Source organism: Coregonus clupeaformis, chromosome 11, assembly GCF_020615455.1.
Source record: "Coregonus clupeaformis isolate EN_2021a chromosome 11, ASM2061545v1, whole genome shotgun sequence".
Classification (NCBI taxonomy): Eukaryota; Metazoa; Chordata; class Actinopteri; order Salmoniformes; family Salmonidae; genus Coregonus; species Coregonus clupeaformis.
Window position 1 is genome coordinate 9,818,096 of NC_059202.1, and position 144,179 is coordinate 9,962,274.

Here is a 144,179-nt window from a genome sequence, read left to right on the forward strand (position 1 = left end):
GATTGCGTCCTACCTGACAGGTCGCTCCTACCAGGTGGCGTGGCGAGAATCTGTCTCCGCACCACGTGCTCTCACCACTGGTGTCCCCCAGGGCTCAGTTCTAGGCCCTCTCCTATTCTCTCTATACACCAAGTCACTTGGCTCTGTCATATCCTCACATGGTCTCTCCTATCATTGCTACGCAGACGACACACAATTCATTTTCTCCTTTCCCCCTTCTGATAACCAGGTGGCAAATCGCATCTCTGCATGTCTGGCAGACATATCAGTGTGGATGTCGGATCACCACCTCAAGCTGAACCTCGGCAAGACGGAGCTGCTCTTCCTCCCGGGGAAGGACTGCCTGCTCCATGATCTCGCCATCACTGTTGACAACTCCATTGTGTCCTCCTCCCAGAGTGCAAAGAACCTTGGCGTGACCCTGGACAACACCCTGTCGTTCTCCGCTAACATCAAAGCGGTGACCCGATCCTGCGGGTTCATGCTCTACAACATTCGCAGAGTACGACCCTACCTTACACAGAAGACGGCACAGGTCCTAATCCAGGCACTTGTCATCTCCCGTCTGGATTACTGCAACTCGCTGTTAGCTGGGCTTCCTGCCTGTACCATTAAACCCCTAACACTTATCTAGAACGCTGCAGCCAGTCTGGTGTTCAACCTTCCCAAGTTCTCTCATGTCACTCCGCTCCTCCACAAAATCCACTGGCTTCCAGTTGAAGCTCGCATCTACTACAAAACCATGGTGCTTGCCTACAGAGCTGTGAGGGGAACGGCACCTCCTTACCTTCAGGCTCTGATCAGACCCTACACCAAAACGAGGGCACTACGTTCATCCACCTCTGGCCTGCTAGCCCCACTACCTCTATGGAAGCACAGTTCCCGCTCAGCCCAGTCAAAGCTATTCGCTGCTCTGGAACCCCAATGGTGGAACAAGCTCCCCCACGACGCCAGGACAGCGGAGTCACTGACCACCTTCCGGAGACACTTGAAACCCCACCTCTTTAAGGAATACCTGGAATAGTATAACAGTAATCCCCCCCCCCGCGCCCACCCTCCCCCACCCCCCCATAAAAAATAAATAAATAAAAAAGTGGTTGTCCCACTGGCTATCCTAAGTTGAATGCACCAATTTGTAAGTCGCTCTGGATAAGAGCTTCTGCTAAATGACTTAAATGTAAATGTAAGTAAGTGAAACTGAAAGTGAAAATAAATGACGAAATCTCTCTCTCTCTTGCTTCTCCTTCATTTTTGAAGAAATTAATTTCATTGCAAAACAGTGTGTTTTAATCAATTATTTGGTGACGTGAATATATTTAGTGTAGTTCTATCTAAAATTGATAACTTTTTCTATGTTTTACCATTTTAAAAAAATGAAATTCATTTACATTTTTTACATTTTTGTCATTTAGCAGACGTTCTTATCCAGAGCGACTTACAGGAGCAATTAGGGTTAAGTGCCTTGCTCAAGGGCACATCGACAGATTTTTCACCTAGTCGGCTCGGGGATTAGAACCAGCGACCTTTCGGTTACTGGCACAATGCTCTTAACCACTAAGCTACCTGCCGCCCATATGTGGTCAATGCAGGTAGTCCGGGTACCCATTTGATTAGCTACAGTATTTAGCAGTCTTGTTTAGAAGTCTTATGGCTTGGGGGTAGAAGCTGTTCAGGGTCCTCTTGGTTCCAAACATGGTGCCCTGGTACCGCTTGCCATGCGGTAGCAGAGAGAAAAGTCTATGGCTTGGGTGGCTGGAGTCTTTGCCATTTTTTGGGGCCTTCCCCTGCCACCACCTGATATAGAGGTCCTTGATGCAGGGAGCTTGGCCCCAGTGATGTACTAAGTCATACTCAACACCCTCTGTAGCGCCTTGCGGTCGGGTGCCTTGTAGTTGCTGTACCAAACGATGATGCAGCCAGTCAAGATGCTTATCTTCCGAGAAGTGTGTGTGTCTGCTCGAGGGTGATGAGGAAGATGAATCGGAAAGTGCATTTTCCCTGAGACTGGCAATACATTTTCTTTACCTCTGAGGCAACATGCAATCTAGGCAGGGGTATGGCTGTGGTGGTCATGAAATTTTGTCAGCCGGTGATTGTCAAGCAAATAATTGCCGTCTCACGGTAATTGACCGTTAATTAACATAAACACATTTAGCATCTCCTGGCATGAAAAATTACTTTAAGCAATGAAACTGACACAACAGATCAGAACGTTTAGCTTTAAATGTTGATAAACTATTAGGCAATTTCTTCACATCATAAGCGCATTAATGTGCACATGGCAGTAGACGATAAGAGCGAATGTTCCAAAATGCAATCAATTATCGGGAAAACACCATTCTCAAAAGTGCCCGCAAATGCGATTATGCATGTAATGCTTTTATTATCAAGGTGCATTTTTATGGTGACAAATATCTTCCCCAAACTTGAAACTCATACGCTGCATATACTGTAAACAGTGCATTCGGAAAGAATTAAGACCCCTTGACTTTTTCCACATTTTGTTACATTACAGCCTTATTCTAAAATTGATTAAAACGTTTTTTTCCCCTCATAAATCTACACACAATACCCCATAATGACAAGCCAAAAACAGGTTTAAATGTATAAAAAATAAACAAATTGAAATATCATGTTTACATACAGTGCATTCAGAAAGTATTCAGACCCCTTGACTTTTTCCACATTTTGATACGTTACACCCTTATTCTAAAATAGATTCAATAAAATGTTTCTCATCAATCTACACACAATACCCCATAATGACAAAGCGAAAACAGGTTTTTTGAAATTTTAGCAAATGTATAAAAATAAATACCTTATTTACAGAAGTATTCAGAACCTTTGCCATGAGACTCGAAATTAAGCTCAGGTGCATCCTGTTTCCATTGATCAGCCTTGAGATGCTTCTACGACTTGATTGGAGTCCACCTGTCGTAAATTCAGTTGATTGGACATGATTTGGAAAGGCACACACCTGTCTATATTATGGTCCCACAGTTGACAGTGCATGTCAGAGCAAAAATCAAGACAGGATATACAGGTGTGCCAAGCATGTAGCGTCATACCCAAGAAGACTCGAGGCTGTAATCACTGCCAAAGGTGCTTCAACAGAGTACTGAGTAAAGGGTCTTAATACATGTAAATGTGATATTTCAATATTTATTATGTTTTTGCAAAATATCTAAAAACCTGTTTTTTGCTTTGTAATTATGTGGTATTGTGTGTAGATTGATTATGGGAAAATTTTAGAATAAGGCTGTAACGTAACACAATGTGGAAAAGGTTGAGGGGTCTGAATACTTTCCGAATTCACTGTAAGTTTTCAGACCATTTGCTCAGTAATTTCTTGAAGCACCTTTGGCAGCAATCACAGCCTCCAGTCTTCTTGGGTTTGAAGCTACAAACTTGGCACACCTGTATTTGGGGAGTTTCTCCCATCCTTCTCTGTAGATCCTCTCAAGCTCTGTCAGGTTGGATGGGGAGCATTGCTGCCCAGCTATTTTCAGGTCTCTCCAGAGATGTTTGATTGGGTTCAAGTCCGGGCTCTGGCTGGGCCATTCAAGGACATTCAGAGACTTGTCCCGAAGCAACTCCTGCGTTGTCTTGGCTGTGTGCTTAGGGTCATTGTCCTGTTGGAAGGTAAACCTTCGCCCCAGTCTGAGGTCCTGAGCAGGTTTTCATCAAGGATCTCTCTGTATTTTGCTCCGTTCATCTTTCCCTCTATCCTGACTAGTCTCCCAGTCCCTGCCGCTGAAAAACATCCCCACAACATGATGCTGCCACCACCATGCTTCATCGTAGGGATGGTGCCAGGTTTCCTCCAGACATGACGCTTTGAATTAAGGCCAGGGAGTTCATTCTTGGTTTCATCAGACCAGAGAATTTTGTTTCTCATGGTCTGAGAGTCCTTTAGGTGCTTTTTTGCAAACTCCAAGCGGGCTATCATGTGCCTTTTACTGAGGAGTGGCTTCCATCTGGCCACTCTACCATAAAGGCCTGATTGGTGGAGTGTTGCAGAGATGGTTGTCCTTCTGGAAGGTTCTCCCATCTCCACAGAAGAACTCTGGAACTCTGTCAGAGTGACCACCGCGTTCTTGGTCACCTCCCTGACCAAGGCCCTTCTCCCCCGATTGCTCAGTTTGGCCGGGCGGCCAGCTCTAGGAAGAGTCTTGTTGGTTCCAAACTTCTTCCATTGAAGAATGATAGAGGCCACTGTGTTCTTGGGGACCTTCAATGCTGCAGACATGTTTTAGTACCCTTCCCCAGATATGTGCCTCGACACAATCCTGTCTCATAGCTCTAAAGACAATTCCTTTGACCTCATGGCTTGGTTTTTGCTCTGACATGCACTATCAACTGTGGGACCTTATATAGACAGGTGTGTGCCTTTCCAAATCATGTCCAATCAACTTCATTTACCACAGGTGGACTCCAATCAAGTTGTAGAAACATCTCAAGGATGATCAATGGAAACAGGATGCACCTGAGCTCAATTTCGAGTCTCATAGCATTGGGTCTGAATACTTAAGGTATTTCAGTTTTTTATTTTTAATACATTTGCAAAAATGTCTAAAAACCTGTTTTCGCTTTGTCATTATGAGGTATTGTGTTTGTATTGATGAGGAATGTTTTTTATTTAATCAATTTTAGAATAAGGCTGTAACGTAACAAAATGTGGAAAAGGGGAAGGGGTCTAAATACTTTCCAAATGCACTGTATGTGTGAAATTTGTTTTGATTAAGAATCGACAATTATCATGCACCTGTCTCGAAAGAGGGGCAGGGGAACCAAATACATGTCATCTATGCACTTAAATAACGAATGGAGGAAGTTTTTTCCGTGGTTAATTTTCATGCCAGCCAGGTAGGCTATAATTCTGTTGTAAAGAGAAGTAATGTGCTTAATATTAGGAAAGTTGAGAAATAAAAAAAGCTGATGGGATCCTCCTCTTTTTAATAGAGGCCATCACTCTGTTTTCTCATGCAATTGCATAGCCTATAGAAATGTTGCGCAACATGAGCTCATTGGCTCTCACAAAGTGTTTGATTAGATTTTCGATTAGATTTTCATTGATGTCAGAGTGATTAGTGGGAGAATAGAGTGCTGAGTACCAGGCAGTTAGCAAGTTTGGTAGGCTACTAATGACCATCAGCAGAATTAGAGCTTGGAGAAGCCCTTGGAATTTGACTGCTGTCATGACTCATGACAGCCGGTGTGACGGTGATACGGTCACCCTAACAGCCCTAGGGAGGGGTGGGTCTCTTCAAATAATTGGATGCCATCTTAGAAAGGCTATCATGCACGCACACACCGACTCACGTACACACCAACACGCACCTATACACAGTCTTGTACAGCTAACGTTTTGGGGACACACAATTTTCCCTAACCCTAAACCTAACCCTAACCCGTACTCTTACCCTAACCCTAACCTTAACCTTAACCCTAACCCAAAAACCTAACCTTAACCCTAAACCTAACCTAACCCTAACCCTAAAACTAACCCTAGCTCCTAACTCTAACCTTAACCCCCTAGAAATAGCATTTGACCTTGTGAGGACCAACAAAATGTCCCCAGTTGGTCAAATCTTTGTTTGTTTACTATTCTTGTTGTCCCCACAAGAATAATTAAACACGTCCACGCACACACACAAGAAAGTATAGCCACATATTGAAAAGGGCAGCCGTACAACCAGGTTTGAGCCCCTTGCAGTGTGTGGTACAATTTCTCCCTGCTACTCCAGACTTGCATGCCAATAAGCAGAATAATTAAAGCATGTCATAGTGGGAAGGTGGGCGTCTGAGCTGCTCTGCTACTCTGAAACCACAGCCTACAGACGTGTTTTAAATGACGGAGGGAGAAAAATTATTAAAACACACTAATCAAAGCCACCGCCACTAGCATCCCTATCACGTAACTAATTTCATCTCACAACCCACAAAGCAATTAATTCCTGTCAATACAAACAAACATATTGTCTCTTTTGCCCATCGGGAAGATGGAGGTCTAACAGATGTGTGTGTGTGCAGGCGTGCATGCTCAGCGAGGTGAACCAAGCCTCGGAGAACAGGTGTAATTGGATGTGGAAAAAAGGGAACCTTGTGGTCTCTCTCGCTCAATTAGATCAAACAATCTTCTCCTCTCCATTTCCTCCGCAGACAACGGGGTGCATTGTTCCCCCTCAAGTCTGTTATTATTGCTTTGATGACGTTGGAATCAACGATCGAGGTGACATAGATGACAGGCTAATGATAACACGTTGAAACCAGCCCTCCTTTGATAGCATAAAAGCCCCTCTCCCTCTATACGTCTTCTCTGGACAAAATACATTTAGCCGCACAAAGAGGAAAACAATGCCCCACTAAAAGGGTTTGAGTGCTTTAGTCCGCTGACACTAAGCAGTGGCTTAGCCAGGCCTGCATGGGGATCAATGCCTCCTATAGTAAGTCATTAAGACCCATGTCTATAAAGGGAAAATGAAGAACTGCATACTAGGCTTCAGCTGACCATGGCCAGTCGTTTATAGCCGTTGAGATCTCAATGCAAAGACATTGGCAGGTCTGCTGAGACTGCAGCTCCACACTTGACGGAGCGTTCCATATACATTTGAAAGCAGGTGTGAAGCCACAGTGTGCGCTGCGTCAGGATTCTATTAAATACGTAAAAAGGGAAGTGGGGGAGTGGAAGATGAGACAAAGAGTTTTCGACTGCGGCTGAGAGAGAGAGAGAAAGTTGTTCTAGCTTGGCGGGGTGTACGGGGAATCTCTCGCTGGCTGTTGACTGCAATTAAATGGTGCTAGCTGTTAGAATATATCATTTAAGAGCAGCTCTCCTTCTCCCCTTTCCCTCCATTCCTCTACTTCCCCAACCCCCAGTCCTGTCTGAATGAAAGGGTGCCATGAATCTTGATAAAGGAAAGACAGAAAAATACTCCCTTCCTCCCTCCCTTACCCACAGTGGTGAAAAAAGTACCCAATTGTCATACTTGAGTAAAAGTAAAGATACCTTAATAGAAAATGACTCAATAAAAGTGAAAGTCACCCAGTAAAATGCTACTTCAGTAAAAGTGTAAAAGTATTTGGCTTTAAATATCAAAATATCAAAAGTGAAAGTACGAATAACAAAAAATTCCTTATATTAAGAAAACCAGAGAGCACAATTTTCTGTTTTTTTTAATTTACGGATAGCCAGGGGCACACTCCAATACTCAGACATAATTTACAAACAAAGTATTTGTGTTTAGTGAGTCCGCCAGATCAGAGGCAGTAGGGATGACCAGGGATGTTCTCTTGATACAGTTGAAGTCGGAAGTTTACATACACCTTAGCCAAATACATTTAAACTCAGTTTTTCACAATTCCTGACATTTAATCCTAGTAAAAACTACCTGTCTTAGGTCAGTTAGGATCACCACTTTATTTTAAGAATGTGAAATGTCAGAATAATAGTAGAGAGAATGGTTTATTTCAGCTTTTATTTCTTTCATCATATTCCCAGTGGGTCAGACGTTTACATACACTCAATTAGAATTTGGTAGCATTGCCTTTAAATTGTTTAACTTGGGTCAAACGTTTTGGGTAGCCTTCCACACGTTTGCCACAATAAGTTGGGTGTATTTTGGCCCATTCCTCCTGACAAAGCTGGTGTAACTGAGTCAGGTTTGTAGGCCTCCTTGCTCACACACGCTTTTTTAGTTCTGCCCACCCATTTTCTATAGGATTGAGGTCAGGGCTTTGTGATGGCCACTCCAATACCTTGACTTTGTTGTCCTTAAGCCATTTTGCCACAACTTTGAAAGTATGCTTGGAGTCATTGTCCATTTGGAAGACCCAATTTTGACCAAGCTTTGACATCCTGACTGATGATGCCATCAGTTTTGTGAAGTGCACCAGTACCTCCTGCAGCAAAGCACCCCCACAGCATGATGCTGCCACCCCCGTGCTTCACGGTTGGGATGGTGTTCTTCGGCTTGCAAGCACCCCCTTCTTCCTCCAAACATAACGATGGTCATTATGGCCAAATAGTTATTTTTTTGTTTCATCAGACCAGAGGACATTTCTCCAAAAAGTACGATCTTTGTCCCCATGTGCAATTGCTAACCGTAGTCTGGCTTTTTTATGGCGGTTTTGGAGCTGTGGCTTCTTCCTTGCTGAGCGGCCTTTCAGGTTATGTCGATAAAGGACTCGTTTTACTGTGGATATAGATACTTTTGTACCTGTTTCCTCCAGCATCTTCACAAGGTCCTTTGCTGTTGTTCTGGGATTGATTTGCACTTTTCGCACCAAGGTACATTCATCTCTAGGAGACAGAACGTGTCTCCTTCCTGAGCGGTATGACAGCTGCGTGGTCCCATGGTGTTTATACTTGCGTACTATTGTTTGTACAGATGAACGTGGTACCTTCAGGCATTTGGAAATTGCTCCCAAGGATGAACCAGACTTGTGGAGGTCTACAATTTTTTTTCCTGAGGTCTTGGCTGATTTCTTTTGATTTTCCCAAGATGTCAAGCAAAGAGGCACTGAGTTTGAAGATAGGCCTTGAAATACATCCACAGGTACACCTCCAATTGACTCAAATGATGTCAATTAGCCTATCAGAAGCTTCTAAAGCCATGACATTATTTTCTGGAATTTTCCAAGCTGTTTAAAGGCACAGTCAACTTAGTGTGTGTAAACTTCTGACCCACTGGAATTGTGATACAGTGAATTATATGTGAAATAATCTGTCTGTAAACAATTGTTGGAAAAACTTCTTGTGTCATGCACAAAGTAGATGTCCTAACGAACTTGCCAAAACTATAGTTTGTTAACAAGAAATGTGTGGAGTGCTTGAAAAACAAGTTTTAATGACTCCAAACTAAGTGTATGTAAACTTCCGACTTCAACTGTAAGTGTGTGAATTGAACCATTTTATGTCCTGCTGAGCATTCAAAATGTAACGGACTGTAAAGATGGCGCCGGTAGGGATGGCTGCCGTTTTATGGACTCTTAACCAACCGTGCTATTTTGTGTGTTTTTTTGCATTGTTTGTAACTTATTTTGTACATAATGTTGCTGCTACCATCTCTAATGACCTAAAATAGCTTCTGGACATCAGAAGAGTGATTACTCACCTTGAACTGGACGAATAATTTTTCTTTAATGAGTCGGACGAGAGTGATTTGCTCCAGACACCTGACAGGGCCATCCATCCCCGTCATTCGCAGTAGAAAGAAAAGGAGATATTGCGGTTGGAGATAGGGGTGCTTGGTAAGGAGCCGGTGACAAGTGGCTAATCTGCCTTCACCATCGATACTATTGGCCCATTTACAATCGCTTGATAATAAAGTGGACAAACTACAGGCACGAATATCCTACCAACGGGACATTAAAAACTGTAATATCTTATGTTTCACCGAGTCGTGGCTGAATGAAGACATGAATAACATACAGCTGGCGGGTTATACACTGTATCGGCAGGATAGAACGACAGCCTCTGGTAAGATAAGGGGTGGCAGTCTATGTATATTTGTAAACAACAGCTGGTGCACGATATCTAAGGAAGTCTCAAGGTTTTGCTCGCCTGAGGTAGAGTATCTCATGATAAGCTGTAGACCACACTATCTACCAAGAGAGTTTTCATCTATATTCTTCGTAGCTGTCTATTTACCACCACAAACCAATGCTGGCACTAAGACCGCACAATGAACTGTATATGGCCATAAGCAAACAGGAAAACGCTCATCCAGAGGCGGCGCTCCTAGTGGCCGGGGACTTTAATGCAGGGAAACTTAAATCTGTTTTACCTCATGTCTACCAGCATTTTAAATGTGCATCTCCCTTGCCCTCCATTTGGCAAATCTGACCATAATTACATCGTCCTGATTCCTGCTTACAAGCAAAAACTAAACCAGGAAGCACCAGTGACTCGGTCAATAAATAAGTGGTCAGATGAAGCAGATGCTAAGCTACAGGACTGTTTTGCTAGCACAGACTGGAATATGTTCCGGGATTCTTCCGATGGCATTGAGGAGTACACCACATCAGTCACTGGCTTCATCAATAAGTGCATTGATGACGTCTTCCCCACAGTGACTGTACGTACATACACCAACCAGAAGCCATGGATTACAGGAAACATCTGCACTGAGCTAAAGGGTAGAGCTGCCGCTTTCAAGGAGCGGGACTCTAACCCGGAAGCCTATAAGAAATCTCGCTATGCCCTCCAACAAACCATCAAACAGGCAAAACGTCAATACAGAACTAAGATCAAATCGTACTACACCGGCTCCGACGCTCGTCGGATGTGGCAGGGCTTACAAACTATTGCAGACTATAAAGGGAAGCACAACCGCAAGCTGCCCAGTGACACGAGCCTACCAGACGAGGAAAATTACTTCTATGCTCGCTTCGAGGCAAGTAACACTGAAACATGCATGAGAGCATCAGCTGTTCCGGACGACTGTGTGATCATGCTCTTCGTAGCCGATGTGAGTAAGACCTTTATAACAGGTCAACATTCACAAGGCCGGATTACCACGACGTGTACTCCGAGCATGCGCTGTCCAACTGGCAAGTGTCTTCACTGACATTTTCAACCTCTCCCTGTCTGAGTCTGTAATACCAACATGTTTCAAGCAGACCACCATAGTCCCTGTGCCCAAGAACATTAAGGTAACCTGCCTAAATGACTACCAACCCGTAGCACTCACATCTGTAGCCACGAAGTGCTTTGAAAGGCTGGTCATGGCTCACATCAACACCATTATCCCAGAAACCCTTGACACACTCCAATTTGCATTCCGCCCCAACAGATCCACAGATGATGCAATCTCTATTGCGCTCCACACTGCCCTTTCACACCTGGAGAAAAGGAACACCTATGTGAGAATACTATTCATTGACTACAGCTCTGCGCTCAACACCATAGTGCCCTCAAAGCTCATCACTAACCTACGGACCCTAGGACTAAACAACTCCCTCTGCAACTGGATCCTGGACTTCCTGACAGGCCGCCCCCAGGTGGTAAGGGTAGGTAACAACACATCCGCCACGCTGATCCTCAACACGGGGGCCCCTCAGGGGTGCGTGCTCAGTCCCCTCCTGTACTCCCTGTTCACTCATGACTGCATGGCCAGTTACGACTCCAACACCATCATTAAGTTTGCCGATGACACAACAGTGGTAGGCCTGATCACCGACAACGACGAGACAGCCTATAGGGAGGAGGTCAGAGACCTGGCCGTGTGGTGCCAGGACAACAACCTCTCCCTCAATGTGATCAAGACAAAGGAGATAATTGTGGACTACAGGAAAAAGAAGAGGACCGAGCACACCCCCATTCTCATCGATGGGGCTGTAGTGGAGCAGGTTGAGAGCTTCAAGTTCCTTGGTGTCCACATCACCAACAAACTAACATGGTCCAAGCACACCAAGACAGTCGTGAAGAGGGCACGATAAAACCTATTCCCCCTAAGGAGACTGAAAAGATTTGGCATGGGTCCTCAGATCCTCAAAAGGTTCTACAGCTGCACCATCGAGAGCATCCTGACTGGTTGCATCACTGCCTGGTATATCAACTGCTCGGCCTCCGACCACAAGGCACTACAGAGGGTAGTGCGTACGGCCCAGTACATCACTGGGTCCAAGCTTCCTGCCATCCAGGACCTCTATACCAGGCGGTGTCAGAGCAAGGCCCTAAGACTGTTCTCTCTGCCACCGCACGGCAAGCGGTACTGGAGAGCCAAGTCTAGGTCCAAGAGGCTTCTAAACAGCTTCTACCCCCAAGCCATAAGACTCCTGAACATCTAATCAAATGGCTACCCAGACTATTTGCATTGCCCAACCCCCCCTATCTATGCATAGTCACTTTAATAACTCTACCTACATGTACATATTACCTCAATTACCTTGACTAACCGGTGCCCCCGCACATTGACTCGGTACCGGTACCCCCTGTATATAGCCTCGCTTTTTACTGCTGCTCTTTAATTATTTGTTACTTTTATTTCGTATTATTTTATGTTGTATTTTTTGTGTGATTGTTTTTGGTATTCTTTCTTAAAACTGCATTGTTGGTTAAGGGCTTGTAAGTAAGCATTTCACTGTAAGGTCTACACCTGTTGTATTCGGCGCATGTGACAAATAAAATTTGATTTGAGTACTTTTGGGTGTCAGGGAAACTGTATGGAGTAAAAAGTCCATTATTTTCTTTAGGAATGTAGTGAAGTTAAAGTAAAAGTTGTCAAAAATATAAATAGTAAAGTAAAGTACAGAAAAAACTACTTAAGTTTTACTTTAAAGTATTTTTACTTAAAGTACTTTACACCACTGCTTACCCAGCTCATCTACCCCTCCCTGCCTCCCCTACAAAGAAGTGCTGTTGAGGTGCCGAGAAGGACGGGTGATGGCAGATGGTTTGAGAAATGGCCCTCACAGATGGAGGTGGAAAACACCACAGAACTCAGCTTGTCTAATAAATTATTACTGACGGAGACAATATGCTTGTGAAACCATTATCTGCCATTTCATTTATTAATTTATTATAGGCAACAGCAAAAATAAACAACATCATGTCCTGACTATTTACCTTTTACCCTCTTTACTCTTACCATGATTGCTGAATCAAAACAAATCAATATATATACACTATATATACAAAAGTATGTGGACACCGCTTCAAATTAGTGGATTCGGCTCATGCAGCGACACCCATTGCTGACAGGTGTATAAAATCAAGGACACAGCCATGCAATCTCCATAGACAAACATTGGCAGTAGAATGGCCTTACTGAAGAGCTCAGTGACTTTCAACGTGGCACTGTCATAGGATGCAACCTTTCCAACAAGTCAGTTGGTCAAATTACTGCCCTCATAGAGCTGCCCCGGTCAACTGTAAGTGCTGTTATTGTGAATTGGAAACGTCTAGGAGCAACAACGGCTCAACCGCGAAGTGATAGGCCACACAAGCTTATAGAACGGGACAGCCGAGTGCTGAAGCGCGTAGCGTATAAAAAAGTGTCTGTCCTCGGTTGCAACAGTCACTACTGAGTACCAAACTGCCCCTGGAAGCAATGTCAGCACAATAACTGTTTGTCGGGAGCTTCATGAAATGGGTTTCCATTGCCAAGCAGCCGCACATAAGCCTAAGATCACCATGCACAATGCCAAGCGTCGGCTGGAGTGGTGTAAAGGTCGCCGCCATTGGACTCTGGAGCAGTGGAAACGCGTTCTCTGGAGTGATGAATCACTCTTCACCATCTGGCGGTCCGACGGATGAATCTGCGTTTGGCGGATGCCAGGAGAACACTACCTGCCCCATTGCATAGTGCCAACTGTAAAGTTTGGTGGAGGAGGAATCATGGTCTGGGGCTGTTTTTCCATGGTTCGGGCTAGGCCCCTTAGTTCCAGGGAAGGGAAATCTTAACGCTACAGCATACAATGACATTCTAGACGATTCTGTGCTTCCAACTTTGTGGCAACAGTTTGGGGAAGGCCCTTTCCTGTTTCAGCATGACAATGCCCCCATGCACAAAGCGAGGTCCATACAGAAATGGTTTGACGAGATTGGTGTGGAAGAACTTGACTGGCCTGCACAGAGCCCTGACCTCAACCCCATCGAACACCTTTGGGATGAATTGGAACGCCGACTGCGAGCCTGGTCTAATCACCCTACATCAGCACCGAACCTCACTAATGCTCTTGTGGCTGAATGGAAGCAAGTCCCCGCATCAATGCTCCAACATCTAGTGGAAAGCCTTCCCAGAAGAGTGGAGGCTGTTATAGCAGCAAAGGGGGGACCAACTCCATTTTGATACCCATGATTTTGGAATGAGATGTTTGACGAGCAGTTGTCCACATACTTTTGGTCATGTAGTGTATATATCTTTCTATTAATCATTTCATGACTGCTACAAAATAACATGATCCATTGGGTAGGGCTTGGTCCTGGTCACAACTCAAATCATATTGATTAGGTTAAAGGTCACGTTCTCCTTTTTACTTTAAGACAATAAAATAGATCACATCAAAAACAAAAACATACCTTCTGTATGTGATAATTAAAAGACATGATGCATAAGACAAAGTACTGTGTGCAGTCAGTCGTTAGGAGTGAGGACTGTACTGTCTGTTGTACACTGCAGATTGCCTCTGGTAATTAGGCGTAGTATTACAGAGAACGCTGACACTGCACAGAGAGCTATTACATACAGACAAAATACACTTCAATTTCCCGTAACATGTACTCTGCAGCTCTCACAAATCAATATGTGTCAACGCATCATCTGATGATGGATCTGACAAACACACACACAAGAGGAAGGAGGGGGGAGAATTTGAAGGTGAGGAAAAATAAGAAGAGAAGAGGGGAGGAGAGCAGTTGTAAGTGCTAGGTTGTGTTTATACGTCAAGGCAGATTTTCAAGACACATACATTTCCCCTTAGAGTATAAAACAGGAACACCCACCTTGTCCTGTGCATTCTATATTCCTCCTCTGATCTAAGGTGTTCTGTCACCTGTCAACTTATCTTGCTTTTCTTTTTTTTGGTCAAGGCTGCTTGTCAAAACCAAATATACAGAAGAAATTAATGTAAAGCACAGCGTGTCACATTCAGGATTTCATGTTCCATTCCTGACATCTGCTGGGTTTTAGCAGGCTCTCAGCTTTTCTACCCACACACCTAACTGAGCCCAGCTCACCAGACAAGGATATGATTGGGTGTGAAAATTTAACCTGACGGTAATAGATTGCACTCATGAACCTCAATTAAAAAAGAGACTTAGTAGAGTTTTAAAAGTTCTGAAAGTAGAAAGACAGAGGCATCCATTTTGTTACACCACCAGCAGTCTTCTTCAAGCTCACTCCATTGTCGTCAGACATGGAGAGGAGAGGAGAATCTCTCTGGTGTTGTTGGTCTCCTGGACAGAGGTAGGAGGAGAGGGAAGTGATCTGTGATTGGGCAGCTGGTGTCAGGGGGTGTGTCCCATTGAGGATCTGGACCCACCCTCTCCATAGTCCCTGGGGTCCTGAGGGTCTTGTCTCGGCTCTGGGAGTCTGAAGGAACGAGAAACACAAGAAGATCTGGTGAGAGGAACATCTCTTTCTTTCTTTCTTTCTTTCTTTCTTTCTTTCTTTCTTTCTTTCTTTCTTTCTTTCTTTCTTTCTTTCTTTCTTTCTTTCTTTCTTTCTTTCTTTCTTTCTTTCTTTCTTTCTTTCTTTCTTTCTTTCTTTCTTTCTTTCTTTCTGTCTTTCTTTCTTTCTGTCTTTCTTTCTTTCTCTCACTCTCTCTGCCACACACACACACACACACACACACACACATACACACACACACACACACAAACGACACGTACACTAGACACGCACACTAGACACGTACACACACGTTTGTTTTACTATCCTTGTGGGGACCAAACAACTGACTCCCATTCAAAATCCTATTTTCCCTAACCCCTAACCCTTAACCTCTAACCCTAACCTTAAGTATAATTGTAACCCTAACCATTAAGCCTAAAATAGCCTTTTTCCTTGTGGGGACCAGCAAAATGTCCCCACTTGTCTGAATTTGTCTTGTTTTACTATCCTTGTGAGGAATTCTGGTCCCCACAAGGATAGTGAAACCGAAAATACACACATGTGCAGGCGCACGCAGAAAGACTACAGTACATGTCACCAATCAAAAGTCTTAGCTTGTATCATTTTGAGATTATAAGTAGAAATGCTTTATTGTACTTAGTGGCTGTCGAGTGACGCAGATAAAGTGATTGCCAAATTGGTGGAGCCTGTAGCAATCATAGGCAGTATGATAGATTCCATTCCACTGGGGACAGGCTGCACTAATCATATCCCCTAATTGGACAACCTTCTGAGGGTGACAGAATGACAGACCAGCCCTCCTCCCAGAGAGAGAAAGGAAGGCAGAGGAAAAAGACAGACTTCTCCTCCCTCCTCCTCTCATCCTCCTCCTCTCATTCCTCCTCTTTCCTCTCCTTGTCTTCACAGAGAGAGCGAAGCCAAGAAACAGACTGTCTCCTCATTTCTTCCTCCTCATGTCTGCACACTCATCCTCCTCTTTTTCCCTCTACATCGTTCCCTCTCATCCTTCTCCCCACTTCCTACTCTCACTCCTCAAACTCCCCACTCTGCAAACTGAACTTTCTCTGTACTTCTAACCATTCTTCCCTCTCCCCTCTCTCTCTACTCACCCCCTGATCCCCTCCCAAAGACCACATCTCTGCTGGATCTCACTCTGTCTGAATCCCAACATCCCTCTCCTGCCTCTAGGACCTCCTCAGAGGCTATTACTCTGTTCTCTCCTCCTTTAACAACCCCAACAACCCATATCTTTGGCCTTTCTCCCTCTCCTCCTCCCTCTCCTGCTCCCCCCCAGCCTCAGACTGTGGTGCGGTCTCAGGCAGCAGAGCAGCACATCCATTAATCGGAAGCAGGCAGGCAGCTATCAGGGCACCTCAAAGGTCAGACACACCTGCAAGCACCCAATACACTCACCCACCAAAGTATACAGCTCTTCAACCAAATTTTTGGATGTCCATCACTCATTTCGTATGATATGTTACGAATTGCAATTCATACAATATGTTACAAATTTGCAATTTGTTGTGGCTAACGTTAGCTAAATAGCTAACATTAGCTAGGCTAGGGGTTAGGTGTTAAGGTTAGGGTTAAGTTAAAGGTTAGGAGTAAGTGTTAGGCGTTAAGGTTAGGGTTAGCTAACATGCTAAATAATTGCAAAGTAGCTAATTAGCCAGAATGCTAATGTTGTCGTTAATGTGATTCGAACATTCAACCTTTGGGTTGCTAGACGTTCGTGTTATACGTCCACCCATCCTCCCCAACCAGCCTCCTTCCTTTCGTTTTTGCTTGAGTAACCTTCTGTCTAATGTAACCGTTTACTATGTTACGTCTTTGAGGCCAGGCTGTTCTCTTTTTCTTTTTCTTCAACAAAGTCAGTGAGAAAGTACACACCTCTGATGGCTGTTATACCGTAAACGCCCTGTCTCAGAGAGAGAGTGAGAGAGAGAGAGTGAGAGAGAGAGAGAGGAGAGAGAGGTTTGCGAATGCACACACTGATACTGTTCCCCCATGCCTGACATGAGGGGGAGAAGCCGTGTTTTGGGAGTAACTCAGAAAGTCTTATTTGTGTAAGGCAATTTCATCTTTAATCTCCAGTCAACCAAAAAGTCTCCCTGCTATTTGATATGAAAATGTAATTATACATATATTCACATGGCTCCCCTACGATGGGAAATTAACTATTTCTATTGCAATAGTCCTGGCTCAGCCCTTGGACGTAATAACCTATTTATTTCACCCACAGGAGACAGGCCAGTACGTCTAGAGAGAGAGCAGGGATAACGTTAACACGGAACAAATGTCAGGATGAGGGGAGAAATATTCCCTACAAGGTTAGAATCCCTCTCTCTGCTTTAACCTCTCTCTCTTTCTGTAAACGCGCACGCGCACAAGCTTGTACATACCTCTCCTCCAACACCTCTTCCCCGTCACCTCTCTTTATCTCTCTCTTTCTATCTTTCCTTTCACCACCACCTCCCTCTCCCTACGCTCTGCCCTGGTTAGACCAGTGGGGTTGTGGAGAAGTGCTGTCTTACTGAGGACTAATGTAGTCCATGCATTATTGATTAGCACCAATACGTTTCTCCTCCCTTTGCCTGTGATCGTGGCCCATGGATAGGGGGCACGCTGAGCTGAAAAGCCCACTGCGGGGCTCACTGTCTGGGGTTGGGAGAGTTCTGAGACCCCTGGGTGATGGATGGATAGGTGGGGTCTCAGTGGATGGGATCGGATGTGTATGTGTGCGAGAGAAAAGTGTGTGTGTGAGAAAAAGAGCATGCTCTGGGGGAAAAAGGTGCTGAAAGTTTTGAAAAAGTCTCAGAATCTTACTAATGTCCGCTGACTGGGTAAACTGGAAATGTCTCACCAGTCCCCCTTAAAATTAACCTATCGCTCATTTTGGAAAACGTTGGTCTTCCCGCGAAGAACACAGAGTAGGATCAAGCACGGTGTTGCTGACTTTGTTCTTTCTTTTTTTGGGGGCCTCGTTGCTGAGGCCTATCGAGACAGACAGAGAGGGAAGGAGATATGGAGAGAGGGAGGAGGGGAGCGAGCTGTGGCCTGATTGAGTTTAATTCCCTGCTATTGGCAGAGAAATCACAGGGCTTCTAAGTCATCATCTATAAAATTTGGTCATCACGCTCCTGCCTCGCCCGTCAATCTAGCCTTACTGCTCCGTGCATAATCAGACTGCGGTACTCTGGATGGGCTCAATGTGAGGGGGGGAAACAGGGGTGGCAGGGGGAGGGGGGGGTGGGGGGTGAGGTCCCTACTGATTTAGCAGTACTTTAGTGCTGAAGGCGACTGGGGAAAAGCGGGAGGAATGGAGAGATGAAGAGGAGAGGCAGACGAGGAGGGGCCAGGGAAGTAACTAAGGTCTTTCCTGGTTAAGCATAGAGGTTGTCGGAGGGAACACTTCACCAGAGCACCAGAGTAGAGACACTCATGTCAGTGGTAAATAAATATCCCCCATTTGCATTTCCAAACAGCGGTAACGCCGCCTGGACCTACTACTCAATCACATTAGCTAGGGAGAGAGAGGCCCATTTCTCATGACCCCCAGGGGCCTGCGAGGGAAGGGGGCTGTAATGAGAGAGGATCCTTAATGGTTATCGATAGGGCCTCCAGGACAGCCTCTTACCCTGGCTCTCCAGTAAGCACTGCACTCTGCCGCTACTTAATGAAGTAAAACTTGAATCTTCTCCGGGATGATTTAACATCGCACACAGCTCTGAGACATGGGCCGATCGAGAAGTAGACAGGGAGTGATAGAGGGAAGGAGGGAGAAAGAGAGGATGAGAGGGAGTATGAGTGATGAAGATTGAGTTGAGGGTTATTAGCAAGAGAACGAGAGAAAAAATAGAGAGAAAGTTAGTGAGCGAGAGAACAAAAGAGAAAGTGATAGAGAGATAGTCCAGATGGTGGTCCGTTGTGGAAAACGGAACCAGGGGTATGATGGTAATTTGACATAGCAGAGCGAACACTCCACTGGGCCTAATTGGCCATTGTCCTGCGAGGCACTGCACCCCTTTCCTACTCTCTCTTCCTCTCTCTTCCTCATCCTCTTTCTTTAGCTCTCTTCCTCTCTCAATCTTTCCCTCTCTCCCTTAACCTCTCTCCATCCTCTCTCCGTCTCTCTGTCTGCCTCGCTCGCTCTCTCTCTCCCCAGCCCCCTCTCTCTATCCCCATCTCTCCATCCCACTCTCTCTGTCTCATGGTTAACCTCTTAAGGATCGGACCCTTTTTTTCAATTTTCGCCTAAAATGACATACCCAAATCTAACTGCCTGTAGCTCAGGACCTGAAGCAAGGATATGCATATATTATTGATACCATTTGAAAGGAAACACTTTGAAGTTTGTGGAAATGTGAAATTAATGTAGGAGAATATAACACATTAGATCTGGTAAAAGATAATACAAACATCATCTTTGAAATACAAGAGAAAGACCACAATATAATATTGTAGTTTAGGGGAAATTTAGCAGTGTGTGTTCAAAGTTTCAGATTGATCCAGTGAAGCATTGCAATACTGGACTATTTTGTATCATGTCTGCCCAAATGTGCCGAATTGGTCAATTGATACATTTTCAAGTACATAACTATAGAGAACATATAAAAAAGTATATGGTAATACAAAATGTAAGTTTACACACTCCCAGGAATGTCATACATGATGGATCATTAGCTTATACACTAAGTTTCACCTAAATGGCCTAGATGGCCGGGCGGGGTGGGTGTGGAGCCAGAGACAGCAGCGGTTCAAACTGTAGAACCCAGTTCCTACATTTGAATATAAAAATTGATTTTATCAAATAAAATGATGCTACATTTTATCTCTGGGACCCTTAGGATGTCAAATTAGGGTAAGATTACTAAATGTAAGTACATTATTTACCTTCAGAGTTGAATGTATCAAACCAGTTGCCGTGATAAGTTATTTGTTGATGTGCACTCTCCTCAAACAATAGCATGGTATTTTTTCACTGTAATAGCTACTGTAAATTGGACAGTGCAGTTAGATTAACAAGAATGTAAGCTTTCTGGCCATATAAGACATGTCTACATCCTGGAAAGTTTGCTGTTACTTACAACAGTCATGCTAATCACATTAGTTCAACCGTCCCGTATACGGGACACTGATCCCGTAGAGGTTAATTTTCCATTTTAGTAATTTAGCAGACGCTCTTATCCAGAGCGACTTACAGTTAGTGAGTGCATACATTTTTCATACTGGCCCTCCGTGGGAATCGAACTCACAAGCCTGGCATTGCAAGCGCCATGCTTTACCAATTGAGCTACAGGAGGCCTAATGTCAGTAGATCTGTCCTCCTCTCTTTTATCTGACATCTGCTCTGTGTGAAATGTGTAATTTAGAAATGGCCCCTGCTCATCCACCTGTCCCTGGGAGACCCTGTGCCATCCCCCAGCACTTTGTACTGCAATCATCCTGCCACAGAGAACCTGAGCTGGGGATGGAGTGTGATGAGGGGAAATACAGAGTGGAAGGAGGGGTTGGAGGGAGGGTAGGGAATGAGGGAAAGAGAGAGATGGAAAGGCAAGGAGGAAGAGAAAGACATACTGTATCAGTGCTTCACATGAAGCCAGAGGAGGAAATTGATTCTCTGTCAGAGTGATTCAGAGGAAGCAGGAGGAACTGCTATTATGTAAATTGGAGATTGTGTGTGTGTGTCAGCGCATAGTGTTTCATAGGTTGAAATGGAAGAGAGGATTTTGTAAATGTATGCTTTCACCACAGCGTCTCTAGATAAGAGCTGTCAATAGCTGTTCAGTACGCTGGATGAGAGTAGATATTCTTTCTATAAACAGCTGTTATTGATTTTGGAGTGTCTATTATAAACTGTTGCGGCTTGGTGATGCAACCTACCCCGGCCTGAGAGGGAGTGAACGCCTTCACGCCCATCCAACCACTCATCATCTCACTCCTCTTCACTTCACACCAGACCACACACAAGCACGCACGCACGCACACAAGCACGCAAGAGACAAAGAGAGAACAGACGGGCTAATAAAGCTGTGAAACAAAGCCGCCGGGAGAAAAATGACAAGAGTTGAGGGACTACTTTTCCATGAGAAAAGAGATAGCATCGCAAACTATTCAGAGCGTTGCATGACAGAATTCCTAGAACATTCTTGAAAACAATTCCTTTGATAGAGCTACCTCAAACCTAAGTTGCAGTAGAAAGAAAGAGAAAACACAAAAGCTGTCTAGCCACCAATCATGTCCTGAGTCTACAGGGAAGCCTGTCATGTGATGCACACATATACCATTCTATTTACTAGCCATTCTGTAATCTCAGCCCACAGCCAGATAGGAACTGCATTCCCTCTCATCCGTATCCATACATATATTTATACAGTACTGTACTGTCAAGGGTACAGCGATAGTGTACACCAATGGGAGATGTGTGATGCTACCGGCAGAGGAGCATATGATATGACCTTTAGTTTACATTGTATGTGATTGATGTGAGCAAAATGCTGCTCAGTACAGTAGGAGATGAATCCATCTCATTTGCTTACTGATCCATAGCTTCCAGCCACTCTGATTCCAGCTCATCTTCATATACAGTGGGGGAAAAAAGTATTTAGTCAGCCACCAATTGTGCAAGTTCTCCCACTTAAAAAGATGAGAGAGGCCTGTAATATTCATCATAGGTACACGTCAACTATGACAGACAAAATGAGAAGAAAAAAATCCAGGAAATCACATTGTAGAATTTTTAATGAATTTATTTACAAATTATGGTGGAAAATAAGTATTTGGTCAATAACAAAAGTTTCTCAATACTTTGTTATATACCCTTTGTTGGCAATGATACAGTTCAAACGTTTTCTGTAAGTCTTCACAATGTTCTCACACACTGTTGCTGGTATTTTGGCCCATTCCTCCATTCAGATCTCCTCTAGAGCAGTGATGTTTTGGGGCTGTCGCTGGGCAACACGGACTTTCAACTCCCTCCAAAGATTTTCTATGGGGTTGAGATCTGGAGACTGGCTAGGCCACTCCAGGACCTTGAAATGCTTCTTACGAAGCCACTCCTTCGTTGCCTGGGCGGTGTGTTTGGGATCATTGTCATGCTGAAAGACCCAGCCACGTTTCATCTTCAATGCCCTTGCTGATGGAAGGAGGTTTTCACTCAAAATCTCACGATACATGGCCCCATTCATTCTTTCCTTTACACGGATCAGTCGTCCTGGTCCCTTGCAGAAAAACAGCCCCAAAGCATGATGTTTCCACCCCCATGCTTCACAGTAGGTATGGTGTTCTTTGGATGCAACTCAGCATTCTTTGTCCTCCAAACACGACGAGTTGAGTTTTTACCAAAAAGTTATATTTTGGTTTCATCTGACCATATGACATTCTCCCAATCCTCTTCTGGATCATCCAAATGCACTCTAGCAAACTTCAGACGGGCCTGGACATGTACTGGCTTAAGCAGGGGGACACGTCTGGCACTGCAGGATTTGAGTCCCTGGCAGTGTAGTGTGTTACTGATGGTAGGCTTTGTTACTTTGGTCCCAGCTCTCTGCAGGTCATTCACTAGGTCCCCCCGTGTGGTTCTGGGATATTTGCTCACCGTTCTTGTGATCATTTTGACCCCACGTGTGAGATCTTGCGAGGAGCCCCAGATCGAGGGAGATTATCAGTGGTCTTGTATGTCTTCCATTTCCTAATAATTGCTCCCACATTTGATTTCTTCAAACCAAGCTGCTTACCTATTGCAGATTCAGTATTCCCAGCCTGGTGCAGGTCTACAATTTTGTTTCTGGTGTCCTTTGACAGCTCTTTGGTCTTGGCCATAGTGGAGTTTGGAGTGTGACTGTTTGAGGTTGTGGACAGGTGTCTTTTATACTGATAACACGTTCAAACAGGTGCCATTAATACAGGTAACGAGTGGAGGACAGAGGAGCCTCTTAAAGAAGAAGTTACAGGTCTGTGAGAGCCAGAAATCTTGCTTGTTTGTAGGTGACCAAATACTTATTTTCCACCATAATTTGCAAATAAATTCATTACAAATCCTACAATGTGATTTTCTGGATTTTTTTTCCTCAATTTGTCTGTCATAGTTGACGTGTACCTATGATGAAAATTACAGGCCTCTCTCATCTTTTTAAGTGGGAGAACTTGCACAATTGGTGGCTGACTAAATACTTTTTTTCCCCACTGTATATGCCATTACGTAAAAATGTACATTATGAAATTCACTGAATACTACCAATCACTCGCCAGAAGAAATCCATGCAATCCACCCACCATGTGAAGTGTAGCCTGCAAATGCCTCTGTGTCTTACCGGCTCTGAACCACAACTCTGGAACACACAAGGTCAGTGATGTGGAATTAAAACAAGCGTTGGTGATGTTCATCCAATCTGAATAATCATTGAGGAGATAAGTTATGTTTGTTAGTAGCAGTGTTGCAGCCGGTATGAACACTGTTATCCACCCAGAGCCAATTTCCTGTGCGTGTCCGACAACGTACGGACCTGCCTTAATCGTTTACAGGAATTAACAAAGAGCCATTCTGATAAGAGCATTAACTATTGTAAAGAGTCAATCTGACACAGGCTCATTTAGTGCTTTTACAATCGCTGTTGCCACAGGGAAAATTGAGGAATTAGCCTAATTGAGGGGAGTTGCATTGAGTAACGCCGTCTCCGCCGCCTGTGTAGGCCGCAGAAATAAAATCTCTCATTAATTACTAGTGTGAAATTAAATTTGGCGGCTCTGTGCTCCGGGGAGTGCTGTTTGTGTAGCACGGCGTCACGTGGCTGATAATTCCCCCATAAAGCCAATTTTCACAGAGATGTAAATAGATTGATAAACAATTAGAGTGCATTCAGCACATCCTGGATCAGCCTGCTCCTGCCTCCTATACCTCCTTCAGAGTCGTTAAAGTCCTATTAGTCAGCCTTATTAATTTCTTAAAGAGCATCCTATAGAAGAGAGGAGGAGAGAAAATAACTAATTTAAAAGTGGAGGGCAGGTATAGAAAGAGGAGGAGGAGGAAGAGAGAGAGGGAGAGAGAGAGAGAGAGAGAGCGAGAGAGAGAGAGAGTTTTAGTTTAGTTTAGTTTATTAATTCGACCATTAAAAAAAAAACAAGCACACAGAAAACTTGATAAGCCATACATGCACATGAGTAAAATCATCGAGGATAACACACAATGAAGTCTGGGACTTATTTCCATTGTGGTCCTCTTGAGACAAGATGGCTAGGCAAGATCCAACACAGTTGCGCACAGTATGACAGCGAGATAATAAAACATAAAAACAAAGTAGAAGAACATCTATCTCATCATTGCAGTTGCATCGTAAGTTTTGCCCAGAGAGGACGTCATTTTTATGGGCAGAAGCAACACATTCCACTCTGAGGCTCCGGTATACAAGAAAGTACCTTTCCCAGCATTACTCCTGAACCTGTATAAGCACACATTTGCAACATCTGATCTGGTGCTGTGTGCATCCCTAACATGGGGAAAATAATCAGTTACATATCTGGGCGCAGAACCATAAATAAACCAAACACAATCTGGGACACCCTAGCCTCAAAAGACAGCTAGTTGAGTTCCTGAAAACAGCTCCTGCCTACAGTGGGGAAAAAAAGTATTTGGTCAGCCACCAATTGTGCAAGTTCTCCCATTTAAAAAGATGAGAGAGGCCTGTAATTTTCATCATAGGTACACGTCAACTATGACAGACAAATTGAGGAAAAAAAATCCAGAAAATCACATTGTAGGATTTTTTATGAATTTATTTGCAAATTATGGTGGAAAATAAGTATTTGGTCACCTACAAACAAGCAAGATTTCTGGCTCTCACAGACCTGTAACTTCTTCTTTAAGAGGCTCCTCTGTCCTCCACTCGTTACCTGTATTAATGGCACCTGTTTGAACGTGTTATCAGTATAAAAGACACCTGTCCACAACCTCAAACAGTCACACTCCAAACTCCACTATGGCCAAGACCAAAGAGCTGTCAAAGGACACCAGAAACAAAATTGTAGACCTGCACCAGGCTAGGAAGACTGAATCTGCAATAGGTAAGCAGCTTGTTTGAAGAAATCAACTGTGGGAGCAATTATTAGGAAATGGAAGACATACAAGACCACTGATAATCTCCCTCGATCTGGGGCTACACGCAAGATCTCACCCCGTGGGGTCAAAATGATCACAAGAACGGTGAGCAAAAATCCCAGAACCACACGGGGGGACCTAGTGAATGACCTGCAGAGAGCTGGGACCAAAGTAACAAAGCCTACCATCAGTAACACACTACGCCGCCAGGGACTCAAATCCTGCAGTGCCAGACGTGTCCCCCTGCTTAAGCCAGTACATGTCCAGGCCCATCTGAAGTTTGCTAGAGTGCATTTGGATGATCCAGAAGAGGATTGGGAGAATGTCATATGGTCAGATGAAACCAAGATATAACTTTTTGGTAAAAACTCAACTCATCGTGTTTGGAGGACAAAGAATGCTGAGTTGCATCCAAAGAACACCATACCTACTGTGAAGCATGGGGGTGGAAACATCATGCTTTGGGGCTGTTTTTCTGCAAAGGGACCAGGACGACTGATCCGTGTAAAGGAAAGAATGAATGGGGCCATGTATCGTGAGATTTTGAGTGAAAACCTCCTTCCATCAGCAAGGGCATTGAAGATGAAACGTGGCTGGGTCTTTCAGCATGACAATGATCCCAAACACACCGCCCGGGCAACGAAGGAGTGGCTTCGTAAGAAGCATTTCAAGGTCCTGGAGTGGCCTAGCCAGTCTCCAGATCTCAACCCCATAGAAACTCTTTGGACGGAGTTGAAAGTCCGTGTTGCCCAGTGACAGCCCCAAAACATCACTGCTCTAGAGGAGATCTGCATGGAGGAATGGGCCAAAATACCAGCAACAGTGTGTGAAAACCTTGTGAAGACTTACAGAAAATGTTTGACCTGTGTCATTGCCAACAAAGGGTATATAACAAAGTATTGAGAAACTTTTGTTATTGACCAGATACTTATTTTCCACCATAATTTGCAGATAAATTCATTAAAAATCCTACAATGTGATTTTCTGGAGAAAAAATTTCTCATTTTGTCTGTCATAGTTGACGTGTACCTATGATGAAAATTACAGGCCTCTCTCATCTTTTTAAGTGGGAGAACTTGCACAATTGGTGGCTGACTAAATACTTTTTTCCCCCACTGTATGTGAGTATGTAGACTCAACTTGAATACTACCATGATCAGCTTATTCTGGGCAATCTGGAGCTTCCCCTTCAGAAGCTTAGATAAGCCCCCAAACCATGAAGTACTAGCGTAGTCAACATGGCATTGAATGAGGGCAGTGGATAGCACTCTCATGGAGTCCTTATCAAGCAGCTTGGACTTTCTAGCCACAAACTTAGTCCAGGCATTAACATTCCCTACCAATTTAGTGGCAATGCTTTCACCTCCCAAGTTTCCATCAAGGATGCATCCCAGGTAGCTAACATAGGTTTTAGTAGTCAGCACCTCACCCCCTATCTCCACTCTGATTTCAGAGGGCCTGCACAATTTAGGTCTGGACCCAAAAAGAATTGGGTCTCAGTTTTACCTAAGTGCAGACATAGCTTATTATCTCCAAGCCATTTGCTAATGTTAGTAAGCTATGTGCTTAGTATGCTCTCCAACAAAGTTTTACTTTTATGAGACACCAGAAGTGTGGAGTCATCCACATAAAGGAAAAGACGGCAAGAACAATCATCTTTCAAATCGTTTATATACAGTAAAAACAGCAGAGGCCCAAGCACACTCCCCTGCGGAACGCCACAACTAATTGGTTTTGCCTGAGACAGTGAACCATTAACCTCTACCACTTGCTCCCTACCTGACAACTAGGACTTTACCCAGCCTAGAGGGATACTGCTTAACCCCAGTGCCTCCAGTTTGGAAATTAGTAGACAGTGGTTAACTACATCAAAGGCCTTCTGTAGGTCAAGCAGTACCATTCCACAGAGTTTTCCCTCATCAGTCTCTTTGCTGATGAAGTCAGTCAAGTAAAGTAGACATGAATAAGGTCCCTTGTAGCTCAGTTGTTAGAGCATGGCACTTGCAACTCCAGGGTTGTGGGTTCGTTTCCCACGGGGGGCCAGTATGAAAAATGTATGCACTCACTAACTGTAAGTCGCTCTGAATAAGAGCGTCTGCTAAATGACTAAAATGTTTTGTTTTTTTTATGAATCAGTGGAGTAGGTTTTTATAAACCCAGACTGAAAATCATACATTAGACTTTGTTTGTTGACATATTCATACATTTGCTCATGTACAACTCTCTCCAGGATCTTTGATGTTACACTGAGAATAGATACAGGCCTATAATTCCCAGGGTCAGATTTGATCCCCTTCTTATACAGAGGTATAACTTTAGCTTGTTTCATGTCCCTGGGAAAGATGCCTTGTTCAAGAGAGAGGTTAACGATATGCGTAATACAAGGGGCAATTTGCTCAGCAGAATCTCTAAGAATCCTTGCAGGAATATTATCCAGGCCTGTGGCTTTGGTGTATTTTAGCTCTGCTAGCATACTGGCTACTTTGGCTGTTCCTACCTTTGCAAAAGAAAAATAGTTTAGCTGAACCCCTAACTCGGCAGAATACTTCTTGACTTGGTTGTTTCCATAGAAACCAGAATTGGTGGGCAGCTTGCTAACCAACTTGCTGGCAACAGCAGTAAATAAAGAGTTGAATTCATTGGCAACTGCTTTTTCATATACCATCTCCCTCCTGATGTCCAGTCCAATACTGTTTAGCTTGTTTTTGGTAGTACTACTACAGCCTAGTTCTTTAAATGATTTCCAAAGCTTTTTAGGGTAATTTTTGTTCTCAATTATTTTATCAGCAAAGTAACCCCTCTTAGCTTCATCCATCCTGATCTGTGCTTAATTTCTCTTACGTTTATATACGAGAAAATCAGGATGCTCTTGAGAGTTCTAAAATGTCTTAAAGGCCTTATTCCTTGCTTTAATATATTCTAGAATCTCATGATTAAACCAAGAGCTAGATCTCTGCATTACTCTGACCCGTCTAATGGGAGCCATCACATTCACCACCTCAAGGAATCTACATTTAAAGGCTTCCCAGGCACTGTCTACCCCTACACTATCCAGCACAGATGACCAGTCAATTTTACCCACTTGCGCCCTAAACATTTCAATACAGTACTTTTTGAGTCCTCTGATTCAAACAGTTTTGTGACACTTAAATATAACTTTTAAAACCCTCCTTGTGCAAAATGTAATTAAATGATCACTGATTCCATAGACTATTACTCCACTCTGTGATATTTTGGATTTATCAAACACCAATATTAAGTAAATTGTACTTTGCACTGTTTCACATACCCTGGTGGGTACAGCACACTGACAGCAAAGGTAAGTTTAATTAACCCCAAAGCTAGGATCACTGCATTTTAGATGAATCCACTGTGCGCATTCCAAACATACCAGAGCTATATAACATTCCTTCCAAATACGAAGTGCTGGATGTCATCAGAAGTGTTGGCATGACTGAGAAGTTGCTAAGAATTTACTGTTCTTTCATATAGAGTAAAGTAAAAGTGCTGCCACCATGCCGAACTTGCCGATTGCCTTTCCTTGTCGCGAGAGAGAGAGAGAGAGAGAGAACAGTCATCTCTATTGGAAGTGATGGATCAGGCCTGAAAGGCAGATGAGATTCGTTTCATTCTCCACCATCATTCTATTTAGGGCCAGATGGAGAAATGGAGCATATCACTGCCTCCAGTAATGCTGTAGTATAATGTAGGACAATGTGCAGGGATCCCCCCAGCAAGCAACCTGCAGAACAAACCAGACAGGCCGGAAATGGGGAAGTGAAGGAAGGATCCATAACAACCAAGGTCTTGGTGCTGAAGCCCTCTCTGTTTACGATGCACTATAAAGACTGTTCTTAGAGTACTGCAATGCCATTTGGTCCTGGGTTTCATTGGGACTGCATATAAGAACAAGGCCTGGAGCGGTATGGTACTGTACCACTAACTAGATCCCAGATGATGACGGTATAGGCTGTGTCCCAAATGGCAGCCTATTCCCTATATAGTGCACTACTTTTGAAAGGGCTCTGGTCAAAAGTGGTGCACTATGTAGGGAATAGGGTGACATTTGGGGCGCAGTTGGTGACTGTAGATTGTGGAGTCCCACCATGTGTCAGAGGGTAACAGAGCAGAGGCTCTAATCATCTTGGACAAGCCACTCATATGGAACTGCTGAGAGGTCACACTGCGGTCACACTGCGTTCCGGAACATTGGTAAAATGATAAGCTCTAGCATGTGGTTGAATGGAGAAAAAGTCATTTGGAGTGACGAGGGGGTGGTAGAGTGTAACCATATAATTTGATCACAACATTAACCATTGAATTAGAGCAGGGATGGACCTTGATCCTTCGTACCCAGTAGTGCTCCAGGAGGAGGGTTGGCCACCCCTGAATTTGAGTTTTTGTGGGCCGCACTCCTGAAATGGGTGGCAAAAAGTGTTATCCCAATCGGGAAGTAAAATAAGGTATTTTGATCTTTCTGCGGTATACTCTGACATTTCTACAGAGGAGAGCAGAGCTTGGAGGAACCTTTGTCATTTCTCTCCAGCTTTTTGACAAGGAACTTTAAACACAGTTTATTTTCCTCCTCTCAGTTTACAAAGCCTCTTTCTTCACCACTGCTCTAAATATATCTTAAACTTCCCTCCGAAAAGTTGGAGAGTCAAGGCCAGCAGAGAGAAAAACAATTTAGAGGGAGATAAACTTTGATCTATCCCTCTATTGAACAACACCTCCATTGTGCTGAGAAGCCATATCAATAGCTAACAGGGGATAAATAACAGTGAAACCCTCCCCTATCCCCACACTCTTCCCCCACCCCTCCCTCCCTCCCTCTCCCCTCTCTCCCTCCCTCCCCTCCTCCCGGAGCCATCAATCCTGCTCTACTAGAAGAGGGCTCTGCTAGATGTGTACTCCCCCTGGTCTCATTTGCATATCTGTCCCATGTGATACATGTGATGTGATGTATGGGCGTCGTTCCAGGCCATTATGAATAGTGACTGGTCATGGCGCCCACGCTCTCACGCGCACACACTTGGCAGACTGGCACAGCTGCTTCCCTCCCTCATTTCCCTTCCATTATGGTGGACTACTGTCGCCGCCACCATGGGAAAATCGCCCAGATACTGAGGCAAGCTGTCCGGGAATGCTTCAGAATGCTGTGTCTGTGTGTGCTGTTTCTCGGAGCGACTTTATGGAAATCACTTTCTCCCCTTCTCTCCCTTCATCAGAGATGGGAGCAGAGGAGGAGGAGAGGGAGAGATTAAAAGAGAGAGAAAAAGAGAATGTGGCGGAGAAGAGACAGCCTGGCTATTAGGCTAAGCCTTCTGTCATGTGAACGCTCCCCCATCCAAGTCCTGTCATCCACACGTACATAGCCCAAGTCTGAAGGACACACAGGAATCCTATAGCATCCTCTCTGCCTGCTGCCTGCCTGCGTGCTGCTGTCACAACTATTTTCTCCTGATAAAAGTTCCCTGTTCCACATGTCCTCTCATAAATACAAACACAGAATTAGAACATTTGCCCAGAATACTTACCACTGGGGATATCATTCATAACAAAACGTTTAATGTTTGAGCATACAATCCTGCCCTCATTATGAACAAGATAGAAAGAAGAGAATAGAAGTAAATACAATAGAATAGAGCTGTGTTGACAGGGCCCTGTGGCTGTCTGTTCCTGTAGTAGCAGCAGTAGACTAGACACTGAGCTGGGACAGGAACAGAAAGAGAAACAGGCAGAGAGAATTTCACTGGGCCCTGACAGCTCCACAGTGCTAGGTGGATGACTAATACACTTTTATGGGTGCTAATGCATCTTGTAAAACATCTGTCATAAAAGCCTGACAGCTCCTGGAGCTAATATTCCCCCCATGATATTTTATCATAGCACAAGACAGAAGGCAATTTCAGTGTTTTGGGAAATCCAGTGGCCTGTCCATCCATGCCTGTTAGTTAAAATACAACCCTCCTCCCCAGACACACCCACATAAACAACTTCAGTGAAGGCTAGGAGGGAAACAACACTATACACTGTCATTTAAATCAGGACCAAGCCCGCAGCAACCACCAAACCTTCACATATATATATATATATATATATATATATATATATATATATATATATATATTTTTTTTTTAAGATAACCTCTTTCTCACCTACTACCACCAGAAAAATGAAGAAAAAACTCTAAAATGTCATTCAAACAAAGAAAATCCGATCAGCAATCTCCCTCAACACCCCCCGCACCATCCAAAGCAAAAGAGAAAAAAACGAAGTGCAAATAGTAAAAGAGAAAAAAAAAGCTGTCTTGACATGTGACTAGTGAGAAGAGGTGTGCTATGTGGTGTGCATACTAACACTCCTCTATAGCAGGGTAATTAAGAACTGGCTCCCTCCACACTCCTCCACTCCTCCCTTCCTCTACATTCCACTCAAGGTTGCCTTCTCCTGCCGCCGCCGAATACTGATACTGATGTGGGAGGCAACCTAACACCACGGCAACACATAAATCGCCACAGTGACAGCGCCTGTCGAGAGGCTGCTGAATTAAACATGGCCATGACAACCTTCATGCTCTCCCGCTCTCTCTTTGCTCTCTCTCCGGCAGAGGGATGGAGGCAGGAAAGGAGTAGAGAAGGAGAGAAGGGACAGACATCTTCGGCCTTTCCACCCTGCTGAGCCTGGGGGCCGTGAACCGTGTGTTGTGATGTCACACGATTCGGCGGGCCCCTGCCTGCATGTAACAGTGTTAACATTATATTGGTGGTGTAGTGGGCCGGGAGCGGGGCTGGGAGAAGAGGCGGTGTGATGTGGCTCTGCTGCTGCCGTGTTGACAGGTCATGGCGAGGGGCAGGATTCATCAGCCTTTGTTCAGCTCACCACTATCACCCCGCCAACATCTCCACTGAGCTGACACCAGACCTCGGGGTGTCGGGCTGTGTGTGTGTTTGTATGTGTGAGAGAGAGAGGGGCACAGTGAGTATAGTCTTCATGTGGCTGAAGGAAGGAATATTTTACAACAGGCTCAAGAAGTATGTGTGCGTGTTGTATTTAGTACTTGGGATTTTTTTGCATGAATAATGTTTGTGTGTTCTGTAACTTCTAGCATGGTGCGTGTGGGATTACCCTTAACAGAGATACAGGGTGACGGTCTGCTTTGGGGAAGCCAAAGACTGACAGGCATCTGCTAGTTGGAGTGGTTGCCATATGTGGCCAGTGTTAGCCATCATAGCCCATTACGAACCATTAAATGTTCTCCATTGCTCCTGCATCAGCTCCTTACCGATGGCGACGCTGCCTGGTCTCGTCACGCTGTATCAGAATGCTTCCCTACAGATGATGACTAGTGTTTGATGGAGTCACACTATAGACACAGAAACACAACACATCTGTGTTCTACTATACACTGCTCCCACCTTCTCCTGCTGTCTACATCTCTCATATAGTCTCTCTCTCTGACACGCACTCTCCTTCTTCAGTCTGTCTTAAGCTCACTCTTTATTTCTCTCCCTCCCTCCCTCCCTCCCTCTTCAATAGCCCAGTCTTTCAAGCTAGTGCTGACAACGAGCGGCGTGATTACTTCCCAGGAAAGGAGAGCTGAGTAAAAGAGGAGAGCAGACTCTTTTAATGAGCAGGTGCAGAGAGAAAGAGACAAAGAACAAACAAATGAGAAAGGATGAAGAGAGGAGGAGTGTTTCACAAAAACAAACCATCAACATTGTGATTAACAAGCAACCAAACAAATAAATATTCAGATATACTGTATTGAAGCCACAATCTGGAGTCTGTGTTTCAGGCCAAAAGCAGCCCGGCACTTGGTTCGGAACAGAACAAGCTAAACATACAACCACTCAATTTAATTGATAGAGCTACGAATGCAAGGACTAACGGTCCATGAAATCAAAATGATTGGTTTAAACATATTGGATATTTGATATAAATCTATACATGCAAATGACAAAACACATAAACAATCCGGTAATACATTTTGAGTTTGATAGGGTCAAACAGTGGTACTTAGCTCATGTGGTATTCATAAACAGTACATGGACTTGGTAGGAAGTGTAATACTTGGAAAACATATTGGATACCACAAGCTTATCAGCAAGGGTATCACTGGAGGCAGATATAACTCAATGTGCAACACAGGAGAAGATAGCAAACTGTTTATACCACCGCACATGGCGAAGTTGGCTGTCAGACTAACTTATTGTTGTTGTCTTGTGCACTGGAGCCCTATGAGATACGATTCACCAGGCTTGCTCCCATTTTTCATGCCCTGTCCATTTATATTACCCCGTGCCCAGAAATCTTACTTCCCCCCATTTTACCATCTCCCCTCTTTCCCTTCTCTATTCTGAGTTAAACATGATCTCTCCTTTCTTGAATACTTAAAGTAAGTGGTAACTGGGGGGTATATATTCATATTTTAAGTTACCCTCTTGATTCCCTTGTTAAATAGTGCCTCCTCTTCTGGCTCCTTTTGTCAGCAGAAAACTCTGAGGATAACTGCTTCAAATGAATTAGTATGCAAACACACTGTTTAGATATACTTAACTGACGAACCGACAAACACGCACTAACACACACAGAAATACTGTAGACAATCCATTATTTATAAGCACTATAGGCTTGAAACATTAAAGGGATACTTCAGGATTTTGGCAATGAAGCCTTTTAGCCCCGAGACAGATGAACTCGTGAATACCATTTTTATGTCTCTGTGTGCAGTTTTAAAGGAAGTTGCTAACTAGCTTTAGCACAATTGCTAACTAGTGTTAGCGCAATGACTGGAAGTCTACAGGAACAGCTAGAATGCTAGCTGTTCCCATAGACTTCCAGTCATTGCGCTAATGCTAGTTAGCATTGGCTTGTAAACCTACCTCTAACTTCCTTCATACTCGACGCAGAGACATAGAAATGGTATCCACGAGTTCATCTGACTCTGGGGAAGTAGATAAAGGCCTTCATTGCCAACATTTCGAAGTATCCCTTTAACGTTTCAAGCCTATAGTGCCTGTAAAGAATGGATTGTCTACAGTATTTCTGTGTGTGTTAGTGCGTGTGTGTCGGTTTGTCAGTTAAGTATATCTAAACAGCGTGTTTGCCTACTCATTCATTTCAAAGCAGTTATGCTCAGAGTTTTCTGCTGACATTTAAAAGGAGCCAGAAGAGAATGCACTTTAACTATTTAATTGCCAAAATCCCAAGGTATCCCTTAATACTAACATTATTTCATGTAATTTTATTGAGCCAGGATAGTCCACTCAGTAACACTTGCCACTGTTTTCTTAGGAGTTCTGGGATCAAAGTCCAGGCACTATACTAGTCTGAGATTGGTATTTTACACCTTCCTTCTTCTTACTGGGGATGATGGTAAACACAGAACACAGGACAACACACATGACCAGTGTCCAGTATTTACTCCAGGATTCAAAACTTAACTCCACGGGTTACGTCTAGCTAAGGTTGTTTAAAGTCTACCTCTCTACAACTCAACAAAATATGTGTTATCAGGCTGCTCCTCCACAGCCACATCCATTATAAAACCAGACACTTTCAGTCACATCCTTTATGAAAATACATTATTGTCGACTGCACCATTTTCTTGATGTGCGAGAACACAATCTTATGATTCAGATTCTGCCATTTCAGAAACTCTATTAATCTAAAAAGCTATTTTCCAATCCACTTTAAGCAGCACTAGCCTTTCCATTTAGGTCCACATCTCTTCAGAATGGCTGAAGAGGGGAACGAAATACAAAACCATAATGTACGAGTTGCTATGGCAACTCCCAACGTTAAATTGTGATGGTTATCAGAAGCTTTGTTATGGTAAAATTACCTTTTTTGTATTCCAGTTAACCCTGAGATAAATAAAAAAAAGACCATAAGTCATGTAGAGGAGCACATGAAAGATCACACACACACACACACACACACACACACACACACACACACACACACACACACACACGGGTATAAGATTAGTGCTGCTGTGGTTGTCGATGTCATTCGATGGTGGACCTCAAAGTGAGTACCATTGACATGAACCTAAAGAAGTCTGTGACTCTTTCAATTAATAATGCATATTTATTTGTGGTGTGACATTCAGTGAGTGGTGTGTATATTGGTGCTTGCACAGAGAACAATGCCAGTGTGTGTGTTAGTGCACACATGCCAGTGCGTGTGTAGCAAGATAGTGCAGAGGGTGAAGTATGGGATGAAATGAAATGTGAGATCCACAGTCCCATTGGAGTGTGAATGTGAGAGGAGAAGAGTGGGATCCTCCATCATCATCCACAGCAGCCAGCTGGGCCTTGTTACTCATCCAGGCAGCAGGCATGCGCACACACACACACACACACACACACACCAGCAGCAGCAGTCACTTGAACCCTGCTGGCTGAAGTTTCCAACTATAGCCACTTAAATTATTAAGTGAGGGCATGTTGATTAAACCGTGGCATACAGTTACACACAGTAAGACACACACGCATGCGTGCAAGTGCCTGCCTGCGCGCGCTCGCACACACACACGCACGCACGCACACAGACACACACACAGACACGACGAGATGGGGGAATGGAGGGATAATGTGGGGGAGGGGGGGGGGGGCTGCAGTGCCTTTGTTCTCTCTGGGGATTGTAAATATTTCATTAGCGGAAACCCAGCTCTGTGTTTCCATCTCAGGGGTCTTTCCCCTGACCTCTACCACTTAACTCCTCTCTTTCCTCCTTTCCTCCGCCCATCTGTTGACCCTCTGAAGGGCAAAGGGCTCAACATAGTGGCTAAAGCTGAGCCAAATCATCTCAACACCACGCCCTTCCCTCTCCTAATCCTGGACATGTTGACTGAACTGAACATCAGGAGGGCAACGCCAGAGAGCTCCCACTTCCTCTTCCTGTACAGCCTTAACAGCACAACCAGAACACTACTAACTAGCCATCCATTCAAGGAGAGAAAGATCACAACAACAACAAAATAGGCAACTGATTTTAGACTGTGTGTGAGCTCAGACTGTGTTTTTACATACATCTCTTGGTGTTAGTGTGTGTGTGAGAGCGAGTGAAAACAAGAGAGCGAGTAAGAACAAGAGAGAGAAAAAGAAAGAGAGAGCGGGTGGGGGGCGAGGGAGATAGCCGGGGGGAGAGAGAGCAAGAGATGGAGAAAAGGAGTGAGAGAGAGAAGAGTGTGTGTGTTTACATAAAGGCTCTGGTGAGAGCACTAGCCTTAAGCCCTGCATTCGCTTGTCTCTGAGGTAACGTTACTTCTGCTCAGGTCCTATTCATGATAAAACAGAGGAAGTGTGTGTGTGTGTGCGCGCACAGGTCCCATGCATGATAAAGCAGGACTGGAAGTCAGGGTGCGTTGCATGGCTCAAGAGACAGAGCAGAGCGATGTGACAGAGTGGAGGAATAAGTGGAGGGACCTCCTATCATCCTTATAAGTGCCAGACTCCCCAGAGTGTCTTATCATATTAGTGTGATTACACTGCATGATTTATATGCTTGCCAAGCCTCCCTTGCTAAGCAGACTTTCTGCACATCACAGTCCCGTAACTCTTTCTGACACACATATTTTAGTCTCAACTGGGGTTGTAAAGTGATGGTATATTACAGGAAGCTTTTGAAGTTTACCAGTAAACTACCAGAATTTTGGTATCTTTCAAGGATTTTATGTAATTTATCACAAGACATCTAGTGGCCCCTTTGGGTACTTCAGATTATCACAGGTGTCTGTAATTATCCCTGGCCCTCTGTGTGACCTTATCAAAAAAACATATGAAATTATTAAATAAGATGATTTTAAAATACAAACTAGAATAACAAAGATGTAAAACATTATTCTAAATATAAACCATCAACTTAGTAAATACCATTGGTGTTTAATATGAGGGTTTCCGTATGAAATTTACACACATTTATTTGACTATGTCAATATCTATTTGTTGCCAATGTTTTGGCGTCAAACGGGTGGCAGTTGTGAAAAAAAATCAATACTTGGACGAGTTGCAGAGGCAATTGAAAATAATGCCATTGTTGATTAGATGCTTTTTTAATTAATTAGGCTATTTTCTCTTAAACCATATGGTCTATCTCCTGGAAACTAATGGACCATTTGTACACAGATATAAAAAATGAATATTATATATGAATGCATTTTTTAAAAGTTATTCAAGTATAAAATTACCAAAGTTATGATAGACTGCCATAGATTTTCTGTTAATTACCAAAATTACTGAAGATTCCGGTAACTTTGGTAAGTTACCGGTAGCTTTACAACCCTAGTCTCAACTTCTCGATAGAGTCATCCAAAGAAAACAGAGAGTTCCAAGTGGCATAGGCCTCAGTGAATGTCCCGCCTCTCTCTTTATCAGAAAACTAACAGAAACCCTCCTAATCTTCATCCCTTAAAGACCACCTGTCTAGCATCACTAGCAACTCACACAGGGTGAAAAATAATCTAAGAATGCAAGCAATGATCAACTTTTAGAGACATAGAAAGACTCCATCGATTGGGATGTTTCATTTGCTTTCTTTAGTAAAACTCACCCTTCTCTCTTGCAAAGTTGCACAATATATCTCTCTCTCGCTCTCTCTGACTTCTGTATAGCTCTCCCTCTCATGCACTCCCCCTCCATCTCCCTCTCTTGCTGTCCCTCTCCCCTGACCCCCTCTACTCTTTCTCTCAAATCCTCCTCCATCAATCAGAACAAACTAACACACACCCATGCACACACACACAAACTATTGATCAGTGGCCCTACCATCTCCCAAACCAACACCGCTCTCTGATCAGGGAAGAGTCATTTCAAGGGGGCTCAGGGAGGTTGATGAGAAACAATTAACCAAATCAATGTTTGTGTGTGTGTGTATTATGTGAGAGATGTGCAAGGGGGGCAAGGGGACCTCTGGGTAGGATATAATTTGATGCAATAAAAGACTGAATCTCATATTACATCATTAACACACACACACAGAGAGGCTGAAATTGTGTGATTAGATCCAGATGATAAGTATGGTCATGAGCTGTGTTTATGTAGAGCTCCTCACTAACACTTGGGAAAGGGGGCTAGATAGAGAGGCTACTCACTAACACTGGGGAGAGGGGACTAGGGAGAGAGGTTCCTCACTAACACTGGGGAGAGGGGACTAGGGAGAGAGGCTCCTCACTAACACTGGGGAGAGGGGGAAAGGGAGAGAGGCTCCTCACTAACACTGGGGAGAGGTGACTAGGGAGAGAGGCTCCTCACTAACACTGGGGAGAGGGGACTAGGGAGAGAGGCTCCTCACTAACACTGGGGAGAGGTGGCTAGGGAGAGAGGCTCCTCACTAACACTGGGGAGAGGGGGCTAGGGAGAGAAGCTCCTCACTAACACTTGGTAGAGGGGTCTAGGGATAGAGGCTCCTCACTAACATTGGGGAGAGGGGGCTAGGGCGAGAGGCTCCTCACTAACACTGGGGAGAGGGGGCTAGGGCGAGAGGCTCCTCACTAACACTGGGGAGAGGAGGTTAGGGAGAGAAGCTCCTCACTAACACTGGGGAGAGGGGGCTAGGGAGAGTCTCCTCACTAACACTGGGGAGAAGGGGCTAGCGAGAGAGGCTCCTCACTAACACAGGGGAGAGGAAGCTAGGGAGAGAAGAGTACATGCTGAGAGATGTTGAGGGGGAAAGGAGGATTTTGGTGATTTGGGGAGAGGGGGAGAGGGGGGACCATATCAGGAAAACAGGGTGGGGATAGGCATTACTATAATTGTACTATAATCATTCTCTCTCTCTCCCTATTTGTCTTTCCCTCTTTGTCTCGCTCTCCTTCACCCCATTCATCACCCACACTTTTCTAAATCATGCCTCTCCTTCTCTCTCTTTCCCTCGTCCATTCCTTCAATTCATTTTTTTCCTCTCCCCCGCCTCTCTTTCCCCATCTCCCCGAGCTTGTAAGCTATAACCCTACAGAAAATAAAAATACATGTATTCCCTCCTCTTTCCCAGTCACATTCCTCCCTCTCTCCCTCTCTTGTCCCTTTAGTCCCAGTCCTTCTTGCATTATGACTTCATTATGTTTTATACGTGTTGGTATCTGATGCCTTTATCCAGGCAGGGAGCTGGGCTAAATTCTGCACCCACAGCATTTTATGAAGATGGAAAAGAGTAGTGTGTTCATGTGTGCATACTTATATGTGTATGTATGTGTGTGTGTATATATGTGTGTTAACCTTGTCCAAGGGCATTGCAGAAGCGTTATCTCACCCTGGGGTCCCAACTCGCAGCCATCTGGTCTGGATAGAGAGTAGTGGATTGTGCTTGGGTCTGAGCATTGCCATTGGCAGGCCCATCAGTTACAGCCCCTGAGCTGGCAGTTATACTGGGCCTCTCCATGGCTGGGTCAGGGCCATTAAAAACAAAACACTACAATATGAAAATATCTACAAATACTGTACATTTCGCCAAAACAAATACTCAAACTCCTCTGTGTACTTGCTCCATATTCTGCAGGTGTGTGACAAAACAAGGCAATGCTGATTGATGTGTTTATTCAGTTTCCCTGCTATTTGGTTATTTGTGTTATCACTTATCTGTTCTGAAAATCCAACAACATTCCAAAGATAAAACACAGAGCTGTCTGTCTTTCTCCAAAGCTTTTAGTTCAAAGCTTGTTGGTGTCAGTCTTAGAAGACACTGTCGTCTTTAACCTTTATTCAACCACATAGTCCCTTTCAGATAAAGCATTTATTTCCCACCGGATATACTGAGGCTGACATTTGCACATTTCAGACAGGCAGACATGGAGGCACTGTCTGTGTCTCAGACCTTTACTGAGTGAGCGTGAGTGTGTGTATGTGTGTGTGTGTGTGTGTATGTGTGTGTGTGTGTGTGTGTGTGTGTGTGTGTGTGTGTGTGTGTATGTGTGAGAGAGAGAGGTGGGGAGGCAGTCTGACATCAAGGCCTGGAGAGACACACACCAAAGGGACAGGACACAGCAGGGGGTGATGGGAAGGCAGCTGCTCCGAGCGAGCAGCTCCTCTCTGAGAGCCATGTCAGTGTCAGGGAATCAATACGTGTGTGACTGGGTAAAGGCTATCTGTTACACCTACTGTCTCACACACTAACCTACACACACTGTCTCATACACTAACCTACACACACTGTCTCACACACTAACCTACAAACACTGTCTCCCACACTAACCTACACACCTTTACAAGTCAGACAGACAGAGAGAGACAGGTGGACAGATGGACGAGAGGATGAACAGACAGACTTACAGATAGACAGAGATACAGACAAATAGGCAGGCAGGTAGGCAGGCAGACAAACAAGACACACATACACTCCCTACACAACTACCTACCAGACAAGCTTACTACAACACAGACCATGCTGCCTAAGCAGGGTTGATCCACCTGAAGGCTTGAGTTGACCCCAATAATCAGACTACAGCTTGACCACACACTAGTGGACAGTGTGTCTCTCCAGCACCCAGCCCGGCCCGGTTCGGCCCAGTGTCCAATGAAGCGAACAGGGGCAGGTCACTCTGTGTGGCCATGTGATTAGAGAGGGCAAGTCGTCACCTTTCCGAGCGTTTAATTCCAGCGGGCACAGAGATTAGAGCAGCTAATTGCCTGGCTGGGCCACGGACGTGACACACATACAGTACTACAGGGAAGGAGGAGAGGAGAGGAGTGGGGACACACTGTGCAAGGGCTGGAGAGAGAAGTGTGTGTGTGTTTTTGGTTTCACTATACTTTTGGGGACCAGAAGTCCTAACAACGACTGTAAAACAAGGAAAGTGGGGATATTTCGGCTATTGCCATTTTCCTTGTGGGGACCAGCGAAATATCCCCACTTTCTTTGTTTTACTATCCTTGTGAGGACTTCTGGTCCTCACAAGGATAGTAAAAGAAACGTCCATTAGGTTTAGGGTTACAATTTGGGTTAGTATTAAGGTTAGGAATTAAGGTTAGGGAAAATAGGATTTTGAATAGGAATCAATTGTTTGATCCCCACAAGGATAGTAAAACAAACGTGTGTGTGTGTGAGAGAGAGTGTGTGAGTGTGTGAGTGTGAGAGAGGGAGAGAGTGTGTGCATGTGTGAGTTTACTGTATGTGTGCGTGTGAGCATGGAGGTGTGTGTCGCATACTGATCCCCTCTCCCTGTTAGCCCACTGTAAAACCGCCTGAGTGTGGGGATTTAAAAGGGTATTTTTTCTCCCAATTCTGCCAGATGCTATAAAAGAGGTTGTTATGATCAGTCTTACCTTGGGCTGGCCTCAATGTCACGCTGCTGAAAAAGACAAGAGAAACAGCAGTTTTAATACAGGAGACCATAACACAGTGCTGTGGTTGACACTGACACAATGACACATCAACACACATCTATACAGATGGCAAGACTTCACAAAGCTAACAACATCACATTTCACATATCAAAAGCTATTCTCAAAAGACATCAGTGTGTCACATGAGAGGAGAGTAAATGAGCCCAGTGGTGGATCTGTATACACTGTTCACACTTTAATTAGCAGCCACACGCCACCACCTCAGTCACAATGCAGCCACCAGCTATAGAGGAGAACCACAGAGACTAACAATACAGTACTATACTGTAGCTTCCCCTGGAGGGCCCTGCTAACTCCATCTCTCTGCTCCTTTTCATTAAAACAAGACACATTGAAGAGAGAACTACCCTCTTTCTTCCCACTTAGTTAAAAGTAGACGATTGGATATTAAAATCTAATTTGAATAGGTGTAGAATTAAAATGAATTGAAAAGGTGAAGGTAAAAATAGGAACATATTGTGAGGCAGGGTGGGCCAGATGGGTGGGGTCTAGTTTACTATAGTAACCCAGGTCTGATTGAGTGGTGAAATGTCGAATGAGTTATGTCTACAGTGATGGCAGTAATTATTCTGTCTCTATGGCTGCGTTTAGACAGGCAGCCCAATTCCCGTGCTTCTACATCTGCATTGCTTTGGGGTTTTAGGCTGCGTTTCTGTATAAGCACTTTGTGACATCTGCTGATGTAAAAAAGGCTTTATAAATACATTTGATTCAATTCTGATCTTTTTTTACTTTTGACCAATCACATCAACTCTGAAAAAGATCTGATGTGAAAAGATCTGATGTGATTGTTCTGGTTCAGGAGCAGGTCAGGTTGAGGCCTGGGTCAACTCGGTCAGCACACTGGGCATCTAATGACTAGCTAAAGGCTGATTGGACCCTGTCTGAGGCCATTCTGAGGCCAGGAGGCCTTACACATGATTGAACCCAGTGCCTCTACTCTCCACTGTCAAACACACACTTGCTCACACACAGGCATGCATGTACAAATGAGGAAACTACTGTAACTTGCTCGCACAAACAGCCACACTCATTCTAGTATGCACACTAACACAGACGCATACGGTTGCAAACACACCTCACATAATTCATTGGAACATGTGACTCTGTGTATTGGTGCACTGCGGCATGTGAGAGGGTCAGTGTGCATGATTGCCTATCTGTATGGGTATCAATCCGGTCTGTGTCACTGTTCATGTGCACTCTGCTGTGTGTGTGTGTGTTTATGCTCTGCAGTGTGTATTTGTCTGTATGCTTAGTTGTGTGTGTGTGTGTTCTGTAGTGTGTGTGTGTGTGCGTTCTCTGACTATGTGTGTGTGTGTGGTTGTGTGTGTATGCTATGTGAGACGTTGTGTGTGTGTTCTGTGAGACAGGTTGAGGGATGATTTCCTCCGGGGTGACAGATCAGTGCTCAGCAATCATGGTGGGTGGTGATTGGAGGGTAAACACAGCAGGCATATGTCTGCAGAGCTGCTTACCTACCTACCTACCGCCCGCTCCGCTCTCTATTGATTTAATGACAGATCTGTAGATTACACTGCAAAACAGGAGCCCATTAATTCTGTAATAAATGGACACAGCAACTGCCATAACAGCTGGCCCATTCTTTATCAGCTTTGCCTCCATTTAGACTAACTGCTTAGCGAGCATGAACACATGCACACACAAACACACACAGGCACAAGCACACACGCATCATTCTCCATTTAAGCACTGGACTTCTCAAACTAGTATGTGTCTTATAGGAGTATTTGCCTAAGGTTGCAAAACTACAGGTAATTTAGGTAATTAACAAGTAATGTATGGCAATCTATGGTAACTTTGGTAATTTATACATGAATAACTTTTCGAAAATTAATTTGTGTATAGTATTCATTTTTGTATACAGCTGAAGTCGGAAGTTTACATACACCTTAGCCAAATACATTTAAACTCAGTTTTTCACAATTCCTGACATTTAATCCTAGTAAAACTTCCCTGTCTTAGGTCAGTTAGGATCACCACTTTATTTTAAGAATGTGAAATCTCAGAATAATAGTAGAGAGAATTTTTTATTTCAGCTTTTATTTCATTCATCACATTCCCAGTTTGTCAGAAGTTTACATACACTCAATTAGTATTTGGTAGCATTGCCTTTAAATTCTTTAACTTGGGTCAAATGTTTTGGGTAGCCTTCCACAAGCTTCCCACAATAAGTTGGGTGAATTTTGGCCCATTCCTCCTGACAGAGCTGGTGTAACTGAGTCAAGTGTCTAGGCCTCCTTGCTCGCACACGCTTTTTCAGTTCTGCCCACACATTTTCTATAGGATTGAGGTCAGGGCTTTGTGATGGCAACTCCAATACCTTGACTTTGTTGTCCTTAAGCCATTTTGCCACAACTTTGGAAGTATGCTTGGGGTCATTGTCCATTTGGAAGACCCATTTGAGACCAAGCTTTAACTTCCTGACTGATGTCTTGAGATGTTGCTTCAATATATCCACATCATTTTCCTTCCTCATGATGCCATCTATTTTGTGAAGTGCACCAGTCCCTCCTGCAGCAAAGCACCCCCACAGCATGATGCTGCCACCCCCGTGCTTCACGGTTGGGATGGTGTTCTTTGGCTTGCAAGCCTTCCCCTTTTTCCTCCAAACATAACGATGGTCATTATGGTCAAAGAGTTCTATTTTTGTTTCATCAGACCAGAGGACATTTCTCCAAAAAGTACGATCTTTGTCCCCATGTGCAGTTGCAAACCGTAGTCTGGCTTTTTTATGGCAGTTTTGGAGCAGTGGCTTCTTCCTTGCTGAGTGGCCTTTCAGGTAATGTCGATATAGGGCTCATTTTACTGTAGATACTTTTGTCCCTGTTTCCTCCACCATCTTCACAAGGTCCTTTGCTGTTGTTCTGGGATTGATTTGCACTTTTTGCACCAAAGTACGTTAGTCTCTAGGAGACAGAACGTGTCTCCTTCCTGAGCGGTATGACGGCTGCGTGGTCCCATGGTGTTTATACTTGTGTACTATTGTTTGTACAGATGAACGTGGTACCTTCAGGCGTTTGGAAATTGTTCCCAAGGATGAACCAGACTTGTGGAGGTCTACAAATTTTTTTCTGAGGTCTTGGCTGATTTCTTTTGATTTTCCCATGATGTCAAGCAAAGAGGCACTGAGTTTGAAGGTAGGCCTTGAAATACACTGCTCAAAAAAATAAAGGGAACACTTAAACAACACAATGTAACTCCAAGTCAATCACACTTCTGTGAAATCAAACTGTCCACTTAGGAAGCAACACTGATTGACAATAAATGTCACATGCTGTTGTGCAAATGGTATAGACAACAGGTGGAAATTATAGGCAATTAGCAAGACACCCCCAATAAAGAAGTGGTTCTGCAGGTGGTGACCACAGACCACTTCTCAGTTCCTATGCTTCCTGACTGATGTTTTGGTCACTTTTGAATGCTGGCGGTGCTTTCACTCTAGTGGTAGCATGAGACGGAGTCTACAACCCACACAAGTGGCTCAGGTAGTGCAGCTCATCTAGGATGGCACATCAATGCGAGCTGTGGCAAGAAGGTTTGCTGTGTCTGTCAGCGTAGTGTCCAGAGCATGGAGGCGCTACCAGGATACAGGCCAGTACATCAGGAGACGTGGAGGAGGCCGTAGGAGGGCAACAACCCAGCAGCAGGACCGCTACCTCCGCCTTTGTGCAAGGAGGAGCAGGAGGAGCACTGCCAGAGCCCTGCAAAATGACCTCCAGCAGGCCACAAATGTGCATGTGTCTGCTCAAACGGTCAGAAACAGACTCCATGAGGGTGGTGTGAGGGCCTGACGTCCACAGGTGGGGGTTGTGCTTACAGCCCAACACCGTGCAGGACGTTTGGCATTTGCCAGAGAACACCAAGATTGGCAAATTGGCCACTGGCGCCCTGTGCTCTTCACAGATGAAAGCAGGTTCACACTGAGCACGTGACAGACGTGACAGAGTCTGGAGACGCCGTGGAGAACGTTCTGCTGTATGGTTCAAGAGAAAATAGCCTAACTAATGAAAAAAGCATCTAATAAACAATGGCATTATTTTTTATTAACTCTGCAACTTTTCCAACTATTAACTTTTTTCACAACTGCCACCAGTTTGGCGACAAAACATTAACAACAAAGTCACATTGACATAGTACAATTCATGCTGAAACCCTCATATTAAACACCAATGGCAGTCACTAAATTGATGGTATATATTTAGGATAATGTTTTACAGCTTTGTCATTCTATTTTTTATTTTAAAATCATCTTATTTTATATATTTTACATGTGATAAGGCCAAACAGAGGGCCACAGATAATTACAGACACCTGTGATAATCTGAATGACCCAAAAGGGCCAGTAGATGTCTGATAGATTACATAAAATACTTTGAATGTTTCCAGTAATATAACCTACCTTTGCAACCCTATGTTTGCCTGACCTAAAGCAAGCGGACTCACCTCAATTATGAGATGTATGCTTTAGAGAGGGGTTTGAGGAAGGCTAATGATAGGGATGAGATTATTCCATCCTAAATTATTTCCATCTTTCAGATGTGGTTTGTGGTTGCTGGACTGTTGGTATTCATACTGTGTGTTTCTGTTGCTTTCCTCTCTCAGATCTGCAGTTTGCATCTTTTCCATCTTGTAAGTAGATAGTGGGGCCACTACATCAGAGAGTACAAATGGCTAGAACTGAAACGCGCTCGGGAATGTGATTAGATTGTGTGTATCAATTGGTATTAGGGGCTTCTCTCTAACTCGTTCGCTATCTTGTATCTCTTGCACACACACACAGACACAAATGCACGCACACACGCAAATGTTTCTATTTGTACCTCATCATACACACAGACATCCCTAGGGCACCTCAGACACTGTACCTCTCTCTCTCTCTCTCTCTCTCTCTCTCTCTCTCTCTCTCTCTCTCTCTCTCTCTCTCTCTCTCTCTCTCTCTCTCTCTCTCTCTCTCTCTCTCTCTCTCTCTCTCTCTCTCTCTCTCTCTCTCTCTCTCTCTCTCTCTCTCTCTCTCTCTCTCTCTCTCTCTCTCTCTCTCTCTCTCTCTCTCTCTCTCTCTCTCTCTCTCTCTCTCTCTCTCTCTCTCTCTCTCTCTCTCTCTCTCTCTCTCTCTCTCATAGACGTCTCTAAGTCACAGCAGGCATTACTCAATGCCAGCAATGACTTACAGGAGAGAACAAACAGGGCAACCATCACCATTCAATTAGGCCCTTAATGAACTCGGCCCACCATAAGCTGATTTTTCACCCAGGCAAGCAATCTGCAGGCTGGCCACAGCCATTACTACAGCCCTCCGTCTCTCCCTGACTGCCAGCCCCCCTGCCTGGCTCCTGCCTGGGAGGCTCCACCAGGGGAGAGAACAGTCCAGTCTGCAGCAGTTAAACTATAGCAGTTGAGTAATGGGCCAGGAGGATCTTCTAATTTACAGTGCCTTGCAAAAGTATTTCATCCCCCTTGGTGTTTTTCCTATTTTGTTGCATTACAACCTGTAATTTAAATAGATTTTTATTTGGATTTCATGTAATGGAAAAAAAGAACTTCTAAAAAATAAAAATAAATAACGGAAAACTGGTGCGTGCATATGTATTCACCCCCTTTGCTATGAAGCCCCTAAATAAGATCTGGTGCAACCAATTATCTTCAGAAGTCACATAATTAGTTAAATAAAGTCCACCTGTGTGCAATCTAAGTGTCACATGATTTGTCACATGATCTCAGTATATATACACCTGTTCTGAAAGGCCCCAGAGTCTGCAACACCACTAAGCAAGGGGCACCACCAAGCAAGCGGCACCATGAAGACCAAGGAGCTCTCCAAATAGGTCAGGGACAAAGTTGTTGAGAAGTACAGATCAAGGTTGGGTTATAAAAATGTTTTATCAGAAACTTTGAACATCCCACGGAGCACCATTAAATCCATTATTTAAAAAATGGAAAGAAATTGGCAACACAACAAACCTGCCAAGAGAGGGCCGCCCACCAAAACTCATGGACCAGGCAAGGAGGGCATTAATCAGATAGAGACAACAAAGATACCAAAGATAACCCTGAAGAAACTGCAAAGCTCCACAGCGGAGATTGGAGTATCTGTCCATAGGGCCACTTTGAGCCATACACTCCACAGAGCTGGGCTTTACGGAAGAGTGGGCAGAAAAAAGCCATTACTTAAAGAAAAAAATAAGCAAACATGTTTGGTGTTTGCCAAAAGGCATGTGGGAGACTCCCCAAACATATGGAAGAAGGTACTCTGGTCATCTTTTTGGCCATCAAGGAAAACGCTATGTCTGGTGCAAACCCAACACCTCTCATCACCCCGAGAACACCATCCCCACAGTGAAGCATGGTGGTGGCAGCATCATGCTGTGGGGATGTTTCTCATCAGCAGGGACTGGGAAACTGGTCAGAAAGGGGAGGGTGTGTGTACATGTGAGTGAGTTAGTGAGTGAGAATACATATCTGTGTATATGTGTGTAAATGTTTATGTAAATGTCAATGTGTCATTGTATGAGTGAGCGAATAATGGTGTGGGTGTATGAGAAAGTAACCTTGGCAGGGATTGGTATGTAGAAGAGGAGGTGCAGTATATTCAGCTGGCGTCTCTGTGTGTGTGTGTGTCTCTCTGTGTGTGTGTGTACCTTACATGCAGCCAGAGGACATATATAGTTACACTTAAGCCCCCAGCTATGCAGTGCTAAACATGTTTACATCTAAGAACCCACCATAGTATTACACAAGCAGCTTCCTAATAAAACAACCTGGTCTCAGAGCATTTCATATTATTCTGTACGTAAATCCGGGAACTCCATTTAGTATGATATGTTACTTTTCGTGTAGTTTGTTTTAATTTGTGGATAACCATCACCCATTTCATATGATATGTTATGAATTACAATTCGTATTATATGTTACGTATTTCCAAAACATAGAATATTATACACATTTGATATGTTACGAATTGGAAAAACGTATGATATGTTGCAAAATCTAGCTAGGTGGCTAACTTTAGCTAGCTGGCTAACGTTAACTAGGATTAGGCTAAAGGGTTAAGGTTAGGGTCAGGAGAAGGGTTAAGGTTAGGATTAGGGGAAGGGTTTGCTAAAATGGTTAAGGTTAGGGATAGGGGAAGGGTTAGCTAACATGCTAAGTAGTTGCTAATTAGCTAAAATGCTAAAGTTGTCCATGATGAGATCCGAAATTGAAACCTTTGGGTTGCTAGACATTCGCGTTATAAGCCTACCCATCCACCAAGAGCAACCACCCTACTTACGTTTTTTGCCGTAAGTAACCATCTGTCTTATGTAACCATACCAAACGTAACATATCATACTAATTTGAGTGACCCGGATTTACATTTACTATGGTATGTCTAGTCTCTGAGACCAGGCTGAATAAAAAAGGTTGTATAAACTGATTTTATCCCTTTACACTTCATACCAATCAACATGCAGATGCCTGCTATGCCTTTTCAGATATCCTAGTGTGATGGTGAGTTAGGATGAAATTACCCCTAGACATTTATATAGGGTCATTGCTGCGTTACCCACCCAATGATGCACTGATCCAAGATCAGTGCCTACAGTGGTAACATCTACCCTGACAATGGTGGTGTATAAGGGAGAGGTGCCTCACCGCTGGTCTGGGGCTGGGGCTGGGTCCTCCCTGGGCTAGGGCAGCTACTCCGGTCCCAGGCTGTGCCTCGGCCTGGTCTAGCTGGCCCAGCTGCTGCGTGATGCAGGCCATCTCCTCCTGGAGCCGCTCGGTGTGGACGGTGATCTCAGCGATCTTCTCGGCGGCGGCGGCGGCGGTCAGGAAGGCTTCCTTCAGGTCCACCAGGTGGAGGGTCCTCTTCTCCTCCAGACGAACCAGCCGGTGGAGCTCATCAAACTGACTGTTGACATACGCCTCCAACTGCTCTGTAGACATCTAGAGAGGATAGAGAGAGAGAAAGAGAGAGAGAGAGAGAGAGAGAGAGAGAGAGAGAGAGAGAGAGAGAGAGAGAGAGAGAGAGAGAGAGAGAGATGGAACGAAGGAAGGATTTGAGAGAAGTTGAAGAGATGTGAGGAAGAGGATTAGTATGAAAAAGTGTGACAGTCGCATTGACGACCTACAGACAGTCGGCCTGAGTCAGTGTTTCCGCTATTTTAATTTTGCAGCAGTGGGCCAATGTTTTTTTTAATATAAAAAAAATCTGTAAAAAATTGATGTTTAAAAAAAATCTGTGTAAACTTAAACAACCAGAACTGTCTCTTGCGATGTGGTTCACAGCAGCACTAACGGGTGTGTTGACATGACAACTGTGTCAGTGTTTTGAACGACCCTTCCCCCCCTTTTGTTCCATGCTGGCTGAAGACCTAGCTAGCCAGTAACTAGCTAACACCAGACACAGATGAAAGGGGAAACATGAGTATCTTTGCCATAGATGAATATGGTAAACTTGTATTTATATTTACTGACACCCTACAGTCAAATGTTGGCACCAGAAGAGTAGCTATCTAGCTATTTAAACCACGTCCCTCTGCAAACACTCCTCTGATGTTGGTTACAAGGCGGTACTTATTTAAATGAGGTAAAATAATATCATATTACCATTGGTGTATTAAAATGAGAGAGTTAGTGTGATGTCACCCTATCCCTTTAATAATCCTGCCTCCTGAATCCAAGTGTTTGACACGGGGGAGGGGACAAGTAACTTTATGATCAAACTTTATCAATGTAGAAGCAACCGTCATTTTTCATACTTTGGTCATCATACTTTGATCTGGTTTCATCCAAATATAATCAAATTTCATGAAAAACATGACTTTTCTCAATTTCAGTGTTATTTTGACCTCAGAGTGGAAATATTGTTTTAAAAAAACAGGTAAATCAGGTTTTGACTGCACTGCCCCTTTAAATAAGATCACGTTTGAGAACTAATGATCACCAAAATAAAAACTAGACAGTCAGGCAGAATAATAAACAAAAAAATGTCATGGCAATCCCCATTGATTTTGTTATAATGTTTAATTTATTCAGATAGCTTAAGAACACGGCACAAGCCATGGCAAAATGTGTAGAATTGCAGGAAATTAGCTTTAAAAGTAAAAAATAATTATCTCAGTCCCATGACAAAATGTATAAAATTGCAGGAAATGAGCTTTAAATCTGTAAAATGTTATTTCCGCCCCATGGCAAACGTGTAGAATAGCAGGAAAGGATCTTTAAAAGAGTAAAATGTTGTCTCTGCGGCCAAGAGGAGGGCCTCCACAATTTTAGGTCGGAGACTGCATCATTGACCACGCCCACTACCACGCCCACCACCTAAGCCCCATTTTGATCCAGAAAAACCCCTGAAGTGGCAAGTATAAAAGTATATTTGTAACATCTGATGCATTCAGTGTCTTTTGGGGGGTTTCAATTAGGTGAATGCATATGGGCAGCCTATTTATTTAAAGCCGCAATGCTGCATTAGTTGGGCTACAGGTTCTAAGGCTTTTAAAGGGAAAATTATACTTTGGATGGTGTCAACATAGTTGAATTTTCATAGATTTTGGAGTAGAATGTCCACCAGAAGTGACCTCACAATAGTTCTACAACTTGATTGGAGTTCACTTGTTGTAAATTCAATTGATTGGACACAGTCCACAGATAAAGTCCCACAGTTGACAGTGCATGTCAGATCAAAAACCAAGCCATGAGATCGAAGGAATTGTCCGTAGAGCTCAGAGACAATATTGTGTGGGCACAGATCTGGGGAAGGGTACCAAAACATGTCTGCAGCATTGAAGGTCCCCAAGAACACAGTGGCCTCCATCATTCTTAAATGGAAGAAGTTTGGAACCACCAAGAATCTTCCTAGAGCTGGCCGCCGGCCAAACTGATCATTCGGGGGAGAAGGGCCTTCGTCAGGGAGGGGACGAAGAACCCGATGGTAACTCTGACAGAGCTCCAGAGTTCCTCTGTGGAGATGGGAGAACCTTCCAGAAGGCCATCTCTGCAGCACTCCACCAATCTGGCCTTTATGGTAGAGTGGCCAGACGAAAGCCACTCCTCAGTAGAAGGCACATGACAGCCCGCTTGGAGTTTGCCAAAAGACACCCAAAGGACTCTCAGACCATGAGAAACAAGGTTCTCTGGTCTGATGAAACCAAGATTGAACTATTTGGCCTGAATGCCAAGCGTCACGTCTGGGGAAAACCTGGTGCCATCCCTACAGAGAAGCATGGTGGTGGCAGCATAATGCTGTGGGGATGTTTTTCAGTGGCAGGGACTGGGAGACAAGTCAGGATCGAGGGAAAGATAAACGGAGCTAAGTACACAGAGATCCTTGATGAAAACCTGCTCCAGAGCACTCAGGACCTCAGACTGGGGTGAAGGTTCACCTTCCAACAGGACAACGACCCTAAGCACAGAGCCAAGACAACGCAGGAGTGGCTTCGGGACAAGTCTATGAATGTCCTTGAGTGGCCCAGCCAGACCCAGACTTGAACCCGATCGAACATCTCTGGAGAGACCTGAAAATTGCTGTGCGGACATGCTCCCCATCCAACCTGACAGCGCTTCAGAGTATCTGCAGAGAAGAATGGGAGAAACTCCCAAAATACAGGTGTGCCAAGCTTGGAGCTTCATACCCAAGAAGAATCGAGGCTGTAATCGCTGCCAAAGGTGCTTCAACAAAGTAAAGGGTCTGATTATTTTTTCAATACACAGTTGACACACTTAGGTCGTTTTTCAACCACTCATTTAGCAGACGCTCTTATCCAGAGCGACTTACAGGAGCAATTAAGGTTAAGTGCCTTGCTCAAGGGCACATCGACAGATTTTTCACCTAGTTGTCTCAGGGATTAGAACCAGCGACCTTTCGGTTACTGGCACAACGCTCTTAACCACTAAGCTACCTGCCGCCCCACTCCACAAATGTATTGTTAACAAACTAATGTTTCCAACAATTGTTTACAGACAGATTATTTCACTTATAATTCACTGTATCACAATTCCAGTGGGTCAGAAGTTTACATACACTAAGTTGACGGTGCCTTTAAACAGCTTGGAAAATTCCAGAAAATGATGTCATGGCTTTAGAAGCTTCTGATAGGCTAATTGACATAATTTGAGTCAATTGGAGGTGTACCTGTGGATGTATTTCAAGGCCTACCTTCAAACTCAGTGCATATCATCGGAAAATCTAAAGAAATCAGCCAAGATCTCAGATTTTTTTTTGTACACCTCCACAAGCCTGGTTCACCCTTGGGAACAATTTCCAAATGCCTAAAGGTACCACGTTCATCTGTACAAACAGTAGTACACAAGTATAAACACCATGGGACCACGCAGCTGTCATACCGCTCAGGAAGGAGACGCGTTCTGTCTCCTAGAGATGAACGTACTTTGGTGCGAAAAGTGCAAATCAATTCCAGAACAACAGCAAAGGACCTTGTGAAGATGCTGGAGGAAACAGGTACAAAAGTATCTATATCCACAGTAAAACGAGTCCTATATCGACATAACCTGAAAGGCCGCTCAGCAAGGAAGAAGCCACTGCTCCAAAACCGCCATAAAAAAGCTAGACTACGGTTTGCAACTGCACATGGGGACAAAGATCGTACTTTTGGAGAAATGTCCTCTAGTCTGATGAAACAAAAATAGAACTGTTTTGCCATAATGACCATCGTTATGTTTGGAGGAAAAAGGGGAAGGCTTGCAAGCCGAAGAACACCATCCCAACTGTGAAGCGCGAGGGTGGCAGCATCATGCTGTGGGGGTGCTTTGCTACAGGAGGGACTGGTGCACTTCACAAAATAGATGGCATCACGAGGAAGGAAAATGATGTGGATATATTGAATCTCAAGACATCAGTCAGGAAGTTAAAGCTTGGTCATAAATGTCCTTGTTTTTGAAAGAAAAGCAATTTTTCGGGCCATTAAAATAACATAAACTTGATCAGAAATACAGTGTAGACATTGTTAATGTTTTAAATGGCTATTGTAGCTGGAAATGGCTGATTTTTAATGGAATATCTACATAGGCGTACAGAGGCCCATTATCAGCAACCATCAGTCCTGTGTTCCAATGGCACGTTGTGTTTGCTAATCCAAGTTTGTCATTTTAAAAGGCTAATTGATCATTAGAAAACCCTTTTGCCATTAGATTAGCACAGCTGAAAACTCTTGTGCTGATTAAAGAAGCAATAAAACTGGCCTTCTTGAGACTAGTTGAGTATCTGTCACGGTTTCAGCTGAGACTGCTCCTCCTCATTGCTCGGGCAGGCTTCGGCGATCGTCGTCCCCGGAGTACTAGCTGCCACCGTTGTATGTTATCGATGTTTGTTTGGTTTTGTCTTCCTTGTACACCTGTTTCCTTTTAGTGTTCATTATGTCCCCTATAAGTTTCTCGTTTTGTTTGTCGTGTGTTGTGTGTAATTGTTCCGCCTGTCTGTAGGTGCTGGTATTTTGCTCTATTGTGTTTAGAGTCCAGACGCACTTTTGCGTATTCTTGTGCATTGGAGTATTTTTGCGCACTGTTGCGTAATCGCTTGCCTCCTTGTTTTGTTGAGGCCCTTTTCTTTGTATTGTCGTGTCCTCTAGTAAAGTCTGTTGGAAGTAGCTTCTGTGTCCTGCGCCTGACTCCTACACCACATCCACATCAGCCACTGACAGAATTACACACCCTCATGGAGTCAGCAGGAGCAGCAGCAGCACCCGAGTCGCTGGAGGAGCGCGTCAGCGGGCAAGACGACCGGATCCTTCAACTCGGGTCCGCCCTGCAGGACGTGATCAACACTCTACACCGATGGGAGACCAGAGGAGTGCCCACACCTCCTCCGACCTTACCACCACCATCGGTCAGTCCTCCCATCCAAGCTCCAGAATCCATTGGGATTCGGCTCTCGCTCCCGAGGGCGTATGATGGCGCCACAGCCGGGTGTCAGGGGTTCCTCCTGCAGGTGGAACTCTACCTGGCCACCATACACCCGGCGCCCTCGGGATACGAGAGCGTTTCCGCCCTCATCTCCTGTCTCTCCGGCAAGGCGTTGGAGTGGGCCAACGCTGAATGGTGGGGAATAGACGCCGCCACCATCACCTACGCGGAGTTCTCCCGCCGCTTATCGGCAGTGTTCGACCATCCACCTGAGGGGAAAGCGGCGGGGGAGCGTCTATTCCACCTCCGACAGGGTAAGAGGAGCGCACAGGAGTTCGCCCTGGAATTTCGGACTCTAGCGGCGGATGCGGGGTGGAATGAGCGGGCCCTCATCGACCACTATCGATGCAGTCTACGGGAGGACGTTCGGAGAGAGCTGGCCTGCAGGGACACCAACCTATCGTTCGACCAGTTGGTGGACATGTCCATCCGTCTCGACACCCTGCTGGCCACCCGCGGACGTCCCGAGTGGGGGCCGTCCATTCCATCCTCCAGCACCTCCGAGCCGAGCCCTATGGAGCTCGGGGGTGCTGGCGCTAGAGAGAGGAGGAGAAGGAGCCCGAGGGGGGCCGTGGAGGACACATTGCGGCTAGGTGCTGGGGAGGGTCTCCAGGGGGACGGGACAACAGGCCACGCACTGGGGAGTCCTTCCAGGTGAGTAGGCGCCCCACTTACCCAGAGCTCTCTGTTGTTCACTTATGTATACCTGTAAGATTTCCACAGGTTGCACCTCATTCCCAGCATAAGGCGCTAGTAGATTCAGGCGCAGCTGGGAATTTTGTTGATCGGAATTTTTGTGTAAAGTTAGGGATTCCCCTCCTTCCTGTTGATGCTCCCTTCCCTGTCCATGCACTAGATAGCCGCCCGTTGGGATCGGGGTTGATTAGAGAGGTCACAGCACCACTTAGGATGAGTACGCAGGGGGGTCATGAGGAAACTATTCAGTTATATCTGATCGACTCTCCTGCGTATCCAGTGGTGCTGGGGCTTCCCTGGTTGATTACCCATAATCCCTCCATTTCGTGGCAACAGAGGGCCCTCAAGGAGTGGTCTGCCCAGTGTGTAGGGCGATGTCTAGGTGTTTCCGTGGGGGCGACCTCGGTGGAGAGTCCGAACCAAGTGCCCGCAATGCACATTCCCCCTGAGTATGAGGATGTAGCACTCGTGTTTAGCAAGACGAGGGCGACGCGGTTGCCTCCTCATAGACAGGGGGATTGTGCGATAGACCTCCAGGCAGGAGCAGCGCTTCCGCGGAGCCATGTGTATCCTCTGTCTCAAGAGGAGAAGGGGGCTATGGAGACTTACATAGCCGAGTCTCTGAGACAGGGATACATACGGCCCTCCACCTCCCCTGCGTCCTCAAGCTTCTTTTTTGTGAAGAAGAAGGATGGAGGGTTGCGCCCGTGTATTGATTACCGTAGTCTCAATCAGATCACTGTGAAATACAGTTATCCACTCCCTCTGATTGCGACTATGACGGAATCATTACACGGAGCGCGTTTCTTCACAAAACTAGATCTCAGGAGCGCCTACAACTTGGTGCGCATTAGGGAGGGCGATGAATGGAAGACAGCATTTAGTACCACCTCGGGTCATTACGAGTATCTCGTCATGCCATACGGGTTGATGAATGCTCCTTCAGTCTTCCAATCCTTTGTGGACGAGATCTTCCGGGACATGCAGGGGCAAGGTGTGGTCGTGTACATTGACGACATTCTAGTGTACTCTTCTACCCGAGCCGAGCATGTAGCCCTGGTGCGCCGAGTGTTGGGGAGGCTGTTGGAGCACAACTTGTATGTCAAGGCAGAGAAATGTCTGTTTTTCCAGGAGTCGGTCTCCTTTTTGGGTTATCGGTTGTCCGCGTCAGGGGTGAGGATGGAGGTTGACCGTGTGTCAGCCGTGCGTAATTGGCAAACCCCAACCACGGTTAAAGAGGTGCAGCAGTTCTTGGGTTTTGCAAATTACTACCAGAGGTTTATCTGGGGTTTTGGACAGGTGGCAGCTCCCATAACGTCCCTGCTGAAGGGGGGCCCGGTCCGTTTGCAGTGGTCAGCTGAGGCGGACAGGGCATTTGGGAGACTGAAGGACCTGTTCACTTCGGCTCCGGTGCTGGCGCATCCGGACCCCGCTTTACCATTCCAGGTAGAGGTGGACGCGTCAGAGGCCGGTATTGGGGCCGTACTATCGCAACGGTCCGGCACGCCACCTAAACTCCGCCCCTGTGCTTTTTATTCCAAGAAGCTCAGCCCAGCGGAGCGAAATTATGACGTAGGGGACAGGGAGCTGTTAGCCGTTGTACAGGCCCTAAAGGTGTGGAGGCATTGGCTTGAGGGGGCTCAACACCCTTTTCTCATTTTGACTGACCACCGTAACCTGGAGTACATCCGGGCAGCTAGGAGATTGAACCCTCGTCAGGCTCGGTGGAACATGTTTCTAACCCGGTTTGTGTTTAAAATAACGTACATCCCTGGGTCCCAGAACGGTAAGGCAGACGCCCTGTCCCGGCGGTATCACATAGAGGAGAGGTCCATTGAGCCCACTCCCATCCTGCCGCAGTCTTGTCTGGTGGCACCGGTAGTGTGGGAGGTCGATGCGGAAATCGAGCGGGCGTTGCGTACCGACCCTAGTCCCCCAAAGTGTCCTGTGGGTCGGACGTACGTTCCGCTCGAGGTTCGGGATCGTCTGATTTATTGGGCTCATACGTCCCCCTCCTCTGGACATCCAGGTATTGGCCGGACAGTGCACTGCCTTAGCGCTAAGTACTGGTGGCCAACGTTAGCCAGGGATGTGAGGGTTTATGTCTCCTCCTGCTCGGTGTGCGCCCAGTGTAAGGCGCCTAGACACCTGCCCAGGGGAAAGTTACAACCCCTGCCCGTTCCACAACGACCCTGGTCTCACCTCTCGGTGGATTTCGTTACAGACCTTCCCCCCTCTCACTGGAATACCATTATACTGATCGTTGTGGATCGGTTCTCGAAGGCCTGTCGTCTCCTCCCAATGCCGGGTCTCCCTACTGCCCTACAGACCGCTGAGGCACTGTTCACCCACGTCTTTCGGCACTACGGGGTGCCCGAGGATATAGTGTCTGATCGAGGTCCCCAGTTCACCTCCAGAGTCTGGAGGGCGTTCATGGAGCGCTTGGGGGTCTCGGTGAGCCTTACCTCGGGGTACCACCCAGAGAGCAATGGGCAGGTAGAGAGAGTGAACCAGGATGTGGGTAGGTTTCTGAGATCGTATTGCCAGGGCCGGCCGGAGGAGTGGGCGAGGTATATCCCCTGGGCAGAGATGGCACAGAACTCTCTCCGCCACTCCTCCACCAACCTAACCCCTTTCCAATGTGTGTTAGGGTATCAGCCGGTTCTGGCACCATGGCATCAGAGCCAGATCGAGGCTCCTGCGGTGGATGAGTGGGTGCGGCGCTCGGAGGAGACGTGGAATGCTGCACACGTCCATCTGCAGCGGGCCATCCGTCGACAAAAGGCGAGCGCCGATCTCCACCGCAGTGAGGGTCCGGTGTACGCACCTGGAGATCGAGTCTGGCTCTCGACTCGAAACCTGCCCCTCCGCCTGCCCTGCCGGAAGCTGGGTCGGTGGTTTGTGGGGTCATTTAAAGTCCTGAGGAGATTGAACGAGGTGTGTTACAGGTTACAACTGCCTATTGATTATCACATTAACCCCTCGTTCCATGTGTCTCTTTCAGGCCGGTGGTAGCTGGTCCACTCCAGGACTGTGAGATAAGTGAGACTCCTCCGCCCCCATTGGACATCGAGGGGGCTCCGGCGTACACAGTTCGGTCCATCTTGGATTCGAGACGTCGGATGGGGGGTCTCCAGTATCTCGTGGAGTGGGAGGGGTACGGCCCGGAGGAACGGTGCTGGGTGCCGAGGAGGGACATCTTAGACCCATCTCTCCTGACTGAGTTCCACCGTGGTCATCCCACGCGCCCTGCTCCGCGTCCTCCTGGTCGTCCCCGAGGCCGGTCAAGGGGGGGGGTACTGTCTTGGTTTCAGCCGAGGCTGCTCCTCCTCCTTGCTCGGGCAGGCTTCGGCGGTCGTCGTCCCCGGAGTACTAGCTGCCACCATTGTATGTTATCGATGTTTGTTTGGTTTTGTCTTCCTTGTACACCTGTTTCCCTTTAGTGTTCATTATGTCCCCTATAAGTTTCTCGTTTTGTTTGTCGTGTGTTGTGTGTAATTGTTCCGCATGTCCGTAGGTGCTGGTATTTTGCTCTATTGTGTTTAGAGTCCAGACGCACTTTTGCGTATTCTTGTGCATTGGAGTATTTTTGCGCACTGTTGCGTAATCGCTCGCCTCCTTGTTTTGTTGAGGCCCTTTTCTTTGTATTGTCGTGTCCTCTAGTAAAGTCTGTTGGAAGTAGCTTCTGTGTCCTGCGCCTGACTCCTACACCACATCCACATCAGCCACTGACAGTATCTGGAGCATCAGCAATTGTGGGTTGGATTACAGGCTCAAAATGGCCAGAAACAAATAACTTTCTTTTGAAACTCATCAGTCTATTCTTATTCTGAGAAATTAAGGCTATTCCATGCGAGAAATTGCCAAGAAACTGAAAATCTCGCGCAACGCTGTGTACTACTCCCTTCACAGAACAGCGCAAACTGACTCTAACCAGAATAGAAAGAGGAGTGTGTGGCCCCGGTGCACAACTGAGCAAGAGGACAAATACATTAGAGTGTCTAGTTTGAGAAACAGGCGCCTCACAGGTCCTCAACTGGCAGCTTCATTAAATAGTACCCGCAAAACACCAGTCTCAATGTCAACAGTGAATAGGCGACTCCGGGATGCTGACCTTCTAGGCAGAGTTGCAAAGAAAAAGCCATATCTCAGGCTGCCCATCTTAATCTTTTATTTTTATTGGCCAGTCTGAGATATGGCTTTTTCTTTGCAACTCTGGATTAGCAAACACAACGTGCCATTGGAACACAGGACTGATGGTTGCTGATAATGGGCCTCTGTACATCTATGTTGATATTCCATTAAAGATCAGTCGTTTCCAGCTACAATAGCCATTGACAGCATTAACAATGTCTACACTGTATTTCTGATAAATTTGATGTTATTTTAATGGACAAAAAAATTGCTTTTCTTTCGAAAACAAGGACATTTCTAAGTGACACCAAACTTTTGAACAGTAGTGTATATATATAGAGCGAGAGAGAGAGAGCGAGATCGACACACAAATAGCAAAATAAATCAAGACCATGAAAGAGAGAGAGCGAAATAAAGAAAAGGAATGAAAGAGGGATGGGGTGAGTAACAGTCTCTCTCTATTTCTTTCTTTCTTTCTCTCTGTCTCTCTCTGAGTGGTGCATCTCCTCCCCAGGCCCTCCTCCACGGCTCCAGTCTGCAGATAGAGACCTCAGAGCCCCTCTGTACCGCCGCCATGCCATCTGTTTGGCTTTCAGCGCAATTTAACTCCTAACTGAGATTGCATTTTAATCAATTTCCCAGCTCCCCAGGCTGCCGGGCTCTCTTTAGCTACGACTCATTAGAATACAACACCTTCACTAGCAGGCATCTCGCTGGGACGCCTCCACCTCCAACGCAACACGCCAACATAGACGGTGATGCATCGAGGAGCGCCACCCAGCCCCCTGTCAAGGTCTCATGGCACCCCCTCTGCCCCTGAATGGCCTCATGTCAAGTTACCTGCCCTCAACGTCCCTCACCTCACATTGCCTCCTATCTTTACCTCCGTTCCTTCATCCCTCCCCCTAACTGCTCCAGTGGAGCAGTGGAGCAGAAGTTGGCATAGCTGAGGCCATTGGAGACCAAAGTCTTGTCAGTAACTGGCAGTTCTGCACTAGAAATCAGATTCTCCAAATTACCCCCTAACTCAACAGAGAGATTTAAAACATTTAATTTACTTTTTTTTTTATGGGAGGATAGAAACATGCCCACAACTCATTCAGATTCCAGGCAAATCGAATCACAGCAAATTAGTAGGCATGAGGTCAGTGTACCGAATTTAAAAGTTGGTTTTTCAGTCCCAGCTATCCCATTAGCTTTAACACAGATCAATCTGAGATATGAAATCATCCATAGAAGAATTTCAAAGGGAAGGGCATTTCAGTCAGCATAGCAAGCAGCAAGGTTCTTAGGTCATGTCCCTAATGCAAAAACATGTCATTAATCTGGCACAGTGACACATTCTCTCACCACCTCTCCCATCCTCCAGGCCCTCGATTGAGCCCCCTACCCTCTCCTGCTGGGTCCCCACGACCCCTGCACTGCCCCTCTGTTTGTGGAGCATGGCCCTCTGCCCTTGGACCTCTCTCCCTGGGATGGAGCTGAGCGTCTGTCCTGATAGTGAGAGGGGAGGCAGCCATCCGTGCTAATCTTCATTTACACTGGAGTAGACCGAGGCCTCCAACTGGAGCCACCAGAGAGAGCGGGTACAGGACTTAATGAAGAGAGAGAGGGAAAGGGGGGAGAGAGAGAGAGAGAGAGAGAGAGAGAGAGAGAGAGAGAGAGAGAGAGAGAGAGAGAGAGAGAGAGAGAGAGAGAGAGAGAGAGAGAGAGAGAGAGAGAGAGAGAGAAACACTGGCAAGGGAGTGGGCATTGGGCCACTGTGCATTCGAGGCTACACAAAGACAGAGAACGACTGTTAGGTATCAAAATGTTACAGAGAAGAGTTCAGTGCTGTGCACATGACTTCAGAAGTCTAGACACTCCAATGAAATGAAATGACAATCAGACAGTGTCTCCTTTGGGATGAAAGATTCAGAAGGTGTTACCAAATAGTACTGATAGAGAATGCTAACATTGAGCCAACACTCTTGGGACCAGCAAAACATCACATACTCATCTCTGACAGCTAAACCCTTTATGTGTTTATAATTGTATTTAACGATCACTTGAACTCAGTCTTGACGACTTTAGAAATATTTAGCATCAGTGTTTCCTCTATATTCCTTCCTGCCCCTGCTGCAACAAATGTGTGACTCGTTTCAGGAAACTAGGCGTATGTCGCACGTCACTACTTCACAGGAGTGGCATTTGAACGTTAACATTTATTTTTATCAAAATGCATTTTTTGGCAGAAATGCCTTCTGGAACATGTGAACTTTCATGTGCCTTTATAACAAACTTGTATTCCATTCATAAATACAAATAAAATGGTTAAATTACGAGCCTAGTTGGTTTAGCCACGGACAAAGACAGGAACCTTCCCACTAGCCATGATTGCCTGAGATAATGGATGGGCTGGACATGCCGGGAGATGAGTTTGGATTAGTCTGCCATGTAGCATGCTTCTGTCTGTAACGTCAGCTGTTCAGAATGTGCTAATTTTGAAAGATATGACGTCAGCCATCGAGAACTACAAAAGTTTTGCTACTTTTCTCAACAACATTGATGCCCTGAATTTAGGAGGCGCTATCGACAGATCATTTGGAAAAAGTTATGGCCTACTTTCTGAACACGTCACAGTCAGTGTGAACTGGAGTGACTTGACACAACGCTGGCCAAACAAGATCTAGCTACAAACAAAACAGAGTTGAATGATTCCACTCTGCCGTGAAGCATTCATCCATGTATATGGGTCAAAGTCTAGATACATTTTCAGATATAAGTTTCAAAATTTGTCAGAAAGTCGTTTCCATTGCAAATTAAAGCGTGCTGTTAGTTAGCTAGCGAACGTTAGCTTGCTGGCTCACTGGCTAATGTTACGTGTATGATCTGTGTAGTAATATTATTTGAATCAGAAACTATTTGCATTGCTAGTTCTAGCCTAATATTAGCTAGCTAACATTGAACCTAGATGGTTAGCTTTAGCTTACTGCAGATTCATACTACAGCTATGACATTGTTTGTATTGGTAGTAGTATGAGTTGGGATTATGCCGGTTCATTGTTTAGCTAGCTAGCTAGCTACCTACCTAGCTAGCTACATATCTAAACAAAAGACTCCCTTTGGCCGGATTATTACATGACCCATCAAATTAGCCAGGTGTGTCTGGGGGTGATTACGGCCATCTATTGTACTTCATGAACATGTGCACATGTCTAGACAATAGTGACCCATCCACTTAGCTAAACATGGTGGGGGGGGCAGGGGGTTATAGCATTTCCTTCACATGACCCATCAATTTAGACAAGTGTGTTGGGTGTCATCTAATAATTATGAAATATTTCTAAAATATTTTTATCTGGACACTTTCTGTTTTTGATATGCAAGTCACCATTTCAGTGTACCGTTTCCACCTTCTGTATCCTGTGCATGTGACAATAAACGTAATAAAGATTTTATTTGATATATAGTGTCTTGTAAAAGTATTCACCCCGCTTGGCATTTTTCTGATTTTGTTGCCTTACAACCTGGAATTAAAATGGATTTTTTGGGGTTTGTATCATTTCATTTACACAACATGCCTACCACTTTGAAGATGCTAAATATTTTTATTTGTGAAACAAACAAGAAATAAGCAAAATAACAGAAAACTTGAGCGTGCATTACTATTCACCCCCCCCCCCCAAAGTCAATACTTTGTACAGCCACCTTTTGAAGCAATTACAGCTGCAAGTCTCTTAGGGTATGTCTCTATAAACTTGGCACTGGGATTTTTGCCCATTCTTCAAGGCAAAACTGCTCCAGCTCCTTCAGGTTGGATGGGTTCCGCTGGTGTACAGTAATCTTTAAGTCATACCACAGATTCTACATGTTTACATTTTAGTCATTTAGCAGAAGCTCTTATCCAGAGCGACTTACAGGAGCAATTAGGGTTAAGTGCCTTGCTCAAGGGCACATCGACAGATTTTTCACCTAGTCGGCTCAGGAATTAGAACCAGCAACCTTTCAGTTACTGGCACAACGCTCTTAACCACTAAGCTACCTGCCACCAATTCTCAATAGGATAGAGGTCTGGGCTTTGACTAGGCCATTCCAAGACATTTAAATGTTTCCCCTTAAACCACTTGAGTGTTGCTTTAGCAGTATGCTTAGGGTCATTGTCCTGCTGGAAGGTGAACCTCCGTCCCAGTCTCAAATCTCTGGAAGACAGGATTCCCTCAAGAATTTCCCTGTATTTAATGCCAATTCATCATTCCTTCAATTCTGACCAGTTTCCCAGTCCCTGCCGATGAAAAACATCCCCACCGCATGATGGCCTCCTGTAGCTCAGTTGGTAGAGCATGGCGCTTGCAACGCCAGGGTTGTGGGTTCGATTCCCACGGTGGGCCAGTATGAAAAATGTTTGCACTCATTAACTTTAAGTCGCTCTGGATAAGAGCGTTTGCTAAAATGTAATAATGCTGCCACCACCATGCTTCACTGTGGGGATGGTGTTCTCGGGGTGATGTGGTGTTGGGTTTGCGACAGACATAGCGTTTTCCTTGATGGCCAAAAAGGTCCATTTTAGTCTCATCTGACCAGAGTACCTTCTTCCATATTTTTGGGGAGTCTCCCACATGCCTTTTGGTGAACACCAAACATGTTTGCCTATTTTTTTCTTCAAGCAATGGCTTTTTTCTGGCCACTCTTGCATAAAGCCCGGCTCTGTGGAGTGTACGGCTTAAAGTGATCCTATGGACAGATACTCCAATCTCCGCTGTGGAGCTTTGCAGCTCCTTCAGGGTTATCGTTGGTATTTTTGTTGCCTCTCTGATTAATGCCCTCCTTGCCTGATCCGTGAGTTTTGGTGGGCGGCCCTCTCTTGGCAGGTTTGTTGTGGTGCCATATTCTTTCAATTTTTTAATAATGGATTTAATGGTACTCCGTGGGATGTTCAAAGTTTTGGATATTTTTTTATAACCCAACCCTGATCTGTACTTCTCCACACCTTTGTCCCTGACCTGTTTGGAGAGCTCCTTGGTCTTCATGGTGCCGCTTGCTTGGTGGTGCCCCTTGCTTAGTGGTTTTGCAGACTCTGGGGCCTTTCAGAACAGGTGTATATATACTGAGATCATGTAACACTTAGATTGCACACAGGTGGACTTTATTTAACTAATTATGTGACTTCTGAAGGTAATTGGTTGCACCAGATCTTATACATATGCACGCACCACTTTTCCGTTATTTATTATTTCGAATTTTTTGAAACAAGTAATTTTTTTCATTTCACTTCACCAATTTGGACTATTTTGTGTATGTCCATGACATGAAATCCAAATAAAAATCAATTTAAATGACAGGTAATAATGCAATAAAATATGAAAAACGCCAAGGGGGATGAATACTTTTGCAAGGCACTGTAGTGTGTGTTTACCACATGGCTACACATGTGAATCCTTAAATAGATGGGTGGGGCTAAGGCTTAAGAGGGTGTGAACGATGCTGAATGGGTGTAGACAATGAAAATCTAAGGCCTGTACACTTCTTATAAAACTTTCTGTGCAGATCCTCTCTCCCTATATACTGTAGGTCCTGCTGGTGCTTATCCCCAGTCCCAGGCTCTGCATAATGTTTTTAAAAGGCCTAAAAAGCATTAATGGAACATTAGGAGTAAATGGCTTTGAACTGTCTGTCCATCCCTCTGGCAACAATGGCCCCGCTCCAAACACTTTCCAGGGAGATCCAAAGCCCCATTCTTCTCTCTCGCTCTCTGTTATCGGCGTTTCTCTGCAAGCAATCAGATTCTCCAAATGACCCACTAACTCAACAAAGGAGAAGTTAAAAAAAATATTTACTTTCTCCCTTTTTTCCCTCTAAAATAATGTAAAATGGGGAAAGCAAGAGAGGGAGAGAGGGAGGGTGAGAGAGAGAGAGAGAGAGAGAGAGAGAGAGAGAGAGAGAGAGAGAGAGAGAGAAGAGAGAGAGAGAGAGAGAGAGAGAGAGAGAGAGGTAGCGAGAGGGCCTGTGACATTTTAAATGGCAAGAGTTTCAATGCCCTGCGTCTTTCATTGGCTGTGAAGGAACGTCAGCTACAGTGAGCTACTGATTAATGATACAAACAGTAATTTAATTAAAATGCTTGAAAGGAGAGAAAGAAGGAGAAATTGAGGGAGAGGCAGATAGAGAGGGAAATAGCCTCCCTGTGACAGCTTTAATATGTCTACTGCTCTTGTAGATTTTCTGAAGCAGGGAAAAGAGATGGAGTCAGATGGTGTATGTACTGTATGTGTTACTAGGCACTCCTGAAATGGAGTGATTCCTCACAAAACCCAGATAAAAAAACAGACATGATTTGGGGGATTTTCACGAATCGTAATCCATAGAATAGTCATTTGGAGGAAGCATTGTTGACATATATTTGACATTTGTATCTAAAAGCATAATTGAGAAATAATTAATCAAAGGTGGCAAATTTATGACATTTTGGCCTTACCCAGGCCTCCTTTAAGAGTCTATAATGTTTAATCTATAGATGCTACAAAGCATAAATTGGTGTCATATGAAGCTTTAGCGCCTGCTATGCAATTAGTATTTTTATTTAAATAAAATAATTGTTACATTAAGTTATGGATATTGAAAAATATCAACATGAATATTGAAGATGTAAGATTTTTGATTAGGCACATTTTTCAATATATTGTTGAACATACTATGCTCTATGGGCAAATCAGAGTTCCAAAGTGGGATCTCTGCTAGTTTTAAAGAGTGACTGCCCCTAAAAAGCAACTAATCCCTTTGAAAATGGCCTATGTGGCATCGATATGAGTCAGAAACATTTATTCTAGTGTCAAAATGTTGGTCATGAAGTCGGTCTCATCTAAAACTGAGTTGGAACCTCAGTGCGTTACAACGAGTAAATTAAGTTTGGGTTTGGATTAACAATTATGACAATAAATCATGCCCCCTTTTGCCAAGCTCCACATGCAAATCACCCCTCCACCCACTTTGCTTCCCTTATGATTGGGGCACCATTGTTTCATCTCCCCCAACGTGTTCAAAGGATCACTGCCATTTGAGTCTGAAAACCCCTATACTGATTGATCATGCCTATATGGTGTGCATGCCCTGCCGAAGGACCCTAGTATGCGGAATAGGTGCTTGAAGTTCGCCGGCCCCCAAGTCTGCACCAGTAACACTAGCTTGGTGTGCAACGACTAGTGGTTGTGAGTATAACCAGAGATACTGGAATCTAATTTACTCTCTGGTATAGCTTAGCTTACGACGTTAGATTATGTTATTGCTTGTTATGTAGGTAGCTATCTTTTGATAAAGTGAGGCAGGCTAGCTAATGTTAGCTAGTGAGGCAGGCTAGCTAACGTTTTAGCTAACATTAGCGTAGCTAGCTAGCTACATCAACTTAGTTAGGTTGTAGCTCATACAAGTTTTATTGTGTATTGTCTAGATACTGCTGGTTATGTAACGTTATAATTTGATAATGCTAGCGAGGCAAGCTAGCTAGCTACAGGCTAGCTAACGTTAGCTAGCGTTAGCCTACAAGTCAGATTTGCAAGTTAGTTCGTAGCTCATACAAGTGTATTCTGTATTGTCTAGTGCAAAACAAAATAATGGATTCAGCTATGGTTGTAGCTAACTCATGTCTGAGTCTGACTAATACAGGGAACTAGGCGCAATAAACTGTAATGGCATCACCGGCCTGAATCTAATCCAATCTGGAGCTATAGTCAGTCTACATATGTAAAACATAGAATGAGGGTTTCCACTAGTTACCACAGCAACAAAGTCAAAATTGGCTATAGCATAAAAATTCATGGCTGTGGCTGTGGTAACTAGTGACGACCTAGAATTAGCGTGACCCGAGTTACTGCCCTGGTGACACAGATGGCTTTGTCAACCACGGTAATGTGTGTTATGTGAAAAGCTGTATTAAAAAATACCTGGTTTGATAAACGAGTAGTTTAATTATCCAGCCAAGCAAATACAAGTAGTAGAGTTATTTTGGTTGTGAAGTACATTATCAAAAAGCTTTGTCTTTTCGTTATAACAAAATGCAATTTACCACTTGGCTGTCTATTGTATCACCATGTCACAAGCCCTCCCTATCAACACCACCTCATAAGATAAGGAAGCGCATTGTTTATGAGGATTGCCTGCTGCAGTTGTTTGAGAGATTTCCAGTTTGCAGCCGAAGATGCAACATAGAGAAGACCAGCAAGTGGACCCTCAGAATCACGCAGACATGCCCTCACTGTGAGCATTCTTATAAATGGAACAGGGACGACACTTGAATCAGGTTGGTGACATTTGACCAGGTGAAAGGTCAAAACAGTTTCGAGTTTGGTCCCAATTCACCTTCATAACCTAGCCAGGTGGAACCACCCAGATTGCGGCATTTACCATTCTATTTCACTTCACATATCATAGCAAAAACCTACAGGACGGTAGCTATCCAGGAATAGGGTTGGAGAGCCCTGATGTAATCAGTGCTCTGTGTATGACCAACCTGTATCTTATTATTTTTTTACCCCTTTTTCGTGATATCCAATTGGTAGTTACAGTCTTGTCCCATCGCTGCAACTCCCGTACGGACTCGGGAGAGGCAAAGGTCAAGAGCCATGCGTCCTCTGAAACATGACCCTGCCAAGCCGCACTGCTTCTTGACACAATGCTCGCTTAACCTAGAGCCAGCCATACCTATGTGTCTGAGGAAACACCGTCCAGCTGGCGACCGAAGTCAGCATGCATGCGCCCGGCCCGCCACAAGGAGTCGCTAGAGCGCGATGAGACAAGGACATCCCGGCCGGCCAAATCCTCCCCTAACCTGGACGACGCTGGGCCAATTGTGCACCGCCTCATGGGTCTCCCGGTCGCGGCCAGCTGCGACACAGCCTGGGATCGAACTCGGGTCTGTAGTGATGCCTTTAGCACTGCGATGCACTGCCTTAGACCGCTGCACCACTCGAGAGGCCCGACTGACCTGTATCTTTGAGCTGATTTATGCTGCCATGCCCATCAATGGGGCGCTGGCAAAGACCTTACCTCCAGCCTCACCTCTTGCCTGCTCACCAACGGTCATCAATGGGGAGACCAGAATTGGGTAGGTTTAGTCTGACCTGTTCAAACTTCAACATAGTATAGGTTTGTTTGTCAGGTATCACCTATCCTATCTTCCTTTGGTAATAGAACAGTGACTGTGTATGTGTTCACAGATGCATCTATGGAGCCAGCACTTGGAGACTTGCAAGATGATGTGATGGAATCCTTACCGACAGACAGGCTTGATACTAACGTCTATGAATGGAGAGAGACCTGGCACACAACACATAAACAGTGTGGGACTGAAGGTGATTTCTAATAATACAGTACAGCAGAAATGTCCAGTATTTGCAACACCCTTTTCATTCCATATGTCACTGATGAACTCTGCCTATTTCTACAGATGGACTGTAGATGCTTTTACCAGACGCCAGCCCAGTCGTTTGATGGGGAGACCATAATTGGGTTGGTTATACAGTGTATTCGGAAAGTATTCAGACCCCTTGACTTTTTCCACTTTGTTACGTTACAGCCTTAATCTAAAATTGATTAAATAAATGTTTTTCCTCATCAATCTACACACAATACCCCATAATGACAAAGTGAAAACGTAATTGTTTTGTGTGTGCAAATTTGTAAAAAATTGAAAACAGAAATTACCCCATTACCACCAGACAAAATGTTGATAGGCACATTATCTGTATCGGCTGGGAATGACAATGAAAGGTGAAAGGTGCACATTGTTATGTCAGCAGAACACTGCTTCTGTGGTATTATGTAAAAGGTTGTTTGGCAAGGACACACCCAAGAAACATCCACATCAAACCACACCCCCAATCCAACTCACGCTTGGCTTCTGTCATGGCCACCAGCATTTCTTGAGGAGCAAGTTCCCCTTTAAAGTTATTGCCCATTTTATACAGAGAATTTGGCATAGTAGGCAATGTAACCAATCCCAGCCCTCCTTTTACTTGTATCATTAAACATCCTGCAAATCACCAGCAGAGGGCAACCATTTTTAATCCATTTTCACATTCACGCTGTTGGTAATACTTACAAATTGGGTCATAACTCTAATAGTAGCAGAGATCCCCCTTTGGAACTTTGATAGGCCCATAAAGTATATTATGTTCAACAATATCTTGAAAAATTAGCCAAATCAAGTTTTTAAAAAAGATAGTGAAATCAAAACACTGCTCATATTACAGAGCAAACATTAAAGCTTCATATGACACCAATGTACGCTTTGTAGCACCTACAGATGAAACACTATGGAGTCTTAAAGGAAGCCTGCGGAAGGCCAAATGTAATAAATATGCCAACTTTTATAAATTATTTCTCAATTATGGTTTTAGATTAAAATGTCAAATATATGTCAACAATTCTTCCTCCAAAAGACTATTCTTTTGAGTACACTTTGTGACATCCCACAAATCAATGGGCCTTGTCTGAGGCGATTGAGTAGGCAGCCAGCAGCACCACAGCAGGCAGTGCACCACTGACAGCATTATGCAGAGGAGACAGTAAATAAAATAAGAGACAGACTACTGACTACCTGCTGCCTTGATCTGAACCTCCCCGCTTCACACAATGTTACCTGCTCTCTGAGACAGACATATAGACACACACAGAGAGACGCACAGACAGCAAGACATGCAGGCAGGTGGTTAGGTAAGCAGGCAGGCATACCCCTCATGCTATCCTAACCCCCTGGTCACCCATTAATATGTATGGACTGAGTCACAGCATTACTGTGCTTTTTATATAATATTCCATTCTCCCTGCAGGTATAGAGTGTGTGTGTGTGTGTGTGTGTGTGTGTGTGTGTGTGTGTGTGTGTGCGTGTGTGTGTGTGTGTGTGTTTGTGTTCCATCCCCCTGCAGAGCATGGAGATATGAGTTAAGAGACGTGCAGATTAAAATCCCCATACCTCAGGCAGAGTACATAATTAAGTAGAGAGAATTTAATAAGTAAACAGTAGCTATGGGTTAAACCTTTTTATCCACTCACCTCCCTGAATAGCACACACATACACTCCCTTGGGACCATGCTAAAGTTTCATCTCTTCAAACTTCCCCTTCTCACACACACCCTTCCGTCTGCCAGCATTGAACTGTAGCAGCTAGCAGTCTTGCATAATGAGAAGCTGTGACATTTGAGAGCATGGAGAGGACACACCGACAAATCCACCTAATGTTTTCCTGACACATTAGCCTTTGATTGAGGACGGAAGTGGATTCTCCTGAACACGCCACACCTCTCTGGTGGGAAGACGGGAGACAAAAGGTCCAGGAAGGCCCGGGGGCAGCGTTGGTATTCCAGTATGATAATGTGCCGGGGCTGGTATTCCAGTGAGTACGATATTAAACTGATTATGGCAGTAGGCTGATTATGCAATAGTCATGCAAACACCTTATTCTGCTTATCTTAGTCTGTGTATCTTAGTCTGTGTAAGGTCAAAATTGAAGTAAGCATATGCCGATTAAAACACCTGGTTTTCTGAGCAATCTTTCATATTATTAATACATGTAAAGACCTTAATTGGCGTTCCAGCCGTGTATTTGATCTGCTCATGTGCTAGCACCAACTGAGCTAGCGTCCCTCTTTAGCGCAAGTGAAGTGAGTTCGGAACAACTGAATGTATGCGTCTTAGAAATAGTTTTCACATACAAACGTTATATGTCTGAACTCAGAATCATATATGCTTCCCAAAAACAACATGGCCGCTGTGGTAGAACATTTATTTTGATTGGCCTTTATAAGATTACCATCAGGTAGCCTGATTTCAGATGTGTCCATGTAAATATAACTATTAGGGAAATCGTTATTTATTTTGCAAAGCATGTAAACGTTTTAACTGAACTATTATACTAATCTGACTATCCACAATAATCACATTATTGTGTGCATGTAACTGTACTCAGTGACTGCTTGCCAATAAGGGAATTACCTTTTCACAGGGTGTTCAAATTAACCTGCTACATTATGGTGCTTGACCGCGGATCAGCTCTCAGAGGGGGAGGCGTTACGCTGCTCCTCTCACAGAGAGAGACAGAGTTATGTAACGACACAGCAGAGTTAGGGCTGCAGGGTTTCTGGAGGGCCAGGTTCAACATTCTCTATGCTAAATAATTGATACCTGGCTGATTAGCATTGACCTCACAGATGTGCACGCATACACACACGTGCGCACACACGAACACATGCAGCTTTATTTCCAGTGAATGTGTCCCCACGCTAAGCTATTTAGGCTGGCATTAAAGCCATCCTTTCCAAGGTTGACCTGGGATAAAGAAAGTCTATTTGAGTTGTTGTGTGTTTAAAATGGGCGTATCTGAGGTAGCTTGGTGAGAGGGAGAGCAACTTAGCCACCTGCCAATCCTATAGCCTACTGTAGGAACCAACAGCACAGAGGGAAACTCTGCTAATATCACTCTGACCACTGCCAAATGAACAACTTACACTATCCCTGTCACTCCAGTACTGCTCAACAGAGTCATAGATGTCTGTCTGGGAGGAGATGAAGACAGATTTAGATGGTGATGTCATAAATATCTTGATTTTTAGACATGTATGTCGCTCCAAGAAGCCAAATGGAAGCCCTCACAGTGAACGGAACACAGTGAGTAGATAGGAATAATTGGCTCCTTTTTATACTTCCTCTGTCTCATTTAGGATGTAATCTCTGTGTAATCCATCTTTAGCTCACACTAGACTGATGTGTGTCATACTTCCACAGCTAGGTTTTATTCTTAGAGAATTTGAATTAGGAGAATCATCTTCAGACGTTCTCGTTCAAAGTAGTGTTCCGAGATAGAAACACTGTTGGCCATATTGGAATGTTAGTTGTAATAGTGTGGTTGTACTGACCTCAGGATTGGTCCACTTGGTCTTGATGTGGTCAGCCATGTTCTGTGTGCAGCCCAGCAGGTCATAACCGTCCCTGCTCTGGAGGAGAACAAAGACATAGGACAGAGACAGTCACACAATTTGAAGTTGGTTTGTAAAATTCCATTACTCCTAGGCTTAATCTTTTATCATTCTAAATATTCCTCAGAGGCAAAATTATGATGATGATTATCCCACTTGGTTCATCACTAATTGGTACTATAATGATACTGAATGTAAATGGGGCAGTGATAATGTAATCTCTCTCCTCCCTGCGTAGTGATGATGATGTCATTCCCTCTCCTGCACATTATCCATGATATCTCCTCTGCCCACAGAGAGCAGTCAGTTAGTCAGTGAGTCACGGGACGGGAGGGGATGGGCTGTAAAACGCCTGCAGTAAAAAGCCATATGGGAAGGAAGTGAAGCCACAATGCAGGAAGGAATTGATCCCTAGTCAAACAGACACTGGGATATGTTAATCAAATTCAAAAAATAATAATATATATGTTGTTTCCATACAGATTATTAATAGGGCTGGATAACTGGGAGGATTTGTCATGAGGTCATTGTAGCCGTCACATGATGCATACTAGTATTATTTTTACATGACATCATTGTGTTAAACATATGGAGATACTCTGCTCAACTTTTCTAAAGCCCTAGTGTGTTGACTGGAGGTAATGTATCCGTGCATGAGAGCTATTAGTCCATTGATATCATATAATATTACAGATGCAGACACTACATAAACAATATTGATAGTATTGTTTCTCCTATAGGGGATGTATTGTGCAGTAGAGGGCATAGAATGACATTACAGGCTGTGTCACTGTACTGTACGCCAGTGGAGGCTCCTCAGAGGAGGAAGGGGAGGCGCATCCTCCTCAGTGAATTTCATAAAAATAAAAATAGTAAAACATTAAAAAAGTTATACTATACTAAATTAGCTATACTAAATATAATCACGTCACCAAATAATTTATTAAAACACACTGTTTTGCAAAGGAGGTCTACAGTAGCCTCAACAGCACTCTGTAGGGTAGCAACATGGTGTAGCCAGAGGACAGCTAGCTTCCGTCCTCCTCTGGACACATTGACTTCAATACAAAACCTAGGAGGCTCATGGTTCTCACCCCCTTCCATAAACTTACACCGTAATTATGAACTTCCGGAGGACGTCCTCCAACCTATCAGAGCTCTTGCAGCATGAAGTGACGTTGTCCACCCAATCAAAGGATCAGATAATTAATCTAGTACTGAAAGCATAAGCTATAGCTAACTAACACCGCAGTGCATAAAATGTGGTGAGTAGTTGACTCAAAGAGAGAGAAAGACAGTAGTTGAACAGTTTTGAACATATTCATTTCTTCCAAAATGAAAGAAAAGCAAGAGAGACATTTATTTTTCACTTTCAGTTTCACTTACTTAGCTAGCAAATGCATCTAGCTAGTTTAGCCTACTCAAACACTCTGCTCAAACAGAGGGATGCTATGTTAGCTAGCTGGCTATGAGTTTCTAACACAACACTGGAACTCTTCCAAGTCAAGGTAAGCTTTTGGTTTTACGAATGTATTGCCACCGGGGCCCGCCGGTGTAGCTGCTTACTGACTGTACACTGTAACGTTACTGCATGATTTTACTAACACGTTAGTTCTATTAGCTATGCTGACTATGATGTTACTTTAGCTAATATGGTGACAACAATGTAGGCTGTGTGTAGCGCTTTGTCTTGGAATGGATTTTTCGCCTGGTCAAATACAACTGATGTGTTGTGCATTGAAGTCCACAAGTGAAGGGAATCGGTGAGAGGAGGAGAGTGCATAGAAGGAATACGAGAAGGAATACAACATGGCTGCTATGAAAGTGAACTTCCGCCGATTCTGATGAAAAACTTTTCTTAAATGGAAGCAAACTCTCGTTTGCAACTGTTGGACTAATGATTACACCCTATATCAGCTAGATGCAGGCAAGAGTGTGCAAGGCTGTATTGAATGTCACTGTCTGTCCATGTGTCACTGTCTGTCACCTCAAATTTGTCTCTTGAACTGTCTGCACCTAAATTCGAGTATCATGTAGTAGCCTAAACCTATCGCTGTTACATTGAACTGGGTGAATGGAATATAAATGACAGTCATCCAATATGCTGTAATATAAATAAGGCCATGCTCTTTAAAAAAATGGGCCTCCCTCATCTTAAAATGGCACTGAACGCCACTGCTGTACGCTCTCTCTCCATGAACAATACCTTTGCAGGTCATCTAATCAAGGACAGAGGTAGCAAGGATATCTTTCTCCCTTTACAATGGAATGCAAGTTTAGAACTCTTCTTACCCTTGTTTAAGGGTATGCATGCCTGTTTTTATACACTATATATACAAAAGTATATGGACACCCCTTCAAATTAGTAGATTCTCTTGTGGCTGAATGGAAGCAAGTCCCCACAGCAATGTTCCGACATCTAGTGGAAAGCCTTCCCAGAAGAGTGGAGACTGTTACAGCAGCAAATGGGGGACCAACTCCATATTAATGCCCATGATTTTGGAATGAGATGCTCGGCACTCAGGTGTCCACATACCTTTGGTCATGTAGTGTTTGTTAAAAATGGTGGGACTGTACTTATATCTGTTAAAACATGGTACTGTGCTTATATCTATGTTATAAATGTGGTACTGTGCTTATATCTAGGTTAATAATGGTGGTACAGTGTAATATCTATGTAATAAACATGTGTTGACAGGTAGTGATCATTCTTATGTGAAGACATTTCGAGTCCACCTGCAGGTATGATGTCATATAAGTGTGACTCACCTTCTGCCAGACGTAGGCCTCGCGCAAGGTGATGATCTCATGCTCGCGGTGCTCCCCCTGCACGGCACACACCACACAAATGACCTTCTCGTTGGTCTTGCAGTAAAGAGTACCCTCCTGGCCATGCTCCTTACAGCGCAGCCTCTCCACTGTCACTGTGTCCCTCTTACTACCCCCCTCTGGGGCTGCCTTCGCCTCTTCATCACCATCATCAACTTTCCCCTCCCCCTGGACTCTCTCTCCTCCACACGTCTTGTTCTCTTGTACCCCAGTCCCACCGCATGCCCCATTTTCCACCACCCCTTGCTCTGCCCTATGCCCAATCTCTCGTACCCTTTCCTCCCCCGCCCCCTCCCCTGTGTCTCTGTCCCTGGCCGGCTGTTGGGACCGGGCCTGGGGCTGCACCACTTCCTGGCTGTATGGCGTCAGCGGGTGTCGTGTGCTGTGGGCGTGTTTCTCAGCGTGGGTAGAGCAGAAGGCAAAGCTGCAGGTGTAACACACCTGGGTAGCCTGCTGGGCCTCGTCAGGCTCGCATGCGTCACATGACCCGTCCATCTGTGGTAACTCCTCCTCCTCAGGTCCTCCACTTCCTCTCCAGGGTTCCCCTTGGTCTGTCATTGTGGCGGTTATGAGTAGGGTGAATAGGGGGGGGGGGTAAGAGCAGGACACCCTGTAGGAGAGATCAGTAGTACAGGACAGGGTATATAAATAGTGGTGACGAGGGAACACATACTCACACCAAGCTCAGCAGAAAGGTTATACAGTCAGAATGTCACAGTCAGCTCCTCTAAACATATCACATTGGTTTTGGGAGGGACAGACAATCTCTCTCTAAGAATCCAACAATAATCCACATCTTTAACAAACACATCTTCCTACTGTACATTACCTAAGAAACAGTAACAAGTTGTAGGGACTACTGTCAGAGGGAAAACACCACACAATTCTTCCACAGGTACTGTACAGGGTTGGATAGGTTACTTTCTAAATGTAATCCGTTACAGTTACTCGTTACATGTCCAAAATTGTAATCAGCAAAGTAACTTTTGGATTAACTAAACTCAGTAACAAAATCTGATTACTTTTAGTTACTTTCCCCTTAAGAGGCTTTAGAAGACAACAAAAATGTTTATTACCAATTGAATGACATCTATTGCAGGATAAATCAACGTTATAATTTACATAGCTGGCCATAAATCGATGTTGCATGTTACTTTATGGGTTGGTTATGTAGGCCTCATTTAACTCATTGCTTTCTACAGATAATAATATTAGGCTATATCGTTACATATAATGGGGGCCCCCATTGATTTTGTTAGCCAGTCTCACTCAAATATCATTGTGTAGAATTGCAGGTAATTAGCTTTAAAACTGCAACATTTTCTCTACGCCCCATGGCAAAATGTGTAGAATTGCAGCAAGTGAACTTTCTCTCTGCCGTCAACAGGGTGGTGACTAAAGTGTTTTGCCCGAGAGGTGGGGGGGCCCTATGCAAAGCTCGCTTAGGGCCTCCAAAAGGCTAGGGCCGGCCCTGAATCATTTACCCAACCAAGGCAGGTCACCCCAGTTACCAATGTGGGCCCCCTACCTCTTCTCCTCCTCCCATCTGATGATTAGCAGAGCGGACAACTGTGGACACACCAACTCATTCAAGGGTTTTTCTTTATTTTTACTATTTTCTACATTGTAGAATAATAGTGAAGACATCAAAACTATGAAATAACACATATGGAATCATGCAGTAACCAAAAAAGTGTTAAACAATCAAAATATATTTTATATTTGAGATTCTTCAAAGTAGTCACCCTTTGCCTTGATGACAGCTTTGCACACTCTTGGCATTCTGTCAGCCAGCTTCATGAGGTAGTCACCTGGAATGCATTTCAATAAACAAATGTGCATTGTTAAAAGTAAATTTGTGGAATTTCTTTCCTTCTTAATGCGTTTGAGCCAATCAGTTGTGTTGTGACAAGGTAGGGGTGGTATACATTACAGTCATTTAGCAGACGCTCTTATCCAGAGCGACATACAGTTAGTGCATACATTTTCATACTGGCCCCCTGTGGGAAACGAACCCACAATCCTGGCGTTGCAAGCGCCAAGCGCCATGCTCTACCAACTGAGCTACAGAAGATAGCCTTATTTAGTAAAATAATAAGTCCATATTATGGCAAGAACAGCTCAAATAAGCAAAGAAAAATGACAGTCCATCATTACTTTAAGACATGAAGGTCAGTCAATCTGTAACATTTCAAGAACTTTGAAAAATTATTCAAGAGTAGTAGAAAAAACCAACAAGCGCTATGATGAAGCTGGCTCTCATGAGGACCGTCACAGGAAAGGAATACCCAGAGTTACCTTTGCTGCAGAAGATAAGTTCATTAGAGTTAACTGCACCTCAGATTGCAGTCCAAATAAATGCTTCACGGAATTCAAGTAACAGACACATCTCAACATCAACAATTCAGAGGACACTGCGTGAATCAGGCCTTCGTGGTCGAATTGCTGCAAAGAAACCACTACTAAAGGACATCAATAAGAAGAAGAGACTTGCTTGGGCCAAGAAAAATGAGCAATGGACATAAGACCGGTGGAAATCTATCCTTTGGTCTGATGAGTTCAAATTTGAGATTTTGGGATTCAACCGCCGTGTCTTTGTGAGACGCAGAGTAGGTGAACGGATGATTCTGCATGTGTGGTTCCCACCATGAATCATGGAGGAGGAGGTGTGATGGTGTGGGGGTGCTTTGCTGGTGACACTGTGATTTATTTAGAATTCAAGGCACACTTAACCAGCATTCTGCAGCGATACGCCATCCCAACTGGTTTGCGCTTAGTGGGACTGTCATTGGTTTTTCAACAGGTACAATGACCCAAAACACACCTACAGGCTGTGTAAGGGCTATTTAACCAAGAAGGAGAGAGATGGTGCTGCATCAGATGACCTGGCCTCCACAATCACCGACCTCAACCCAATTGAGATGGTTTGGGATGAGTTGGACTGCAGGGTGAAGGAAAAGCAGCCAAGAAGTGCTCAGCATAAGTGGGAAGTACTTCAAGACTGTTGGAAAAGCATTCCTCATGAAGCTGGTTGAGAGAATGCCAAGAATGTGCAAAGCTGTCATGAATGCAAAGGGTGGCTTAAATATATTTTGGTTTGTTTAACACTTTTCTGGTTACTACATGATTCCATATGTGTTATTTCATAGTTTTGATGTCTTCACTATTATTCTACAATGTAGAAAATAGTAAAAATAAAGAAAAACCCTTGAATGAGACGGTGTGTCCAAACTTTTGACTGGTACTGTATATATACAGTGCCTTGCAAAAGTATTCATCCTTCTTGGTGATTTTCCTATTTTGTTGCATTACAACCTGTAATTTAAATGGATTTTTATTAGCATTTCATGTAATTGACATACACAAAATAGTCCAAATTGGGGAAGTGGAATGAAAAACATTACTTGTTTCAAAACAAGAAACTTTGAAAATCCAACAGAGCACCATTAAATCCATTATTAAAAAATGGAAAGAAAATGGCACCACAACAAACCTGCCAAGAGAAGGCCGCCCACCAAAACTCACGGACCAGGCAAGGAGGGCATTAATCAGAGAGGCAACAAACCTCCACAGCGGAGATTGGAGTATCTGTCCATAGGACCACTTTAAGCCGTACACACCACAGAGCTGGGCTTTACGGAAGAGTGGCCAGAAAAAAGCCATTGCTTAAAGAAAATAATAAGCTAACACGTTTGGTGTTTGCCTAGATCCCAGACCTCAATCCAATTGAGAATCTGTGGTATGACTTAAAGATTGCTGTACACCAGAGGAACCAATCCAATTTGAAGGAGGTGGAGCAGCTTTCCCTTGAAGAATGGTCAAAAATCCCAGTGGCTAGATGTGCCAAGCTTATAGAGACATACCCCAAGAGACTTGCAGCTGTAATTGCTGCAAAAGGTGGCTCTACAAAGTATTGACTTTGGGGGGGGGGGGGTGATTAGTTATGCACACTTAAGTTTTCTGTTTTTTTGTCTTATTTCTTGTTTGTTTCACAAGAAAAAAGATTTTGCATCTTCAAAGTGGTAGGCATGTTGTGTAAATCAAATGATCCAAACCCCCCCAAAATCTATTTTAATTCCAGGCTGTAAGGCAACAAAATAGGACAAATGCCAAGGGGGGTGAATACTTTCGCAAGCCACTGTACACACACAATGTATTATTATTTTTGTTTTTTGTACTGCAACCGCCAACCACAGGAGTATACATACACACATAAAAAAAAATCTGCCTCAAGGGCCCCTTATGGCTTGGGCCCAGGGGCTTCAGCCCCTGTATTAATCAGGCCCTGGATCTGCACTATGCAGCTGTTGCAAGAGCAACTTTTCACTGGCTGATTGATAGGCAGTTTAAACATCTTCAATTCAACCATTATTGGGTTAAAATACACATATACATTTGTGAACAGCCATCCACAACAACCACAATCTGTGAGGCTGAATGAGAGAGCAGCAGTGTGATTCACATCAATGAGCTAAATCTATATAAATAATAAGTGATATCCGTATTGCCCGTAGGCTACACCACTGCTGTCGTCCTTACCTCCAAGCATTTATTCAAGTTGGATAATCTTTGGATGCCGACAGCAGTCACACAATTGGAAGACATAGCTTGGACTATAGCCTATAAAAGCCTATTCCTACTATTTTCCCGTGATGTATCAAGCATTTGGTGTCTCATAGTGGTCTCTGACTTGTGGTCAGACTCATGTGGAACAAATTTAAACTTGCGTCTTTTTTCAATGCTGATTTGAACATCTTTTCTGAATTTAAAAGTAATCCTATAAGTAATCATCTAGTTTTTCTAAAGTATCTGTAATCTGATTACAATATTTTTGCTGGTAACGTAACGGATTACAGTTTTTTTGTAATCCGTTAATCCCCAACCCTGAGACTGTACCTGCCAAAGTTTACTGCCTTGGTCTGCAAACACACACTCTTTTTGTTCAGACTTTGCCCCACATACATACACACAGTCACAAAACTGCTGAGAATGCATACCCAGCCACAGCATTAGCAAATACATACACACACATACACACACTTTGGGTGAGTTCGTTTTCCATGGACCGGTGCCATGCGTGGGTGGAGATTTCACTTAAGGACCAATGGAATGGTATAAAATGTACAAACTCTGCCCACCCGGGGTACCGGGCCATGTAGAATGAACTGGCCCGCTCTTTCCTCTCCCTCTCTTTCACTTCCCTCCTTCTGTCAAGCGTCAGACCTTGACCTTTTTTAATGCTTCACTCGTTGTTGTCTTTTGCTCCTCTCCCTCTCGCTTTCATTTAACTCTACAGGAGAGCATATAAGAATGCAGGCTACCCGCGCTGCCTGCCTGACACACACAGCAGGGCCTAAGCTTCATACAAACCCGTTATGTGGCACTATATTGAATCACTCCAATATGGTATCCTTCTGCGCGGCAGGATACATTCGGGGTAAGGATTTCAGATTAGTCCCATGTACCGGGTAGTGCTGAGGCTGCAGCTGACCCTCTTAAATAGCTGCCGCTGCACTACTTCCACCTCGTCCTTTTCTCGGCTCATTCCAGAGAGGATTCGCTTGGTAAGAGCTCTATGTTAGAGTGTATAAGCGCAGAAGTATACCTGCAGCTATTCAATAGCTTGGAGCAGCTAGCTAACCTCTCCATCTGGGTGCTCTGCTGTTCCCCCACTCGGTTTGGCTTGTGCCATCTCGTTTGGGTTTTGACCTTGTTTTTATCACTTGTGACAGTGTACCAACCTGAACGATACTCGGTTTGGTCGACCAGTATTGCGGCGCTGGCGGTTTGTCTTAGTTGTCTGTGTGACTTGTCTGTCCACCAGAACCCTCACAGTTTTAGTTTCTGGTTCTGGGACTGCCTACCCCGCAAGCTCGGGAGACTGTATATGTTTTGCTCCGGCGGACTTGCAGTTCTCCTCTGAGACTAAACTAGGTGTCGCGAGGCGCAACATGTTTATATCTCTCACAGGGTGCAGCCATCTTGCCTAGACTCTTGTGTGTTCCATGGTGAACAAGCTACGCAAAGTAGCTAGCTTAACGAGAGGTGACCATTGCAGGACTAAGCACAATTATAAACACACTTTCCCTTAAGTCCTGCCAACCTGAACCCCCACGTATATAGCAAGAAATAAGCTGTAAACATGGCTTGAGTTACAGCCGACCCACACGTATAAAGCAAGAAATGAGCTATAAACGTGAGGTAGAATGCCTTGCCCCTTCACGGTGAGACAGTTCACACTCCACGTCTCCTCCTTCACATAGGATGTGTTCCAAAATGCCCACTTGCGTTCTGCGTTCTCCCGTTCTTTCAAGGGTGATCTTCCAAGAACACCCGAGAGAGCATTCTGTCTAGTATGGAAGAACGCAGAGTGCTTAAAATCCTCAAAAATTGACACGACATGACCTCTAACCTAAACAGGAAACTTCATCATCACGCAGTCGGTGTCAACAAAGATAGCTTTTATGCTACACAATATATACAAAGGTATGTGGACCCCTCTTCAAATTAGTGGATTTGGCTATTTCAGCCACACCCGTTGCTGACAGGTGTATAAAATCGAGCACACAGCCATGCAATCTCCATACACAAACATTGGCAGTAGCACTGTCTTACTGAAGAGCGTCATAGCATGTCGCCTTTCCAACAAGTCACTTTGTCAAATTTCTGCCCTGCTAGAGCTGCCCCGGTCAACTGTATGTGCTCTTATTGTGAAGTGGAAACGTCTAGGAGCAACAAAGGCACAGCCGCGAAGACTCAGGCCACACAAGCTCACAGAACGGGACCGCCGAGTGCTGAAGTGCATAGGGTGTAAAAATAGTCTGTCCTTGGTTGCAATACTCACTACTGAGTTCCAAATTGTCTCTTGAAACAACGTCAGCACAAGAACTGTTCGTCGGGATCTTCATGATATGGGTTTCCATGGCCGAGCAGCCGCACACAAGCCTAAGATCACCAAGCACAATGCTAAGCGTTGGCTGGAGTGGTGTAAAGGTCGCCGCCATTGGACTCTGGAGCAGTGGAAAAGCATTCTCTGGAGTGATGAATCAAGCTTCACCATCTGACAGTCCGATAGACGAATCTGAGTTTGGTGGATGCCGGGAGAACGCTACCATAGTGCAAACTGTAAAGTTTGGTGGAGGAGGAATAATGGTCTGGAGCTGTTTTTCATGGTTTGAGATACGCCCCTTAGTTCCAGTGAAGGGAAATCTTAACGCTACAGCATACAATGACATTCTAGACGATTCTGTGCTTCCAACTATGTGGCAACAGTTTGGGGAAGGCCCTTTCCTGTTTCAGCATGATAATGACCCCATGCACAAAGTGAGGTCCATACAGAAATAGTTTGTTGAGATCGGTATGGAAGAACTTGACTGGCCTGCACAGACCCCTGACAACCCCATCAAACACCTTTGGGATGAATTGGACCGCCGACTGCGAGCCAGGCCTAATCACCTAACACCAGTGCCCGACCTCACTAATGCTCGTGTCTGAATGGAAGCAAGTCCCTGCAGCAATGTTCCAACAGTCTAGTGGAAAGAAATCCCAGAAGAGTGGAGGCTGTTATACCAGCAAAGGTGTGACCAACTCCTTACTAATGCCCATGATTTTGGAATGAGATGTTCGATGAGCAGGTGTCCACATACTTTTGGTCATGTTGTGTAGCTAGCAACATCTGTTTTATTTTTATTTATTTTAATTTTTGGGGGGTAGATCAGCTATAATATTGCAGATAGATTGTAACTTCCATCAATGTAATTGTCTGCATCACTTCCAATCTCCTATATGTTTTTTTTTTCTTGCAAATATATATGCAGTTGAAGTCAGAAGTTTACATACACTTAGGTTGGAGTCATTAAAACTTGTTTTTCAACCACTCCACAAATTTCTTGTTAACAAACTATAGTTTTGGCAAGTCGGTTAGGACATCTACTTTGTGCATGACACAAGTAATTTTTCCAACAATTGTTTACAGACAGATTATTTCACTTACAATTCACTGTATCACAATGCCAGTGGGTCAGAAGTTTACATACACTAAGTTGACTGTGCCTTCAAACAGCTTGGAAAATTCCAGAAAATGATGTCATTGTTTTAAAATTGCTTCTGATAGGCTAATTGACATCATTTGAGCCAATTGGAGGTGTACCTGTGGATGTATTTCAAGGTCTACCTTCAAACTCAGTGCCTCTTTGCTTGACATCATGGGAAAATCAAAAGAAATCAGCCAAGACCTCAGACAAAAAATGGTAGACCTCCACAAGTCTGGTTCATCCTTGGGAGCAATTTCCAAATGCCTGAAGGTACCACGTTCATCTGTACAAACAATAAACACCATGGGACCAAGCAGCCTTCATACCGCTCAGGAAGGAGACGCGTTCTGTCTCCTAGAGATGAACGTACTTTGGTGCGAAAAGTGCAAATCAATCCCTTCACAGGACCTTTTGAAGATGCTGGAGGAAACAGGTACAAAAGTATCTATATCCACAGTAAAACGAGTCCTGCATTGACGTAACCTGAAAGGCCGCTCAGCAAGGAAGAAGCCACTGCTCCAAAACCGCCATGAAAAAGACAGACTACGGTTTGCAACTGCACATGGGGACAAATATCGTACTTTTTGGAGAAATGTCCTCTGGTCTGATGAAACAAAAATAGACCTGTTTGGCCATAATGACCATCGTTATGTTTGGAGGAAAAAGGGGAAGGCTTGCAAGCTGAAGAACACCATCCCAACCGTGAAGCACGGGGGTGGCAGCATCATGCTGTGGGGGTGCTTTGCTGCAGGAGGGACTGGTGCACTTCACAAAATAGATGGCAGCATGAGGAAGGAAAATGATGTGGATATATTGAAGCAACATCTCAAGACATCAGTCAGGAAGTTAAAGCTTTGTCGCAAATGGGTCTTCCAAATGGACAATGACCCCAAGCATTCTTCCAAAGTTGTGGCAAAATGGCTTAAGAACAACAAAGTCAAGGTATTGGAGTGGCCATCACAAAGCCCTGACCGCAATCCTATAGAAAATCTGTGGGCAGAACTGAAAAAGCGTGTGCGAGCAAGGAGGCCTACAAACCTGACTCAGTTACACCAGCTCTGTCAGGAGGAATGGACCAAAATTCACCCAACTTATTGTGGGAAGCTTGTGGAAGGCTACCCAAAACGTTTGACCCAAGTTAAACAATTTAAAGGTAATGCTACGAAATACTAATTGAGTGTATGTAAACGTCTGACCCACTGGGAATGTGATGAAAGAAATAAAAGCTGAAATAAATAATTCTCTCTACGATTATTCTGACATTTCACATTCTTAAAATAAAGTGGTGATCCTAACTGACCTAAGACAGGGAATTTTTACTAGGATTAAATGTCAGGAATTGTGAAAAACTGAGTTTAAATGTATTTGGCTAAGGTGTACAGTGGGGAAAAAAAAATGTTAGTCAGCCACCAATTGTGCATGTTCTCCCACTTAAAAAGATGAGAGGCCTGTAATTTTCATCATAGGTACACGTCAACTATGACACTAGCCAGTGTCCAGATCTCAACCCCATAGAAAATATTTTGAGGGAGTTGAAAGTCCGTGTTGCCCAGCGACAGCCCCAAAACATCACTGCTCTAGAGGAGATCTGCATGGAGGAATGGGCCAAAATACCAGCAACAGTGTGTGAAAACCTTGTGAAGACTTACAGAAAACGTTTGACCTGTGTCACTGCCAACAAAGGGTATATAACAAAGTATTGAGAAACTTTTGTTATTGACCAAATACTTATTTTCCACCATAATTTGCAAATAAATTCAAAAAAAAATCCTACAATGTGATTTTCTGGATATTTTTTTCTCATTTTGTCTGTCATAGTTGACGTGTACCTATGATGAAAATTACAGGCCTCTCTCATCTTTTTAAGTGGGAGAACATGCACAATTGGTGGCTGACTAAATACTTTTTCTCCCCACTGTATGTAATATAGTACATTTGTCATAATTTGGTTGTAATCCAGAGAGGTTAGAAAATATATCTAGAACCTCTATGAGGCTATGGAGGGATTAGCCATTATTTACTATTTTACACCTATGGTTACTATACATGATTTTAACCCATTTTATAAGAGATTCTCCAAAATTGAAATGCTCCAGACATTTATATATAAACTCCAGTCGTGCTTTATCAAATGCCTTTTCAAAGTCTGCTATGAATAGCAGGCCTGGTTTCCTAGAATTTTCATATTGTTCTATTGTTTCCAGTACTTGCCTTATATTATCTCCAATGTATCGTCCATGTAAAAAACCTGTCTGATTAGAGTGAATAATGTCCGACAATACCCTTTTAATTCTACGCGCTATACATTTTGCATCACATCACAGCTACGTCTGTTTACATTATAGCCAATGTAGCAGTGTTAGCCGCTAGTGCTACCAATTCAGTGAAGAACTATCGCAGAATGGAAATATTTAACACGAATAACAAGTAACAGAATTGATTTTCTCAGTACCTGATACTGAATTAAGATGACACCAACCAGAATTGCTTGGTTTGCTGTTACATCGTTGTTGAAGTATGACAGGTAAGCTTTCATGCATTGTACCACGGCTGAAGCAACAACAAAAAATGAAATAGCGAAATAAGTTATTTTGCTTACTGTTTAAGAATGATTAATAGCCAGAATGGTGGTGTTTCACTGTGAAGCTAATATTGCATTGCATTAGGACTGCTGGTGTTTTATTTCCAACGAGCATGCTTGCATTTTGATATATTCATACAACACCCATGCATATTATTAAATGACACCGATGTTCAAGATAGCTTCGTTTTATATTCACCTTATGCATTGATAACTAATTGATAGGCAATTTGATGCAATACAACTAGATTAGGCCTAGACTACTTCATCCTAATGTAAGCTAAATGCATTGGATACAAAACAAACATTGCCATATTATAAAAGAGAACATGTCCAATTCCATTATATGCATATCAAACAGGAATATATATTAGATTAAATGAATACGCCATTGAAATATTATTAATGCCTTTCTCTCTCTCTTGCAGGGGATTAGACAGATGGACTGCAGCCCCCAGATGCCCAAGTCACAAAACCAGAATCGTGGGGAGACATCAACACTTGTAATTTTTTATAAATATTAACCCTTTTATTGTATGTATCCTGTATGAATCCAACAGGATACACATGGTCCAACGAAATGCTTACTTGCAGGTTCCTTCTTGACAATGCAACAATAATAAGAAATAATAAAAGATAAGAATACAAACAGAAAGTAAATGGCTCAGTAGAATAAACATTTTAGCATCCCCAAGTGAGGGACATCAAGGAGGTTAACATTCAAAAGCTCAGTACAAGGGCACATTTTGTCATGACAGCCACAGGTTTTTTTATACACAGGAGACAGGACAGGAGTTTACAGGTTTTTGTTCCAGCCTTTCACCAACACCTCATTCAACTAATTGTGGTCTAAATTGTAGACGAATAGTTGAACATGGTGCTTGCTGGGCAGGAATAAAAACGTGCACACAGTACAGTACCCTGGGGCAAAAATCATCCACGTCTGTATTTTAGAATGAGCTGACAACTCTGCATGATAGAGAATAACGTTTTGGATCTACTTCTAACATAGTGATGTTGCACACTGCTGAACAAACTCCTGACTAAACTCCTTGGATAGGGTGATTTTCCTGGTGGACAGGAGTTTCCCAAGTTTTTTCCATCTGTTTGGGTGATGGGGTGGGATGTGCTTCAACCTGAGGAAAACAGAGCAGAAACATAAGGCCAAGGGAGGAGAAATTAACCTCATTGCTCAAATTTCAATGCTCGTTCAAGTTGGAGAGAACCACAACTACCTTTGCTAATGTGCAATGGTTTTGGATATTCATCGGCTTGACCAATTTACTTTTAATTTATCATTTCATTATTCAAAACATTTTCTTTATATGCAATGGTGAAACACGAGGGGAGGGGAAAGTGACAAGAAGAAAGTTAGCTAACGTTAGATAAACAGACACTGCATGCATGTATTGACTGATCATGTAAGAATGCACAAATACTTGGCTGGCTAGCAAGCCTAGATTGAACAGAACACAGTTAGCTGCATTTCCCGCTACGTTTTTAATCAGATGTTGATAAAATGTCTTGCTTCCAAACCAGTCGGGCGCTACTATTTTGTCCTGCCAATGCCATGGAGTGAAATGAACGCATCAGTTGCTACCTGAATTGGCTAGCATGTTCATCAATTCAGGATTTTAAAAAACTGTCCCGGTCTTCACAATTGACACTGCTGATTTTACGATTAGTTTTTTTAGTTGTTCATCCCTAAACAGCTGATAACCAGGAATAGATTGCCTAATATCTAGCCATCGCGTCCAACAAACTAACTTAGCTTTGCTAGTGGGCTGATAAACCACAGTGACTCAAGATTTGAATTCAAAGTTCATATGAAAGTAATTTGTTCAACATTTTAGCAAAATTTGGTGATAAAATCAACGTAATACTTACATTTGACAAAGATATTCTTTATTCCTCTGGTTCATTTTCTCCCAAGCAGGGACCTCCTTCCGCTGTTAATTCAGAAGTTTCGCTGTGTCGCAAGGTGTTATTGGATAGCCTCCCCGGCAAAGGGAACAAAAAAGTATTATCCCATGCGTGCTTTTTTTATTTAATTTTTTATTTCACCTTTATTTAACCAGGTAAGCCAGTTGAGAACAAGTTCTCATTTACAACTGCGACCTGGCCAAGATAAAGCAAAGCAGTGCGATAAAAACAACACAGAGTTACATATGGGGTAAAAAAAACAAAGTCAAAAATACAACAGAAAATATATATACAGTGTGTGCAAATGTAGCAAGTTATGGAGGTAAGGCAATAACTAGGCTATAGTGCAAAATAATTACAATAGTATTAACACTGGAATGCTAGATGTGCAAGAGATTATGTGCAAATAGAGATACTGGGGTGCAAAAGAGCAAAATAAATAACAATATAGGGATGAGGTAGTTGGGTGGGCTAATTTCAGATGGGCTGTGTACAGGTGCAGTGATCAGTAAGGTGCTCTGACAACTGATGCTTAAAGTTAGTGAGGGAGATAAGAGTCTCCAGCTTCAGAGATTTTTGCAATTCGTTCCAGTCATTGGCAGCAGAGAACTGGAAGGAATGGCGGCCAAAGGAGGTGTTGGCTTTGGGAATGACCAGTGAGATATACCTGCTGGAGCGCAGACTACGGGTGGGTGCTGCTATGGTGACCAATGAGCTAAGATAAGGCGGGGATTTGCCTAGCAGTGATTTATAGATGGCCTGGAGCCAGTGGGTTTGACGACGAACATGTAGTGAGGACCAGCCAACAAGAGCGTACAGGTCACAGTGTTGGGTAGTGTATGGGGCTTTGGAGACAAAACGGATGGCACTGTGATAGACTACATCCAATTTGCTGAGTAGAGTGTTGGAGGCTATTTTGTAAATGACATCGCCGAAGTCAAGGATCGGTAGGATAGTCAGTTTTACGAGGGCATGTTTGGCAGCATGAGTGAAGGAGGCTTTGTTGCGAAATAGGAAGCCGATTCTAGATTTAACTTTGGATTGGAGATTCTTTATGTGAGTCTGGAAGGAGAGTTTACAGTCTAACCAGACACCTAGGTATTTGTAGTTGTCCACATACTCTAGGTCAGACCACGAGAGTGGTGATTCTAGTCGGGTGGGCGGGTGCCAGCAGCGTTAGATTGAAAAGCATGCATTTAGTTTTACTAGTGTTTAAGAGCAGTTGGAGGCTACTGAAGGAGTGTTGTATGGCATTGAAGCTCGTTTGGAGGTTTGTTAACACAGTGTCCAATGAAGGGCCAGATGTATAAAAAATTGTGTTGTCTGCGTAGAGGTGGATCTGAGAGTCACCAGCAGCAAGAGCGACATCATTGATATACACGGAGAAAAGTGTCGGCCCAAGAATTGAACCCTGTGGCACCCCCATAGAGACTGCCATAGGTCCAGACAACAGGCCCTCCGATTTGACACACTGAACTCTATCTGAGAAGTAGTTGGTGAACCAGGCGAGGCAGTCATTTGAGAAACCAAGGCTATTTAGTCTGCCAATAAGAATGCGGTGGTTGACAGAGTCGAAAGCCTTGGCCAGGTCGATGAAGACGGCTGCACAGTACTGTCATTATCAATCGCGGTTATAATATCGTTTAGGACCTTGAGCGTGGCTGAAGTGCACCCATGACCAGCTCGGAAACCGGATTGCATAGCGGAGAAGGTACGGTGGTATTCGAAATGGTCGGTGATCTGTTTGTTAACTTGGCTTTCAAATACTTTCGAAAGGCAGGGCAGGATGGATATAGGTCTGTAGCAGTTTGGATCTAGAGTGTCACCCCCCTTTGAAGAGGGGGATGACCGCGGCAGCTTTCCAATCTCTGGGGATCTCAGACGTTATGAAAGAGAGGTTGAACAGACTAGTAATAGGGGTTGCGACAATTTCGTGGCTAGTTTTAGAAAGAAAGGGTCCAGATTGTCTAGCCCAGCTGATTTGTAGGGGTCCAGATTTTGCAGCTCTTTCAGAACATCAGCTGTCTGAATTTGTGTGAAGGAGAAGCGGGGGGGGCATGGGCAAGTTGCAGCGGAGGGTGCAGAGTTGGTGGCCGGGGTAGTGGTAGCCAGATGGAAAGCATGGCCAGCCGTAGCAAAATGCTTGTTGAAATTCTCGGTTATTGTAGATTTATCGGTGGTGATAGTGTTTCCTAGCCTCAGTGCAGTGGGCAACTGGGAGGAAGTGCTCTTATTCTCCATGGACTTTACAGTGTCCCAAAACTTTTGGAGTTAGTGCTACAGGATGCAAATTTCTGTTTGAAAAAGTTAGCCTTTGCTTTCCTGACTGCTTGTGTATATTGGTTCCTAACTTCCCTGAAAAGTTGCATATCGCGGGGGCTATTTGATGCTAATGCAGTACGCCACAGGATGTTTTTGTGCTGGTCAAGGGCAGTCAAGTCTGAGGAGAACCAGGGGCTATATCGGTTCTTAGTTCTGTATTTTTGAATGGGGCATGTTTATTTAAGATTGAGAGGAAATTACTTTTAAGGAACAACCAGGCATCCTCTACTGACGGAATGAGATCTATATCCATCCAGGATACCTGGGCCAGGTCAATTAGGAAGGCCTGCTCGCTAAAGTGTTTTAGGGAGCGTTTGACAGTGATGAGGGGTGGTCGTTTGGCCGCGGACCCGTTACGGACGCAGGCAATAAGGCAGTGATCGCTGAGATCCTGGTTGAAGACAGCTGAGGTGTATTTAGAGGGTATGTTAGTCAGGATGATATCTATGAGGGTACCCATGTTTACGGATTTAGGGTTGTACCTGGTAGGTTCGTAGATAATTTGCGTGAGATTGAGGGCATCTAGTTTGGATTGTAGGATGGCCGGGGTATTAAGCATATCCCAATTTAGGTCACCAAGCAGTACGAACTCTGAGGATAAATGGGGGGCAATCAATTCACATATGGTGTCCAGGGCACAGCTGGGGGCTGAGGGGGGTCTGTAGCAAGCGGCAACAGTGAGAGACTTATTTCTGGAAAGGTGGATTTTTAGAAGTAGAAGCTCAAACTGTTTGGGCACAGACCTGGATAGTATGATAGAGCTCTGCAAACTATCTCTACAGTAGATTGCAACTCCACCCCCTTTGGCAGTTCTATCTAGACGGAAAATGTTATAGTTGGGGATGGACATTTCAGAATTTTTGGTGGCCTTCCTGAGCCAGGATTCAGAAACTGCTAGAGCATCAGGGTTGGCGGAGTGTGCTAACGCAGTGAATAACTCAAACTTAGGAAGTAGACTTCTGATATTTACGTGCAAGAAACCAAGACTTTTGCGATTACAGAAGTCAGCAAATGATAGCGCCTGGGGAGTAGGAGTGATACTGAGGGCTGCAGGGCCTGGGTTAGCCTCTACATCACCAGAGGAACAGAGGAGGACTAGAATAAGGATACGGCTAAAGGCTTTAAGAACTGGTCTTCTAGTACGTTGGGTACATAGAATAAAGGGGGCAGATTCCCGGGTGTTGTAGAAAAGATTCAGGGCATTATGTACAGACAAGGATATGGAAGGATATGAGTAAAGTGGAGGTAAACCTAAGCGTTGGGTAACAATGAAAGAGATAGCATCACTGGAGGCACCAATTGAGTCGGTCTCCGCGTGTATGGGGGGTGGGACAAAGGAGCTATCTAAGGCAGGTTTAGTTGGGCTGGGGGATCTACAGTGAAATAGTACAATTAGAAATAACCGAAACAACAATAAGCTAACCATGTTTGGGCTGAGGCTAAACATAAACAGGATGTAGTACCGTAAAAAGGAACAGTCCAGCAGACATCAGCTGTATAGCTGAGTTATCATAAGGTCCGGTGAACAGCAATAGGATAGTTCGGAGGCTGCTAAAGCACTAGCGAGTAAGAGGCCACGGCTAGCGTGTGCTAGCGGGCCGGGGCTAGCAGATGGAATCTTTGTGGTCGACGTCGTAACCACATCAGACGATTTCGTCGGCAGACCAGTCGTGTAGGATTGGCGGGGCTCCGTGTCAACACTAGGTGGTCCCGTCCGGTTGACAGAGAGGTAGATAGCCGGGAGATGGGCCTAGCTCAGGATGATTAGCCAGACCACAGCGTCCATTTTGTTGCAGCTAGCTGGTAGCGATGAATCCGGAGTTAAAGGTCCAGTGATTCAGTGATTCCGGCAGAAAAACTGATATGTTCTGGGTCGATAACGCACTGTGCAGACTGGCCGAATAATAGTCCAGACTAGAGCTGGCTGGTGAGTGGTGCAGGCCACGGACAATGGTGAAAAACCGCTAACGGTAGCTGATAGCAAGTAGCTAGTTAGCTGGCTACTCCCGTCCGGTAGACCTAGATGTAGATATGAGCCTGGCTCGAGGCTAACTGGTGCTTGCATCGAGGGCAGTGGTGATTAGCCAGACAGCAACATCCATCCGGTTGCGACTAGCTAGTTGCGATCCGGTGATTAATGTCCAGTGATTAAATTAATCCTGCAGAAAAAAAATCCAATGTTCTGGGTGAAATACCGCTAACTGTGGCTAATAGCAAGTAGCTAGTTAGCTGGCTAGCTAGTTTCAACTGGAGATTCTAGATAAAAGGTAAGTCAATAATAGAATCCGTTCCACATTGAGTGAGGCGGGTTGCAGGAAAGTATATTTTGTAGAAGGATGAAAAGTCTGATAGGGAAATATGTATGAAAAATACAAAAAAAACAGGGTATTTACAGGCTATTTACAGACACACGACAAAAAGAGAACTGCACTACTACGCCATCTTGGATACATGATACTTTGTTTTCCAGACCTCCCAAGTACGCTTATAGAACTTCTGGTAAACTTAGTACATGCATGCCTTTTCGCGTTCTTATGTTTGGAGTCACACTTGAAAAATGACAGTTTGCTGCCGTACTCGCTATACGCTCTAGATAGAACACAAGTATGCATTTTGGAACATGGTCATAGTGTATGAGACAAAGGCTGATACTGTAGGTCCGTTGTAATCTTTAATATTACACACAGCAGGGCCTAAGCTTCATACAAACCCGCTCTTTTGCTTTCTCTCTCTTCCATTCTCCTTCTTTCTTTCTTTGTCTCTTTCTCTCTGTTGGGGCCTACCCCTCCTGAGCACTGCTTGGGTATTCTCTCTCCTTTCTGACACAAACAACCAGCCAAACCGGGCCTCGCAAAAACAAAAACAAATCCCCCTCTCTTCTCCCCTCTGCTATATCCATTTCTCTGACTCATTCACACACACACTCACTCTCTTTTCCCCTGTGGGGCCTACCAGTGTGCAGCTCAGTTCCAATGTGTACTCACTGCTGGTATTTCTGTGAGGCAGGCTCTGCAGTCTCGTTCTCTTTCTGTCGCTCTTCGTTTCTCTCTCTCTGCTGGGGAGAACACAGCCAATGTTGATGTTAGCTAGCTAGCACTTCCTTATCACAACTGCCCTGGTCTATTGTGCTCTAGCCTGCTCTACTTTCACTTCACAGCTGAAGCGCAAGCTCCGGCTGCATTCACTTTCTTGTTTTCCTCAACTGCTGGGTATTTATTTTCTCTCCCCTTCTCTCTTTACTTCCTGGTTCTTTAGTGGCAGCCGGAAAGAGAGACACACAGAGGTGGGAGAGAGAAACTGTCTTGACACCCATAACAAAGGCAGAGGGAGCAGCCCGCTAGCAAACACAGACAATGGAGCAGGATTAGAAGGCTTGAGAGGGAGAGGAAACAAACTCTTCCACTGTTCTCCTTAGCGAGAGGGAGAGAGCTAAGAGGCTATTGAGCTAGGCTCCACATAAGCAGCAGTGTTTTGGTGTTTGGTCAGTGTTTGGTGTTTTGAGTGCTGCCTGCTACTCTATGGTGAAACATAAATACATTTTACACTAACTAAACAGGCCACGTTGGGTTAGCGAGTGCTGCAAAAATAAATGTACACACATTTTATTAAATAATTTCATCCAAACTGCTTGCGTGCAATCAGGGGACTTCCGGTAGACAAGATGGCATATTGAATAGACAGCGGTACGATTCACCTCAAGATAAAAACATAATATTCAATATCAGTAAGTTAGACTAAATATTAGCACTTAATATATTTGCGGGTAGTAACATTCAATCTGGATAATAACACAAAACAAATCATAAGGCTAGAGAAATGTATCGACAAATATTACAACAACAAGCAACACTCAAACATGACGGAGGATAAACGAGGAGAATCAATCTCCAAGAAAAAACGCGACTCCTGGACTGATACAGATGATTTATGCTTTTCACCACTGGGACTGGTAAGTGTGGAAAGCGATCTGTTGAAGTCGATAAATGACAAACTAGGCATACTAGAGTTGGTCAGTAATGATGTAAAAGAGTTGAAGGCGAGTCTTGAAATGAGTGACGAAAATGCTGCGATAATGGAGAACGATACAAAAAAACTAAAAGGGACAATCACTAAGATAGAAACGGACGTTAAGGAACTTAAAAAGGAGAACAACTTTCTGATAGAAGCCTTACTAGACATACAAACTAGATTCATGAGAGAAAATCTAGTACTTACGGGTATCCAAGAAAAAGAAGGAGAGGTTACCGAAAATATTGTGAAGGACTTCTTTCTGGGTGGTCGTCTGTAGCTGAATTGGTAGAGCATGGCGCTTGTAACGCCAGGGTAGTGGGTTCGATCCCCGGGACCACCCATACGTAAAAATGCATGCACACATGACTGTAAGTCGCTTTGGATAAAAGCGTCTGCTAAATGGCATATTATTTCTTACAGTGCTTCAAATCCCACGCAAGGCTGTCGATAAAACCCAACTCGAACGTGTACACCGTTTCGGACAACGAGGACAGAGATATGAGCGTCCAATCGTTGCCAAATTTGCTTTATTTAAGGATAAAGTAATGGTTAAAAGCCTAGGTAAAACACTTGCTGGCACGAAAATAGGCATGAATGATCAGTTCCCGAGGGAGATTACAGAACGGCGCAAATTTCTGTACCCAATCTTCAAGGAAAATAGATTAAAAGGGAAGCGTGTTGCTCTCGTTGTTGATAAACTGTATATTGACAACCAAATGTTCCGCGACACAAAGACTACTCCATGGCTATTCTGAAAGTTCTAATAGAGGAGTCGAATAATGGAACACACAATACTAGCCATGGTAGGGATTGTAATAATAAAGCACATTTATAGTATTTATAGTATTTTATAAAGGGATAACACGGTATTACAAGAAAAGATAACAAGCAAAATACTACATCTTCAAATACAACTAATTAGAACACAAGTACTCAATCAACATTGTGGAGATAAAAACATAGCAAACAGAAGTCATAGAAGGCACAGTATGTGGGTATGTGTGGATGTATTGTGATGGAATGTGTGGTGTGCGTTTTTGTGTTTGAAAAAGTGTGGCGTTAAGTGAGTGACAAAGGAAATGGTTGCATATCCCAGAACCAATGTGTGTCTGTGAGCAGGGGTTGTGAGAGAGAGCTTTCAATTTTGTGCAGATGAGGGATATACATTTTAAAATAAAGTATACATCTAATCTATTTTTGTATTGTCCTATCATGATGGAACGATCCCCAACCCTATATCCTAGACACACACCTGAGCGACCCAAAAATGTTCACCTAATTTTAATTCTGTCAAGACCAGCACATTCAACTTAATAAATCACGTTTTCCCATCTCAAGAGGTTAAATAAAAAACAGACTACAGTATAGTAAGTGCCTTTTAAGTACCAAATAAAGTAACAGGATTGATGACTTAATCTTACATCAGTCATAAATCCCCTTGTGACAGGGGGAATTGAATCTTGTAGTGTGCAACAGGGAGGGGCAATTGAATGCAAGATTCACAAAAACAAAAACAAATGTAATTGTTAAAACATTTCTAGCCTGTCTATCTATGGGTAACAGTGTTGTGTTATGCTTGACCCACTCAGTTTTCCAAAAGAAAATGTCCAAAAAGAGTAGAACCAGCTCACCTGATTTTACACTATGATTGACTATTAGATGTTCAATGTTTCTTTTGAAAAAATGAATAATTTCACCATATTAAACGAGAGTTCAGTTCACGTTACAGTGTTGACCTTAAAATGAGGGACAGGTTTTGTTCCCCCCTTAAATAGAATCACTAAACACATGAAATAAATAACAATCATTAGGAATAATGTTGTCAAAGCAACAAAATAACTAGGGCTTAACAATGATGGTGAAAACCTGGAGAAAGTTTGGGTTTAAGTAGGATAAAATCTTCTAAGTCAGAGAGAGTGCACTGAGGAACATGTCAAAATGCAGAATTTTGACACTTTAGAAAGTCTTTATTCATATTAAAATAATATTTATATAATTTTTCAAGTGGTCTATATTAAAGGGCACATAATTTAATATAACAGGCTTTTAAAATCCAATACTGGTGTAAAATGTCTACTTAAAATACCAAAGGGATTCAAAAGGTACTCATTTCGTGGAATGACCCACCTCAGAGTGAAACTATGCAGATGGGTAAGTAAGAGCTCTAATTGACAAGATATGACAAGACCACATAACTTACTCACTAAGGGGGGAGTTCCGACCTGCGTTAAGCATGCATATATTGAACATAATTCCCTTTTTATGTGCTTTTTCTCTATGCTTATTCTGACTTAAGCATGAGAATAGCATGCTATTCACCCACTATGCCTTTGAGGTGGAGCTAGAATAAATGAAGGTGTGGTGGAGGTGTGTCTACAGATATGCCTTATTCTGACCTTGACTTAAAGCCAATTAAAAGCCACTTTATGCTTGGTCCGAAATGTGGTTGGAGGCACCGTATGGAGGGTGTGATGCAATTGCGGAGCCTCCGGAGGCATGCAGAGGCCCAATTGAGCTCGGTACCGCATCGCCGTGCGCCTCCCAGATTTTGTAACAGTGTGGAGGGCTCCATATAGCTCCGCATTGACATGATTGGTTGACGGTAGGTGGGGGCGGGAGGTCCTGTATAAACACAAACTCACTTCCTTCACAACGCTGCTCTGTGAAGCACAAGAAGTATGAATGCCCTGACTTCTGCAGAGCCCATATCAACATAAATGCTGCACTGCTAATGCAGATGACGGATTGACCATGCAGCGCCTTTTACGCAACTGAAAAAGATACGTCTGAATACCAAACAATGAGAAGTGCATAGGAAAGGCTTGCGTAGGAAAGGCATAAATTCCTAAATCCGGATGGAGCCCTAAACCCTGATTAGATTATCCCAGATGTTCTCTTGACCCATGAACCACGTTGTTTGGAGAGAAATGTAATCTGTGGGGTCAATATAAGGTTGGGTTGGCTGTTGACTTGGGGATAATATATGTTACAGCAGGGTTTCCCAAACTCTGTTATTCATTCAAAGTATTGTGTTTCTGTGATACTCAGGCTTAGAAATGGGCTGAGAAATTGGCGATTGAGCTAATCTGACATACCGGTACAATTTAAGATCGCTATGAGCTATAAACTCAGTTCCAATAGCATCGTAAAGATAAGACACTCAACTTGGTATAGAGACATTGACTGGACGCGAGAGATAATTTTTCTTCCATATTACCACAGAATTCATGGTAAAAAAAATTAATTAATTAATATGCCGTTTTTTGGGTAACTAGTTGCTTGACAAAGTCCTAAAATCTCGGAAGGATGAATAATAAAAATGTTTTGGAATTGACCTTTTTTTAGGCTGTTTACGCTTTTAGGGTTAATGTCTCTCCCTTTCACTTTCTATCTCTCTCTTGCAGTGTTTCAATGTCTCTCAAATCAGGTCAATAATAATAAAGACGCATTTATTCCACTTCCATTGTCCTCTAGGCGTAGTTATAGGCTACTGTACAATAGGGGTGTCAAACAAATTTTGCCCGGGGCCGCATTCGTTCTTGAATGAGGTCCGTAGGGCCGCACTGAACATTTTTTCTATTTCCTTGCCACCAAAATGTGCCAAGAAATTAGCTGATTGCCTAGCTTTCATTTCAGTGATTATTAGTGAACTGGACACAGTCAATAAACTGTAGGTCCATTATCATTTCGATTTGGTTTTAATCATTTTAAAGTATACTGAACAAAAATATAAACTCAACATGTAAAGTGCTAGTCCCATGTTTCATGAGCTGAAATAAAAGATCCCAGAAATGTTCAAAACGCACAAAAAGCTTATTTCTCTGAAATGTTTTGTTTACATCACTGTTAGTGAGAATGTCTCCTTTGCAAAGATAATCCACCCACCTGACAGGTGTGGCATATCAAGAAATTGATTAAACAGCACGATCATTACACAGGTGCACCTTGTGCTGGGGATAATAAAAGGCCACTCTAAAATGTGCATTTTGTCACACAACACAATGCCACAGATGTCTCAAGTTTTGAGGGAGCGTGCATTTGGCATGCTGACTGCAGGACTGTCCACCAGAGCTGTTGCCAGAGAATGTCATTTTCATTTCTCTACCATAAGCTGCCTCCAACGTCGTTTTAGAGAATTTGACAGTATGTCCAACCGGCCTCACAACCACAGCCCACGTGTAACGACGCCATCCCAGGACCTCCACATCCGGCTTCTTCACCTGCGGGATCGTCTGAGGCGGTGCTGAGGAGTGTTTCTGTCTGTAATAAATCCCTTTTGTGGGGAAAAACTCATTCTGATTGGCTGGGCCTGGCTCCCAAGTGGTGGGCCTATGCCCTCCCAGGCCCACCCATGGCGGTGTCCTTGCCCAGTCATGTGAAATCCATAGATTAGGGACTAATTAATTTATTTCAATTGACTGATTTCCTTATATGAACTGTAACTCAGTAAAATCTTTGAAATTGTTGCATGTTGCTATTTATATTGAGTTCATCCCCTCCCCCCCAAAAACCAATATATTATATTTTATATGTTTTTTACTCAAACCACCCGCGGGCCGTATTGGACCCCCTGGCAGGCCCTGTTGTACAAGCTAGTGTGTTCCTCTGGTCATGCACCTTGGTTGAAATGAAAGGTACAGAATACATGTTCCTGTTTTTCTCTCCCTCATCTCAAAGCAGGTCAGTTCCTGAGCTGTTCTCTTCCAGCCCGGTGCACCCTGCATGGTATAACACTGTGTCAAATCATGAAGCAGAATCAATATGGTTTTAGAGAGTAAGTCCGTGTCCGGACTGGTGGTGCTAAGCTGGGTCTGTGTTGAGGGAGAGAGGGACAGCTGTCATCACTGATTAGAGAGAAATGGAGAGGGAGAAGACAGATGGAGAAAGGGGGGATGAGAGAGAGAAATAGAAGGAGAGAGAGATATAGAGAGCAGGGGATAGAGATAGCAATAAAAAAAAATGTATTTCTATTAACTTTTATTTAATCAGGGGAGCCCAATTGAGACTGTCAGGGCGTGTTGTAGGTGTAGTGTAGGAATCAAACGCAGGACGCAGACTGAATGTTCCAAATGCTGTAATACTGGCCCAACACAGGCAACAGGACAACTAAGCCCGACAGCAAAAACACGCACGAAGGCGAAAGGTAGATGCGCACTAACAGGTGCGACAAAAATGAAACGGTGCACAGACAAGTGCAACTAAGCTCCAGCACAGTGGAGAAATACGCTCAACCGAGCAAAACACAACACTGACGGAAACAATCATACACAACACTAGACAAACACAACGAGAAACTTATAGGACACTAATTACGTAAAACAGAAACAGGTGTGGAAACAAACAGACAAAAGCAAACGAACATGAAACATCAATCGGTGGCAGCTAGAATTCCGGAGACGACGAACGCCGAAGCCTGCCCGAACAAGGGAGAGAGGCAGCCTCGGCCGAAACCGTGACAGTACCCCCCCCTTGACGCGCGGCTCCAGACGTGCGCCGACTCCGGCCTCGGGGACGACCAGGGGGACGCGGCGCAGGGCGCGTCGGATACCTCCGATGGAACTCCGTCAGGAGCGACGGGTCCAACACGTCTCTCCTCGGCACCCAGCACCGCTCCTCCGGACCGTACCCCTCCCACTCCACTAGATACTGGAGACCCCCCATCCGACGTCTTGAATCCAAGATGGAGTACGCCGGTGCCCCCTCGATGTCCAACGGGGGCGGAGGAGTCTCCAAGATCTCATCTTCTTGGAGTGGGCCCACTACCACCGGCCTGAGAAGGGACACATGGAACGAGGGGTTAATACACTTATACTCCACAGGTAGCTGTAATCTATAACATACCTCGTTCAACCTTCTCAGGACTTTAAATGGCCCCTACAAACCGCCGACCCAGTTTCCGACAGGGCAGGCGGAGGGGCAGGTTTCTGGTAGAGAGCCAGACTCGATCACCAGGTGCGTACACCGGTGCCTCACTGCGGTGGAGATCAGCGCTCGCCTTCTGACGTCGGAGGGCCCGCTGCAGGTGGACGTGTGCAGCGTTCCAAGTCTCCTCCGAGCGCCGCGCCCACTCATCCACCGCAGGAGCCTCGATCTGGCTCTGCTGCCAGGGTGCCAGAACCGGCTGGTAACCTAACACACATTGAAATGGAGTTAGGTTAGTGGAGGAATGGCGTAGGGAATTCTGGGCCATCTCGGCCCAGGGAACGTACCTTGACCACTCCTCCGGCCGGTCCTGGCAGTATGTTCTGAGAAACCTACCCACATCCTGGTTTACGCGTTCCACCTGCCCATTGCTCTCCGGGTGGTAACCCGAGGTGAGGCTCACCGAGACCCCCAACCGCTCCATAAACGCTCTCCAGACTCTGGAGGTGAATTAGGGACCCCGATCAGCCACAATGTCCTCGGGTACCCCGTAGTGCCGGAACACATGGGTAAACAGTGCCTCGGCAGTTTGCAGGGCCGTAGGAAGACCCGGCATGGGGAGCAAACGACAGGCCTTAGAGAACCGGTCCACAACGACCAGGATGGTAGTATTCCCTTGGGAGAGGGGAAGGTCTGTTATAAAGTCCACTGAGAGGTGGGACCATGGCCGTTGTGGAACGGGCAGGGGTAGCAACTTACCCCTAGGTAGATGTCTAGGCGCCTTACACTGGGCGCACACCGAGCAGGAGGAAACATAAACCCTCACATCCCTTGCCAACGTGGGCCACCAGTACTTGGCACTAAGACAGTGCACTGTCCGGCCGATACCCGGATGTCCAGAGGAGGGTGACGTGTGAGCCCAATAGATCAATCGATCCCGAACCTCGAGCGGAACGTACTTCCGACCCTCCGGGCACTGTGGTGGACTAGGGTCGGTGCGTACGCTCGCTCGAGTTCAGCATCGACCTCCCATACTACCGGTGCCACCAGACACGACTCAGGCAGTATGGGAGTGGGCTCCACGGACCTCTCCTCCGCGTCATACCGCCGAGACAGCGCATCTGCCTTGCCATTCTGTGACCCAGGGATGTACGTGATCTTAAAAGTAAACCTGGTCAAGAACATACTCCATCTTGCCTGGCGAGGGTTCAGCCTCCTCGCCGCCCGGATGTACTCCAGGTTACGGTGGTCCGTCAAAATGAGGAAAGGGTGTTGAGCCCCCTCAAGCCAGTGCCTCCACACCTTTAGAGCCTGTACCACGGCTAACAGCTCCCTGTCCCCTACGTCATAGTTCCGCTCCGCCGGACTGAGCTTCTTAGAATAAAAAGCACAGGGGCGGAGTTTAGGTGGCGCGCCAGATCGTTGTGAAAGCACGGCTCCTAAACCGGCCTCCGACCGCGTCCACCTCTACTTGGAACGGCAAAGAGGGATCCGGATGCGCCAGCACCGGGGCCGAGGTAAACAGGTCCTTCAGCCTCCCAAACGCCCTGTCCGCCTCGGCCGACCACTGCAGACGCACCGGACCCCCCTTCAACAGAGACGTGATGGGAGCTGCCACCTGTCCAAAACCCCGGATAAACCTCCTGTAGTAATTTGCAAACCCCAAAAACTGCTGCACCTCCTTCACAGTGGTTGGTGTTTGCCAATTACGCACGGCCGACACCTGGTCTACCTCCATCTTCACCCCTGACGCAGACAACTGATAACCCAAAAAGGAGACCGACTCCTGGAAAAACAGACACTTCTCTGCCTTCACATACAGATCGTGCTCCACCAGCCTCCGCAACACCCTGCGCACCAGGGCCACATGCTCGACACGGGTAGGTGAGTACACGAGAATGTCATCAATGTACACCACCACCCCCTGCCCCTGCATGTCCCTGAAGATCTCATCCACAAATGATTGGAAAACTGATGGAGCGTTCATCAACCCGTATGGCATGACCAGATACTCGTAATGGCCCGAGGTGGTACTAAAGGCTGTTTTCCATTCATCACCCTCCCTGATGCGCACCAAGTTGTACGCGCTCCTGAGATCTAGTTTCGTGAAGAAACGCGCCCCCCATGCAACGACTCAGTCATGGTCGCAATCAGCGGGAGTGGATAACTATACTTCACTGTAATCTGATTGAGACCACGGTAATCGATGCATGGGCGCAAACCACCATCCTTTTCTTCACGAAAAGAAACTCGAGGACGCGGGGGAAGTGGACGGCCGTATGTATCCTTGTCTCAGCGATTCGTCTATGTAAATCTCCATAGCCTTCTTCTCCTCCTGAGACAGAGGATACACATGGCTCCGTGGGAGCGCAGCTCCCTGCCTGGAGGTTTATCGCACAATCCCCTGCCTATGGGGTGGCAACTGCGTCGCCCTCGCCTTACTAAACGCAATAGCCAAATCCCCATACTCAGGTGGAACGTGCAATGCGGGCACCTGGTTTGGACTCTCCACCGAGGTAGCCCCCTACGGAAACGCCCAAACATCTACCCACACACTGAGCAGACCACTCCATCAGAGCCCTCTCCTGCCACGAAATCACTGGGTTATGGGTACTCAACCAGGGCATGCCCAGCACCACCGGATACGCAGGAGAGTCAATCAGGAACAGCTGAATCATCTCCTGATGATCCCCCTGCGCACACATCCTAAGTGGCGCCGTGACCTCCCTGATTAAGCCCGTACCCAACGGACGACTATCTAGGGCGTGAACGGGAAAAGGAACATCAACAGGAATGAGGGGAATCCCTAACGCTAAACAAAACTTTTTATCAATAAAATTCCCAGCCGCGCCTGAATCTACCAGCGCCTTATGCTGGGAATGAGGTGCTACCTGTGGAAAACGTACAGGCATACAAAAATGGGCAACAGAGAGCTCTGGGTGAGTGGGGCGCCTACTCACCTGGAGGGAATCCCCAGTGCGGGACCTGTCGTCATCTCCCCTAGGAGGCCATCCCCAGCACCTAGCCGCGGTGTGTCCTCCCTGACCACAGTTGGTGCAGTGGATGGACCCCCTAGCCTGCCGACTCCTCCTCTCTCTAGCGCCAGCGCCCCCGAGCTCCATAGGACAAGGCTCGGAGGCGCTGGAGGGTGGAATGGACGGACCCTCCGCAGGACGTCCGCGGGTAGCCAGCAGGGTATCCAGCCTGATGGACATATCAACCAGCTGGTCGAAAGTGAGGCTGGTGTCCCTACAAGCCAGCTCCCGACGGACGTCCTCTCGTAGGCTGCATCGGTATAGATCGATGAGGGCCCGATCATTCCACCCTGCATCTGCCGCTAGAGTACGGAATTCGAGCGCGAATTCCTGGGCACTTCTCCTCCCCTGCCGGAGGAAAACCAGACGCTCCCCCGCCGCTTTCCCCTCCGGGGGATGGTCAAACACCGCCCTGAAGCGGCGGGAGAACTCGGTGTACGTAATCGTCGTGGCGTCGATCTTCCTCCACTCCGCGTTGGCCCACTCCAACGCTTTTCCCGGCCAGGCAGGAGATCAGGGCGGACACGCTCTCATGCCCTGAAGGTGCCGGGTGCACTGTGGCCAGGTATAGCTCTACCTGGAGCAGGAATCCCTGACACCCAGCCGCGGTCCCGTCATAGGCCCTCGGGAGAGATAGTCGGACTCCTCGAGGTTCCGGCGCTGGACTGGGCGGGCTGGCCGATGGTGCTGGCAGGGCGGGCGGCGGTGGAGGCGAACCCCAGCCTCGGAGTGTGGTAATCACCTCCTGCAGGGCGGTCCCCATCTGCAGGAGCTGCTCTTGCTGGTCCCGAACCTGGGCTTCCAGTCTCGTCTGGGCTGCTTCGGCTCCTGCTGATTCCATTGCAGGTGTATGATTCTGTCAGGGCGTGTTGTAGGTGTAGTGTAGGAATCAAACGCAGGACGCAGACTGAATGTTCCAAATGCTGTAATACTGGCCCAACACAGGCAACAGGACAACTAAGCCCGACAGCAAAAACACGCACGAAGGCGAAAGGTAGATGCGCACTAACAGGTGCGACAAAAATGAAACGGTGCACAGACAAGTGCAACTAAGCTCCAGCACAGTGGAGAAATACGCTCAACCGAGCAAAACACAACACTGACGGAAACAATCATACACAACACTAGACAAACACAACGAGAAACTTATAGGACACTAATTACGTAAAACAGAAACAGGTGTGGAAACAAACAGACAAAAGCAAACGAACATGAAACATCAATCGGTGGCAGCTAGAATTCCGGAGACGACGAACGCCGAAGCCTGCCCGAACAAGGGAGAGAGGCAGCCTCGGCCGAAACCGTGACAGAGACCCTGGTCTCGTTTTCAATTGTGCGCTGAGACCATAAAGTAAAAGATAAAAAAATATAACAAAATACAATAACAAGTACATTACATCACAGCCATCATAAACAAGTTATTAAATCAATCAATCAATTAAAACAATTGCCCTAGTGCCCTAGTGGCACCAGGGAATCCAAATGTAATACATTTTGCAAGTGATTCAAAAATGTGGAGCATAAAAACTAAAAGCAGATTTGCCTAATTGTGTAGAGACCCGAGGAATCTGAAGAGTTAACCAACCCTGAACGTGTTTGGTATCTAATTATTTTATACGTTAGCAAAGAAGTTAGGTAAGTTGGAAGCTTGTGTAGTAGGGCTTTGTAAACAAAAAGGGAGTAATTAATTGATCTACGGGACTTTAATGAGGACCAGCCTACCTTTTGATACAGAATGCAGAGGTGAGTATTAAAACTGTCACCAGTTATAAAACGAATGGCGCTATGGTAGAGGCTGCTACAATCTGGTAAATGGTGTCACCATAATGAACTGGCAGGAAAGTCGACTGTACAATCTGCTTCCTGCTATTTATGGAGAGGCAAGGTCTATTTCTAAAAAAAACAAGCCCACTTTAAATCTTAGCTTTTTATCTAGCTCATCCAGATGTTTTTTTAAACATGAAGTCTTTGTCAATCCAGACGCCGAGATATTTGTAGGCGGGAACTCGATCAATGGGAGAACCATCCAATGAATAAACATAATGGGAGACATGGTGAAATAGTGACCGAAATAAAAGGTCAGACAGAAAGAGACAGAAAGAGAGAGATTATAATGCCAAAGGGGGACATTGGAGTTTGTGACGCAAGTGCTCCTGATCCTCTGCAGTCCTGACCGAGGAAAAGCTAATCATTTCAGAATCATCCCAGAATATTCTATTAGGGCACTCAATCCAAAAGTTCAAACCAATTTTCTGCAGAATCATTAATTCCTGAAAACCCCTAATGTACAATGTTCAATATTCAAATATGCTCTGTATATTTCTTATGCAGTCAGAATTACATTAATCAAAATACTGTACATGCTTATGTACAGTATGCTATAAGCCTATAGCTCATGAATTGCTGTCCTTCTTTCAGGTACAGGGAGAAATTGTGAGGACCCAAACTCTGCACACATTATCTACTGTATCTGTTTCTCTCTCTCTTTCCATCTCCATCTCTCTTCACTCTCCTCAGCTACTGTATACTTCCGTCCCTCACAGCACAAGGCAGGTTATAGAAACACAATGAGCAATGCTAAGAGTGCTCTCTTATGAAAATAAAATACTTCCTACTTTCGTCTCTATTCATCCCACACAAAAGCCCCTGATGTGAGGCTGAGGCTAGGGAGGAGAAGAGATGGAGAGGCAGAAAGAGTGTCTACTTCATACAATGATGGAAAGGTGACACATAGTGTATGTGGGCGTGTGTGCGTGTGTGTGTGTGTAGTGTCAGGCACAATCTAGATGCAGCATTCAGCTCTGATGTTATTATCAGCAATGTTGGTGATTTCACATCACTCACACTTCACTAAGCTCTCAGGCTATTTTATGAGACTGAGAAAGCATCTGCTCATTTCTCTTTTCCTTCTCTTATATTATCATAGGATCGATACCCAGGTTTAGTGGACACTTTCCCTCAATAAGTCATTGATTCAATCATCTTCTGAGCCAGGGCTGTAGCATGTCTGTTATCATAACCCCAGACCTGCCCTGGACTTTATTGCTACTAGCAGATGGTAACGCTAGGAGTCAGACTGAATTGGTGTGTGAGAGAGCCGCTTGGCAGGAAGTTGCAGGTCTGAACATACAATTTTTCACCACTAACAGAAGCCAGGCTAAGACACAACAGGATGGAGCACAATCATCTTCTACTCCACATATTTTTTTATTCAACCTGTATTTAGTCAGGGAGTCATGCTGAGACCAAAGTTTTATTTGCAGATGAGCCCTGCATGAACATATCAATAAACAACAATTACACTATACATACAGTGGGGAAAAAAAGTATTTAGTCAGCCACCAATTGTGCAAGTTCTCCCACTTAAAAAGATGAGAGAGGCCTGTAATTTTCATAATAGGTACACGTCAACTATGACAGACAAAATGAGAAAAAAGAAATCCAGAAAATCACATTGTAGGATTTTTTATGAATTTATTTGCAAATTATGGTGGAAAATAAGTATTTGGTCAATAACAAATGTTTCTCAATACTTTGTTATATACCCTTTGTTGGCAATGACACAGGTCAAACGTTTTCTGTAAGTCTTCACAAGGTTTTCACACACTGTTGCTGGTATTTTGGCCCATTCCTCCATGCAGATCTCCTCTAGAGCAGTGATGTTTTGGGGCTGTCGCTGGGCAACACGGACTTTCAACTCCCTCCAAAGATTTTCTATGGGGTTGAGATCTGGAGACTGGCTAGGCCACTCCAGGACCTTGAAATGCTTCTTACGAAGCCACTCCTTTGTTGCCCGGGCGGTGTGTTTGGGATCATTGTCATGCTGAAAGACCCAGCCACGTTTCATCTTCAATGCCCTTGCAGATGGAAGGAGGTTTTCACTCAAAATCTCACGATACATGGCCCCATTCATTCTTTCCTTTACACGGATCAGTCGTCCTGGTCCCTTTGCAGAAAAACAGCCCCAAAGCATGATGTTTCCACCCCCATGCTTCACAGTAGGTATGGTGTTCTTTGGATGCAACTCAGCATTCTTTGTCCTCCAAACACGACGAGTTGAGTGTTTACCAAAAAGTTATATTTTGGTTTCATCTGACCATATGACATTCTCCCAATCCTCTTCTGGATCATCCAAATGCACTCTAGTAAACTTCAGACGGGCCTGGACATGTAATGGCTTATGCAGGGGGACACGTCTGTCACTGCAGGATTTGAGTCCCTGGCGGCATGGTGTGTTACTGATGGTAGGCTTTGTTACTTTGGTCCCAGCTCTCTGCAGGTCATTCACTAGGTCCCCCTGTGTGGTTCTGGGATTTTTGCTCACCGTTCTTGTGATCATTTTGACCCCACAGGGTGAGATCTTGCGTGGAGCCCCAGATCGAGGGAGATTATCAGTGGTCTTGTATGTCTTCCATTTCCTAATAATTGCTCCCACAGTTGATTTCTTCAAACCAAGCTGCTTACCTATTGCAGATTCAGTCTTCCCAGCCTGGTGCAGGTCTACAATTTTGTTTCTGGTGTCCTTTGACAGCTCTTTGGTCTTGGCCATAGTGGAGTTTGGAGTGTGACTGTTTGAGGTTGTGGACAGGTGTCTTTTATACTGATAACAAGTTCAAACAGGTGCCATTAATACAGGTAACGAGTGGAGGACAGAGGAGCCTCTTAAAGAAGAAGTTACAGGTCTGTGAGAGCCAGAAATATTGCTTGTTTGTAAGTGACCAAATACTTATTTTCCACCATAATTTGCAAATAAATTCATTAAAAATCCTACAATGTGATTTTCTGGATTTATTTTTCTCAATTTGTCTGTCATAGTTGACGTGTACCTGTGATGAAAATTACAGGCCTCTCTCATCTTTTTAAGTGGGAGAACTTGCACAATTGGTGGCTGACTAAATACTTTTTTTCCCCACTGTATCTATATACATCTCAATTTACAAAATACATGAAAAGCAAAACATAATCATATGAAACAAACACATTCTTCTGTAAAAAGGCCCTCTAACATCCGCCTGAATTGCCCTAGAGGCACCAACATGAAATGCAAAAAAACTAAAAGCTGACTTACCTAACTCGTGGAGATTGAAGGGATCTCCAGGGTTAGACATCCCTGAGTCTGTGTCTGGTCATTTATACGTCTGAAGATTAACAATGAGGTAAGGTATGGCGGAAGTTTATGCAAGAGGGCTTTATAGTAAAAAAAAACACAATGCATCGATCTCCGAGACTTCATAGAGGGCCAGCCTACTTTCTGTTACAAAATGCAATGATGTTTACTGAACCTATCAACCGTAATAAAGCGCAATGCGCTATGATAAACTGCATCCAATACAGTGGCAGCTGCATTCATATAGACAATATCGCCATAGTCAATAATCGGAATACATGTTGACTGAATTGTTTATTTTCCGCTATTTAACAAATGACAGGACCTGCTCCTATAGAATAAGCCTATTTTCAGTCTTAATTTCTTAATTAAACAGCTTTTTGTCAATCCAGATGCCCAAATATACTGTATATCAGCGGGGACACGGTCAATGAGGGAACCATCCAAAGTACGTATGCGTAAATCATCAGATACATTTTTATGTGATATGTAAAATAACATATACAGTGCATTCGGAAAGTATTCAGACCCCTTCCCTTTTCCACATATTGTTACAACCGTATTCAAAAATGGATTAAAAATATATATATATAATCAATCTACACACAATACCCCATAATGACAAAGTGAACACAGGTTTTCAGAAAGTTTTGCACATGTATATATGACAAAAACAAAAAAACGAATACCTTATTTACAAAGGTATTCAGACCCTTTGCTATGAGACTCAAATGAGCTCAGGTGCATCCTGTTTCCATTGATCTTCCTTGAGATGTTTCTACAACTTGATTGGAGTCCACCAGTGGTCAATTCAATTGATTGGACATGATTTGGAAAGGCACACACCTGTCTATATAAGGTCCCACAGTTGACAGTGCATGTCAGAGCAAAAACCAAGCCATGAGGTCGAAGGAATTGTCCGTAGAACTCAGAGACAGGATTGTGTTGAGGCATAGATCTGGGGAAGGGTACCAAAAAATTTCTGCAGCATTGAAGGTCCCCAAGAACACAGTTGCCGCCATCATTTTTAAATGGAAGAAGTTGGGAACCACCAAGACTCTTCCTAAAGCTGGCCGCCCGGCCAAACTGAGCAATCGGGGGAGAAGGGACTTGGTCAGGGAGGTGACCAAGAACCCGATGGTCACTCTGACAGAGCTCCAGAGTTCCTCTGTGGAGATGGGAGAACCTTCCAGAAAGACAACCATCTCTGCAGCACTCCACCAATCAGGCCTTTATGGTAGAGTGGCCAGACAGAAGCCACTCCTCAGTAAGAGGCACATGACAGCCCGCTTGGAGTTTGCCAAAAGGCACCTAAAGGATTCTCAGACCATGAGAAACAAGATTCTCTGGTCTGATGAAACCAAGATTTAACTCTTTGGCCTGAATGCCAAGCGTCACGTCTGGAAGAAACCTGGCAGTATCCCTACGGTGAATCATGGTGGTGGCAGCATAATGCTGTGAGGATGTTTTTCAGAGGCAGGGACTGGGAGACTAGTCAGGATCGAGGGAAAGATTAATGGAGCAAAGTACAGAGCTCCTTGATGAAAACCTGCTCCAGAGCGCTCAGACTGAGGTGAAGATTCACCATCCAACAGGATAATGCAGGAGTGGGCCGGACTTGAACCCGATCTAACATCTCTGGAGAGACCTGAAAATACTGGCTCCGTGTAGCTCAGTTGGTAGAGCATGGCACTTACAACACCAGGGTTGTGGGTTCGTTTCCCACGGGGGGCCAGTATGAATAAAAAATAAAAAATATGCATTCACTAAACTGTGGATAAGAGCGTCTGCTAAATGACTAAAATGTAAAATAGCTGTGCAGCAATGCTCCCCATCCAACCTGACAGAGCTTGAGAGGATCTTCAGAGAATGGGAGAAACTCCCAAAATACAGGTGTGCCAAGCTTGTAGCGTCATACCCAAGAAGACTTGAGGCTGTAATTGCTGCCAAAGGTGCTTCAACAAAGTAAAGGGTCTGAATACTTATGTAAATTTGACATTTTCATTTATTTATTTAAGGCTGTAACGTAACAAAATGTGGAAAATGTCAAGGGGTCTGAATACTTTCCAAATGCACTTTGCTTGGTTTTACCTGCATTAAGTACCCATTTCAGTTCAACAAAGGCTTTCTGCAGGAGATTAAAGCTATGGCAGAGCCTTGTCAGCTGTGGGGGCAATAGCATACACCACAGTGTCATCTGCATACAGGTGAATTTTTTTAATTATTTTTTTTACAGATAAACCAATATTGTTAATGTAAATAGTGAAAAGAACCAGACCAAGAATCAAACCCTGTGGGACACCCTTTGTTATGTCCAGAAAACCTGATTTAACACCATCAGTAAATACAAACTGTGTTCTTTAAATAATTCCCAAACCAGCTACACGCAGCCTGGTCCAGACAAATGTATGAATGCCTCTGGATATGTAATGAGTGGTCCACAGTGTTGACTGCTTTAGACAGGTCAATAAAAAGTGCCGCACAGTGTCTCTTCTTATCCAAACAATTATGAACATAATTTAAAACCAAAGAAGTAGCAGAGATGGAACCTGACTGGTGTACATTTAGAATACATTTTGTAGTTAAAAAGGATATAAGTTGAATATTTATCAAGGATTCTAAAATTATTGCAAAGCAAGAGAGTTTGGAAGTGGGGTGATATTTATTTAGGTCACAGGGGTCACCAACTTTGTGAAGGGGGAGAATATGGCCACCTTCCAGACCCTGGGGATGGTACCAGAAAAAAATGGTATGGTTAAAAATATGTGTTAAAGATTCTACAATCATAGGAGCAGAAATCTGCAGCAAGAAAGGATCAAGCAAATCAGCCCCAATTGATTTTTTTTTTTACATCAATCTTACACAAGGCGTCTAGCACATCACAAGTAGAAAGTTGTTGAAATGAAAACAAAGATACACTCGAAGTTAATGGAACTTCCATCAAGCCAATTAGAGGCTGGGAGAGGGTCAGGCAGTCGACTGGCTGACCAGTGTCAATATCTACAGTATATACAAAAGTTAAAGAGTCTCATCCCCTAAACCAAAAATGCACCCCAAATCACTAACAATATCCTCTTCCCCTAAAATAAACCAAAATGCATCCCGAATCATGAACAATATCCTCTGTTTATCTGTTCAAAACAATTTGAGAGGATGTATGGAAAGTCAATATGCTACAGTGGCTGAGTTAACACTGGCATTCGTTTGATTGATGAGACAACTGGCACAATCAAATAACAGTTTGAATGAAAACTGTGTACTCATTCACAGGGATTCACTGAGTATTGACAGTACAATATATGGACAATAGCTCCTGTCACTCTGTGGCTCAGATGAAAAGCATTTCCCCGATGCTGTCAAAGCCTGACACCCAGCCAGCTGTCTGAAGACAAATTGAAAGGAGATGCAAGCTTGTAAACATCACCACTGTCATCAGCCTTATCAAAGTTGCTTTATATCAATCACTATACTGATCAAAGCTAATCAACTGATATCCTAGTCCCAGCTCAGAACAGTCTCCTATACAGGCAACACAAATTTGTCCACTGAGGCCAATATTTGATGTTTTCTCTGCTCAAAAGGGGTGAAAACAAACTGGTCATCCGAAGGTTAAAAGTGTGCCATATTTTCCAAAGACGTCAGAACACAATCCCTTCCCTCCTGTTCCATCTCTCATGCTCTGGGCTCCAGACGAGCTGCAAATGAGATTCTATCGATTTGGCTACGGTTTGGATCCTGTGCCACGTCAGTCAGTCAGACAGACATGTAAATAATCAGATAAATCGGTGACTCACCGTCAGAGCCCTAGCGAACGCAATCCTGTCCTGCAGCCTCGTTCCACACCGCTCGATCCACGACTACCTCTTATCAGCCCCCTCTTCACACAGGCCCTCCCCACGGTAACCATCTTCCACTACCAATCTGAGGGCAGCGATGTGCCTCCGCCGGTTTCCAGCGGGGTCGGCCCCTGCTTTTCTCACTGCTGTCAGAGCTGGGGAAACTAGAGAGAGTCAAACATCCCACTCAGCTAATAATATTATGACATTCGGTTTGCCCTCTAATATCTGTCTTGGATTTCCACTTCCGTTTGTGCTTGGTCTCCAGAGATAGACACTGTCAAGTTATGCCAATCTGTGTAACTTTAAACCCTTATTTGAACAGAACCGTAGGTTAGCAAGGTTCAAACAGATGGTGGATGATGTTGACTGCTTGTTGTTTGTACGTCCTTACAGTCTTTCAGACAGAATCATTACAAAGGAACAGTGGAGTTACAGTTACTTTACTGTAGCCTCTGGGCTTGTTAAGGCCTTATGCTCCACAGGGAGCAAAGAGGAGTAGCTCTAAGTAAGCAAATACTGTCGCCTACATTGTCAAGAAGAATTATGTCCTAACACAACACTTAATCTTGTCCAGATCAACAGAATAGAGACAGAAACACTGAATGCCTCCTCTGCCAGGAAAAGCAGGGTATAAAAGTCCTAACCCAAACACAATGGGGATTTGTCTGAGACTGTCACGTGTTGGCATGGTGTACGACACTGAAGGCGCTCGCTGATATACTGTATCAGTCATTCATCTGAGGCTGGCAAGTCTTTGCCTGTTCCTTCTCTGAGTGCTGCTCTACTCTACTTCACTCCAGAGGGCCAGACACTTCAGGACACCACAGACACAGAGATATGAACTCTCTAACAGGCACTGTTTGATCCCAGTATTCTGGCACTATACCATAATGGTTCACCTGAGGGCAAGAGTGGACTATAAAGATCCTGAAAAGGCATTCAAACATCACACTTATGCATGCACACACATCACTCATATTTACTCTTGCTTCTCCACTGAGCCTGTGCTGGGAATGTCTCCACTCACAGTGCACATATTAGGGCACTATTAGCAGTCTGTCTGTTCCATTCTCACATTTTGTTCCACCACAGCTGGAATGCTCACAGCCATGACATCATAGCAGAGGACACAGAACAGATCCGTGGACTCCTCCTTACAATAAAACCCAGTGTTCCCCTTTCACCAGGGCCCTATGTGTGGCTACTGCCCTGCCATATGCAATCAGTGGCGTCAGTTTAGCTAAACCTAAGGTATGTCAAAGTAGGGTATGTAGAAGTTGAAGCTCATTTACTGCATTTCTACACAATTAAAAAACTCTAAAATACTATTTGGGGAACAGCAAAAACAAACAAAAATTACCACAGACATTAATTATCACCGCAATATTAGGTTTAAAGGTCTGTGGAACGGCGTGTACAATGTCAACCACTACTCAACCTCATCATACATCGACTAATCTACTTGTGGAATGGTGCATACAGTGCAACATGAAATAGATGCACATACAGTATTCACGAAGTATTCACACCCGTTGACTTTTTCCACATTTGTTGTGTTACTGCCTGAATGTAAAATTGATTAAATTGTGATTTTATGTCACTGGCCTACACACAATACCCCATAATGTCAAAGTGGAATTATGTTTTTAGAAATGTTTACTAATTAATTAAAAATGAAAAGCTGAAATGTCTTGAGTAAATAAGTATTCAACCCTTTGTTATGGCAAGCCTAAATAACTTCAGGAGTAAACATTTGCTTAACAAGTCACATAATAAGTTGCATGGACTCACTCTGTGTGTAATAATAATGTTTAACATGATTTTTGAATGACTACCTCATCTCTGTACCCCATGCATACAATTATCTGTAAGGTCCTTCAGTTGAGGAGTGAATTTCAACCATAAAGACCAGGGAGGTTTTCCAATGCCTCGCAAAGAAAGGCACCTATTGGTAGATGAGTCAAAAAAAACAAAAAAACAAACAGACATTGAATATCCTTTGAGCATGGTGAAGTTGTTAAATATAATTACACTTTGGATGGTGTATCAATACACCCAGTCGCTACAAAGATGCAGGTGTCCTTCCTAACGCAGTTGCTTGAGAGGAAGGAAACCGTTAATACATTGCTTTATGTGTTAAAATCAATGAAGGGGACTGGTATCAACTTTATGACCACACACTCCCAAGGAGACTATAAGCACAGATAGAACAATGAGACAGATACTTCACCAGATGTATAAATGTAAAGCAACCACTTGGCGTTTCCACTCACTACGTAGTGAGAGGATGCCCAGTGGCCGGCATTGGGAGAAGATGGAACGAGATGGATGTTGGCCGACATTCTGCAAATCTTCTCATCGATAAAACATTTGATCTCATTACAGTTTTCTGTTCCCAAAACTAGACTCTGTCATGAACAGAGTGGACTAAGTTTAGACTTTAGACTTTACCCTTTCCACAGTTTTAAAAAATTGCATTGTTTAGAAGGAGTGCAAAGAGCAATTGAGTTATTGCACACGCACACTTCACAGAGTAGGCGTTCCCTAATGGAAATATGCAAATGCATGCTAGAACACGCCAATAGGATCTTGCTAGCTTGTGCTTGGCTCTACCCACCTCCTTGCTTGTTCTGCCCACTATGACTGATTTGTTCCCATTGGAAATGACAGGCTGTGGTCTATCTTGGGTTAGTTATAAAAATCTTTGCTATAAGTCCCAGTCGGTAATAGATTTCACAGCCCCTCCCGCCTGTGGGGAAAACAAACAGTGGTTACCTAGGTTACCCCATTGGCTCACAGCAAAAACGTGACCTTTTTCAAACGCAATGTTCTTGTTGTCTGCTTGTTTTAGTCAATTACAACACTACATTTAAGAAAAGTACAACAGGTCTAAAGAATACTTTTCAACATTGCCTGCTCCCGAATGTTCTCAGTACTCAGAAAATGTAATTTGTAGGGCTTCCCTCATGAAGGTACTAGCAGCCACGTGAACACAAACAGACGATTCAGCTACAAGTAATGAGTGGAGTTACAAACTGACTATACCAAACAAGTTAAATGTCTTACCTGTGAATAAATGTTTTCCACACCAGTGGAGGCTCCTCAGAGGAAGAAGGGGAGGACCATCCTCCTCAGTGAATTTCATATAAATAGAAATGGTAAAACATTGAAGAAGTTATCATTTTTAGATAAAACTATACTACATATATCACCAAATAATTGATGAAAACACACTGTTTCGCAATGAAGGTCTACAGTAGCCTCAACAGCACTCTGTAGGGTAGCACCATGGTGTAGCCGAAGGACAGCTAGCTTCCGTCCTCCTCTTGGTACACTGACTTCAATACAAAACCTAGGAGGCCCTTGGTTCTCACCCCCTTCCATAGACTTACACAGTAATTATGACAACTTCCGGAGGATGTCCTCCAACCTATCAGAGCTCTTGCAGCATGAACTGATATGTTGTCCACCCAATCAAAGGATCAGAGAATGAATCTAGTACTGAAAGCATAAGCTACAGCTAGCTAGCACTGCAGTGCATAAAATGTGGTGAGTAGTTGACTCAAAGACAGAAAGACAATAGTTGAACAGTTTTCAACAAATTAATTTCTTTAAAAATGAAGGAGAAGCGAGAGAGAGAGAGAGAGAGTGTCATTTTTTTTCACTTTCAGTTTCATTACTTAGCTAGCAAATGCAGCTGGCTAGTTTAGTTACTCAAACACCCAGCTCAAACAGAGGGATGCTATGTTAGCTAGCTGGCTATGACTATCCAACACAACACTGGAACTCTTCCAAGTCAAGGTAAGCTTTTGGTTTTATTAATTTATTACCACCGGGGCCCGCCGGTGTAACGGCTTACTGACTATACACTGTAACGTTACTGTATGATTGTAGCGGGTTTACTAACGCATTATATCTATTAGCTATGTTGATAAGGACATTACTTTAGCTAATATGGGGACAACGATGTAGGCTGTGTGTAACGGTTATGACATGGTTTGGCTTGGAAAGGTTTTTTCGCCTGGTCACATACAGCTGATGTGTTGTTCAATGAAGTCCACAAGCCAAGGGAAAAGGTGAGAGGAGGAGAGTGCATAGAGGCGAGAAGGAATACAACATGGCTGCTACGAAAGTTAACTGTGTTTATGCGTGATCAGGGGTGTATTCATTCCGCCGATTCTGTTGAAAACATTTCTTAAACGGAAGCAAACGAAACGGGGATAGAAATACCTGAATTTGTCTAATAGAAACTCTTGTTTGCAACTGTTGGACTAATGCTTACACCCTAGATAAGCTGGATGCAGGCAATAGTGTGCAAGGCAGTATTGAATGTGTCACTGTCTGTCCATGTCAAATGTTTCTCTCAACCTGTGTGCACCTACGTTGTAAACCTTCATTCCTAGGCTAGGTTGTAACAACCTCATGATGGGTATAGGGAAAATGTTCGTATCATGTAGTAGCCTAAACCTATCGATGTTACAATGAACTGGGTGAATGGAATATGAATGACAGTCCTCCAACATGCTGTAATAGAAATAAGGCCATGCTCATCAAAAAAAACAAAAAATCTTCCCTCATCATAAATGGCACTGACTGCCACTGTTCCACACACATAGCTGTGGCCTTCTTGGACACTGGGTCCCCACATTTCCCACTCTCCCAAGCCGAAGAATAGCCTGAAGCCACCCCTTACAAAAATTTACCATGGCAGTACAATGAAAAAACTACCATGGTACTATAATGTTTTTTTGGTCAGTACCATGGCAGGAAAATACCATGGTAGTGGTACAAATACCATGGTATTTTTCTGCCATGGTAGTGACCAAAAAAACATGATAGTACCATGGTAGTTTTTTCATTGTACTACCAAGGAAGGAAAATACCATGGTATTTGCAACAGTACCATGGTATTTTCCTGCCATGATAGTGACCAATAAAATTATATATTTTTCATTGTATTAGCTAGCAACCATGGTACAAAAATGTTTTGTACTAGCAGCATGTAGTGAAACATGAAAGCATGGTTGTTGTTTACAATGTATTATGATGGTATGTGTCCCACCGTTTCTTGGGTAAAGTGACCAAAAACATAGTAATTTATGGTACTCACATAATGCAATATTGACTACTCTCTCTGCAATGGCAAAGCGTAGGCCTAGTACCCTCTTAAACCCCTTTAACTCATAGTGAAAAGCCACAACACACATGGTCTAGTAGTTTAGTGTACTCTCTTAAACCTTGGGACCTGGATAGGGTACGGTGAGAAGAAGTCTGAAACCTTGAAGATTTAAAATAGTTAGTTTGTCTGTTGCTTCTCTCTTCAATACTGTTTTTAGTTGGCTCTCACTCACTTGGCTACTCTTTTACAATTATAAATAGCCAACGTACAAAAAAATAAGTTAAAAGTAATGAATTATCATCTTATCGCATAGATACATTTGCATCATGTAATTCTCAACATATCCCTAAAAACAGCAACTTACAATGTTTCCCTTTGTTTACATTGTGTGAACATTCGTTGGTCCTGTCGCCATGATGACAGGCTAGCTTGACAAGAGCTAACTTTAACCAACGTTAGCTTCTATGCTAAAGGCTTTTAAAAATTAATTAAATGATCAAAACATCATAAAACATTTACGAAAATTATATCATTACACTCCGCTTAACTTGGTGTTTCATATCCTATGCTTTATAACTCGCTCACCATGATGATAATGTTTAAAATATATTTGTTTATCTGGTGCTTCTCTCTTCAGTTTTCAGTTGGCTTGGCTCTCTCATTTAACTGACTCACTGACTAGGCAGGCTAGCGCGAGAGCCACTGTAGAGTGAGAGCGTGTGAAGCAACCACTAGAGCGAGCTGCTACCTCTGTGGGCCGAAACAAGCACAACATCCCTTGACTATAAATAATGTAAATAAAAAAATGACAACAGTCTTTATGCTATCCTATGCTGGTTTTCCTTTTACTTGTAAGGAAGGTAACATGCGTTGTACACGTAACTACAGTCGGTGAAAAAAATTAAATGCACGTGTGCTTATCGGAGTAGTGGTTACAATCCGGTACATATACACAGAACCATCCTTGCTTCTGAACGATGGAGAGACCTGAGGTTAGCTAGTTCGCTACAAAGGCAGAGGGCAATTCAAAAAATTTGAGTAATTCAAAAATGCTAAAGTAATTTGAAAAAATGCTAAACAAGAATACACACGAGAAATACACAATATCAATTATTTACACGAGAAACCTAAAAGGCTATAATATCTACACTACTTGCTAGGTTACTTACTACTTGTCGATGAGTTCGCATTGGAGAAATGTGCCTTGAGGGATGACATCAAAGCATGCAACAAGATGCGTAGTTCTGTATGACAGCCACATTAGCGGCTAATTAGCGTTTCATTTTTGGGGGGTAATTACAGGTGAATATATTTGTGAAAGTTACCTTGTCCGAGAAAGATTTACACGGTTATCAAAACGTCACACCAGGGTAAGCCTACACAAAACACAGACCTTATATTGAAGTAGTTCTAAAATCCCCAACTCACAAATGAATGGTGAAAAAGCTGTTGGAACCATATCTGGGTTTTATTGCTAGGTTTTATGGGTATTATGACTCATACTGTGGTACTCAATAGGAGTTTTGGGGGGTTTTCCCCAATTTGTGGACGTGGTCAAAGTGAATTCCTTATTATTAACAGAATATCAACCCGGAGTATGGGGTATTCATAACAGCATGAAAAATGTATGCACTCACTAAAACTGTAAGTCGCTCTGGATAAGAGCGTCTGCTAAATGACAAAAAATGTAAAATTGTATTGTGTGTAGATGGGTGAGAATAAAAATCTATTTAATCCAATTTGAATTCCGGCTGTAACACAACAAAATGTGTAATAAGTAAATGGGTATGAATACTTTCTGAAGGCACTGTACACGCTATTAAGTCACAACAAGGCCGACTTCAAATGCTGACATCAATGTGAAAGTAACCTGAGCATAAAACAGCTGACCGCGAATGCAAACTATGCCAGATAAATATTACACATGCATTGAAATAAAAGGCATACATCAAAGGACTTACTTAGGCCTACAATCGACAAGGACGCATGAAGACAAACAAAGTCAACCAAAGAAAGACAAAAATCACGAAATACAGAAGGAAAATCTACACATTAAGGCCTCAACTTGATTCAGATGACGCAGATGCTAAGCTACAGGACTGTTTTGCTAGCACAGACTGGAATATGTTCCGGGATTCTTCCGATGGCATTGAGGAGTACACCACATCAGTCACTGGCTCAATCAATAAGTGCATCGATGACATCATCCCCACAGTGACCGTATGTACATACACCAACCAGAAGCCATAGATTACAGGCAACATCCGCACTTAGCTAAAGGGTAGAGCTGCCGCTTTCAAGGAGCGGGACTCTATCCTGGACACTTATAAGAAATCCCGCTATGCCCTCTGACGAACCATCAAACAGGCAAAGCGTCAATACAGGACTAAGATTGAATCGTACTTCACCGGCTTGCAAACTATTATGGACTACAAAGGGAAGCACAGCGTGAGCTGCCCAGTGAAACGAGTCTACAAGACAAGTTAAATTACTTCTACGCTCGATTCAAGGCAAGCAACACTGAAGCATACATGAGAGCATCAGATGTTCCGGTCGACTGTGTGATCACACTCTCCGTAGCCGATGTGAGTTAGACCTTTAAACAGGTCAACATTCACAAGGCTGCAGGGCCAGACGGATTACCAGTACTCCGAGCATGCGCTGACCAACTGGCAAGTGTCTTCACTTACATTTTCAACCTGTCCCTGCCTGAGTCTGTAATACCAACATGTTTCAAGCAGACCCCCATAGTTCCTGTGCCCAAGAACACTAAGGTAACCTGCCTAAATTACTACCGATACGTAGCACTCACGTCTGTAGCCATGAAGTGCTTTGAAAGGCTGGTCATGGCTCACATCAACACCATTATCCCAGAAACCCTAGACCCACTCCAATTTGCATACCGCCCCAACAGATCCATAGATGATGCAATCTCTATTGCACTCCACACTGCCCTTTCCCACCTGGACAAAACGAACACCTACGTGAGAATCCTATTCATTGACTAGCGTTCAACACCATAGTGCCCTCAAAGCTCATCACTAAGCTACGGACCCTAGGACTAAACACCTCCCTCTGCAACTGGATCCTGGACTTCCTGACAGGCCGCCCCCAGATGGTAAGGGTATGTAACAACACATCTGCCACGCTGATCCTCACCACAGGGGCCCCTCAGGGGTGTGTGCTCAGTCCCCTCCTGTACTCCCTGTTCACCCATGACTGCATGGCCAAGCACGACTCCAACACCGTCATTAAGTTTGCCGACGACACAACAGTGGTAGGCCTGATCACCGACAACGATGAGACAGCCTATAGGGAGGAGGTCAGAGACCCGGCCATGTGGTGCCAGGATAACAACCTCTCCCTCAACTTGATCAAGACAAAGGAGATAATTGTGGACTACAGGAAAAGGAGGACCGAGCATGCCCCCATCCTCATCGACGGGGCTGTAGTGGAGCAGGTTGAGAGCTTGTCCACATCACCAACAAACTAACATGGTCCAAGCACACCAAGACATTACATTTTTACATTTTAGTCATTTAGCAGACGCTCTTATCCAGAGCGACTTACAGTTAGTGAGTGCATACATGTTTCTTTTATCATTTTATTTTTTTTCATACTGGTCCCCCGTGGGAAACGAACCCACAACCCTGGCATTTTAAACGCAATGCTCTACCAACTGAGCTACACGGGACAAGACAGTCGTGCAGAGGGCACGACAAAGCCTATTCCCCCTCAGGAGACTGAAAAGATTTGGCATGGGTCCTCAGCTTCACCATAGAGAGCATCCTTACTGGTTGCATCACCGCCTGGTATGGCAACTGCTCGGCCTCCGACCGCAAGGCACTACAGAGGGTATTGTGTACGGACCAGTACATCACTGGGGCCAAGCTTCCTGCCATCCAGGACCTCTATACCAGGAGGTGTCAGAGGAAGGTCCTAAAAATTGCCAAAGACTCCAGCCACCCTAGTCCTAGACTGTTCTCTCTGCTACCGCACGGCAAGCGGTACCGGAGTGCCAAGTCTAGGTCCAAAAGGCTTCTTAACAGCTTCTACCCCCAAGCCATAATACTCCTGAACAGCTAATCAAATGGCTACCCAGACTATTTGCATTGTTACTTTACTGCTGCTCTTTAATTATTAGTTTTTTTTCTATTTTTCTTACTTTTTTGTTTTTACTTATCTATTTTTTACTTAACACTTATTTTTCTTAAAACTGCATTGTTGTTTAAGGGCTTGCAAGCATTTCACTGTAAGGTCTACACCTGTTGTATTCGGTGCATGTGACAAATACAATTTGATTTGATTTGAATGGACAGCTCCTCAGTACAGGTAGGCATAGTGGAGCTCCATCACTTGATGTTATATGGATAGCGCCTCTGTCTAGTAGCCAGCTATAATTATTCAGTTTGTGGGCAGTTAGACATTTTCTGGTCACCGTTAGTTAGCCTACAATGCTTTTATGAAAATCATAACTTACTTTAGAAATTGTAGGATAAATTGTAAATTATCACATATGAAAAAGGTGTCTGAAGCCCTGCTATAGCCTATATGAAGCCACCCTTGTGGAACGGCTCATACAGTTTACTATGACAGTATCACTGTCTCATGTGCTTCCCACCAAAATTGTTGCTCTGCATTCAGAGATGTTCCTTTTAATGTGTGCGCCCAGCTCATTTTTGCATTTGCCTGTCTGCATTATTGCCAGGGAAGGGAAACGTATCAACGAGGTGGCTCTGAGAATATTGAAACTTTTTGTATCAACAATGCAGCTCCGGGAATATTGATTGCAGCATAGTAGCCAACGAGGAGGCAGCTCTTGCAAATATATCCTCTGGGTGCTCATTATATTAAAGAAACGCCCTACATCCACACTATAGCTAAGTAACTTACCAATATATACAGTGCCTTGCAAAAGTATTCACCTCTCTTGCCGTTTTTCTTATTTTGTTGCATTACAACCTGTAATTTAAATGGATTTTTATTTGAATGTCATGTAATGGATATACACAAAATAGTCCAAATTGGTGAAGTGAAATAAAAAAAGTAACTTCTTTAAAAAAAGTCTAAAAAATAAATAACGGAAAAGTGGTGCGTGCATATTTATTCACCCCCTTTGCTATGAAGCCCCTAAATAACATCTGGTGCAACCAATTACCTTCAGAAGTCACATAATTTGTTAAATAAAGTCCACCTGTGTGCAATCTAAGTGTCACATGATCTGTCACATGATCTCAGTATATATACACCTGTTCTGAAAGGCCCCAGAGTCTGCAACACCACTAAGCAAGGGGCACCACCAAGTAAGCGGCACCATGAAGACCAAGGAGCTCTCCAAACAGGTCAGGGACAAAGTTGTGGAGAAGTACAGAATAGGGTTGGGTTATAAAAAAATATCAGAAACGTTGAACATCCCACGGAGCACCATTAAATCCATTATTTGAAAAATTGAAAGAATATGGCACCACAACAAGCCTGCCACGAGAGGGCCGCCCACCAAAACTCACGGACCAGGCAAGGAGGGCATTAATCAGAGAGGCAACAAAGAGACCAACAATAACCCTGAAGGAGCTGCAAAGCTCCACAGCGGAGATTGGAGTATCTGTCCATAGGACCACTTTAAGCCGTACACTCCACAGAGCTGGACTTTATGGAAGAGTGGACAGAAAAAAGCCATTGCTTAAAGAAGAAAATAAGCAAACATGTTTGGTATTCGCCAAAAGGCATGTGGGAGACTCCCCAAACATATGGAAGAAGGTACTCTGGTCAGATGAGAGAAAAATTTAGCTTTTTGGCCATCAAGGAAACCGCTATATCTGGCGTTAACCCAACACCTCTCATCACCCCGAGAACACCATGTGATGCTGCCACCACCATGGCATGTGGGGAAGTTTTTTATCGGCAGGGACTGGGAAACTGGTCAGAATTGAAGGAATGATGGATGGCGCTAAATACAGGGAAATTCTTGAGGGAAACCTGTTTCGGTTTTCCAGAGATTTGAGACTTGGACGGAGGTTCACCTTCCAGCAGGACAATGACCCTAAGCATACTGCTAAATCAACACTTGAGTGGTTGAAGGGGAAACGTTGAAATATCTTGGAATGGCCTAGTCAAAGCCCAGACCTCAATCCAATTCAGAATCTATGGTATGACTTAAAGATTGCTGTACACCAGCGGAACCCATCCAACTTGAAGGAGCTGGAGCAGTTTTGCCTTGAAGAATGGGCAAAAACCCCAGTGGCTAGATGTGCCAAGCTTATATAGACATACCCCATGAGACTTGCAGCTGTAATTGCTGCAAAATGTGGCTCTACAAAGTATTGACTTTGGGGAGGTGAATAGTTATGCACGCTCAAGTTTTCTGTTTTGTTGTCTTATTTCTTGTTTGTTTCACAAAAAGAAATATTTTGCATTTTCAAAGTGGTAGGCATGTTGTGTAGATCAAATTATACAACCCCCCCAAAAATACATTTTAATTCCAGGTTGTAAGGCAACAAAATAGGAAAAATGCCAAGGGGGGTGAATACTTTCGCAAGCCACTGTAATGACGTTTTAACCAGCAAGATTGATCTGTTATCTAATTTTAATTCAGGAAGATGGACAAGCGTGACTGATAGAGTGAGAAGTGGAAATGCATTATATCAGAGGCAGGAAGGCTACAGGTAGGGATTAGGGATGCAGGCAGAGAATGATGATGAAGTAGGCCTACAGCAAGAAGTTCAAAAAAGTTAGCCCAACTAAGTAATCATTAATTATTAGCATTATCTCAATTATCATTCTGTCACTGCATGAAAAAGCACATTTGTTATTATGGCCCACAAATGTTATTGTCTTTGAAGGCAAAAACAGGACATGTATTTTGGGAAATGTTTCTAAATAGCAAGTTGTTCAGGACCCAGTTTCCCAAAAGCATTTTAAGGCTAAGTTCATCATTAGAACTATAGGATCCTATCGTTTCATACCAATAGGCCTACATGGAACCAAAATTGCACTATCGTACTGTCAAGTGAATGAAAATAACAATTAGGTCTACAGCTATCAAAACCTATATTTTAATAGCAATAAAACAACTTTTGGTTTTGAATGGTCACCAAAAAGGAGGGCTCCCCACCTCCCAATGCCCAATTCAATTAACGCCTGGCTATCAGATTACAAGGTTTACAAGGTCGTAGCTCAGTTGGTAGAGCATGGCACTTGCAACGCCAGGTTTGTGGGTTTGTTTCCCACGGTGGGCCAGTATGAAAATGTATGCACTCACTAACTGTAAGTCGCTCTGGATAAGAGCGTCTGCTAAATGACTAAAACATTTTTTTTTTTTTACAAATTCAAATCAATCGGCTCACTGCCTAATTGGCTGACCGGCAAAGCAAATGGCACTGTCTCTGCTCTCTGCTCTCTAAGAGTGACAGAAAAGTTGCACAGGCTGGCAGCTGCTCTCCGAGCGACGCTCCGAATGGTCCTAAAGCCAGCCATATTATACACTAAACAGACGTTGCAGTTTAATGTACTTTTTTAGTTTTTGTTGCCTACTTTAATAAATGTTGGTCTTGAGCTAGGGTATGGTGACTGCCATCCTGGCTCTGTTGTGGCTCTGGGTGGCTCCCCTACCAGAATTTACTGTCCAGCCAAAAGGCCCTAGAGCCAGACCCTGCCAAAGCCACCGCTGGGCTATCTTCCCCAGGCCTGCCCCCTGCCTGCCTGCCACTCCGAGCCCCAGACTCTCTGGCTCCCAGCCTGGACATAACCCAACTCCATGGGAGAGAGTGGAGAGGGGTGTAGGAGGGAAGTAGACTGATTAGAGCTAAAATACCTGTATGTCATCATTGCCTTCGGTCTCTGACCTTAAAATGACTGGGGAAGCTTCTGACCCATGCAGTTTTGTGGTGCATTGTGCATGAGTTACTTTCACTTACTATAACCCGAAAAATAGATATAAAACCAATATATGAAAATCATATTATATCAAGTGACAAGCCTCTTATTTCTGGAGTGCGGCTCCTTTTCCTTTCCCTTCTTTCCCTTCGTCCTTCTCTTTTCATGCTGTGTCTAACATTCTAACCGAGCCCCATTTCTGCACTCTGTTCAGCTTGGTATGAAGCTCAGAGTAGCTTCTCTCAACTGTCAATCAGACGTCAGCAGCATCAACACCTGTTCTGTTCTCTATAAGAGAATCAGGGGGGAGAGGAGAGGGAGTGGGGCTGCTAGCATTTGGCATAATTGTTCAGGTAATTACAGATTTGAAGGTGAATGAGAATTGCATGATGTTCCCTCAAACAACGCAATGCAATGAAGCCTGAGGCAAACACAACGGAAGAGATGACTTTGTGTGTGGGGGGATAGGCTGATGTGACTGATGGAGAGATAGATACATAATGAGAAGTGGAGGGTGAGTGAAGGAGAAAGGAAAGAGAGTGAGCGAGAGAATAGGAGGTAGAGTAGAAAAAGAAAGAGTGAGTGAAAGGAGAAAGATTGAATTTCATCTTTGTGGAGACGGGAACACTGCCTTCACCCAAACAAAAGGATAAAACTATGACCTGCCGCTGTTCTCTGTCTCAGTCTGGCTGACGGACGGAGTGTGCTCTCCTTCTCTCTTCCTCTCTCTCTCCGTCGCTCTGTGTCAGTGTCCAATATCAACTTCTAAAACAATTATTGAACTGCCAGAGGGAGTGTAGAGCCAGTGTCAGCCAACAGACCCGGGAAGAGTATCTGCCCAGCTAACAATTCTAGGGAGAGAGAACGTTTTTGTAATATTACCCGTAATGTACCCCTAATGTTTGAGTGTCCAGTTTTCCATTAGTTAGGGGAACATTCTATCTATGATAACAAAAACCTTCTGATAACCTTTTTAGCATGTTTTGTTGTTAAAGTTAGGAGAAAATTCCCTTAATGTCAAACATAACTTATCCAGAACGTGGTTAAAATGTTCTATGGGACATTGGAAGAACATTAATGTGTCCACTTTTCTGAGGGTTAGGGGAATATTCCATCAACGTTCCACCAAACATACACAGAACATGGTTGCCATGTTCTCAGAATACAAGATGTTAATGTTCAAGACACATTTCTTGGGAACGTTCCAAGAACATTTCTGTGTAACAGTTGTCAGGAAGTCACCTGATGGTCCCAAAGAAATGTTTGCCCAAAAAGACATCACACCTTGTTACTGTTGCCAAGCCCACCAAGGCCGTGATTGCTGAACCATTTACAGCTCTTTTCGTCTGTTGGCAAGGTTAGAAATACTCACATAGTGCTTTCAACTTACATATTTGACATGCATGATTACAATGTGCATGTTCATTTATACAGTAATTATTATTCAACATGTCTTCAGCGCCGATTTGAACTCACAACCTCTTGGTTCATGGCATTCAGATCTTCCTGCTATGCCACCATGTCTGTGTCAGCTAGCAGTTAATTTGACTATTCGCTCATTATTTATTTGATTGACTTATTTCAACAATTTAAGGGCTTTCTGTATTGTTGTCTAATGTTGGTGGGGCATGTTAACCTGTTTTAATAATATTCCTGAATCACTATGATCAATAAAAGTTTTTCTTGAGTGTACTTTCAACATAGCTGAGATTTACTAAAGTGCATTCACCCTATTGCTTACACCAATGAAGTTGTTTCAGATCTACACAAGTGCATATGGAGGAGGGTTTAGGGTTTCTTCTGGACAAGGCCTAACTATACTGGCCCAATAAGCACATGCTCTAGAGATATCCTTTATTGGGACTGTGGATAGGGCGTTTGTCATTAGTGCTGGTGGCCTGGGTTGGAAACCTGCTAAGGGAGTCACTCTACTATCACATTCTTAGCAATATATGTTAATGTCATTTTTGCAACAGTTACAACACACCTATCTGATCTAATTAAAATTAGTTTCTCATTGAAAGATGGGAATCGGTAGAATTCTAGATAGCTGAGCATCTCAAAGAGAACTCTCTATCGTCTTTTTGAAATCCACACCACATATACCATGTAGAACAAACGTGTTTCTGATTAGGAGTCACATCAGCTCTAGTCATTGCATTTCGATCTGTAACTGTAGACATGAATTTTCTCGCAACGTTCTCATGAAACGTTTCTAGAACATTAATATTGTATGTTCTTAGAACATGGCAACCATGTTCTGTGTATGTTGGTGGGACTTTAAAGGAATATTCTCCTAACCCACAGGAAACTGGACACAAGAATGTTCTTGCAACGTTCCCATTAAACATTTCTAGAACATTAATATCTTAAGTTCTGAGAACATGATAACCACGTTCTGGGTAAGTTCAATTTGACATTGGTCTCTTGGAAACATTCCTAAAACATTAGTTCATGACCTAATGAGACTTAAGGGAACATTCTCTAAAGTTGTGGGAACGTTTGTTGTTAGCTTGGTGTCACAGAGAGCGAGAGGGAAGAGAGAAAAGAGGGGTGAACGAAAGGATAGGAGGAGGGGGAGGAGGGAGAACGGAAGAATCATCATAACATTTTTGATTTAATTAAAGTTAAGGCTCATTGATTAGGCTGACAGTGCACATATGAGTGTGTGTGTGTGTTTGTTAATTAAGCTGTATGTCGGGCGTCTTTGGAAGAAAACAAAACTATTCAGGGCAAAAGCAGATTATGAGATTAAGTGATGCACCCAGGAAATATAAATAAATAATAATACTGTACATAAATTAATGCACTAGCAAAATGGGTTGGAAATCATTCCTCTTAAGCTTGCTAAAAGAAATGTGTGTGGATTTGCATCCCCTCAGTGTGTGTGCGCATCCGTGCGTGTGTGCCTGTGTGAGTGAGTGAGATGATGACTTTGTAATGGCATCTCTGAGAGGTAGGAAATTAATATCTTAATCAGTGCACGGCCTGTTAGTTTAGTAATCGCCTCTAGGTGGGGAATTACCTGCAGAGCGTCTCTGCCTCCGATTACTTTTCCTTTTTCCTTTTATTTACTGTAGCTGAGCATTGACGGGACTGCCCTGCCTAAGACTACATGGCCAGGCAGTGGTCAAACCAATCTGGGATAATACAGTAAAATCTCCCACGCTATTATTTTACTAAGACCTCAGCACAATGTTAGAGCAACACTGAACTGCTTATAACATCAACAATGGTATAATCATAGAAGTATCATATGCAAATTACGCTGAAAATAAGTATTTTAGACGTATTTTCCTGATGCTGACAACACGTGCATTTCTGGTGCTGAATGATAGGCTAGAAGACGTCCTTTCCGGACGTAAAAAATACATCTTATACGGATGTTGGAAAGACGTCTTATATGGACTTCAAAAATAAATATGTTCTTGATGTTGAAATCTGGTGCATTTTAGGTGCTGAAAGAAAGGTAAAAATACGTATTTTCCGGACGTCAACTGCTATACATTCTTAATTAAGAAACTATTATTTCAATAGGAAAGAGGAGCCAACTGAAGATTGCAACAAAATATGTATTATTGCTCCCATCTATCACATGCACTTATGTTAGCTTTTTCAAAAGCTTTAAAACTGGCAGCGATGATGTTCAAAGTAATCCAAAATACAGAATAAACCAACAGACCACTTCAACTACAATAACGTTCTGATTAACAGTTAGAGATGTTTTATTTTCTTGCTATAGCTAGGCAGGGTTGTCATGCACCCCAAATATATTAGGGGGTACAAAGTACATGAGGATGGCTGGCGGGTGTTCCAGAGGGGGGTTAGTCCCCCTGTCCAGAAGTTGGAGAATTAAGCACCTGAAAAAGCTTTTTCCTGCAATCTAGAGCCACAATCAATACGCTTAAATCTATGGTAAAATATTTCAATTTTTTTGCATATCTAAGCATACCTCTTGAGCTGTCTGTATCCTCCTGACTGGTGTTTCTTTTTTTAAAGAAACGTAATATGCTTCTCTTTTAAAATCTGGGTAAAAGATTGACAGGAATGTGAGTCTTATTCATAACATTTTGTTATTGCTTGCTTTTCTAAAGTCTACCAACCTTGCCAGCAGGCATGCCAGATAAGATATAGGTAACTACCAAAATAATGGAAACACTTGAGTAAATGAGGGATACAAAGTATATTGAATGCAGGTGCTTCCACACAGGTGTGGTTCCTGAGTTAATTAAGCAATTAACATCCCATCATGCTTAGGGTCATGTATAAAAATTCTGGGCAGGCCATTATTTTGGCTACCATGGCTATGCAACCATAGGATTTTTATTTATTTATTTCACCTTTATTTAACCAGGTAAGCCAGTTGAGAACAAGTTCTCATTTACAACTGCGACCTGGCCAAGATAAAGCAAAGCAGTGCGATAAAAACAACAACAACACAGAGTTACATATGGAATAAACAAAATGTACAGTCAATAACACAATAGAAAATCTATATACAGTGTGTGCAAATGTAGTAAGTTATGGAGGTAAGGCAATAAACAGGCCATAGTGCAAAATAATTAAATTTAGTATTAACACTGGAGTGATAGATGTGCAGAAGTTGATGTGCAAATAGAGATACTGGGGTGCAAATGAGCTAAATAAATAACAATGTAAATAACAATATGGGGATGACGTAGTTGGGTGGGCTAATTACAGATGGCTGTGTACAGGTGCAGTGATCGGTAAGCTGCTCTGACCACTGATGCTTAAAGTTAGTGAGGGAGATAAGTGTCTCCAGCTTCAGACATTTTTGCAGTTCATTCCAGTCATTTGCAGCAGAGAACTGGAAGGAATGGCGGCCAAAGGAGGTGTTGGCTTTGGAGATGACCAGTGAGATATACCTGCTGGAACGCATACTACGGGTGGGTGTTGCTATGGTGACCAATGATCTAAGATAAGACGGGGATTTGCCTAGAAGTGATTTATAGATGACCTGGAGCCAGTGGGTTTGGCGACGAATATGTAGTGAGGGCCAGATAACGAGAGCATACAGGTCACAATGGTGGGTAGTATATGGGGCTTTGGTGACAAAACGGATGGCACTGTGATAGACTACATCCAATTTGCTGAGTAGAGTGTTGGAAGCTATTTTGTAAATGACATCGCAAGTCAAGGATCGGTAGGATAGTCAGTTTTACGAGGGCATTTTTAACAGCATGAGTGAAGGAGGCTTTGTTGTGAAATAGGAAGCCGATCATAGATTTAACTTTGGATTGGAGATGCTTAATGTGAGTCTGGAAGGAGAGTTTACGGTCTAACCAGACACCTAGGTATTTGTAGTTGTCCACACATTCTAAGTCAGACCCGCCGAGAGTAGTGATTCTAGTCGGGCGGGCGGGTGCAAGCAGCGTTCGATTGAAGAGCATACATTTAGTTTACTAGCGTTTAAGAGCAGTTGGACGCCACGGAAGGAGGGTTGTATGGCATTGAAGCTCATTTGGAGGTTTGTTAACACAGTGTCCAATGAAGGGCCAGATGTATACAAAATGGTGTCGTCTGCGTAGAGGTGGATCTGAGAGTCACCAGCAGCAAGAGCGACATTATTGATATACACAGAGATTAGAGTCTGCCCGAGAATTGAACCCTGTGGCACCCCCATAGAGACTGCCATAGGTCCAGACAACAGGCCCTCCGATTTGACACATTGAACTCTATTTGAGAAGTAGTTGGTGAACCAGGCGAGACAGTCATTTGAGAAACCAAGGCTATTTAGTCTGCCAATAAGAATGCTGTGATTGACAGAGTCAAAAGCCTTGGCCAGGTCGATGAAGACGGCTGCGCAGTACTGTCTTTTATCGATCACGGTTATTATATCGTTTAGGACCTTGAGCGTGGCTGAGGTGCACCCATGACCAGCTCGGAAACCAGATTGCATAGCGGAGAAGCTACGGAGGGATTCGAAATGGTCGGTGATCTGTTTGTTAACTTGGCTTTCAAATACTTTCGGAAGGCAGGGCAGGATGGATATAGGTCTGTAACAGTTTGGATCTAGAGTGTCCGCACCAGCTTTCCAATCTCTGGGGATCTCAGACGATACGAAAGAGAGGTTGAACAGACTAGTAATAGGGGTTGGGACAATTTCGGCTGCTAATTTTAGAAAGAAAGGGTCCAGATTGTCTAGCCCAGCTGATTTGTAGGGGTCCAGATGTAGCAGCTCTTTCAGGACATCAGCTATCTGAATTTGGGTGAAGGAGAAGCAGGGGGGCATTATCAAGTTGCAGCAGAGGGTGCAGAGCTGGTGGCCGGGGTAGGGGTAGCCAGGTGGAAAGCATGGCCAGCCGTAGCAAAATGCTTAATGAAATTCTCGATTATCGTAGATTTATCGGTGGTGTCAATGTTTCGTAGCCTCAGTGCAGTGGGTAGCTGGGAGGAGGTGCTCTTATTCTCCATGGACTTTACAGTGTCCCAAAACTTTTTGGAGTTAGTGCTACAGGATGCAAATTTCAGTTTGAAAAAGCTAGCCTTTGCTTTCCTAACTGATCGTGTATATTGGTTCCTGACTTCCCTGGAAAGTTGCATATCGCGGGGGCTGTTCGATGCTAATGCAGTACGCCACAGGATGTTTTTGTGCTGGTCAAGGGCAGTCAAGTCTGGGGTGAACCAGGGGCTATATCTGTTCTTAGTTCTGAATTTTTTGAATGGGGCATGCTTATTTAAGATGGAGAGGAAAGCACTTTTGAAGAACATCCAGGCATCCTCTACTGACGGAATGAGGTCAATATCCATCCAGGATACCCGGGCCAGGTCAATTAGAAAGGCCTGCTCGCTGAAGTGTTTTAAGGAGTGTTTGACAGTGATGAGGGGTGGTCGTTTGACCACGGACCCATTACGGACGCAGGCAATGAGGCAGTGATCGCTGAGATCCTGGTTGAAGACAGCGGAGGTGTATTTAGAGGGTAAATTAGTCAGGATGATATCTATGAGGGTGCCCATGTTTACGGATTTAGGGTTGTACCTGGTAGGTTCCTTGATCATTTGTGTGAGATTGAGGGCATCTAGTTTAGATTGAAGGACGGCTGGGGTGTTAAGCATATCCCAGTTTAGGTCACCAAGCAGTACGAACTCTGAGGATAGTTGGGGGGCAAGCTATTCACATATGGTGTCCAGGGCACAACTGGGGGCTGAGGGCGCTCTGTAGCAAGCGGCAACAGTGAGAGAGTTATTTCTGTAAGTCGCTCTGGATAAGAGCTCTGGATAAGAGCGTCTGCTAAATGACTAAAATGTAACATGCAAGAAACCAATGCTTTTATGGTTACAGAAGTCAACAAATGATAGCGCCTGGGGCGTAGGAGTGATACTAGGGAATACAGCGCCTGGGTTAACCTCTACATCACCAGAGGAAGAGAGGTGGAATAGAATAAGGATTTAAGAACTGGTCTTCTAGTGCGTTGGGTACAGAGAATAAAAGGGGAAGATTTCCGGGCGTTGTAGAATAGATTCAGGGCATTATGTACAGACAAGGATATGGAAGGATATGAGTACAGTGGAGGTACACCTAAGCATTGGGTAACTATGAAAGAGATAGTATCACTGGAGGTACCGATTGAGCGTGTATGGGGGGTGGAACAAAGGAGCTCTCTGAAGCTGGTTGAGCGGAACTTGGGGCTCTACATTGAAATTGTATAATAAGAGCTAACCCAAACAGCAATAGGCTAGGCATATTGACATGGGAAAGAGGCATAACGCAATCACAGGTGCTATTCGAGAGGGCTAAGACAACAACTGGAAAATGGCGACGAAAGTTTGGGCTGAGGCTAAACAGATAAACAGGATGGGGTACCGTGTAAAGGAACAGTCCAGCAGGCATTAGCTGTGTAGCTGAGTGATCATAAGGTCCAGTGAACAGCAATAAGTAAGTCCAGGAGTAGTTCGTAGGCTGCTACAGCACAGGCGAGCAGGAGGCACGGCTGTTGATTGCTCGTGCTAGCGGGCCGGGGCTAGCAGATGGATCATTGTGGTCGTCGCAACGGGAAGCCTGTTGAAACCACATCAGACGATTACGTCGGCAGACCAGTCGTGATGGATCGGCGGGGCTCCGTGTCGACACTAGGAGGTCCCGTCCGGTTGACAGAGAGGTAGATAGCCGGGAGATGGGCCTGGCTCGAGGCTAGCTCAAGGCTAACTGGTACGTCGAGATAGTGGTGATTAGCTAACAACAGCCATTCGGTTGCAGCTAGCTAGTTGCGATGGTCCGGTGTTAAGGTCCAGTGATTCAGTGATTCCGGCAGAAAATCCGATATGCTCTGGGTCGATAGTAAGCTGTGCAGACTGGCCGATAATTGTCCAGGCTAGAGCTGGCTGGTAGGTAGTGCAGGCCACGGACATTGTTGAAGACCGCTAACGGTGGCTAATAGCAAGTAGCTAGTTAGCTGGCTAGTTGGCTAGTTTCAGCCGTAGTTTCTTGATAAAAATAAATAAATAATAGAATCATTTCCACATTGGGTGAGGCGGGTTGCAGGAAAGTATATTTAGTTAAAGGATGGAAAGTGAGATAGAGAATTATACACGAATAAAAGACAAAAAACAAAAAAACAGGCTATTGACACGAGGACACAACAGAATACACGGCCGCACTACTACGCTATCTTGGGAAACCCTTTTGACAATGCCCCCATCCACAGGGCATGAGTTGTCACTGAATGGTGTGATGAGCATGAAAACGATGTAAGCCATGGCGGTCTCAGTCACCATATCACAACCCAATAGAACACTTATGGGAGATTCTGGAGCGACGCCTGAGACTGCGTATTCCACCACCATCAACGTGGACGTCTATGACTGGTTCAGATTTGGTCTGGTCCGGAGCAAATCTCAACGTCCGTGGATGTTGAAATCAAGGCCGGTCCGGACCGGACCAAATCTGAACGTCTATGTTTGGGACATCTGTGGACGCCTATGATTGGTTCAGATGGACCTGAACAAAAATCAATGTCCGTGTATCTTAAAATCAAGGCCAGCCCGGACTGAACCAAAAAAAGGCGCCAAAAAGATGGAGGGGCAAAGAAATATGTTACCTGACATCAAATGCTTAGTGGGATAGGTCTTGTTTTGTTATTAGACTGATATTGTTAAATGGCAGAAGAAAGGACTTGTGACATTTTTTAAAGCTTCATTACACTGTTTCAAATGGATAGAAGTAACATATGCATTGCAAACCGAGTACAGACTTGGTGTGTGTGTGAGTGTGTGTGCATGTATGTGTGCGTGACTGTAAGTCGCTTTGGATAAAAGCGTCTGCTAAATGGCATATTATTATTATTATTATTATTATTATTATTATTTGTGTGTTCTACAGTGCCTTGAAAAAGTATTCATCCCCCTTGGCGTTTTTCCTATTTTGTTGCATTACAACCTGTAATTTAAATAGATTTTTTTTGGGATTTCATGTAATGGACATACACAAAATAGTCAAAATTTGTGAAGTGAAATGAAATAAATTAATTGTTAAAAATAATAATAATAATAACGGAAAAGTGGTGCGTGCATACAGTTGAAATCGGAAGTTTACAAACACTTAGGTTGGAGTCATTAAAAATAGTTTTTCAACCAATCCACAAATGTCTTGTTATTTTATTTTATTTTTTATTTCACCTTTATTTAACCAGGTAAGCCAGTTGAGAACAAGTTCTCATTTACAACTGCGACCTGGCCAAGATAAAGCAAAGCAGTGCGATAAAAACAACAACACAGAGTTACATATGGGGTAAAACAAAACATAAAGACAAAAATACAACAGAAAATATATATACAGTGTGTGCAAATGTAGCAAGTTATATATAAATAGGCTATAGTGCAAAATAATTACAATTAGTATTAACACTGGAATGATAGATGTGCAAGAGATGATGTGCAAATAGAGATACTGGGGTGCAAATGAGCAAAATAAATAACAATATGGGGATGAGGTAGTTGGGTGGGCTAATTTCAGATGGGCTGTGTACAGGTGCAGTGATCGGTAAGGTGCTCTGACAACTGATGCTTAAAGTTAGTGAGGGAGATAAGTCTCCAGCTTCAGAGATTTTTGCAATTTGTTCCAGTTAACAAACTATAGTTTTGGCAAGTCGGTTAGGACATCTACTTTGAGCATGACACAAGTAATTTTCCAACAATTGTTTACAGACAGATTATTTCACTTATAATTCACTGTGTCACAATTCCAGTGGGTCAAAAGTTTACATACACTAAGTTGACTGTGCCTTTAAACAGCTTGGAAAATTCCAGAAAATGATGTCATGGCTTTAGAAGCTTCTGATAGGCTAATTGATATCATTTCAGTCAATTGGAGGTGTACCTGTGGATGTATTTCAAGGCCTACCTTCAAACTCAGTTCCTCTTTGCTTGACATCATGGGAAAATCAAAAGAAATCAGCCAAGACCTCAGAAAAATATTTGTAGACCTCCACAAGGCTCGTTCATCCTTGGGAGCAATTTCCAAATGCCTGAAGGTACCACGTTCATCTGTACAAACAATAGTACGCAAGTATAAACACCATGGGACCACGCAGCCATCACACCTGTCAGGAAGGAGACGCATTCTGTCTCCTAGAGATGAACGTACTTTGGTACGAAAAGTGCAAATCAATCCCAGAACAACAGCAAAGGACCTTGTGAAGATGCTGGAGGAAACAGGTACAAAAGTATCTATATCCACAGTAAAACAAGTCCTATATCGACATAACCTGAAAGGCCGCTCAGCAAGGAAGAAGCCACTGCTCCAAAACTGCCATAAAAAAGCCAGACTACTGTTTGTAACTGCATATAGGGACAAATATCGTACTTTTTGGAGAAATGTCCTCTGGTCTGATGAAACAAAAATAGAACTGTTTGGCCATAATGACCATCGTTATGTTTGGAGGAAAAGGGGCGTTGCTTGCAAGCCGAAGAACACCATCCCAACCGTGAAGCACGGGGGTGGCAGCATCATGCTGTGGAGGTGCTTTGCTGCAGGAGGTACTGGTGCACTAAACAAAATAGATGGCATCATGAGGAAGGAAATTATGTGGATATATTGAAGCAACATCTCAAGACATCAGTCAGGAAGTTAAAGCTTGGTCACAAATGGGTCTTCCAAATGGACAATGACCCCAAGCATACTTCAAAAGTTGTGGCAAAATTGCTTAAGGACAACAAAATCAAGGTATTAGAGTGGCCATCACAAAGCCCTGACCTCAATCCTATAGAACATTTGTGGGCAGAACTGAAAAAGCGTGTGCGAGCAAGGAGGCCTACAAACCTGACTCAGTTACACCAGCTCTGTCAGGAGGAATGGGCCAAAATTCACCCAACTTATTGTGGGAAGCTTGTGGAAGAATACCTGAAACGTTTGACCTAAGTTAAACAATTTAAAGGCAATGCTACCAAATACTAATTGAGTGTATGTAAACTTCTGACCCACTGTGATTGTGGTGAAAGGAATAAAAGCGGAAATAAATAATTCTCTCTACTATTATTCTGACATTTCACATTCTTAAAATAAAGTGGTGATCCTAACTGACCTAAGACAGGGAATTTTTATTAGGATTAAATGTCAGGAATTGTGAAAAACAGAGTTTAATTGTATTTGGCTAAGGTGTATGTAAACTTCTGACTTTAACTGTATGTATTCACCCCCTTTGCTATGAAGCCCCTAAATATGATCTAGTGCAACCAATTACCTTCAGAAGTCACATAATTAGTTAAATAAAGTCCACCTGTGTGCAATCTAAGTGTCACATGATCTCATTATATATACACCTGTTCTGAAAGACCCCAGAGTCTGCAACACCACTAAGCAAGGGGCACCACCAAGCCAGCGGCACCATGAAGGGCAAGGAGCTCTCCAAACAGGTCAGGGACAAAGTTATGGAGAAGTACAGATCGGGGTTGGGTTATAAAAAAATATCTGAAACTTTGAACATCCCACGGAGCATCATTAAATCCATTATTAACAATTGGAAAGAATATGGCACCACAACAAACCTGGCAAGAGAGGGCCACCCACCAAAACTCACGGACCAGGCAAGGAGGGCATTAATCAGAGAGGCAACAAAGAGACCAAAGATAACCCTGAAGGAGCTGCAAAGCTCCACAGCGGAGATTGGAGTATCTGTCCATAGGACCACTTTAAGCCATACACTCCACAGAGCTGGGCTTTACGGAAGAGTGGCCAGTGCTTAAAGAAAGAAATAAGCAAACACGTTTGGTGTTCGCCAAAAGGCATGTGGGAGACTCCCCAAACAAATGGAAGAAGGTACTCTGGTCAGATGAGACAAAAAATTAGCTTTTTGTCCGTCAAGGAAAACGCTATGTCTGGCGCAAACCCAACACCTCTCATCATCCAGAGAACACCATCCCCTCAGTGAAGCATGGTGGTGGCATCATCATTCTGTGGGGATGTTTTTCATCGGCAGGGACTGGGAAACTGGTCAGAATTGAAGGAATGATGGATGGCGCTAAATACAGGGAAGTTCTTGAGGGAAACCTGTTTCAGTCTTCAAGAGATTTGAGACTGGGACGGAGGTTCACCTTCCAGTAGGACAATGACCCTAAGGATACTGCTAAAGCAACACTTGAGTGGTTTAAGGGGAAACATTTAAATGTCTTGGAATGGCCTAGTCAAAGCCCAGACCTCAATCCAATTGAGAATCTGTGGTATGACTTAAAGATTGCTGTACACCAGCGGAACCCATCCAACTTGAAGGAGCTGGAGCAGTTTTTCCTTGAAGAATGGGCAAAAATCACAGTGGCTAGATGTGCCAAGCTTATAGAGACATGCCCCAAGAGACTTGCAGCTTGAATTGCTGCAAAAGATGGCTCTACAAAGTATTGACTTTGGGGGTGTGAATAGTTATGCACGCTCAAGTTTTCTGTTTTGTTGTCTTATTTTGCATCTTCAAAGTTGTGGGCATGTTGTGTAAATCAAATGATACAAACCCCCCAAAGAATCCATTTTAATTCCAGGTTGTAAGGCAACAAAATAGGAAAAATGCCACTGTATATGTGGAAATAGTTAGGAGCACTCAACACCCAACATATGGCAGCAGATGTATGGGGGTGTTTGAGTGGGTGTGTGTGTGTTGTTTGTGCGTGTGTGTGTGAGAGAGAGAGAGAGCGCAGAGTGAGGAGAGAAAAGAGACAGCAGGAGAGAGAGATGAAAGATGAGGAGTTTAGAGGCACCCAACACTTTGCACAGCAGATGCCACATTCTGTCTGGCACAATGATCTGTGGGGCTGCTCTATTTATATCTCCCTCTCTGTCACACCACAGCCAGTAGGTAAGTTGCTAGCGCTCGCTGAGAGAGAGAGAGAGAGAGAGAGAGAGAGAGAGAGAGAGAGAGAGAGAGAGAGAGAGAGAGAGAGAGAGAGAGAGAGAGAGAGAGAGAGAGAGAGAGAGAGAGAGAGAGAGAGAGAGAGAGAGAGAGAGAGAGAGAGAGGAGATTTTCAGATACAGGAAGAGGTGAGATTGTGGGGTTGGCTCACAAACTAAATCATGACAGTGTGGTTCAGAAACTCAAGATCAAGGTTAACTAAAGCTAGGATCACAAATAGGTGGGGGTGGGTGACAAAAAAAAACAGGGAAGGGGTTAACAAAAGCTTGGAGGGGTCACAAACCCAAGCTGGGAAGGGGTTCTCAGTCCATCTCAAATACCTGTCTTGTCTCAGGGCTGGCAGGCTGCGCCCTTTGAGAGATAGAAGAGTGACTGTGAGACAAAGAGAGGAGTGACTGACTGTGAGAGAGAGAAGAGTGAACAAACAGAGTAGGAACATGAGGGGGAGGGGTGAGCTGTGCCTTTTGGAGCCCCAGTTAGTAAGAATAACAGCCATCTTCCATCAGATTTGTTCCTTCCACTTTAACAACAACAAGAGCTGGGAACAGAAGGAGGAGAGGAAAGTCTAAATGGGTGTTGATAATGAGTTGGGGAGAGAGAAGCAGATAGGGAGAGAGAGAAAGAGAGAGTGAAAGAGATAGAAAGTTAGAGATAAAGTGAAGAAGTGTGAAAGTGATGGCACAGCAACAAATCCTTCAGTTCTCCTCTCACATGGAGAAAGACATGGTAGGAGGTAATGTTTTAAGACCCCCACCACCAGATACTACCAGATACTATAGGGATGAGTATGTAATAGAAGGCGGCAAGGCAGCAAGAAAGCATGGCGCCTTGACTTGGACTGCTCTTCTTCTTATGTGGGTGGAACAATAGCCTGATTACAAAAGCTCTTTGATTTAACAAACTGTGCAGTGTGGAAAAAAGGATTGTGGGGATTTTCTCCCTTCTCCATCTCTCTCGCTCTCTCTCTAGCTCTCTCTCCCCTCTCTCCCCTATTTCTGGCATTCGTCTCTGAAGCTGTGTCACAGTCTTAAAAGTCAGGCAGCGCTGCATGTTAAACACTTTTTGTTTGTAATCAATCAGCACAAATGTTACAAGAGCAGAACAGGGTTCATTACACCAGAGGCTCAGAGGAATGACACCAGTCTGCACATCCATCAACTTCACACACCATAGGGCATTGCAATATAACACTCCCTATTCACCAACAAGGGCACATGGGCGTGGGTGTCCTATAGCGTGGCAGGAAAAGTCACGCAAAACAAATTCAAATATCATTGGAGAAGGCGATTGTGTAAGAGCAGGTTGAATACCTTATGCAGGTGGAATATAAGAAGGTGGAAATGCAATCGGTGAAATGTCATCTCTTCTGTAATTTGAAATAGATAAGTCCCCATTTGAGATAACTGCTAAGCCCTGTTACAAGCATTCATTTGAATACAAACTAATTTCAGTCTGAAATGTTTTCCCCGCGATATGGTGCAGCACCTTGTCCGTACCTGACCATACCGTGTTGAAACCTGCTGAGACCAGGGAGAAGAAGAAGAAGAACGTGTGTGAACACTCCAGCTGTCAGACACACAGACCGAGAGAAAAAGAGAGAAAAAGAGATGAACAGAGAGAAACAGAGTGAGAGAGCGAAAGAAAGAAGAAAAAAACTTGACCCCTATCACCTTCCTTCCCTCCCCCCCCTCCCCCCTTCTCCCTTGTCTCTCTAGACATTTGCGTTGCCTCCCACAATTTTTAAATGATCCGGTTTAAGGTCTAGTTTTCGAGACCCCTATCACCTTCCTTCCCTCCTTCACCCCCCCAGTGAGTCATAAATCCATCTCCTCATCTATCAGGATGCTTCTGCCTCTGAAGTTCAGGAATGTCTTCCCTGGATCTGAGGCTCTGTGAGTTATGGGAACACCTGGAAGGAGGGGAGAGAAATGGAGAAGAGGGAGAGAGGGATGGTGAGGGAGGGTTAAGATCCACCCCCTCATCCTAACACCTATATAGGGCAGTTTGTTGACAGGGAAGGAGCCTGATGGATTGATTGTGCTAGTCATCTGTTTGGGAGATGAGCATTTGAACTCTAGAATGAGAGTGGAAATAGGGCCCTGTCAGGCGGTGACATCAGAGACAGAGGGGGAAGAGGTTTAGTGACGGGAGGGGCGTGTTTTAGGGGAGTGGAGGTTATAAAAACAGAACATGGGTGAGGTCGCGCCCTGTCCTGGCTCTGTTGTTCCTGCAAAGCAAGTCTGCATTCCTCAAGTCTGCATGCTCCAAAGTCATCCAGCCCACAGTAGCTCGCCAGGCTCAATACACACCAGCCAGATGTGTTCGTGTGTGAGAGCGAGAGCGAGAGCGAGAGAGAGAGAGAGAGAGAGAGAGAGAGAGTTACTGACAGAGGGAAAGAGATAGGTGTGTGCTATCTCAAATGCTAGTGTCTATGCTTAGTTGTGCGTTGCAGGATGGTGCCTGTGTACACTACATGACCAAGAGTATGTGGACACCTGCTCGTCAAACATCTCATTCCAAAATCATGGGCATTAATATGGAGTTGGTCCCCCCTTTGCTGCTATAACAGGGGTTGAGGTTAGGGCTCTGTGCAGGCCAGTCAAGTTCTTCCACACCGATCTCGACAAACCATTTCTGTATGGACCTCGCTTTGTGCACGGGGGCTTTGTCATGCTGAAACAGGAAAGGGCCTTCCCCAAATTGTTGCCATGAAGTTGGAAGCACAGAATCGTTGTCAACTGTGATGGAGAGGTCTTGGAGCGGGCAGGCCTTCTCCGGGAGGAAGAGCAGCTCCATCCTGTCGAGGTTGATCTTGAGGTGGTGGGCCGACATCCAAGCTGAGATATCTGCCAGGCACGCAGAGATGCGTGTCGCCACGTGGGTGCCACCTGATGAGAGAACATAAATATTGCCATTAAAACAACTGGCTCCTATAGCCAATCTCCAGGTCATATATTCACATCCCCACATCTATTTTTTCCTTCCGGTAGAATTTGAAAAAAATGAAACCAAATGAGGTGAAATGGAGGGAATTCATCCCTCTAGCAGAGAGTGCAAGTACCATCGCACACACACACAGAGTGAGTGAGTGAGTGAGTGAGTGAGTGAGTGAGTGAGTGAGTGAGTGAGTGAGTGAGTGAGTGAGTGAGTGAGTGAGTGAGTGAGAGAGAGAGAGAGAGAGAGAGAGAGAGTTTAGCCTACCCATTTCCCCCTCTTTAACAGTTTTTGTTGAAGTGTGGGAGTTATGTGGAGGGTACACTCGAGCTAAAAATGTATCTTTCTACAGGAAATGGTCCATATTTCCCCCTCTCATGTGTTTGGTTAATGTGAGAGTGTTCTCAGTAGACTCAGTACAGAGCTGAGCTCTGTAATTGTCTCAGACAGTGGCCGTGTCCGAAAACCCATACTTGCGTACTACATAATTAAACTGCATACTATGTACTCATCATCGCATACTATGTTGCACGTACCGTTTAGTAAAAAGTATGCAGGATGCCACGGCTTCAACATAATAGCAGTTCCTGACTTGCTGAGTAGGTGGGGCAGGGCCAACCTGTGCAAATTCAGAACCGCTGGAAAGCAACATAATAAACTAAAGCACTGATCATTGGGAACGAGATCAGAATTACTGTTAAGGCTTGATCCATGAATTAAATCATTAAATAGGTAGTATAGTATCTGAAGATTATGCCTTTGTTAAATGTTTTTCATGAAGAAATAGAATGTTGTTTATGGTAGTATCAAGAGGGAATGTTTTAGGTGTAATACCACATACCACAGACAGGGGGTGGGTTGTAGATATGGGAGACTGGTGATTGGCCAGAAGAGGGAGTCACCCCCCTTTTTGCATTGTTTATAAATAGGGGTTAAACGATGAGACGTTAGAACGGCCATAGCAATCTTGAGGAGCCGTTCTCCGGACAACGCGTGTCTGTATCTATGCTGTAAACTCGTGATTTTAATAAAAGCCTCTAACACGATGCAGCATAGCGGACTTTTTGTTGACAGCAATAATTGCCACCATTCATCATATACGACAGTAGCCTAGCCTACAAAACTAAAACAATGTTCAAATCAAAAGGCCTGATTAACATGACATCAATAACGCAGCCTCATCCCGAGTCCCCGGTGTCGATACATTCAGAAATCAAAATATGATTTGGTATTTAGTTTAAAAGTTCTGTTGAAGGCCAAGAGAACAAGAAACACTTTTCAATGAGAAAACAGATATCCACTTTGGGTAAAAAATTATTTAAAAAATATGACGCATGTTTTCAAAGATGTAGCCTATGATCCAATACTCGTGATCATTTTAAGGAGAACAAATCTACTTAGCCTACATTTGAACACCACCACAGAAGCTTCGATATTTGGCATCTTCCCTATTAAGTAGCCTACTTTAGTTGTTTGGCTACTTGAAGAGAACTAGGGAGCAGCCCACCTTTTCCAATGCATTGTGGAAAAGTGTGCATCGAATTCTACTAGATGAAGAGCCGAAAAGATTATAACATCCTGGTATTTAAACCATACTTGTTTTTCGAAAATTCACATACTATAAAACATTTCATTTTCGCATACTGAGAATGTGTCATGAGCGATTACGTTGTTTCCTGCTATAGGTTGATTTCAGCAACGCATCCCCATATCTATTTGATCAATCAAACAATCAATCAATCAAATGTATTTATAAAGCCCTTTTTACATCAGCAGCTGTCACAAAATGCTTATACAGACACCCAGCCTAAAACCCAAAGAGCAATGCAGATGTAGAAGCACGTTGTCAAAAAAATATACTTGATTTTCGAAATGTCTCATACTATTAAACTTTATGTTTTTCGCATACTCAAACGGCCTACTATGGGTATGGCTCTACACAGGGTGTGGGAGACCTCAGCCTGGATGTCAGACCTGTGATTTGAGGTGTCAGAGTCAGGGACAGAGTTTATTGTAGATCTCAGGTGTGCAGGGGTTGGAATGCATGCAGAGAGAAACCTGATGATGTTGGGGGTTTACCTTACATACCTGGCCAATAGTTGACTAGTGTCACAGCCATATAAAGAGATCTCCTGTTGTAGAGGTAGTAATGATATAGAAGAGCTATGGAAATATATGTGAAAGTTTAGGAGCCATGGAAGAACATTCCGTTCCTCCTGGATAATCTTGAAATATACAACCCTATTTCCCTCACCTTTATGTTTTATGGTTGTCTCTTTCCCTTTGTGTCAATAGCTTCTTATGTACAGTGGGGGAAAAAAGTATTTAGTCAGCCACCAATTGTGCAAGTTCTCCCACTTAAAAAGATGAGAGAGGCCTGTAATTTTCATCATAGGTACACGTCAACTATGACAGACAAATTGAGAATTTTTTTCTCCAGAAAATCACATTGTAGGATTTTTAATGAATTTATTTGCAAATTATGGTGGAAAATAAGTATTTGGTCACCTACAAACAAGCAAGATTTCTGGCTCTCACAGACCTGTAACTTCTTCTTTAAGAGGCTCCTCTGTCCTCCACTCGTTACCTGTATTAATGGCACCTGTTTGAACTTGTTATCAGTATAAAAGACACCTGTCCACAACCTCAAACAGTCACACTCCAAACTCCACTATGGCCAAGACCAAAGAGCTGTCAAAGGACACCAGAAACAAAATTGTAGACCTGCACCAGTCTGGGAAGACTGAATCTGCAATAGGTAAGCAGCTTGGTTTGAAGAAATCAACTGTGGGAGCAATTATTAGGAAATGGAAGACATACAAGACCATTGATAATCTCCCTCGATCTGGGGCTCCACGCAAGATCTCACCCCGTGGGGTCAAAATGATCACAAGAACGGTGAGCAAAAATCCCAGAACCACACGGGGGGACCTAGTGAATGACCTGCAGAGAGCTGGGACAAAAGTAACAAAGCCTACCATCAGTAACACACTACGCCGCCAGGGACTCAAATCCTGCAGTGCCAGACGTGTCCCCCTGCTTAAGCCAGTACATGTCCAGGCCCGTCTGAAGTTTGCTAGAGTGCATTTGGATGATCCAGAAGAGGATTGGGAGAATGTCATATGGTCAGATGAAACCAAAATAG

At 44.1% G+C, this 144,179-nt stretch overlaps 1 protein-coding gene across 4 annotated transcripts; it reads right to left on the reverse strand.

Moving 5' to 3' along the window:
- Positions 1-13,792: 13,792 nt before the first annotated feature.
- LOC121576396 (tripartite motif-containing protein 44-like) lies at positions 13,793-93,170 on the reverse strand. 4 transcript variants are annotated; one of them, XM_041889498.2, is made up of 7 exons: positions 92,856-93,169; positions 75,486-75,654; positions 74,985-75,041; positions 72,156-72,233; positions 49,173-49,466; positions 41,439-41,464; positions 13,793-15,038 (listed from the first exon to the last, which is right to left on the reverse strand). In XM_041889498.2, the coding sequence occupies exons 2-7, from the start codon at positions 75,600-75,602 to the stop codon at positions 14,954-14,956; spliced, it is 657 nt and encodes a 218-aa protein (XP_041745432.2). In that variant the 5' UTR covers positions 75,603-75,654; positions 92,856-93,169; the 3' UTR covers positions 13,793-14,953. The 4 variants fall into 4 exon arrangements, with proteins under 4 accessions (XP_041745432.2, XP_041745431.2, XP_041745433.2 ...); XM_041889497.2 differs by having other exon boundaries at positions 41,439-41,461; positions 74,985-75,654; positions 92,856-93,170; XM_041889499.2 differs by having other exon boundaries at positions 74,985-75,654; positions 92,888-93,169.
- Between the last annotated feature and the right edge of the window lie 51,009 nt (positions 93,171-144,179).

Excerpts from the sequence above, each read along its gene's own strand:
- LOC121576396 (XM_041889499.2), bottom strand. The coding sequence starts at position 75,602 with ATGACAGACCAAGGGGAACCCTGGAGAGGAAGTGGAGGACCTGAGGAG. Across the intron at positions 72,234-74,984 it reads AGGCCTACGTCTGGCAGAAG|AGCAGGGACGGTTATGACCT; the intron begins GTGAGTCACACT and ends GTTCTCCTCCAG. Across the intron at positions 15,039-41,438 it reads GACATTGAGGCCAGCCCAAG|ACTCCCAGAGCCGAGACAAG; the intron begins GTAAGACTGATC and ends TCGTTCCTTCAG.